This window comes from Dermacentor albipictus, chromosome 3 (genome assembly GCF_038994185.2).
Source record: "Dermacentor albipictus isolate Rhodes 1998 colony chromosome 3, USDA_Dalb.pri_finalv2, whole genome shotgun sequence".
Taxonomy (NCBI): domain Eukaryota; kingdom Metazoa; phylum Arthropoda; class Arachnida; order Ixodida; family Ixodidae; genus Dermacentor; species Dermacentor albipictus.
Window position 1 is genome coordinate 47,089,387 of NC_091823.1, and position 144,179 is coordinate 47,233,565.

General features: G+C 46.4%; 5 protein-coding genes and 1 long non-coding RNA gene across 11 annotated transcripts in view; 3 read left to right on the forward strand and 3 right to left on the reverse strand.

Moving 5' to 3' along the window:
• Positions 1–6,410: 6,410 nt before the first annotated feature.
• Positions 6,411–48,333, reverse strand: LOC139057368 (venom protease-like). 2 transcript variants are annotated; one of them, XM_070535412.1, is made up of 11 exons: positions 48,054–48,331; positions 46,039–46,250; positions 29,880–30,210; positions 20,752–20,955; positions 17,684–17,749; positions 16,330–16,599; positions 14,123–14,217; positions 10,748–10,854; positions 9,077–9,339; positions 8,074–8,246; positions 6,411–6,618 (listed from the first exon to the last, which is right to left on the reverse strand). In XM_070535412.1, exons 3-11 carry the CDS (start codon positions 29,965–29,967, stop codon positions 6,421–6,423), a joined length of 1,464 nt encoding a protein of 487 aa, XP_070391513.1. In that variant the 5' UTR covers positions 29,968–30,210; positions 46,039–46,250; positions 48,054–48,331; the 3' UTR covers positions 6,411–6,420. The 2 variants fall into 2 exon arrangements, with proteins under 2 accessions (XP_070391513.1, XP_070391514.1); XM_070535413.1 differs by lacking the exon at positions 16,330–16,599 and having other exon boundaries at positions 48,054–48,333.
• Positions 34,363–52,869, forward strand: LOC135898162 (ankyrin repeat domain-containing protein 65-like). Of its 2 annotated transcripts, none has more exons than XM_065426945.2 (6): positions 34,363–34,443; positions 34,911–35,213; positions 35,775–35,957; positions 38,008–38,211; positions 44,398–44,633; positions 48,347–52,869. In XM_065426945.2, the coding sequence occupies exons 2-6, from the start codon at positions 35,201–35,203 to the stop codon at positions 48,902–48,904; spliced, it is 1,194 nt and encodes a 397-aa protein (XP_065283017.1). In that variant the 5' UTR covers positions 34,363–34,443; positions 34,911–35,200; the 3' UTR covers positions 48,905–52,869. The 2 variants fall into 2 exon arrangements, with proteins under 2 accessions (XP_065283017.1, XP_065283018.1); XM_065426946.2 differs by having other exon boundaries at positions 34,364–34,443; positions 34,911–34,998.
• Positions 52,870–58,427: 5,558 nt separating this feature from the next.
• Positions 58,428–62,450, reverse strand: LOC135898159 (uncharacterized). Its single transcript, XM_065426939.2, has 3 exons — positions 62,434–62,450; positions 59,718–60,062; positions 58,428–59,122 (listed from the first exon to the last, which is right to left on the reverse strand). The coding sequence occupies exons 2-3, from the start codon at positions 59,966–59,968 to the stop codon at positions 58,480–58,482; spliced, it is 894 nt and encodes a 297-aa protein (XP_065283011.1). The 5' UTR covers positions 59,969–60,062; positions 62,434–62,450; the 3' UTR covers positions 58,428–58,479.
• On the forward strand, positions 60,955–103,520 carry LOC135898160 (uncharacterized). The gene is made up of 6 exons (XM_065426942.1): positions 60,955–61,110; positions 67,479–67,665; positions 80,124–80,278; positions 84,188–84,288; positions 90,376–90,635; positions 103,362–103,520. The coding sequence occupies exons 1-6, from the start codon at positions 61,105–61,107 to the stop codon at positions 103,478–103,480; spliced, it is 828 nt and encodes a 275-aa protein (XP_065283014.1). The 5' UTR covers positions 60,955–61,104; the 3' UTR covers positions 103,481–103,520.
• Positions 103,521–106,496: 2,976 nt separating this feature from the next.
• On the forward strand, positions 106,497–109,840 carry LOC135898080 (uncharacterized). 3 transcript variants are annotated; one of them, XR_011513038.1, is made up of 5 exons: positions 106,498–106,740; positions 106,800–107,415; positions 107,555–108,242; positions 108,298–108,469; positions 108,555–109,840. It is a non-coding gene; the product is annotated as an uncharacterized lncRNA (long non-coding RNA). The 3 variants fall into 3 exon arrangements; XR_011513039.1 differs by having other exon boundaries at positions 106,501–106,740; positions 107,555–108,124; positions 108,304–108,469; XR_011513037.1 differs by having other exon boundaries at positions 106,497–106,740; positions 107,555–108,469.
• Positions 109,841–122,952: 13,112 nt separating this feature from the next.
• The window catches only part of asrij (OCIA domain-containing protein asrij), a 30,220-nt gene continuing 8,993 nt past the window's right edge, over positions 122,953–144,179 (reverse strand). For both annotated transcript variants that reach the window (XM_065426937.1, XM_065426938.2), the window contains exons 3-8: positions 142,202–142,255; positions 138,576–138,623; positions 137,223–137,355; positions 136,506–136,648; positions 132,430–132,711; positions 122,953–123,106 (exon numbers count right to left, since the gene is read on the reverse strand). In XM_065426937.1, coding sequence (XP_065283009.1) covers positions 123,069–123,106; positions 132,430–132,711; positions 136,506–136,648; positions 137,223–137,355; positions 138,576–138,623; positions 142,202–142,255 — 698 coding nt within the window. In that variant the 3' untranslated portion in view covers positions 122,953–123,068. The remainder of the gene's footprint in view (positions 123,107–132,429; positions 132,712–136,505; positions 136,649–137,222; positions 137,356–138,575; positions 138,624–142,201; positions 142,256–144,179) is intronic.

Sequence of the window (144,179 nt, forward strand, 5' to 3'; positions counted from 1 at the left end):
ATTATCCGGAATGGGGTTACGCTAAACAAGATCCAAAAGGCAGGCAGCTATGGAGCCCCGTTTCTCCTCTGTCATGACGTCACGGTGTCACGTGGTATTGAAGGCGACACCGCCGCGCCTGAGGAGCTGGGTCGAGCTCTCGTAATATGCTTCGCATAAAAAATAATTCACCTCTATGATAGGGCAAATTTCGACGCTATTAATATTGAGCTAGCTAAGTTTTTCTTGATCTTGGCAGCTATGGGAGGATGCGCACGAGCTAGGACTCACCCTACACACGGACCCTAGCTGTCCGACCAGGGTGGGTAACAGCGTGTGCGCAGACACCTCCCCTGACCTGACCTTCTCAAAAAATATGACAGATCTGAATTGGAAAAACTCGGAGCTCAATTTCGGAAGTGATCATTTCATTCTGGCCTCGATCCTTAAAAAAGGGGTGAAGACGCGTCGTGTGCGTCGACCGAGGATCACCGAATGGGGATTATTTAGGGAGAAACGAGAGAAAGCTGCCATAGGGAAAATCACAAACATAGAGAAATGGACGGAGGTCATCGCGCGTCACGTTGAAGAGGCAACCAAGACGATTGAAGGGGACGATGCCCCGGAAACAATGGATAGCAAACTGCTTCACATGTGGGAGGCAAAACGCGGTATGGAGCGCAGACTAAAAAAGCAAAAATGGAACCGTAATCTTAGAAGGCGGATTGCTAGACATAACAAAGAAATTGAAAATTACGCGATTAAATTATGCGAACAGAATTGGTGCAGCAGATGCGACGAGATGGAGAGGGGCATGAGCCTTTCCAAAACGTGGGGTCTGCTGAGACACCTATTAGATCCGACCAATTCGAAAACCCTATCGGGAATTAGATTATCAAAAGCCAGGCTCGCGTATGAGGGTACAGACGCGGAATTTATGGACAAACTGATCACCATGTACATTGGCGATACGCTTAGCACCCCCCTCCCGGAATATGACGGAGCCCCCAATGAGGAGCTCGACGCACCCATCACGGAGGCGGAGGTCAGGGCAGTAATATTGGGACTAAAAACCAAATCAGCCCCGGGCCCTGACGGGATAACAAACAAAATTCTAAGAAATCTGGACGATGCCTCCATCAGCGCTCTGACGGAGTACATGCAAGAAATTTGGACTAAAGGCCACTTGCCACGCCAATGGAAGATGGCAAACGTGATCCTAATTCCAAAGCCGGGCAAACCCCCTAAACTAGAAAATCTAAGACCCATTTCCCTAACCTCATGCATGGGGAAATTGATGGAGCGCGTAGTCCAGACCAGACTGACGCACTTTATGGAGCAGAACGATCTGTGGCCGCACGAGATCATCGGCTTCCGACCGGGCTTGTGTACGCAGGACGTGATGCTCCGACTAAAACATGACATCATTGACTCACGTTCTAGAGACGCCAAGGTAATCCTCGGCCTGGACTTGACAAAGGCTTTTGATAATGTTAAACACGAAGCGATACTCCGCGGTCTCCAAGAAATCGGGGTAGGCGCGCGAACATTCGACTATGTAAAGGACTTTCTGTCAGACAGAACTGCCTGCATGAAGTTCCAAGATATTGAATCTCCAACACTGAAATTAGGAAGCAGGGGCACGCCGCAAGGCTCAGTTCTTTCCCCGTTCCTCTTCAATGTGGCGATGAGGGGCCTCCCCGAAGCTCTGAGAAACATACAGGGACTAAATTTCAGTATTTATGCGGATGACATCACCCTCTGGACCAATCAGGGCAGCGATGCTAGCATCGAGGAGCGCCTGCAGGCGGCGGCGGATACTGTCGTGCACTATGCTGCCGGTAGGGGTCTGTCGTGCTCACCGCAAAAATCGGAGTTATTCGTCTACAACCCAAAGTCGCTCCGGTGCAAGCGTAGCTGGGAATTTGACATTAAAATAGAGGGGAAACCAGTCCCAAAGGTTAACCAAATCAGAATCCTAGGACTTTTCATACAGGAAAACGGATATAATGATGGGACAATCAAAAATCTAGAGGGCTTTGCCACACAAGCACTTGGCATATTTAGAAGGGTCGCGCTGAAAGGACGAGGCCTGAAGGAAAGAAGCTTGCTTAAACTAACCCAAGCATACGTAATAAGCCGCGTGTGCTATGCCACGCCTTTCTTAAACATCAGGTCAGAGGAGAGGAGGAAACTCGACTCGCTCATTCGACGGTGCATAAAGAGGGCCTTAGGCTTACCAATTACCACCTCCACAGAAAAGCTCCTCTCTATGGGAGTGCACAATACCTGGGACGAAATAGCGGAGGCTGTCAGAATTTCGCAGCTTGAAAGATTAAGCCGAACGACCACGGGCAGAGCTATTCTCGATATGGTAGGCCTGCAAACAGACAGGGGACTACGAGGCAAGACAAACATCCCGCTGGACTGCCGAGAAAATATAATCATTCCTCCCCTCCCTCGTAACATGCATCCCATATTCCACACGGAGAGGAGGGAAAAAAGAGCAGAAGCACTAATCAAACGCTTTGATTCAATGAACAGCAAGTCAGTTGCGTACGTGGACGCGGCAAGTGGCAAGTCGGGTGCGGCGGTCGCCTCGGTGGTCGACGGCCGAGGTGCCCCCGTATCGGCCGCCACCATTAGAAGCCGCAACTCGGAAACGGCTGAAGAAGTTGCGATAGCGCTCGCTTGCGTGGGAACGGAAGGAAATTTCATAATTAGCGATAGCAAAACGGCCATCTGGAATTTTGGAAAGGGCAGGATTTCGCCCGAAGCGGCAAGGGTTCTGGCCAGTAGACGGCTGAACAGAAAAATTAGCCTAATTTGGACCCCTGCACACACGTCCGTTCCTGGCAACGAGGCGGCCCACGAGTTAGCCCGAGCTCTCTACTTCCGGGTGGCTGTGGAACCGCCCGACTGCCGGAACATGGACGAGCGTGTGCAAAATTATACGGAGATTGTCGAAAATTATCGGCTACGCAGGAGACTGGTGCCACCACCGGATAAAAGTCTAAACAATAGAGAGCCAGTCGCATGGCGGCGCCTGCAAGCTGGGAACTTCGTAAACCCGGTCTGGGCATACCATGTTATGCATGACAGAGAAACCGATAAGTGCAAACACTGTGGGGCGAGAGGGACCCTCGATCAGATAATCTGGGAATGCGCTAGCTCACCAGGGGCTAAAGCAAACATAAATTGTAGAGAGGCCTGGGAAGCCCTGCTGCGGAGCGAGGACCCTACTCCACAGCAACACGCCATCCGCCTGGCGGAAGAAGCCGCGAAGAGTCAAGACCTCTTTGCTTGCTTCTAATCGCGGAGGTTCCGGCCCCCGTCCCCAAGGCCTGTGTGCCGGGGACGGGGAGTAGGGGCCTCCTTATCCGGCGGTACAATAAAGTTGCTATCATCATCATCAAACGGGGCTCCAACTCGCGCCGTCGCTCGCGGCGTCGCGGCGGTATATAAGCAGCTGCGCTTGCCTCTGCTAGACACTCACGAGGTGAGATGCCTCCTGGAGACAGAGCTGCTCGTTGGAATGAGAAGCGAAGGTTGCGGCGTGCTACAGAGACTGATTTTCTAGGTGGCTTTGGCTCAACTCTTGCAAGATGGGCTGGGTGGGAATCGAACCAGGGTCTCCGGAGTGTGAGACGGAGACGCTACCACTGAGCCACGAGTACGATGCTTCAAAGCGGTACAAAAGCGCCTCTAGTGAATGCGGTGTTGCCTAAGAAACGAGCTGTTTCTAAGGCTCAGGCGTGCGTCGCTTGCTCAGGTGCACATTTTGGTGCCGCGCCGAACGCTGCGTTGCTCGACGCTCACCGCGTCCAGTGCGGGGCGCGTTGTCACTGCGCCGTAGCACATTGTCTTACACCCCTTGGCGGGTCGACGGGAACGCTGTCGCGTTCCACTCTTGAAGGCGAAGCAGAGTAACGCATGAGTAGTTTCTTCGTCTAGCCGAACCAAATATAGCCAAGCAACAGCAGTTCACCAGGCTAAACAGTGGTTCAACAACTAAAATAAAGGCTAGTATGCTTCGCATCCTGGGCTTAACCTTAGCTAAGCCACAGCCATTTTTTTTAACTGGTTTTAACACACGAGGTAATATGTTGAGAGAAGGACCTAGGTGGTCGCTTAAGCCCGCTAAGCGTGAAACATTGGTAACTACGTCAGGATGAGAGCATAAGATTAAGTATAGGAGATTAGCAGCGCTGTCTGAGATCCTATAGTTGGTTCCAATACTAATTGTGTTAGGGAAAACACAGAGCAGAGATCAAGAAAGTAGTTACTTCGTGAAGAAAATGGGTAACAGTGCGGAGCATATAGTCCAGCATATGTTGGGGAAGTTGAAATCCCCCAATAATATAATGGGGTTTGAAAGATGCCGCGAAGTAAGGGTGTTAAGCACATCGTGAAGCTCAGCAGTGAAAGTGAATGGGTAGAATGGAGCGCGGTAGCAAACAACGATCGTAATTTTACTGTAACCGATATCAACGCAAGTGCACACAACTTCCAGGTTACAGTGAATGTGGACTTGATGACATCACAGGGACTTTGAAATAGCGATTAGTACGCCTCCGCCTTTGCGAGCAGTGCGATCGCAACGGAAGATACGAAATCGAGACAAGTCAAAGATTTCACAATCTTGCATATGAGGTTGTAGCCACGTTTCCGTTAATGCAATAATACCAGCATGACAGCAATCGATGAGCGATTCATGTTCCTCGCGTTTGTGAAACACACTTCTAGCGTTATCAACAAACACGGAGGCTTGTGGTGTTTAAGATACGCCATTGCACCTCGCTCATTGCTATGTAGTAGGGTGATGACGCAGATCGTCAGGTATACGCTTGCGTGATCTGGAACACCACTTTTACATCGCTTAACGCTGTCACTTGTTGGATAATATATATAACATAGATTATCAATGAAAAGCTTGTTAAAACGTAGTCTAAATGAGAGGGAATTAGGCTGGTTTTTGCCAAATTGGAGAAGCTTTTTTCTAGCGAGCCTTGTCGCAGGCGAGAAGTCCTCAGATACTGAAATATTACTACCTTTAAGTTGGCTGCGCGACGAAAGTATGCTCTCCTTAATTGTAAAGTTTGATAGTTTCATTATAACCGGACGACACTTCGTATTTGAAAAAATCCCGATTCGATGCGCCCGTTCAACTCTTTGGTGGCAAGGCATTTCCCATCGCTGACGACAGGGCATCCATAGTTTGTTGTTCAGTTTGCAGCCATGACTCACGGGAATAGGGTATGCCGTAAAAAAAAAAAGTATTGCGCCTTGGTCCGTCTTCCATGCAAGTCGTCTGGCGCGAGACTATGTGCCCTGCTGCTTTTTCGACCGCTCAGCATTTTCTTGAATTATGGCGAAATCATTGCAAACAGTGTCTAATGCTTCAGATTTATTTTCAAATGATTCAAGACGGCGGAAAATATCGGCTAGTTTGCTTTCAATTGATTTTTGGCTGGTTTTCACATGCTTCATATCTGATTTCAACTCGGACGGACCTTTAGTAAACTCGACTGTCGTATTCTTTGTCTTTAAGCATTAATAAGATGGTACTCATCTGATCAGACTGAGATTCGGGAAGACTACTCGAGGCAGAGAAATATTGAGACGTCTTCTGCACCCTTGGAGGCCCCGGGCTTTCCTCGACGTCGCCGCATTGCAACAACAACAGCGCCACGTCGAGACAATCACACACAGTAGCATATAAGACAAGTGGGCATGGGAGCAGCAAAAGTGAGCGATTATCACTCCGTTTAGCATACAGGGTCAAATTGTTACGCACTTGTGGAGCAAGCAAAAGTTGCACATGAGGCATATAGCGCTACGAGTGCTGCTCGCATTCCCACTGAAGGAGTAGCTAATCAGCAAGCTGCTTTTGAAGGGGCTGTGAAAGGGTGGTAAATCAGGCGGTGCCGTCGTCCTAGAACCGATGGGGTGTCCGTCTAGCGGTAGATCCAGGAAGGACGGAAGTTAAGGAGACCACACGTGTGGGTGACGGGTTCTTTACGATCTTGGACAGCATCAACGCACGCGCCCACAGTAGGGCAGATGTGGATGAGCGCAGAAGAAGAAGGAAGGGCCAGCATCAGCAAAATCTGTGGAGTGAAGGAAAGTTGCGCATGAGGCATAGTGCAACGAGTGCTGCTCGCATGCCCATACATATACCGTATATTTCCAGCGTTGAACACGGACCACCTAGCTGTCTTTCAGGGTCGTATTGCTCTACAGGAAGGACGTAGTAGACACCATGTACGAGTCAAATACCCGCTGCAAAGTTCGCATGACTTAGGCCGCGAGAATTTGGGCGCGTTCGTGGCCAATGGTTAGAGCAGTAAGGTGAAGTGGTGTGAGACAGAGGGGAATTTAAAAAAAAAACGGAGACGGTACTTTTCTTATGTACAACTAGGGCGCCACAGTTTTATTAAATTAAATGTATATTTGTTTGTCCGGTATGACGTCTGCCATGACGTTGAGTATCCAGTCCACGTATTTTGAGACTCTCGTGTAGACGCCAGGGTAGGCGGCGGACCCGCAACCGACGCCGAACGAGACGATGCCGATAGTTTCGAAGAAATTGCGCCCGTCCCGGGTAGAGTTCACCACCAGCGGTCCACCCGAATCTTGCTGCAAAGAAAATATACAAAGACGTTCGCTGTAGGTCAGAAAGAAAATGAAAGCCACGTGTGTTCGGCGGCTTGTTCACGTGCGTCCGTCAAAAGTAATCGAATTTTTCCATAATCAAATCTCCGTTCGGTCCTCACAACGGTTATTTTACTTACTGCATCGCTTCCAACGCAGCTGCCTTGAGACAACAGTACACATATGTGAGGACAGTTTCATGTTTTGGACTGCAGATACATGTCAATGATGTCAGCAAAACACGTCATTATGCAGCTTGATTATCGCCGCCCACTTCGTTCTTGGAGCCCGAGAACATGTAATAATTGTAATCAATTAAGTTATATAGGTCTTTACGTGCAGAAAACACAATCTGGCTGTGCAAGACGCCGTAACTGGGGAGGTCGAGATTAGTAGCAATAGTGTATAGTTGCTGCGGCGTGACATGGCCGCCGACATTATTGCTTGCAAACGGTGGTGACGATTTTGTTCTGTGTTCTGGCACCGCGACAAATTGGTCAACAGTGCTGCCCACGAATAATCTGTTGTTGCATTGTTGCATCGTGGTACATCGGAGCGTGATAAGAAACGTGCGTTAGTGTATCACCGGCCAAATGTTTTATCCGTTCAGTGACTGTCACAATGTAAAAAAATGAATTAAATTCTAAGGTTTTTCGAGCCAAAACCTCGATACTATAATAAGGAACGTCGATTGGGGGACTCTGGATTAAATTTGACTACCTGGCGTTCTTTATCGTGCATCCAATGCACGAGTGTATTTGCATTTGGCCCCCATCGAATTGCGGCCGCCGCAGCCGCGATTCGATCGCGCACCCTCGGGCTTAGCAGCCGAACACCAAAGCCACCACGCCACCGCGGTGGGTATATCACATTGTGTCAAGAGAAGCACTGTGAGACATTTGTCACTTTTTTTTTTCCTCTCAGAGTTGGCCTGTGTTAAAATGACGCCAAGCCTACAGCGGGCTTTGCACGTACATTCGGGGACCTAACTTTATGGAAGGGTCAGAATTGTGCAATAAAAGCTAGAGAAATTGTGAAGCATCAACGTCACCACGATTCCGGCGCTATGCTTAAAGGTTAAAGTTCAGCCTTCTGTTTTCTAAATGGTCAATATATTGTAAAGAGTGGTTTATCTGCCAATAAATGAAACTTTGCTGGCAGAGTACGACTAAATTATAGAAAAAATAAATTTTCTAACGTCGAGTTAAGCGAATTTTTTTTCTTTGTCTCATTTCAAAGCCAACCTAAGGCTTCGTTGGCAGGCAGCGCTAAACAGACAAGAAGGCAAGGGAGAGACGACACGATTAGTTATAGCGCTCTGTCTTTTGATCCGTTTTGCGCTGTATATACGTACATCCGTGGATCTCGTATCGCCTAGACCAGTCGGAGTGTTTCAGAGTGGCGGGTTACGTTTGACAGGATACAGCATTAGCAGCGTACCTGGCAGGCGTCGACACCACCATCCGTGATGTTCCCGGCACATAGAAAGTCGTCGTTGACGCCGCGAGGAAACTTGGTCTCGTATGAGTCGAGCTTCATATAGGCGCGCTCACAAGACGGATTGTCGACGAGCGGTATCCTGGCCTCCTGGAGAATCGTCTGCAGTCTTCCTCCTGCGCACAGTTTTCGTAGCCGTCAGATGTGTAGGTGCCGCTGCTCTTGGTCGTTAAGAACAGGACTGCTCAAGAAAGCATGCTGGCGCACACTAAACTAGGACGATTTTCTATTCAGTAAATTTCTTGATTTCAGAAAGTGGCGTTCGCAGAGCCGCTGCGGTTGCGTAATATAACAGAATGAACAGCACCTGAGAAGTACGTAGAAGTGGCATTGGATATACATAGGCAGCTCTGTTTCGACTGGCGTCTCTGCAGAGAGTGTTCTCGCTAGTACAGCCGAAAATGATGTGTATATGCGCAAAAGAAACGATTGAACTGACAAGATGCTGCGTAGCGTAAAGGTTCACGTTGTTTGGGAGATTCCTTCATGATTGAGGAGGTAACTTGCCCGGCGTATATATCAACAGTATGTGTGACAAACCACACTACAACCCGTCAGTGATAGTGAATAAACAAGTATAGAAGTCATTTTTTTGTGTTCTCATTTCTTTGGTGTCATCGTCAAGGTTCGATTTCGAGTGAATTTTGTTTATACTATTAACACATCAGGCGCCACAAACCAAACATATCCCTCAGCAGTAAGTCGCGGTGTTGCTCATTGCCTGTATTTTCAATTCCTCAGGGAAGCGTCATTTGTCACGATGACCTTTTTTATAATTTCTATTAGAGTTTTTTATAATTAAGGCAACTTAGATTGAATGAAGGAAACACGACAAAACAAGAATAAAGAGAGGGCAGCAATAAAAAAGAAACATAATGGCAGACCAACTCGCCCAAACTGTCGCCCTCGAGTCCCCGGACACGCTGAGCGCAAAGTGCGTGCTCACCGAAATCGTCGTGTCCCCAGCCGAGCACGGTGGGGTCTTGCGAATCGGGCACGGAGCCCGGCTCGGGCAGGCAGGCGACCGGCTTCTTGATATGCTGCAGCGCCGATCGGTTGAGGAAGAGAAGCGCCACGTCGTTGTAGTGGAACCGGTCGTCGAAGTCCGGGTGCACGTGAACCGATTCCACTTGGCGCTCCACGAAGGGCTCGGTGCTGGCGTCCGATATGCTGACGCCTCCGATGCGGACAACGTATCGCGTGTCACGCCTGCGTTGAAAAGGACAAAAGTCACGATAATATGACAGTGCGTCGGCTACGGGCCAAGCAGAGAGAAAGAGAGGAAGCAAGGATACAAGGAGTCGTATACAACTGGACGAGCGTCCCGTTCGCTACCCTATACACTGGGGGCAAGGGAAAGTGGAGTGCACTTCACTGGTAGTTTAAAATGACACTCGGGACGTTTGCATGATCCAGAAAAAAAGAAAAGTAGCTCGAGTGAACTTGTCCGTCTTAAACTGGCTTATTAGGCTAGTGTACAAGCTACAGGTGGTGCTGAGCGCGCGTTATGTGGCCCTGAGTCATGTCACTATCAAGGAATACAGGCCTTTCACGGCGTCCAAAAAAGACACCTCCTTTTTCTTTCTGGACTTTGGCAGCACAATTGCCCACACTCCTAGGCTAATATGTATGCGTTTCAAGATAACTAATGTGCCAGAGATGTCGATGCGTGAGTGGAGGTCGCAGTCGAGAAAATAAATATTTAGACCTGAATTATTTGAACGTTCCCTGTTTTTACGAGTACTTATCGACAGAGAAGGACAGCCGTTCCTCGAGTAAGTTAATTGTCGAGCAGCCGATGAGTTGGACGCTTTACGCTGTAACCGGGCGTATGTATATTTTAATCCAAGAACGTGTTGCTCTTAATTGGCCACGGGCTCAGCCGGTCCTTTCAGAGAATATTCGCTGGCACACTTTAATTAGGTTCAAGTTGATCATAATGTTCGGCGCGGTGGTAGAGATGATAATGATCCGCCGTTCGTGCGTCGACATGCAGCCACTTCAATCACTACAATAGCTGGCATTACAGTCACTTGCACGATCCTCGATGATTCCTGGGGCTCAATAATCTCTCCCGTGTCCATAATTTCGTCGTCACGCGCTCTTAGTATCTACTGAAAGTCGCTCGATGGAGGGGTTCTTGACCAACAACTGTTTGTTCCAGTAATAGCTGAGAGGTGTAACTGAAAATTTCGGTACTCCAAGCAACTTGCGTCTGCTATTTCTGAAGAGAAAATGATAAATGAAATGCACTATGTAGATATTATACAGTTCTCTCAAGCTTACGGGTTACTAAGTTGCATATTGGAAGCGAAAAATAAAGAAAAATGTTTAACGCCAGATTATATATTCGGAAGCGACGCCTGAGCGTGGTGTGCGGGTGTTGACGTCACTCTGGACGCAATACAGTCATTGATTTTATTTTAGAATTTTTCTTACTAGAATCGCGTAATACCGAGTAAAATTTTTTCAAAACTATTTTCTTTGTTTCTTGCTACCTGGAATAAAGTGTGATCAGCCAACGTTCAAAGACTTCGTCAGCACCAACTCATTCGCCGCACATGTGCAAAGAGAGAGACAGCTTCAATGAGGACTGGTTGGACATGAGGGTACTTACAAGTCGCCATAGTAGCAGTGAGCAGCCGATAGGACCACGTATCCCAAAATTAAAGTTCCTCCGCACCAGAAGTTCAGCACCCTCACACTGTCCCGGAATACGGCCACCTGTGGAACAAGAAACCATAGATGTTCGGCACAGACGGGTCTTCTTTTGCAGTACGACGCTAGAATATTTTAACAGGTGCAGTAATGGATCAGTACAACGATCCGAAAATCTCACCGTAAGAGTGCACACTGCCCCGGTAAACTTATCTTGTGATCAGAAAGACAGGGCTACTCGTTCTCTTGCGCGCCCATGTACACTCTCCTCGCTTCTCAGTGCCAGCTACTGCTGCGTATTCTATATGTCTAGTTGGTAACATAAAGATGGAATATGGGCACAATTACTTATCCCATTCTTAAACTTACATAGCTACAGCAGGCACAATTCGTTCTGACCTAGTATGCTACTGAAGTTGCTGACCAGCATATGTCATAAAACATTTCCACTAGCATTTTGTATGGGTATCGCAACTGAAGTTATGCCTGCCGTCTTCAACTCCTGTTGCTGTCGTTAAGCGATCAACAGATGTCACGATGTTCGCGATGTTTTCGATTAGAGTCTCAGATTCAATAACACTTAGGTGCAAAACTTATCTATCCGCCTTAAGCAATTGGAAAAAGAAAGTTTTTGGTCATAGTCATACGTGCCTAAAGAAACGAATTTTTGTTGTCACTATGAAAACAAAGCTGTTGATGAATGGGGTGAATATTTCACGTGATGTAATGTTCCAGTTCAAAACTAATTACTTTATATGAATTTGTACTTAGAAACTGGAATTTCTCAATGCGACACTCAGGGGATCTGGGACACCTGTATACATTGTTTCTGCGGATATCTGACATGGCAAATACTACCGATTGGTATACCTCTGCTGATACTGCAACATGCTGTTCTATAGCTGGTCGTCGAGAAGGTAAAGCGCACGACACGCTGTATTGCCCGCAGCAGAGAGACCCTGCTTCTGGGAAAAAAAGTTTCCATCACTCTTGCACATGGAAAGCGTGAGAAATAAAGCAGACACAACAGACGCTGTGCTTTGTATCGAAAATACCAAGATATAAAACATTGTGCTACGCTTGTTACAGTGCAGAACCTGTAGTGATGACATGAAACATTTGCGGACCCAAAGTGGAATAACCTGGCACCATCATTTCTTTTTCTGGAAAACCGCATTACGGCACTACAGGCCCTGCTCAAGACAGACACGCCGAAGTGAAAGTTCTGCGTGTACAGAAACGGAGCCGTTCGGTCATTTGATGTTCGTGGAATCCTGCGCTGTCGAGAGCGCTGCACCCATGTCTGCATGCACAGCTCTTACGGGGAAAAAAAGAAACACACCTGCGAAACAGATATAACCACCGGCGTTTTACTTCTGGTGTTTTCATTATACCCAAGACAGTCACCGGACGTCTGCCGGCGTGACCTCGAAAGGAGAAGGCGACATCCCATGGCATAGGTGCTTGACGTATACGTGCGACTTGCAAGGCGGCCTCGCAAACCGCATCGCCACATAAACACAGAGCAGGAATAAGGATGTTTCTCGTAGAAATGGTGCTTTCTCTGCTGTTGTGGAGGTGGAGGGGAACCGGGTAAACGTAGCGAATAGGCTACTTAGCGGGGAGATCAGCGACGTAAGCATGCGGAGCTGGAAGCGAACAGTGCAGAGCAGCGCGTGGTATTAGGGCAGCCTGTAGACTTTCACCGCACTCTATGAAATGTTTGCATACTTTGGGACTTTTCTCCAAGCAATAATTTTCATCTACCTTGCGTGCTTTTTTCATTCTTTGAGGCTGCGCTGCGCGCCCAGTACTTGCACATCATGAATGACATGCGCGTTGTCAGCGTGACATAGCATTCTTGACAGGTAAGCAGCGAGTGCAGAGTTTTCAAGAAAGGAAACGCAAGCAATAAAAGTGAAGATTACTGTTACGGGACAAGATATGCCTAGAAGGGTGCAAACGTTTTTCACTCTTAAAGAAATTTCGGCCCTTTGGGCCGTATCTTGTCCCACAACAATAATCGTCATCAGTCTTGCCGGTATTTCCTTCCTTTAATGCTGTGAGCCCTACTTCGAAGTGACGAGTGGCATGCGCGTTATCAGCATGGCACAGCATTCTCGACAGGAAAGTAGCGAGCCCAGCGTTTTCAAGAAAGGAAACGCAAGCAAGACATATGACGAGTATTGCTGTGGGACAAACATACACCCCAAAAGGCGCAGCTGTTTTAAGAGTGTTGAGAGTGCAAGTGAAAGTAAACACCTACTGAAGTGAGGCCCCTAATCTTTTACATTGACGGCAAGCTTTACAGTGTCTGTAAAGGCACGCCCTTGAATAACGTCGAAACAAGTTTACTTATTTTGCTTGTTTGTTCGAATCCCATTTGTAAAGCACGTCATTGATTGATATACAAACAAACAAACACACTTGTTTCTCCTGTTTGTTCAGATACCGTGATCACCAGGAACGACTCTCTGTACACCCTAAAATGTGATTGCGTTTTGAAGTTGCTCTGTTACCTGAACCGGTGCAATGTAAGGGTTCCGTTCGCTCGGTTATATTGGTTTCATATCCTCCACCATCCATGGCCTGCCGACTTCGATGATAACAACGTGGGCGCGAGTCCCGTTCGGACCACTGATCAAGCGCGAGAAAGAATAGAATTGGAAAAGAATCGCTAATTGCATTATCCTAACCCTATCTTTATAACGATGCTTCCACCCGAACAGACGTCATTCCGTTGAACTGACGACTACATCAGTTACGGCACTGCGTGACAGCCTCCTAAGCAATCTCAGACACTTTTCCTCACTACTGCCGCCTTCATCGTATATGAAAAAGGCTTGCAGAGGTGCTTTGTAAGGAATGAATCGTAGTTTCGGTTTATGGGACTCTAAATCATATGTGATTGAATACTGAAATTATGTTTTTGTGAGCACGTTAAATGAAGCAACATTTAATAATCGTCCGCTTCGGCCTCCGCTGTTTATTTTTCAGCAATCCGTTGTTATTGCAATATCGACTATCGTAATATTCATACTTTACCTGTACTGATCCTGACACACGTTTTAGTTATCGGTCCAGATATAACGCAACACACGATGTAACGTGAGATTTACTGTAAACATATACCGCTATCATGACGGCATGGTAGTTTGCTTCGCCCCGTAAACGCGATGTGTTTTGAAATTATATATAGAGACAACAGATATAAATAAAATACATACAGTGCAGGATCATCTTTGCCGCTAGCAGATATCCTTTAATATAATATGGAGTGGCCCATTCCCAAAACTTGGAATGTGCTTTAGCTTCTGTTGCAGCAACTGCTTACCATAAAGGGATAGGAACCAAGCTCTGCGTCCTTCCCACCTTTCACGACTGGTCTGAAGTCGATGTGACCAGGTTTACTAGGAGTCTTGCCACAGTCTGAAAAAAGTAAAAGCAAAAACAGAGAATCCCGAGCAGACGATATATGTTCTGATGACAGTGTGCAGTTCCTCACTGCAGGGACTTGATTGCGTCAGGTTGCAAGCTCTTCCTCCTACGATATTTAGTTGAACGTATTATATCGAAGTTTACACTATAGGTTGCGATACCGTCAGCAAACTTGGTTCATGCAAGCGTCCCGCTGTTGACGCCGTATTTTGCGAATATATCAGTAGGCATTTTATACAACTGCGTTGAGATCATTAGTTGTCTCTCTTGCTTCGTTTAATTAGGCTTTTAGGCTTGTCTCTTCTTTCTCCCTGCTCCGTCTTTTCTTTCTTTTTTTTTTGAAGACAAAGTTCGGAAAGGTGTTTCCCCATGCACATTTCCTTGTCATGCATGCGCCGTGGCGGCTATAACCTATGTGCTCGCTTCAGCACAAGGTCGCGAGTTCGAAACCCGCAACCCATTTCAGTCTCATTTCATATGGTTTCCTCATGAAAGAGAATCTGAAGACTGAGATTACGGTGCGCTTTCAAATGCTCCACAGGACCACGATTATTTCGTAGCCTTCCACCATGCAGCGTCACTCAAAGCCGTTAGATGCAATCAGTAAATTTGTCCGTTATTAACCTTTCGCCGATGTAGTCACTATTCATTTAGTAAGAAGAGTTCTATTTTGCTGCGCTCTATTCAGCCTCTACCCAAAGCAATGGTTCGTGAGCTATTGCGTTCTATACAGCTAAGCATGAGGTCGCGGGCTCGATGCTGTTATGAACTTGTACCGCTGCACCACGATTACGGCTTTGTGGTCCCGTAGCGCTCGTCACCCGTTTCGTGACAGAGCGTTGGTAGCGATGACTCCGAGCCTGGCGTCGATGAGAATAACAAAAGGGACTTTATACATTATATACAGGTTATCGTACAGGACATGAACGGGTCGGCACTGGGGCCGAGTGCTCACAACAAACGCGACTGTTCTCGCACGACGACGTCCGGCGAAAACGCGTTACACATCTCACCCCAGTCGGGAGCGACACTCTCTCCCGGTGGGGTCGGCAGATCCTGTTTTCGAGCGGCGTGTCGCTGCTTTTATAATCCCCGAGGCCCATTGTCACTCAAACGGCCCAATACAAAGTCAGCACACGACGGTCGTCCGAGGGGTCCAACCAGCGACCGCGCTGGCCACCCGGTTCAAAGTTCGCGCGCGCGGTGACCTCCAGGCAAGGGAGGTGCGGCGCCGGGCCGTCTGGCACACGCGGACACGTCTAAACACGCTGCTCGCCGAGGCTTCTCCCGCACGACGGCGCAGCATCTTGTCTTGTGAAGGGAGAATTATGGCGCTCGCAGGATAGATTCCGCATCTTGCAGATTCGGAATCCGGGCTTGTGGTAATGGCACAACAATGCCCAGCTGTGACGACCACACTATAGGATGGTGACTTCATCAAAAAGCGATCGTGTACTAATACCTATAGGTGCACGCAAAGGACCCTAGGTGATCAAGGCCGCTATTTTGTAGCGATGCCTTATGCCTTATTCTGTGCTGTTCTTATCATCCACCACACACGGCCGCCTGATCCCGTTGATAATGTGGGCAGACCGTCGCTCTGACCACTGGCCAAGCGCGACAAGCCTGAAAAGGCATAGAATCGGAAAAGGCATCGCTACAAAATACCGGCCCAAGATTATTCCGAAGACCTGCATTATGGCATCCCTCGCAGTACTGATGTTGCTATGAGATGATGTTGTGGTTGTTCGAAAGGTGAATTGCAACTCATTATTAGACTATACATGGACAACCTCAGAAACGAGACCCTTGTTTCTGCGCTGGTCCCTTGCCCAATGCGCTATGGTCCACCTGTCATACGACACCAAATAGTCTGAATGTCTGCTTAAGTGTCGTTGTTTCATTTGCTTCCTTATTTATTTATTTATTATTTTTTGCCTATAACACTACGCAAGGGAGAATGAGGAGAACCAAGCAAGCAACTGCCTGATGAAAGGGCATCACGCCCACCCGTTCGAAGAGCGACGTTAATCCTTTTCCAGTCACTCAGGCATGCAGTGCTCTAGCGACCACGTCTCCCCGTCGTCCTTTTCCGAGACGTACATTTTCCGTTCTCGTACTTGAGTCCGGCGATCTTTAAGGCTCTGTCCAGAGGGGGTCGCGTGGGCGGAATGGGCGTGGGCGCAATGGGCGTGGCCATCACCATCCGGCTCGGCGGTTGGGCTCGTGGGCAGCAGGCGTACGCGACGCCCTCTTTCAGGTCGCACAGCGACGGGAACTTCTTCTGGCGAACCTGCTCCTGCAGTGGGCCGCAGCTGTCCAGGGGAACGCACACGCCCGGCTGACCGGACTCGGCCACCGTGCACGGAGTCCCTGCAGCGGCCAGTTTCGCCAAACTGTGACAAACGGGCAGCATGCACTGCGAATCATGCAAGAATCCGAGGTTGTCGACAAATATCTGCGAGAAGTCAGCTGCAGCTGTCTGGTTCACATTTCGCACTATCAGACAGAGTTCCTTCCGTTGTCGCGCAAGGTAGAATTTGCACGCGCAGGCACACTTCGTAGGGCTCGCGCATGCATGCACTCCCATGCTCGGGGAGATGACACTGCACGCACTGATTGATGTGTACGCATGAACCTGCCGTGTTATCGATTGCCTTTCTATCGGGTTAACAGTTCAAACGAGAAATTTTGAATCTTGAGATACGAAGTTTAACTTGACGAAAGTGTTCGAAAGGAACGTTTACCGCGTATTCAAAATGCACCGCAGTTAAGTTTAGCTAACCGTTTTTCCACTGCATACTGATGTATGAGTTTAATGTATTATCGGCAAGTAAAGGGCGCGTTAGTGTTACTTCTAGTCAGTTTAACGTGCTGAATCGTATAACCATCAGAAGTGAGAGCGCTACGTTTAGAGAGTGATTCTTAATAGAAGTTCTACGTTTAGAAGAAAGCACATACATATATTATTGCTATCGACGACAACGCGCATCGGCGAGGGACGAGCATACTATTAGCGATCGAAGGCGACCATACAATGTCAAAGTTCACTTACGAACAAAAAGCTTTGTGAATTCGACCTCGTTCTTATATATTTTATATGAATGTGGCTTAAATGAACGGGTAAATAATACGAGCGCACTTCCTTTGAAATGTAGTACGTGATATCTGTGAACAATAGAGGGTTCAACTGTGTTGTCTCTCAAAAGGGCATAAGCAAGCACTCTGCCGGTTAACTATAATCTGTAGAATTTTTTAGGAGACAAACATTGTATTGTTTCACTAGTAGTAATTTCATACCGTTAGGTTAAACGGGGGAGGGGGGGGGGGGCGGGGGTGAGCAACATTCGATTTCGGAAGCATTTACTGTTGCACCTTTCTTCAACGTCTTTTTTTGCGTGCTCATTCCATAATTTCACGAAACAAAGTTCTGTAAAATAAACAGTTGGCACGATACCTGCAGGCGGTTCTCCGACGACTGGTTGCGAACGGTCTGGAGTTGGCACCGGTGGCGGAGGAGTTGCTGCATGCAGTATATAAGTTGTACACTGGGGCAACAATACGTAGCTATTCAGAACGTTTCCTTTTCGGCAACCTTCAGCCACGGCATACCTCCAATAAAAGCGCAATTGAGGAAAATCGCGTCTGCCCATTATCGGTATACATGTCCCACGAACCACTTCGTATGCATTTGCGCTTACTCACATAACACCATCGCCATCCATTGGTGACGATGCTGCATGAGCGGCCATACAGCAGTTTCACAAATGCACTCCGCTGCCATCTACCCCACACAACATCAGGCAAGGCCCTTCCATATCACCTCGTCAAAGCAACGTGGGTTGTGGTTCAACCCTCAGTGTGCCTGCATGTCCGCGGCATACTAAGGAAATCATTAGTTTCCGTTATCGGACTGCAGCAACTTGCTCTGGCATACATCTGGTCAGAATACCAGACCTATGTTCATGTGTACACTGACGGATCCGCGTCACCAAAGCCATCGACAGCAGCTGTGGTGATACCCGCCCAGCAGACGACTCGAAGTTTTTTTTTAGGCCATAAGTCTATAGACCGCTGCAGAGCTTGTGGCGATTCGGGAAGCGATTCGCCACATCTGCGGGGAATGACCTGAAGAGTGCTGCATCTTCGCGGACTCGAAACCCGCGCTGAAAATTTTGGGATACTTCCTGCGCGACACCGCCTATCAGGCTCTGGCGCTGCAGATCACTGAGCTCCTTTCATGCGCCCAACAAAAAGACCACCGAATAGTACGTGTTCAAATGGACCCCGCGGGACACTGTCGGCTCAATGGTAATGAGGCGGCCGATGCTGAAGCAAGGCGCGCCCTCAGAAATAGCCCTCGAACTGTTGTGCCATTTCCTAGACCGGACATCACGTGCCTCCTGTCGGAGTTAATGAGTGCGACGAGAAGACACTGGGCCCAACCAGACCCTCGCAGCGTCCGCCTTAAAAGGCTGGATCTCGCTATGAATGTTTCTGTACCGCGTGGAATTCCACGCCCTCGTGCCTTAATGATACACAGACTACGTTTAAGCGTCGCTTTCACGCGCAGATACTTGCAGAAGATTGGACCGGCGGACTCCCCGGACTGTTCAGTGTGTGGCGTTGTTGAGACTACAGGTCATGTGCTCGTGGTGTGCCCTGCGTGTGCGCGCGAAAGACTGACACTGGCAGCTACTTAAGGCATTTAGACAACAGATCACTATCGGAGGACCTCCTACTAGGCGCACGGCCGGAGAGTTGGCAGACGATAGAGGCAATGCGTGCCTTTTCACGTTTCTTAGGCGACACGGGCCTGGACTCACGCTTGTGATGGTAGCACTTATGCGATGTGTTCTTTCATCGCGCTTCTCCCATCATCATCTCCCATTGTGACCACCTTTCTTATCTTCTTCCCCTTCTCTTGCGCAGAGTAGCAAGCCAGAAACTCCACTTTCCGGCCGACCTCTCTGCCTTTTCCAGTCACAACGGTATACTAATAAAAACAGCAGAGTGGCGGTTTTGTTTACAACGGCCGGTAGATGATAGGTACGTAAGCGGTAAATCTTCCTTGATTGTTCTACATAATATGTTCCAAAAATATGTAGAAAGCACTGTCACTACCTTATTCTGCAAGGACTATAGTATGTCTTTCCGTGGAGCATAATGCATATTTGCGGCAGTGTTCGCAGTTTCTAAATACAGGTAAAAAGGCTGTTTGCGAAACAGAAAATAAAAATTAAGTGTTTCCACTCTTTCGACCAAATACAGCGATATTTATATCCTAACTGGTGACAATGAACGCAAGAAGAACATAGCCGCGAGTAAGTTAATGAATTAATAAAAGGAAACATGCTAAAAGCAGTGCAATAATTACGGTCTCAAGAACTCTTGACGCTTGTTCTGTAGCAAAATCTGTGAAAATTGCAACTGAATAGCAGCACCATCTCTTGTTCAAAGCATGTTGGCCTAGAAAACTCATCCACGCATCGATGCAGCACTGCAGATCTCGGAAGTTATTTCGTGCGCTACAGCTCTCGATGAGTCGGAAGGCCGTACACTGCAGTGGAGGTTCCATGCTCTCTCATATCGCAACTTTCGCAGCGATGGAATGTGGGAATTAATCATAAGCATGTGTTCTTTCACCGAAAGTTTTAAAGATATGGCTAAGAAGGCGTTGCATTCGTGCACAAATGCAATGTGGTTATCTCTATTCTTAATATCGGTGGTTTACTAAGTACTATCAGGTGATTACATTCAAAATATGAAGCGCCATTTGGAGCTGTTTAGGTCATTCTCACACTTAATAAAGGTACGTTCTCTGTAAAAGCAACAATTTCGACGTTTTGGAATAGTATATAACTCTTTAGCTTGACCTATAGTACCGTCTTTAGTATCCTACAGCATCAAAGTTAGGTAACTTTTTCAATAATACTTACACGAAAAAAAGACAGCGTAAGAGACGTGATTGAAGTGCGAGGAAGAAGGGGCAGACTTTGCTGGTGCTTGCGCCTAGTAAGGCCTCCACGCTGCTTGAAGTCGTAGTAGCTTGCACCAACGAACCTCTACGCTTGACAACAACACTACGACGACAAGCCCACGCATCATTTCGCTCCATCATCTCTTTGTGTGTGCAGCAAAAAGGCCTGGCTGTATTGGCAACTGTGAGTGCACCATCGAGGGTATTTGCGTCGTTTCTCGGGTCAGTTGTGTCACGCTTGGAAGTATCGCAACGGCATAAGTATTTGCCGGCGTTGTCGGGATTGACTGAAAACGATTCTAATATGCATGTGTTTGGGTGTCCCCTATTGCTCGTGGGATTACACCAGAAGACACTCGTCGGCAATGGGTGGCCACCGTCAACGCATACTGCACTGGATATTTGCCTTAGAAAGAGAGCATCTGTAATTCCTTAAAACGCGTTCGACCTCTGTTCAGCGACAATGCTCTAGCGATGACGAAATAATAGTAACTGCATGGGCACCGGCTGGTGATCAGCATGTGCACGACGTTTCGGACACAAACCTGGTGCAGGGGCAGGCGTTGGAGGTGGGTCCTTGTTGGGGCAGCACACGACGGGTAGCAGGCCGCGCACGCCGCAGAACAAGGGGAACTTGAGTCTGCCCACATCCTTCAGCGACTGTAGGCACTCGTGCAAGGGCATGCATCGACCGTCCGTCGTCTCGTCGACCCGGACGAGGTGCCGCGCTCGACACGACTCCCTCCTCACTGCAGACGTTCACAACAGCCATGTAGCAGCGATTCAGTGTCTCTACGGGAATAACATGCCCTCAATCTACTTATTGAGTAAAATAAAAAAAGAGTGTGATTCCGTATTCATAAACGTGTCTCTATTCGAAATTGTTCAGACTGTTCGATCAACAACGCCGACTGCAGGACACTACCAGTCCTCGACTATAACGGTCACGCAGCGCTTTAATGACTCTGGTCGCAACTACTGCAAAGATGGAGATATAAACCCTTTTCTAAGCGTAAGGAAATAGGGGGAGAAATTGTCAGTCTAGTATATAGGTATGGTTCTACAGCACTGCTCTCAACTCCGTGCAGGTACTGCTGCGCAGACGATCACCTGAATAAGCCAGATATTGTAAGGAGAGCACCGATAATAAGAGCGTACTTGCGGTGCCCACATGATAAAATGGGCATCGACGTGGAAGTTAATAAACGAATGCGCTGAAATGTTAGAGTAGACGCTTGAGAAGCATCTCTCCAACTCTATGCTTTCGAGTAGAGTACGCCACCTAACATTCATTTGCACAGCTATTCTTCGGCTCCATCCCCACAGGGTCATTTTAGCAATAAAAATAAAGCTATAGAACATTTAATTTTAGCATGCCGCAGGATTTTATTAGAGAGGAAGTGCTTCCTGGAGCATACCCTTCGTCAGCAAGGACTGTGCTTTACGCATCCTGTTGTACTCTTCAATGGGGCGCCGGCACGTACTTTGCCGTAACTCTCGGCGACGTGAAGAGGGAGACGTTATTTGGGTTCGAGCCAGAGACCTTGAGTTCACGAGCCAGGAGACGTAACTTTTGCGTCACTACCGCTTTTCTTTTTCTTTTTCGCACATGGCATCTGTTGAAGTTGCCGCATAATGCGTGACTTCTATATAGTGGTTGTTCTGTGCCGTTAAATCTGAGTGATCTGCCATTACAACATTCTAAAGCTTTCTGGGCCATAAGCTATATAATATATATTGTAATCTATATGTAAGAAACAAGATTGATTGATTGATTGATTGATTGATTGATTGATTGATTGATTGATTGATTGATTGATTGATTGATTGATTGATTGATTGATTGATTGATTGATTGATTCTTCATTCGATTGTCATTGCTTCCTTTTTATGCACAATTATGCTTGCTTCTCTACCAGCCGCTGTAGCCCAGAGGCTGTGGTGTGGCGCTACTGAACTCTAGGTATGGTATGGTATGAAGAACTTTATTGAGGTCCTGAGGGATCAGTCTGGGACTGATGCGGGCCACTCCCACGTCGGTACAGAGAGGCCGAGCCCCTCTGCTATCACACGGGCCCTCTGGACAGCCCTGAGCTGGTCCGCCAGCACTTCACTGTGCAGCATTCGCTGCCACCACTGTTCACCTCGAGAACCATCACCGGCCAACGCCAAGCAGCACCACAGCATGTGTTGTAAATCGAGCAAACCCCCACACTTACTACAATAGACTGAAACCCCGCAGTCCGGATTAATTTTATTCATGATGACAGGGTTAGGGTACGTCCGTGTCTGCAGTAGCCTTAATGTAACCGCCTGCGGCCTATTTAATTTAGGATGTGGCAACGGGAATGCCCTGCGCCCTAAGTAATAGTGCTTGGTGATTTCGTTGTAGGTTAACAGTTGGTCCCTGTACTCAGGAGCGGGAGATCCAGCCCCTTCAGGGAGTACACGGCACACTAATCCTCGTGCCTCCCTGTGCGCCACCTCGTTGAGGTTACGCGGGGCTCCCTCCACTGTCCCCATGTGCGCCGGGAACCAAGTAACGGTATGCGAAGTGATATCCCTACCCTGCAGCAGTCTGTTAGCCGGTTCCGCAACAAGTCCTCTCGAGAAGGCTGTAATCGCAGATCGCGAGTCGCTAAACACCAAAACTCTTCTAGAATCAATTAGTGCTAGAGCAATAGCCACCTGTTCAGCAACCCCTGGATCTTTGGTATAAATGGAAGCAGCATTTCTAACGCTCCCTTTGCCATCTACTACCACCACCGAATAAGCATTTTTACCATTAATCCATGCGGCGTCAACAAACGCAGACTCCTCCTCCTGATCCTTTGCCTCTCGTAACAAAGCCCTAGCTCTCGCGACCCGCCTCCCTACATTGTGCACGGGGTGCACATTCCGCGGAAATGGACGAACCATGATATTTGCCCTAAGGTTCACGTTCAACTCGTGTAGGGGCACCCTATCGTGCGACACAGCCACCGATTCTTCAATTGACTCTAATATATACCTACCCGGCGGTGTACCTAGCAACCGCTCCCTCTGTGCGGAACGTTGAGCCTCAGCAATTTCATCTAAAGTATTATGCAAACCCAGTCGTAACAACATATCGTTTGACGTAGTCATAGGCAGACCAAGCGCAGCCTTGATGGCTTTTCTGATTAATGCATCCAATTTATTTTTCTCCCCCCTATTCCAATTTAGCATAGCTGCCACATACGAGAAATGACACATAATAAATGCGTGAACTAAGCGCATTGCACCTTCTTCTCCTAAACGCCTATGCCTATTAGAGATCCTTCTTATAAGTCTTATGGCCTCCTCCGTTTTCTTGGTAATACGCTGAATGGTTCTAATGTTCGATCCGTTCGCTTCAAGTACAAAACCCAGGACCCTGATTGCTTCAACTTTGGGTATCACCGACCCTTCCCTAGTATGAATTCTAATGCAAGGCTCAACGTCCGGTACCCAACCCCTCGGCCTACGACCTAGCTTCTTAGATTTGAAGATCAACAACTCCGACTTTTTAGAGGAGCACTTGAGCCCCATGAGACCCAGATACTCCTCCGTAAGCGTTACCACCTGCTGCAGCCTAGCCTCAAGCTCTCCATCACTACCACCGACACTCCATATAGTAATGTCATCCGCGTAGATAGAATAGCCAATATCCTGGACAGTGTCCAGTCTATTAGCCAACTTCGACATCGCCAGATTGAATAACATAGGCGAGAGTACGGATCCCTGCGGAGTACCACAGCAACCCAATTTAACGACTTCCGATTTTATCTCCCCAAACCTGAGACATGTCTTTCTATCCGTAAGGAAAGCCTTGACAAAATTGAAAAGCCGCTGCCCCAAATTCAAGTCCGATAGCACCCGTATAATGAAAGAATGTCGGATTTTATCGAAAGCTTTTTCCACATCAAGTCCAATTAGTGCCTTAGTATCCCTTGTTCGCCGGTCAAGGATCTGATGCTTAATCCTGATCATAGCATCCTGAGTCGAGAGGCCGGGCCGAAATCCTATCATCGAGTGCGGAAAGACCCCATTGCCCTCAACATAACGCGTTAGCCTATTTAAAATGGCATGCTCAGCGACTTTTCCCAAACACGACGTCAGGGAAATGGGTCTGAGATTTTCAAGCCCTATGGCCTTCCCCGGTTTGGGTATCAGAACAGTAGCTGCCAGTTTCCACTCTTCCGGGAAAGAGCCTTCCTTCCATAGGCAATTGATCTGCCGCGTAAGGAACTCAATTGACCCATCGTCTAAATTCCGCAGCATTTTATTCGTAATGCCATCCGGCCCTGATGCCGATCGACCATTAAGATTCTGCAGCGCCATCCTTATATCACTTTCAGTAAATTCCGCGTCCATAGCTGCATTTTCGTCTCCACTATATTCCAAAACCACATCAGGTGTATCGTGCCAGGTCTCCAACGGAAGGTATCTCTGAGCCAAATCCTTTAGCAACTCCTGCTCCGTGGAGTCCCGACACGCCTGATGGACCAGCTTACCTATCATAGTCCTCTGATTAGACTTAGTGTTTGTCTCATCTAGTAAATGTCTGAGCAAACTCCAGGCGCCTCCCCTCTTAATGCGACCATCAATAGAATTGCACACTTCATCCCATTGCTGCTTGCACAGTACCCGACAATGGTCTTCAATTTCCTGATTAACCACTGCTATACGCTTTCTAAGCCTTCTATTTAATCTCTGACCCTTCCATCGCGCTAACATCGACTGCTTTGCTTCCAACAAATGTGCCAGGCGACTATCCATGTGTTCCGTGTCAATATCGGTCTTAACCTCTTTAGTGGACGCCTCAACGTCACTTTTAAGCTGACTAGTCCACTGTTCCAAGGTCAACTCATTTCCCTCATCATCGATTCTCTGCTCTCTTCTTTTCCTAAATGCATCCCAGTCAACCATCCTGAATGTGCGCTCCTTTTTATTAGCCACTACCAAAGTAATCATAAGTATGTAATGATCGCTACCAAAATCTATATTAGAATTGGACCAGGACGAATCCACCACCCCCCGAACAAAAGTGAGATCAGGTGTCGAATCTCTACATGTCGACGTGCCACATCTGGTGGGATACGAGGGGTCTGTAATCAGAGTTAAATTCAAGTCTAGTGCCTGCTGCCATAGTCTCTCCCCCTAATAGTGCTATAAGCATACTTCCACACATGATATGGTGCATTGAAGTCCCCTCCAATAAGCAACGGTGCATCCTTAGCCAGATTGGTTGCCTTGGTCAAGAGAGATTTGAAACTCTGCTTCGTGTCCCGGGGCTACTGTACAGGTTTAGCAGGTAAACGCTCCTCTGACATGATCTTTGCCGACCTAAGATTACTTCCACCATAATATATTCAATCTTGCAATCTGCCATGTGAAGATCATGTCTAATATACGCCAACCTCCTATTAATGAGAGTAGCGAGTCCTCTGCCCTGTTCATTATCCTTAACTTCCGTTTTGAAATTCGTTAAGGTCACGTTAGACGTCAGTGTTTCCTGTAACATGATAACTTGAGGCTTGACACCATGCGTTCTAACAAACTGCTGCAGAGACGCCTTCTTATGATTGAACCCCCTACAATTCCACTGCCAAATACTAAATGAACTATTTAATAGAGCCATCTTGACCACGGAAATTTGGTGAACTAGTTTTGAGCTCAAGTCCACTCGGCGACTTACCCTGCTGGGCTAGCGGCCGAGTGCACTCCCGCTCCATAACAGGGACCACTGTCTCGTTTAGATATATTTCAATTTTGCCTAATCTCTGATCCGTGATATTTTCCTGTTCTTCTATCCGCTCCAGTCTACTAATGATCTGATTTACACTTTCTTGCAATGTCGCCATCATTGCTTTAAGCTCGGAACCGACTTTGCCCTGAATCCGTACGGTCGAGGATAAGGCCCTCTTTTTCGGAGCAGGCGTCTCTTCGTCCGCCATGTTCTGTTCCGCGACCTCCACAGACCTGGGTACCTCAACCGAGTCATCATGTTTCCTAGTCTGTCTTAAGCTATCGCTGTTACCGGAAGGTAAGCCGTTCCTAAGTTCAGCTATCTCTTTGATAAGCCCGTCAATGGCTGCTTTTAAACTACGATTCTCTCTCTCCAATTGCGCAATCCTATCCCTATCCTTATTACCATCCACATGCTCCTGGCGCTGCTCGCGCGCTCGGCCGGCGCTGATGCCACCCTTGACCTTGTCAGCCCAGGTGGTCTGGCTCCCAGCTGCGCCGCCGCCGCCACCAGCTGCAGGAAAGCGCACCCGCGCCTCCATAGAAACGGATCGGCTCCTGGTCGTACGAGTCCCAGAAGATGGCCGCTGCCTCGACCTGGAGCGGCTCCTAGAGCGCGAGCGTCCCTTAGAGCGTTGGCGGGCGCTCACCAGCTGCACCATCTCGGCTGCCTCCTGTTCCGCCGTTAGCTCCGCCCTGGCTCTCTCCTGTCGTCGAACACGCACGACGTAGGGAAGCTGGTATCGTTGTCTACATTGTTTATCCGCGGTCAGGTGTCGTCCGCCACAAAGCTTGCAACAAGGCACACAGTTGTGATCCTCTTCAGGGTTCCGAGTCCCGCATCCTCGGCATTCAAAACAATCGGGTGCTGGGCAGACATCCGCCCGATGTCCAAGCTTGCCACACACATAACATACATCCAACTGCTTTCGATACAGGAAGCACCGTACCAGAGTTGGCCCATATCTGACGAAATTTGGCACCTTTAACCCGTCGAAAACAATGATGACGGATCCTGTGTTTTTGATTCGTTTGACCGCCATAGCCAGCGGATTGCGATCGTTAACAATGTTCCGCTCAAGTGTCGCGGGGCCATCAATAATGTCTACATTGCGAATGACCCCCTTACACGTAGTGTGTGGGGCCGTCTCGTACGCACTGACTTCAAAATCTTTGTCTGCCACTCTGATTGACTTGAGTCTCACATATCGTTCAGCGTTGCTCCTTTCTGGCGTACTAGCCACCAAGATATTTTGCATAAAGTTCGGGCAAATAACATCTTCCCGAACCTGTTCAATACCGAGGCCTGCCGCCTCTACAATTGCCTTGCCCACCGCTGTAGAGCTAACTTTCTCCAAATTCAGTCCACCCCGTGGGCGAATGACTATTTTGATGTGTTCTTGTGGCATCGGTGGCATGCGCGACGCCTTCACAATGCGATTCTTGACTGCCGAGCCTCCGCGCCGTTCACCTGCGCCCCGTCGTTCAGGCATCTCACTTGGCGAACCGCCATCACCCAATCCATGCCTCGTCGTAGTTCTAGATTTTCGGTTGGACACTGTCCGCCATCCCAGGTCTTCAGTAAAGTCCTCCGCCGGGAGCATGTCCCCTTCAACGTGCATTGCTGCCATGCCACGCTAGGTCTACCAGACGCTAGCTCTCGGCCAGCGTGGCATGAGCACAAAAGTTCGAATGAAGTCCAAAAAAGGGGTGGCCCACCTCAAAATCAGGTATCCGCTGAATCTTCTCTTCTTCACGGATCCGATGATATCAAATTTACACCACTAGGTGACCAAAAAAGGCTCGGAAGCTTCGAAAAAGACGGACTCATAAACTGAACTCTAGGTGCACTGGTTAGATTCTGGACGCGGCAGCCGCATATTGACGGGGGCGAAATGTAAAAACACTCGTATACTAAGATTTAAGTACCTGTTGAAGAACAGCAGATGGTCATAATTATTTCATAGTCCCCAAATACGGCGCTCCTCATAATAAAATCGTGGTTTAGGCACACAAAATACCACAATTTAATTAATTCGCTTCGTTGTCTGTGTTTCTTTTCTCTGCTTTATCGGTTTGCTAGTTCGTGTTTCGGGAGCCCTTATCAAATCATTGAAGTGTGAAATCTCCGGCTGGTACCCGTCTAGTTTTCGTGCGCAATATTACGCTTACCAACACGCGCGAAAAAGAAAATGTGGGATAATGGCGTATAAAAGTTGCGGGCCCTGACTTGTGAACGTTATGTCGCCACAACGGGATCGAAACTTACGTCCCTCCCTTAACGTCTTGATCAAAGTTATCAGTACAAAATCAAACGGGACAATGAGAAGACACAGACACCACGTGTACCGTTTTATTTTGTACTCATAGTACAACAGTACTTATAGCAGTATTCTTTACTTCGCCGATAGTTGTAGGGAAGTATACATAGTACGTACATGGTCGGGATATTCGCTGGAACTTGTCACACAGCACATCCCTGTTTAAAATATAACAGCTGCATGTTCACCCGGTTAAAGAGCAGAAATGCGGTTAGCGAGATGAGGTGAAAAAGGAATTTACAATGCTTGCGGCCCTAGAGATGCCTTCGTGTTGCACCACTCTTTCTCTTTATTTTTTTTTATCAGCAATGAATGTAAGTTACACTAAAGAGGGATCATAAGTTCCCTTGTATAAGTAAACTAAACTTTTGCAATAGCACATTAACCATTCTTGCCATCAGGGGAATTTCAGTATACGCCGGGTAAGTCAGTAAAAACGAAAAATGAGAGGTGGCGAAGTCGTCCTGAACTTCACGCACCTGCAGATAGTCGTGACGTCATGGATTTTGACAGCGTCTACACTAGTTTATCCGTAAAGAATGAATACACTACGTACTAAATTTACTAAAGACAAAGACTACAAGACATAGCGTTACTGAGTACAGATGGTAAGATTAGGAAGAACTGCACAAGTACGCGCAGTTGAGCAGTTTTGAGCGCTCGGATATTTGAAATGAGTTTACTTATTAAATAGCCCTGTTCCAGATCGAAGTACGCGTGCTTGGAAAATATTATAGTTGATTTCAAAAATTTGATTCTAAATGATTCGAAAAAAAAGAATGCATTGCAGAAGTCGCTTTTTGTTCTCAATGAGACGGAGCTGCTAAACACGGTAGCTCTGAGCGTGTGGTTGTGTTTATCGGATGGCACTCGTTTATGTAGACGGCGACTTCATTATATTTGCGGAGCTTCCGTTGATGGCAACAATTCCTGCAGACCGATGTCAATAAGCCCATTAAATAATGATAACGACGGTGATACCACGTGCTTCGTATAATTTTCACCCTTTTAATCTCGTGTTCCTTCTTCGAGAGCTGTGTCCGTCAACCATGCGTCATGCCTTAACAAAGTCATCTAAGCCATAGGGGACGTTCCTTATGAAGGCGAACACCTATATGATATATGTAGCCGAAGAGCGAAGTGGGCTCGCGATCGGAATATCTTGCTTGTCCAAAAACCTAGTTCGTCGCGCACTTATTGTTTAACAGGTGATAATGCGAACAGTGAAGGTGGCGGATATCAGGGCGAAAGAAAAATAATGAACAGAAATACGGGCCAATATTAATTAACCTGTTTTCGTGCGCACGTACGTAAATATACAGCGGACAGCTCAGAGCCATTGGCGGCGTTAAATGAAGAAGCAGTGCCATGTTTGTTTCTTATACGACAAGCTTGAATGTGAATGCGAACGTAGAAAGATTCTATAGGATCCGGCAACGAGCAGTCCCGAGCGTTCCCAGAAACACTGGCGACCGTCGCCGTCCTAACGACGCCGCTTCCACAGAGGCCGCAGCGGGGACGTCATAGTCATCGAGCTGTTGCCGTCACACTGGACACGCGCGCGGATCGTGATAGTCGTGCAAATGTCGTCCTGGGGCACCCACCTCTCACCGCGGCGTCTGCAGTTGCTAGCCCGATCAAGACCATCGTGGCGGCCACGGCCACTGCTCTCGCTGGCGATGTCAACAGCATGATCACACCAGGACACTCGGAGATAGCGCGAACGCGCGCGCTCGCACGTACGGTTGGTCGACGTACGGTTGGCGCCGCGGGAGACCAAGCGAACCGCGCTGCTGCTGCTGCTGCTTGTCGCCGCAGCCGAGTGCGTCAAACCGGTCGCCCGGAGAGACACTCCCGGCGCTTTCAGCGGGAAACTTGCATCGGCGATGGGCAATCACCACCGGCGATAAACAGGCGACCGCGCACCCTTGCACGCTGATGAATCCCGGCGAAAAAGAAGGAGGGATTAATAGTAAACGGACCCGATCAAAAAGCGTGCAATATTCTCGCGTGGCACGGTGCCATGGAGCTTCACTTGTCTGCGTCATCCGTTGAGGGCTCTTGCGCAGGACCCCACTGACGCGTTTTCTGGTGAGACGTCGGACGATTCGCATGTGTACGTGGAAGCGGGAGCAATGATATATTATCCCGCAATAAGAGTCCGCGCCAAGTTTTCCTGTTCACTGCGCAGAGCAGATTCATAGTTGTGTGCACTTTTGTACGCGGACGTTTAGCTAGCCAAAAGCGCTGTAGAAAAAAGAAAACGTAACAATTATAGTATACGTGAATGCGGCATTCGTGCAGCCCATGTGTCCGACTCTTCCACTGTCTTCCGCATTGAACGTTGTTATGGCGTCGCTACCTGGTATACTGTTAGTGTAACCTGGGACTGTATTAGCTCCTAATTAGCACCTCAACACGGACCGATTCGCGCTTTGCTGATTGAGTGCTTTGGACATAAGGCGTGGTCTCAAAATCATACGATCTCAAAAATTCGTCGCTCGAGTACAAATGCCCGCGGGATTGGTAGGAGCCATAGGGCAGCAGAGATTGTGGTCGCGAGTTAATGATTAAGATAAAAATTATATTAAATAGGATACGCCTTCGTCTAACTGCGGCCGTTGCGCTGAGACCACGACGACGTTATTTCTGTCATTGCTATAAGCTCGATCATTTCTGTCGCCGTTCTTCCGGTTGCGAACGCGAGCTGCAACTTGCGAGACGAGGAACTGGCCATGAAATAAAATTATCGTTCTTTTGTTTCCCCGCTTTAGAGTGCCTTGCAAGTTGTACGGCAGAGAGAAGAATTGAGTGAATCTAGCTTTACGTTGAAGCATTGTTATTTCCGAAGAGGCTAATCCTTGTGTAATAATTCGTATAGCAGGCAAATGATAGAATGTGGACGCCAAACAAACTTCCGTGTGGCGCGATTCATCTATATATATACAAGTTGTGAATGGACGTAACGTGGTCGAACAAACGCACATTTGTCGTCAGCCTGACTATAGCATACTTTCTACACGAGTTTAAATATGCTGTGTATACGTTCGCGCCAACGGAAATAGAGCCAAGGACGGTTGCTGCTGTAGAAGGACACACAAGAGACTTGTAACATGCGCAAGTTACCGGTTAACTCTTTCTGTACCGCGCCCACTAAACACCGGTTTCGAGACTCTCCGTGCCGCTCATGGACACACTGCGCCATCGGACGTGAAGGAGAACTATTCTCTTGTTTCCTAAGCAGTTTGCTCATTTCCCCCAGACGGTGATTTCTGAACGCGCTCCGAAGTTTTCGCAATTGTCTAAGTAGAAAGCAAAAATGGCCGCACGCTGTTAATGGTTTGAAACGCAGCTTTCGCGGCCTTCCGCACCGCTCACTGACATTCTGCGCCATAGGACATGAAGGAGGATAACTATATTTTCGTTTTTTAGTCAGTTCGCTTTTTCCCCACGAGGCGTTAATATTTTTTAACGCAATCCGAAGTTTGGTGACCGTCAAAGCAGAAAGCAAAAATGGCCGCCTCCGGGAGCGGGGCGTGCGCTTCAGAAGATCGCAGATCTCGATTCCGCTGCGTCTGCGGCTGATTTTATTGATGGACCGGGCAGCAGCGAGTCTGAGGAGGCTACCTTTTCGTCGGTCTTTGAACATGAGAGCGACGACGACGCAAGCCAGCCCGGAACATCGACGGTCACAGCCCGTCACGCCAAACTAGTGCTTGCACTTAAATTTTTGTAGTGGAATAATAGTTCAACGAAAATTTGTGAATTTTTTTCAGAAATAGTGCCAATTAGACGGCAATACATTTTGTATATCTCATTATTTTTGTTACGTCTTTTTTTTCTTTTAGATACATCTTCATAGTAGATGGTCAATTTTATCCCACAGCCTTGATTTGGGCAGTTTATATCTTTTTTATAGCATACATCTCGTTGATAAAATTTGTATGCCTGAAAATCGCATTCATTCTATCTTTTGTTTATGTATTACATGAAGTAGTGAGTGCAGCAGTTCCTTAAAAAAACAAATCTGGCGTAAGCTACAAAAAACACCTATATTCCCCATGATAGGGAAATAATTAATCCGGCGCGGCGGCCACATTCCGTATGGAGACGTATGCAAAAGCGCTCTCGAACGGCGCATTGGTTCCGCGTAATAATGAAACCCCCAGGTGCTCAAAATGTATCCGGAGCCCCAAAATACTGCGTTCCTCATAATGAAATTATGGTTCTGGCGCTGTATAAACCACTGAAATATATTTTCGTTTTGTCATGAGTTTCACTCCGGCTGTCCGCAAGCGTGTTTCCTTTTCTTCTTCCACTTTGAACGGCTTCTCATTATACTACTTATAAAAGAAAACATCATTACACCCCCTCCCCCTCGACCCCTTGAAAATAAATGCCCTCCATTTAATCTGTAAGCTGTGCGCCCGATATATAGCTGTCAGCATGAATCATTTGTGCGTACTCTGCACAATACATAGAGATAAAGGAGGGCGAGCGCTAGGAAGCTGAGGTTCTTTATTATTGTTGAAAAAAAAAGCTTCATTTAATTACTTTTCTTTCTTTTTTCTTTCTTCTTTAGCAACTTTGACTCAGCTCAGAAATTCACAGAAAAAGAAAAGCACGGGAGCCGCTATAAGAGTGTCTGAGTTTGAGGCGTCTTGTTCAGAATTACCAAATCGCTCAGACATAGCAATAGTTGTCAGTTTTGTGCATATCCCGAAGAGGTCCGGTTAACACGTAATTTGCAGTCCCTTTGTTGCGCTCAAGACAGGACCTGGTAGGTCATCTAGCTCGTTCCGCCTTCGTGAAAGCAATACAGCCGATCACCTGAAGTGCAACCTCGAATCCTGATGCACTATAGTGCTGGAGTATAGCCATCCTTGCAACGCCCAAACGAGCATTTTCGCAGCAGAACGTCGCAAACTATTTTGTACAAACATTAAAACGCGACAAGACGAGAAACGTGCGTGTGGGCGGCCTATGTATGGCAGATTAAACATTACGTGAAACGGACAGCATAGGAAGCACAACAGAACCTCCATGGTTTTGCATGAGGAACTGAGGAAGTAATGGATGGATGCATGGGTGGAAAACATTATAGAGTCCATCGGAACGTGCACTAGCAGGTAGGGGGCCGCTCCCACGTCAAGACAGAAAGACCTAGCCTCTCCGCAACGTCGCAGGCCTGTTGGACTGCTCATAGTTGGGCTTAAAAATCGGGACTACGTAGGGCAGCCTCCCACTTGGACAAGGTAACGTCTTCGTCGTCCCGTAACGTGGGGCGCCGCCAGAGCATGTGAGGAAGTCATCAGATTGATAAATTGAGGATGAGGATGGTATCTACGGGCAGACCTAGCTTGGGAGAGGTATGTCGGCAATGGCTGCGCCCGTACGTGTCTCCTTTTAAAGTGCGAGCATAGGCATGCATGAGAATAAAGAGTTCATCGCAGCATACAGAGATGCAATTCTTCCTAAACGACATGTTTTTTGCCGCAATTGAACACTCACAACAGGAAGACACATAAAGACAACACGGACGGCCCGTGTTGTCTTTATGTATCTTCCTTTTGTGAGTGTTCAATTGCGGCAAAAAACATGTCGCTTAGGAAGCACCAACTAGGCCAACAAGCAGTTCTGTTGCAACAATTATTCCGCTCGACGATCGGTTCATCCCCTATCTCGTGAGACCACATCAACTGCATCAAACGGTTGGTGACGTTTACCATTACATGCTAAACGTCACAGCTCGTTGAATATATTAGTGCATTTAGCAAATTTTAGGAAGAGGCGAAACACCTATCTCCTGAAAATCCATTGTCTTTGCAATAAGATAAGCTGGTAAGACCGTCGAGGGTCTACCAGCTTGCAGTTGTCCACGAATTCTGGTCATGCCAACAAGTAATGTGTCATATAACCATGAGTGTGGCAGAGTTAACGAACACTTTAGTGAGAGCGAGAGTCCTACCGTGTGTCGCCACAAGATAGGACAATAGCACGTAACCAGCGAGAATGCATGTGGTGAGTGAAATAACGCGCAGTCAACAAGTTTTTGCTTACCGCGTGCTATATCGCTGACAGTGTGCGAATACGGTGTCCCTTGGTCACCGGCATAAGATGTGTGGGCTTCGCTGACTCAGTCGAGTTGGTGCCATCGAAGTTCACTGGGTGAGCTTCACTGTCTGTTTCACTACTTCATTCCACAATGAATTTAATTAGCGTGCTGCTGGAGCTGGTGCACAAATGAAATGCAAGTCCCACGTGAGCCATGTCCTATTGAATGGGTCGTCGTAATCGGTCATTCCTTGAGAAAAAAAAAAATCCCTTGGGAATGCGAATACTGGTGGACCTTTTGCGAAATAGTGCAGAGTTTCTGCGAAATAGTTCAGGCCTGGCGAGTGACAAATATCGTATCTGTGGCAGGAAATGTTCTCTATCCCCTCATACCAATAAACATGGAGCTTCGTTGAAGATGTTATATCTGCTGAGCGCAAATATCTGCTGAGCGCCGCAGCCTCAGTGATAGGACGCGCCTTGTCCGTTGACGGGGCCAGGCCAAGGGGAGCGTCTAAAGAATTACGGCTTGGCAACCATGTTCAGCGTGCCTCTCGCTCTCTTTTTTTCTTTCTCTCCAGCGCATGTGGCTTTTGTGTACTCTTGTCCTTTCGACCAGCTGGCTGGCACCGACCTGGCGGAAAGCTTCAATTCACTAAAACTAAAAATGTAAGTTTCCTGTGTCTCTTGCGAAACGAAAGACGAGGCGGAGTCTGGCTGGGCATTCCCGTGACCTTGACTGCGCTGATTTTGCGAGGGGCATGTTGCTGGCGGCTTAGTTTGTATCCGCGCCGGGCACGCGGACTGACAAAGGAGAGAACGATTCTTTGACTCCTTGCTAGCGCGATCGAAAGGAGAGGATTATCTTGCAATGAGTAAAGCTGGTAAGTACTGCTCGTGATTCTTGTAACCTGTGTGTTTATGGTCAGTGGCCCCGTTGACAGTTTTGTTTACAGAAAATGAGCGGTGTTTGGTTACGGATATACTTCGAAATCTTGATACGCGCGTGTGCGTTGTAGTAAATCTGCCCGTGTCGCATGTCTTTAACTTACCATTCAAAGCGATCCGTGGCTTGCTGTTTAGATTATGCAGCTTTTAATACCGTGATTTAATCCTAAGTGGTATCGGCAGCCTACGGGCGCGTTCGGCTTGAAAAAAATATTTACTTTGTAGCTTAAGCGCAGCAAACATCAGCTTTCAAGCACCTATACCGATATAATAACTAGTGAGCGCAGCACTTTCGTAACGTATGTGAAGCCAGATTGGGATAAAGAGCCATAGCATCATTAATAATTATAATTATAATATTTTTTTCAAACTGCTACCAGTTGCGAGTTTCACTTATACTATTATCGGGCGTGTTGATCAGAGCTCCAAACTACCGCAAACGAAATATTGTGAGGAAGTTGCCTGGTGTTCAGCCAAAATTTCACATCATTCCACAGAACCTAGATGGAAACGACACTGCCAGTTCCTGGCCGCCCTAAATGATGACAACACATCGTTGGCATGGACTTTGCTCTGTGGCTTTGAAGGACCTCCAGTCGATCCGGATGTAAGAATCATGACAGGAGGTGAAAGCAAGCCAGCAATATGCATTGCTGTTGAGAAGGATCTCATAGAAATGGGTAAGTGTGTAAAGGTCCCAGGAAGACTGTGTACAAGATTTGTACAATTTCTTTTCCGCATCTAATGGCATGTAACAATCCCTAAGTCTTTAGTAGCCTCATTCACAAAGCCTGTTTAAAAGATATCTGACCATGGTCCCGGAAAACCAGAAGCGTCGATGAAGGTTTTCATCATCCTAATCCCCTCCCTTGAAGTTGGTTCCTTCCTGTTTCTGCAACCTGAGTCCCATGCTCCTTTCACTTCTCGAAACAGTCCAAGAATCCTTCCTCAGGAAGTGCTGCTAGGGCAGCTGTTGTATTGCCCTTAGATGTCCTCTCGGGTTCAAAAGTCTGTTCCTTAGGTGCCTTTCCATTTTTGTGAACAGCTAAAAGTTGCACAGGCTTATGTCTGGAGACTAGGGAGCTTGACGAACCAATGGAATACTGTGCCATGCCAAGAAAGACAAAATAATTTGAGCTGCACGAACAGAGGCGCCATCCTGGTACATTTGCCAAGTCTTTGAATTTCTCCATCGAAAGCCTTGTAAAATTTTGGTGGAACCTGCTGCATACTCAAATCGTCTTTATAAAGGAATTCATAGCCAGCATCTTTATTGCTATCCCCAGCTGAGCAGCTTCTCGGACCGTATGCTGACTATATCTCTTTACTGGGGTTTGCACTTCATTAAGAATTGCATCGTTATGGCTTGTTGAAGGCTTGTCATGGCATGGCTCACTCTTTGGATGTTTGGCCTTCCTTGAAGCTGGTGTGCCCTATTTGAATCTTCTTCATGACCGTACTGTCTTTGCTGCTGAAAAACTGAGTAACTGAACGCCACAGTGGCACGTAGTGATGGCAAATTCACAACTCTGGCACCTTATACCTTGGTCAGAGGAGCAAATTTAGTGCCACTTTGAGCAATTTGCACTTCGCCTTGCCGAGTGTCACTTTGTTGGTGTGGTGCTAGACGGCGAAACGTGGTGTAATTCGGTATTGATGACAATGAGGATTTATGAAGCCATAGGGGTTGATACAATTCTCGGCATTTTGAGTTTTAGGAACGGTTACTACATTAGAATAAAAAAAAATGCTTATTTACAAGAACTTTCACAATCATTGTTAGAAATACAATAATCTATCTCACTAACACATTGATTTATTTTGAGTCAATACAAGCAAGGAATATATCCCAAATCCACATGGTCTTAATGGCAGTATACACCTAAAATTAATGTTTCAAGGTTGTTTTGGCTTCACTGATGTTGCAGAGATGTTCATAACATTTGAAACCACGAAAAAGTGGTCTTATATTTAGTGCTGACTCTGCTCCATGTATTAATTAATTTATTCTTGAAGCACTGCTTTTGAGGCTGCACACATCAGGGCAAGTGAAGTTAGTTTGTCAAACACACTCGCTGGCAAGTGCACTCCTCAGCAAGTGCCACTAAACCTTCCTGTGTGACAATATGCAAATGACGCCAATGACGAAGTGCACTCTAGCGAAGTGTCACTAAATTTGTCCACCTGACCGGGGCATCAAACGGCATTTTAGCTTGCTGATGTCACCTCTCAGAGTCATTTTAAACCAGACTTGACTGTGCTGCTGAGATGAATACAGTGCACTGAATCTATAGTTAGTACACCACATTTGAGGCTTCCATTTGAGTCACCCTTGCATTTATTATATGAATTTGCTGTTTCTCGATTTACTTCCATACGCATTAACTGTATTGTCTGTTGACAAATTAGCTAACAATATTGCATTGTTTATATTTTGTCAACTTTTCAATTAGTATTTATAAAGGAGTACAAGTAAATGGTGTCTTTCATACTTTAGATGTCTTCACTCTGCATATGTGTGTGTTTGCATATATGTGTCACAACTATGTGCATTGGCTTTGTTCCCTTGATAGTTTTATGTCACTCTTCATTTTGACGAAATTGTTAAATAAGTGCTATTTTTCGTACCGTCGGAATATCTATGTTGGTCTCTGCGCATGCACATGCCTTACTGTGCTATTCCATTTTTATTGTAAGCTCTCGTTCTGTTTCTGTCTAAATTTGTTCCAGCTCAACTTTTAATCATGAGAGGCTGCAGCGTGAACCAGTTTTCAGCTACTGGGTTGTCTCCTCTGCACATAGCAGTCATGCGCAACAATATTGCCTTAGTGCGCCTTCTGCTGAAGAATGGTGCCAGTGTTTCCTGTGTAGACAGCAATGGAAGGACGCCACTACACCATCTGGCTGTCTGCAACTACAGTGGCAGAAGTCTTGGTATGCATTTTCCTTATGCTGCAACATGTCCCTCTAAGTGCTCTGTACACAATTGTGCATGCCAAGATGGTGCATTAAAAGCAGAAGCACTGATGAAAGTAATTATATATTTAAAATGTGTAGCATAAATCTTGAAACACTTCTGATTGGACTTGCATTGCAAGATTTGAATAGTATGTGTAAATTTTTGTTATTAGGACAGATTGAAAGGTGGATGGAGATGCATATATCAAGGTTATACAGGGTACCTGTGCTGGCTCTCAGCATTCTCCCTTCTGTGTCATTTGTGACAAATGTTAATGGTTCTTTTTTTTTGTTCAGTTTCAGCATAAAGAACTACTTTGCAAGCATTTCATGATGTGGCCACTCCTATATCAAACATAAAATTTGGAAGGTTGTTTAAGTTTCGCCTTTAAGAGGAAGCTTTAGCACGGGTGCTCCCATCTAAATACATGTAAAATGAGAATTTGTTTCTCTTGGCAACCACTGCACCAAGTTTGATGAAGTTTGTTGTAATTAAAAAAAAGAACTTAAAATCTAGTGACTGTTCATTCTGAATTTTTGATTTAGGTCGTCAATTTTTTATTTAAAAAAATTGGCTATAATCTCAAGTTTTCAGGAAATGAAACCATCAAGTTTAGAACTCTAACTCAGCAATCAAAAATGATATCACAATTCTGTGAATTGCATCTAAGAGTACTTTTAAAGCATAAAGAATTAATATGTTACACATGAATCTGCAAAAAAATTAGTAATATGGAAATACAACTATTTAAGAACCCTTGTACACAATGTAGCAAATTCATCTAAAATGTAAGTTGACATATTGAATTTCTCTGTTTTGAATTATCTAATGGATGCCATTTATAGACTGCGATATCTGTTCTTGATGCAGAGCTATTAATTTCTGAACTTCGTGCTTCTATATCTTTTTCAAACTTCCAAATTTTTGAAAATTCTTTTAACAAAATACAGGCACTAAATCAAAATTCCGCTTTCAACAGTCACTAGAATTTAACTTTCTCTCTGAAATGCAACAAATTTCATTCAAACCGGTCCAGGGGTTATCTTAGAAAAGCATTTCTGCGTTTTACATGTACGGTAAACCTCGTTAATTCGAAGTCATCAGGACTACAAAAAAATGTTTGAATTAAGCGGGTTTTCGAGTTAACGGAACACAAAAAAATGCAACCCAGGCAAAAAATTTCGCTGCAGGAATGCGGTACATTTATTCGGCAATTATTGGATTCTTAAAGTAATCAGAGATGCTGGTTTGCCACGTCCTGTAGTTCGAGGCTCCAAGGGTCATGTTTTCTAGTTGGCCAACTACGTGCAACATTTGAAAATTTCCACCGTGGCACTCAACAAAAGTGCGAATAACGTTCAGTGATCTCATAACTTCCCCGAGAGCGGGTGCTCAGGAGGGCTTCTTAGCGTCGTCGTCGTAGCTGTCGTCACAGATGGTCGCATCAGTGGTAGCTTCACTCTCCAAGTCTGAGTAGCACGTTTGTTGATCATTTTCAAAGTTCAAATACTCGGCGAAGCCGACTGCACCAGATTCACTATCCTCTGTGCAGAGTGCATTGATGCCGTCACAATACTCGGCTCTTGAATAGTCAAATGCACATGAATAGTCAGCATCAGCATCGACGGTGCTTTCCTTCGAGAAGCCAGCATGTTCAACACACTGCATGATCAACCTGGGTTCCACTTGCTTCCATGCATACACAATAAGACATATGGCCCCGAGGAGGTCAATGGAGTACTCCTTGCGATTGTCATAGCAAAGGAGCTTGCGCTTGAGTAGGTGGTGGCAGTAAATCTTCCTCGTTTGGTGAAAGACGCCTTGGTCCAGTAGCTGCGAGATCGACGTGGTGTTCGGAGTAAGAAATACCATCCCGATAGCTTTCAGGTGTGGGATGTCGCCGTGCGCCGGGCAATTATCAACAATCAAAACTACCAGGGTGTCTACCAACTGGGAAAACCGGGAATCCTCAGGGAATTTGAATAGTCTGGAAATACTCAGGGAAAACTAGGGGAATTTGTGCTTTTATCGAGGAAAATGAGCTGTAACTTTATTGAAAGGGGACGAAAGTCGTGTTAATGCTGGCTCCAGTAACAGGGGACTTGCAGCCGGGCATTCTTAAAGCAGCGAGGCTTCCCACTCTTGACTTTATTGGCGCGTTCTTTCCTTAGTGCTGCGAACTTGTTCTTCACGGTTATCGTCGCTGTCTTCGCCGCCAGTCGTTCGTGCTTGACTGACAGGATCTTTATTTGACCCTCGAAGACCTCTAACCTGGCATGCAAACGATCGTGCAACGCACGCAAGCGGGGTCGTTAGCGAATCCAGTGCTCTTGCATAAGATGTTCCCAACAGAGCATGACACTTCATGCCCTTTTTGCAGACGGTCAAAAGGCACTCTAGCACACATCCCTGCAGAGTGCACTAAGCTCAAGAACCCCCCACCATCCCTACCCCCCACCCTCCCCAGCCCCAACCCCCCCGAGCGATGGGAGACCTTGTTGTCCAGCCCCGACCTACCGACCCAGCTCGCGCTGGCGGCTAGGGGCCAGGAACTGCTGGACACATATGGGACCTGAGAAGAAGGTTCCACCCCATCTAGTGCCAGCGCGCACCAACCGTCACTAAGGGCTCAGCACAAAAGTTGATTCTCTCTCTCTCTCTCTCCCACTCTTTCCAACTACGAGTAGCTACAGCTTGTATTTACCGCACATGTATGCGCCGAACAGAATGGTAATTCTTTCCTTGCCTTGCTTTCGACCTTTGACCACGGGGTCCTTCGCTGCAAACGTTTTTGTGGGCAGCATCTTGTAAAAAATGGGCTGCCTTGTCAAGGTTGTACATATCGTCTGCATCAAACTCGCTAAGCAACGGAGCCAACGTGTGTTTCTTCCAGTCAACGACACTCTTGTTTGCGCTGCTGCTCTCGCCACAGACGGCTACGAAGGTCAAATTATTGCGCACTTTAAAACGGCTGAACCATCCATTGCTACACTTGGAACTCTTCGTGCCCAAGTTGTAGAGCCAGGCCGGCCTTCTTCCACAGTATTGTTCCATTGACGGGAAGATGGGCTGCATTTGCTTTCTGCAGCCAGTTTAGTAAAGCTGATTCCACATCTTGGTACGTGGGAGCCCGTACTCGCGACCGCTGCGAAGAATATGTGTTGCTTTATGCCTCCAATACCTTAGGCTTGTTCTTCAATATTGCGGACAACGTCAAGAGGGGCACGCTGTGCCTTCCAGCCAACTCGGTCTTGGCACACGTGTTTTTACCCGCTTCTTGGATCTAGCAGAACTTTTGCTGCAGTGTTAAAGTCTTATACTTTGGCATCTTCGCTCATGGGCACTTCTGCACAGTTCAGAAAAAAAAAAAAAGAACGCCACGCTAGCTGCAACGCCCCTAACCACCGCACACACGGAAACAGCGCAGACCGGCGTTACGCGCACACACGTCGCTGCAGGCGCGGAGAGAAAATGGCCAAACGGCAGCCAGTGGCAGCGGCACGGAACAGACGCTGACGCTGTGACTGCGAGGAGCGTGCAGAGTTGGGGACAAGAGAACATGACAAAAACCCGTATGCCCGCTGCATTGCAGTGAAGCACGTCTTCTCCCCTGCAGGCTTATGTTTGGGCGGACCGTGGACTGATTTTTGTGCTAGCAGTACTACGGGTGGGGCACTTCATCTATAAATGATCGCAATTGCTATGTGGTGTTGCTTCACGGCTCCAAATGGCCATCATTTCACCGGGCTAGCGGTGAAATGGACATTGGGAATTGCCGCATAGCACCCCAAATCTTATCTGACGAATTATCCGAAATTTTGAATTAACCGAGTTCAAATTAATGAGGTTTTACTGTATTTGAATAGGCTGCGTCGGAGTTGGGCCCAAGCTAAAGCTTCCTCTTGAAGGGCCCCTCACCAGTTCTGTCCATTTTGAGCTGACAAGCGCAGAGCATACATTGCGTTATAACGATTGTGTCAACAAAGTATTACATTGCTATGCGCCGCGGAAAGATCTGAAATTTCAAACCGAACGCCGTTTTTTCTTCTCCTCGCGGCTGCCACGTTCCAAGCCGGAGGATGACATACTCGCGTTCCTGTGCCTACGTACTCAAGTCTGCAGTGTAACATCGCTTGGGGTGACATGTGACTTCGAGAATTATTCAAGACGCTATCTGTTATTTGTGTAACCTGTTGCTTGAATTGACGAATTGAAGTTTAGAGAAATAATGAAGCACACAAATGCAATGGCAGCATGTTTTTTGCTTTACTTTGCACTGAAGAAAGAGAGATGTACTTCTGCTTCGTCTACTTGTTCCCACGGTCGTGCGGTCACGAGTGCAGGTACCGAAACTATGCCATTTTCTACGGCCGTGTTCCAGCGCATGATTCGCTTGTTCTGCCTCAGTAGCACTTAATTATACCGCTAGTCATGTGTCTTTGTGCACGGCGTGAAAAATCATGCACTGTGCAAAACAATAACAGCTCGCATGCAACGCCGCCAGCGGCAGTGCGCATCGCCAAAAAAAAAAGCGAGAAGAAAAAGAAGTGAAGGCGGCGCCCGTGATGTGTGTGTCACGCGATCCTTGAAGTCCGGCATGGGAGAACGCAGGGAAAGAATTTCGCTTGTGAATGCTAGACTGGGTGAGTGGAGAGGGAGTCTCGCTATGCAGTGGAGCCCGCCTGCTGAAATCATGGGTTCGCAGCACTGAAACATTTCTATCTTGGCTATTATTAACCCGACTTGCAGAATGTTTGCGGCAGAATGCTCCCTAGAGGACACGTAACAACTTCCAGCATATAACCAAAATTTGCTATGGGGCCTGGTGAGGGGCCCTTTAGGAGTGGAATGTGATAGCATTCAAAGATCCCCGACTGCTTCTCACACTTTCCAGCAACTGCAGCTTATGTAACTGTAATATTTTCCTGGAAACGCTGGCAGTGAAAGCTATGCACGAAGGCGAGCTTTCTGGTTTTTTTTTTAATAGTCTTGCATTGAACTACTACGAAGACAGACCTCAAAACCGCAGCTGGAAAAGGGGTTTGTGTTTGAGTTTCTGTGTAGCAGAATTAGGTTTTATTGTATATTCAGCTTACAATCTGATGCTATCATGTCTGTGGGTTGTGTGTCAGTCTTACTTTATGAATTTTCCTACGCATTTTACTTTGAGAAATTCAAGTAGTTCAGTAAGGCCTACTATGCCCCACGTGGAGGGCCTATATGGTTCGGGATGATTTTCTCGGGCGCCAACACTGACGCTGGATATTCTGCAACACAGGACCCTTAACGCTATCACGTTATAAGTTTGCATGGTATCGCTTCAATATCTACGCTATCCAAAACTAGGTTTCTAATGTGGCCCAAAATTATGTTGCAGTAGGCCTTTAAGAATGTTACTTGAAAGGTATAGCATATACTCAACTAATCATGTATATTTGCTTAACCACAAATTAGCTGATAATATAGTGTGAAGGAAGAGCTATAGACAATGCTTAGTTATTAGAAAAGATTTAGCCACGAGTTGATTGGTGACAAATGGTTTAAAACAAATTATTTGTAGTGAAACAGTTGAAATGTGATGCCTGCAATATTGATTGTGTGGTAAAGAAGGCTTCAAATGTTTTTTGCAGTAAGGTAGGACCTTCAGTAGAACAGAAGTTGACAAAATTTAATATAAAAACCTCTGTTGTAAATATAGTTTGTTTCAAAGCCATATCATTCATATTCTGTGAAATCCACCATCCTGATTACCATGTGCTCCGATGTCATAAAGCCAATTTATACACCAGCAATAAACCCACCTTCTTTGGAGAGAGTGTCTGCAGAAAAAACGGCATATAGAACAGTCTCTAAAAATTTGAAGATACTGAACAGGCATGTAAACCTTAGTAAAAGGCATGCAGTCTGCTCGAGTTGACTTGAACTCCTAAGGGCCACAAGTATTGTTTGAACCAAGCATGTGCAAACATGCTGAGTTTGCAGCTTTCAACACCTTGTAAAAGCTACACTCAAGATGGCTGAGAGAGAGAGAGAGAGAGACACTAGTGATAAGTGAAAGGACATTAAAATGCAAAAAACATGGGTTTATGCTATCACTGTGCTCTGGGAGTGCATCAGAGAGACTGGTCAGTTTAAAGATAGCTTTCTTTATAAATTTCCAGAAATGGCAAGGCTTCTTGTACAGAAAGGCAGCAACAAGAAGTACAGGGATAGAAGTGGAGCAACACCCTTGGCACTGGCCTGCCAAAGCAACCGCACCTTGGCTCTGTTCCTATTGTCCCTTGGGGACAATGCCAGCGCTGCTGACAATGAGGGAAACACTCCACTACACCATGCATGTGCTAGACAGCCAAACGATGTTGAATTGGTGGATCGGTTGCTTGCAGCTGGAGCACCGGTGAGTGTTCTGTTTGCTGTCAATTGTTACAGTGTCCTGCTTATTTTGCTGTAAAGAGTTCTCCATGCGGTTTTGATATCCTCTTCGCATGTTCGCGTAACCAGTATTGCCAAATGCCTTTGGGATTGGCCCAGTGACCTGGCTGTGGGTATTAGCTTACTACAATTAAAGCCTGCAAACAGCGCATTGTCATTCTACGCGAAAACATGTTCTGCCGCCATCTTGTGATTTCAGTGACGATGAAATTGTCTCTGGCTGTCGCTAATGCCATGAGTGCAGTTTCAGTGTCATATCCGATTGTAATGTACCAGCAATGTTGGGGACAATTTCCCTGGAAAAAAGGCTGCGTTAGAATAGGGTAAATACTGCAATAAATAATGGTGGGCTGGCATCTGCACTTTCAAATCTGCCAAAATAGCAATTTGCTTTGTGTGACCCTGCAAGCACTAACATGTCCTTATACCTATGTTTTTCTTTTTTCTCTTGCTCTGCTTTCATTATTTCATGGCCACTGAGCTGCAATAGTAATCTAGAAAAAAAAAAGAGAAAATATAGAAATAACAGCTAAATTGCTGAATATAAAACTATTAAACTCCATGCACTTTCCTGTACATTTGCAATCCACCCCTACTACTGATACATCTGCATGCAACATACTTTGGGATATAAAAGGCCATTATTATTATATTGTTTGGTCTTCATATTGTTACGGGAAGGAAGAAGCGTTCGTCTATTTACAAGTGGCTTTTAATGGCTGAGCCAACAAGCGTAGAGCAGCGACACTGCTAAACACTTCTTCGTCGTCGCTAAGACCACCGTCAGCGTCGTCTTCTTTCCACATCACCGACTGTGACATTACCCCCGTCGGAAAAAGCACCTGATTGGTGCGGCTCATCGGTGTGAGAAAGCAGGACTGACGTCGCGGGAGTAAGGACATAGTCTCCTCTCCGTCAGGTACAGGTGGGCTGGCTAAAACAGGGATGAAGGTTGCTGCAAGAGATGGCAGGCGTATAAAATCCGCGGAACAAAGCTGAGCTGGAGCTTGAGCAGGAAGGTCAATGGGAACAGGTAGGGGTAGGTCAAGTTGTACAACACCGGCGGAACAGTCAATCAGAGCAGAATGGGCGGACAAAAAGTCGAGTCCGAGGATCCGACGGGGGTAATGTCACAGTCGGTGATGTGGAAAGAAGATGACGCTGACGGTGGTCTTAGCGACGGAATGACGGTTAGGAGCTCAGGCCCGTCGGGGTGCATGTTGCGACGATACAGGATGCCGAACAAATCTCTAAGCTTCTGTTTACACTGCTCCCAACTAGTAATCTCTTCTTCATGTGTTTCAAACCAGACCCGTGCTGTTTTCTTGAGGTAGAATATTACATTAGCCAGCATAAGCGTGTTATCCTACCTGTTGTGTGCGCTGACCCGTTCATAATTCTGTAACCAGTCATCAACGTCCACGTTGTCAATCCCGGAAAACATGCCAGTGTCGCGAGGCTGGGCCAGGATGACCGTCGGTGGTGACGACGGGGCCGCGGTTGAACTCTCTCCTTCGGATGACATGGCGGCGAGGTTACGTCCGCTGCGGAGCTCCGTCTTGCTCGAGTGAATACCCCGCACCTCCACCATTGATGTTACGGGAAGGAAGAAGCGTTCGTCTATTTACAAGTGGCTTTTAATGGCTGAGCCAACAAGCGTAGAGCAGCGATACTGCTAAACACTTCTTCGTCGTCGCTAAGACCACCGTCAGCGTCATCTTCTTTCCACATCACCGACTGTGACAATATATTATCAATATAACAAATCCCGCTTTTAATGGACAAAGCTACCGTGTAGACTCATGTAAAGGCCCCACTTTTCTTTACCAATTTTCATGAGGTGCGACTCGTACATGGAACCGAACTGTTTGGTCAAAATAGTGCCAGTGCAGCCTTGACTTGCGCACAACCCGGATCCCCGGATGTACCAAAGCATCAGAGGTCAATGCTTAGCTCTTGCCATCTAGCAGCAGCACGCAGAAGTACGCAGTGTGCGAAAATTCTTATGTGTGCACACTGCATCAAGGCATCAAATACGATTGCTTGTGCATTGTAAATCTTTTTCTCCAAATTTTAGGTTGCCAAGTTGGAAGTGCGGCCCTCACACGGCTCTGTATGATACAACAGATTATCGGTTACAACAAACAATGTTTTGGACAAGTTTTGTCTAGATAGTGTGAATACACCAAACTTTTGCTTGCGTGCAACTCTTTCCAGCCACTTGTGGAAATTGCAAAAGTGCACTTTTTCTTAAGGAATGAATCCAAATTACTTTCTTCCCTGGTTAACACGTGCATTTAATACATGAAGTACTTGATGACAATGTTTACATAAGAGACCATTGATACCACTGGTGTGCAGTTGCATTGTCATGCTGTATATCTAAAATTGAATTTTTTTTTTTAATATAAGACCACACAAGACCTAGGTTCCTTCAAACACTGTTATCGGTCACTACACATCCTCCACAGCATTCGCATCGCCGCCTTATCTATTAATAAGTTAATAAGCATTAGCTTATGTTTCAGAATTTAACAGCGCAAAACAGACAAGGAGGAAGGAAAAGGAGAACATGACATTGGCGCTGTCACAACTGAAGTTTATTTAGAGGAAAGTCACATTTATATACACAGGCTAACAGAGGCCAACATGTCAACAACTAAGCAACTGTGCGTGTGCATTAGGAGCCATCCTGGTGACTTGTCAAAACACACGTGGAAACATCAGTGCATCATTATGTGGATAAAACCACATATGTGTTCTTTTCCTTCATCCTTGTCTGTTTTGCGCTGTTAATTTCCGAAAAATGAATCGCCACCAACTCGCCCAAATTTCTCTTCTATTAGCTAATTAACCTTAAATATTAGTTTCTTGTGCACAACAGGATAAGAAAGGTTGGAAGGTTATCCATGCTCTAGTTAAAGTCAATAAAAGACAATGCCTTCCTGAGCTGGTTTGGGGTGAGAACGGGATACAGTCAGCAGGCATGGTACTCTATCCTATCAGATGTTCTCGTGAGGGAGTTAAGAGGAGCATCACGCTGCTTCAATATTTCGATGGCACTATCTTCGGGATTGGCCCACATTTTCAGACTGCACATACATATAAAAATTGTCCACATTTTTAGACTACTATCTCCAGAATTGGCCTATGGAAGAGGCTAGAAACAGGCATACCAATACAAAAAAGTGTAGGTCACTCACCAAGGAAGAGATTGTCTTCAAAATTATCGTAACTAGCACGAACAAATGTGTATCAACATACAGAGGATGCCGTTTGCGTAAAGCCCTTGGTATTCTTTTTTCTTGGTCACATTTAGTTGGCACAAGCAGTATGTAACTCCATAGTATTCTGCAATGTCAAATAAGGAACACCTTTTGCTTACCTGCCTGCATTTTGCTCATGTTGAGCTTTACCATGCTGCTCCAAAACATGTAGCTTCTGCTCCAAAATGTGCAATTCCTGCTCGAAACCTGCTCCATTGTGCCAAATTTGCTGCTCCCAAAGCTACTTCAAAGCACTCTTGGCACTTCCACCCCTGCATGAATGTTTGCTGCAAATGCATTGCATAGTGCAGTGAGCCCCCGCCATAGACAACGGCACAGCAGAAGCTGTGAAGTGGTGTTATCTTTGTTGCATGCACAGCATAACATGGTCTTTGGTCTTCTTTGTTCACAGGTGAATCGGAAAAATAACCATGGTATGACTGCACTGAGCTTTGCCTTGATGGCACATGCAAGTCCCTTATTGGTGCAAAGCCTCATGAGCAAAGGAGCAGACTGCAACCTCTTCATCGAGTGCTGGAGTCAGACAGTTCTTCACCGAGCCACGTGTATTGCCAGTAACTATAGAGACTTGGAGCCAGTCAAGACTTTCGTGCGCTACGGAGGCAATCCATTCAGTCAAGACGGGTTTGGCACGACAGTTATGCAGCATGCGCTGTGCTCAAACAGGCCACTAGCCTTGTGGATGATTCGTGCAAATCCATATATGGGCGCACCTCGCTGGGCTGCATGGCGGATGCTGAATGGTAAATCCGAACGTCCAGATCATATAGTAGCAAGTATCATGTCGGAGCTCTCCAGCATTCCAACGCTTCAGCAACTGTGCTCTCTGGCATTTCGGCGCAAGTATGCCTGCCATCTTGACTCTCCGATGTACACATCAATTCTGCCACCTCGGTTACTACAATGTCTTCTCTTGTCCGACTTGTGGCCGTCAGAGGTGGATAGGTGACTTTGGATGTCTGTAGGCAGAAAAGCAAGCCATTAGTCTTAATTTTTCTCTAAAATCCTATATTTATGGTAATTTAACATGACATTGCATGTAACCATGTACAGTCGCTGACGGATTTTTTGGACTAAAAAAATTTGGACTTGGTCAATACTTTGGACTTCATAAGTGCACCCTCAGGGTTCCCATAGAGCTAATGCATTTTCGCGACTGATTTTTCAGATGAATTTAGGCCCCAAAGTTTGATTTTCTGGACTAAATCGCTCATTCCGAGCCACGCTACCCAATTTTGGAGGCCGCCATGTTGGATTTTCTACTGGCTTGGCCAGGCTTGGCTTTCAGTAGCCCACTTTATAGCCTCCAATATTGGGAAGGGCGCGCCATCCTCTCGTCTTGGAGGCCATTCCCACTCTTTCTTAGCTGACAAATCACTCCAGGGCACGGTACATTTGCTGTTTTCCACTCTTCTTTTGGTCCGCGCTATTGTCATAATCATTTAATGTAGGACTTTTTTTTTTTCTTTAGTTTCGGTGGCACTTCGTGTGTCCACAGAGCAGCTGTGTCTTAAAGACATCGCATGTTTGTGCAGCTTCGCATTTGTGTAACAGGCGCCACCTCCTGTGCCTTCGCGAGAGTGAAGTGGTGTGAAGTAACGTGTCTCCTTTTTTTCTATCTCCATGGTGATTTCCGCCAATGGAGATCGCCAATGTATTGACGCTCTTGTCGATTGTATACAGACGAGGTCACTCTTGCGCAAATCCAAGAAACTTTGATCACCTCCAAGCGTAGTACAGGGCAGTGCGTTATCAGATATTTTTTAAGCCACTCTAAGCCTAATAAATTTTATTTTTGGGTGTGAACAAGTTTTTCGAACTGTTCGATTTTTTTTACTATATTTTGGTCGCCGCGAGGTGCGAAAGATCGGTTGGCGACTGCTGTAAAAGCCTCAATGTAGTATGAACCCAAGTAAAATAGAAGGGGTAATTTCGGGCTAAGGAAAGAAAACATTTTATCCACTTTTGTCTGCTTGTAATACACCTCATGAAAACATACTTTCAAATCATTCTTTATTGAAGCTGCACTGCATGCTCTGTCACCCTCATTTTCTCAAATGACATCTTGTTAGGGAGGTCCTCTCAGAGGTATTCATCTTCTGTATTGTCCAGTGTGTTGACAGTCCCTACTTATTAAAGGGCTGCAGTGACAGTGTCCGAGAAATAGCAGCCTCTATTTTGGCAATTCACTGTCTATTAGCACGGTGTTCCTGGAGAAACCTATACTTGATGATGATGATGATTAGTGGCAATTTTGTTCAAAATCGGGCATATGAAATGTACTTTTGCCTTGTTGACATAGGCTGGCAACTGACTTGCGACGGTCAGCCGACCATCATGGCTCATAATCGCGCACGCGAGAGAGAAAGGCGGGGCAGAAACACACAGTCTTCTTTCGCGGAAGGGGGGGGGGGGGGAGGAAAAGGGAGTTCTGCTCCGGCGCCTGCTGCTTAGGGCACAGCCGTCGTATCTTGAAATCGATCAGTAATATGGACAAAGTGCACCCACTGCCGGTAGCTTCGTATGCGCTATGCTTTCAATGTTTAGTTCGCATTGAAGTGAGAGGCAGCGCGAAGGACAGTTTGCTCGCTGCTACTACTGCGCTTACATTGCCTAATTTGATGTTGCAATCGATGCTTCGCCTTTTGGGTGAAACTGCGACTTTTATTGTTTGTTTTTTTACTTCAGACGTTCGTCACTGACTGCAATAAAGTTGGTATACATTGTGACGAAAGTTTCGAAAGTACAACATTTCGGATATTACGGACGTCTGAAAAACCAGATGTTTTTTGTCAGATTATCAGGGTCCGTTGTAATGAGAGTGGACTGTACTAGACCCTTGCACATTGTTGTTGCTAAAAAATCGGTTACGCATTAGATTTCTACTTTCCTTTGGAGTTTTAATGTCATTTCTACATCAGTTTTCTACTTTGGACAGACAGCAATCAGGCAAACACTGTTGAGTGAGTTTTGAAGTTTCTTTCTTCATCTGGTTTAATTTGACCTCCCGGATAATTTGATCAATTTCGTCAATCCCATAAGGGTCGAATTAATGAAGGTCAACTGTGTACATGTTGACAACAACTTCAGGAGTGACAGAGCTCCAAAAGCTCTGACTGCTCTTTCTCTTTTTACAAAAACAAACCGACATATTTAAGCAATTAGTTTGACAAGGAAATACACTTATCCACCACTCAGCACCTTAGAGTCAAGAGTCTCTACCAATCGCAAGTAGCTTGCAAGCATGCAGCTGTAACATGAACCATTGGCTAGGCTAGGTTGGTTAGATTAAGTATTGGTTGGAACAAACCAGTGAATGAGTTTTCTCTCTGCTACCCCTATTGGCCATCCCTGTTCAGTTATTCTTTCCTTTTACCACTCCTTACATCGCGGCTTTACTTTAAAGAAAACAAAGCAAGGAAAAAAAACAAGATACACGAATACAAGCAAGTAAAAGCATTTCCTTTCCATTTTTGGAATCGGCACCGAGTGTCAAGGTTGACTTATTTTACGGCTTTTCCCTTCCGTGTCTGGGGAAACGCGAAACCGTCGCACGTAGAAGCTGCGTCTGTTCCGAGCAACCAAAAACACTGTAAAACGCTGCCGGACTACTTGGCGTGGTAACAAGTGCAGCGGCACCATGCACCCATAGCTTTCCCTTCATAGCTAGAGAAAGTTGTCCGCAAGTATAGCCCGATTTCAGAAAATGGGTAACAGTGCCATGGTTATGCAAGGTCGGTACACCTTCGTGATTAGGCAGTGAGCAGGGAAATGGAATTATTTTTTTCCAGCAGCATACGCATGTCACACAAGCAAATAACATCTATATTACACTTTCATCAGAGCAGCACCTGATGACAGTAGTGATAGGTGCCTGCTGCTATGCACCACACTATAACACCATGGCTAGATGCCTTGGATAACCTAAAGAGTTGTGGCACCCTAAATAATAGAAAGAAATCATTTGTGCAAGATTTTGCAAAAGAAAGTTCATATATATGCAGGTCTTTACGGTAGAAATTTTTAGTTGACATTATATCATTTTACATTTACTTAAGTAAACCACTGCGAGACTGTCCTCATTGTCATTATATCATGTAAAGTAAATTTAGTGTGTAAAAAGAAAACTCATTCATGCAAATCATGGCTACCTGGTATTTGTATTGGTAATAAAATAATGTGTGTGTCATTTTTTTTTAGTCTTGTCACCCCCGTTATATACGTGACGCTAATTATAACAAACGCTGGTATTCGAATGAATGCTGTCCATTGTGTTCAAAGTATGTATGGTCTGAAAAATGCATACTCCGATATTAAAGGTTTGTAAAGACGAGGGCCCTCACATACACTGTACCCTATTGATTGACTGACTAGTATTCAAATGGGGGAGGGGGTAGTATGGACTGCCAATTTTTCTAAATAATCTGGAGCCCAAGAAAAAAAAATGTGGTTTACTAGGGAGTAATTACTTTCCTATTCACTTTTGTTTGCAAGTGCACACAAAAATTCATTGTCCACACCTACAATGGTTCAGCCTGCATTTTGGCCAGTGTCATTAAACTATGTTATAACAATTGAAGTTGGTCAAACAATTCTGCTTTAAGTTCCCATTGAAACCCACGCAGTTAGTTTCATTGTAATGAAACTAACTGCACCGGTCTAAAGTAAAATTATTTTGTGAAAGCATACAACGAATATATTTTTTTTTCGTTCATAAATTACCTTGCACTGGTTAGACCAAAATCTGATGGTGTAGTACATTGCTAGTTACTCGCCTGATGTGGCAGTTCAAAACTCAACATGCTGTTTGCCGAATGAATCACTCAGGTGCTCTGCTGTGTGGTTTATTGCGCCGCATTGCTTTTTCTCTTGTGATTGTACTGTGATATTGTACAATAAAGGATTTTTTTTATATTTGGCGGTCATTTTTAACAGATTTAGACTGTTCCATAACACTGATAATGACACCACGCTGCATGGAGAGGGCAAGTGGCACAATGCTTACGCAAACTTACACAACTCCCTGAGGGGTTTCTGCGTGAATTTGTTCATTTCGCCCAGTTCAGTGTGCGCGCGTGCTAATACTTATGTACTTGTCAGTTTACTCTAGCGAACATCATTTTGCCTAGAATAGAATCTGTATAGCCAATGTTCGTGCCGCCGGTAGTAGCGATAACGGTAATGTGCAGCGCCCCGCGGCGCCCATGCAGGTGGGCTCTTTATCGTACTTCAGGTTCTCCAAGAAGCCCGTCAAGCGTAATTAAGGCTTGGATGAATGTGGGCAGGAATGACTGGCGCTCATCTGACGCTTTTGTCTCTATGCTTTCGTTCTCGGAACGCTTCACGCCAGACAGCTACAGCGACGAGTTGCGCCTGCTCGCCGAGTTACGGGGATAACCGTGAAATAGCTGAGACTGCGGCCAGACGCGCGATTACTACCGTGTTCACGCACACACACACCCGGCAGGCAGCGCCCCGGCCAAACGATAGCCTTGCTATATTTATTTTTATTTTACCGATATCGGGGGCAATAAAGTAAGTTGAAGAAAAGGTTCAGCCAAAGCGTACACCGCGCTAAACCCTCACGCCGCGTACACATGTGCGCGAGCATTTGTTTACATACGCTGCACACAACTACAGAGGGGAAGCAAAAAACTGGTGGGAACGCGCGGCAGCTTAATAAAGTAGTAGTTTTGTTGAGCACACCACACTCTTAAAACAGTTGCACCCTTTGGGGTGAGTATTTGTCGCACAACGATAATCGTCATCTGTCTTGCCCCCATTTCCTTTCTTCTACGCTGCGAGCCCGGTTCTTCCAAGTCGCGAATGGCGTGCGCGTTAGCACGACAAAGCATTCTCGACGGGAAAGTAGCGAGCACAGCGTTTTCAAGAAAGGAAACGTAAGCAAGACAGATGACGATTATCGTTGTGAGGACCCCTACACTCTTAAAACGGTTGCTCCCTTTGGTGACAGAGTGGTGACGAGACAGATTGTCCACGCCAGCCAATACAGCGCGAAATGAAAACCCGTATAGATTTCGCATTAGGGAGTACCGTGATCGTCGGCGAATTTATTACTCCAGAAAGAAAAGGTACAACCCGTGCCGAAGCCGGGAGCGCGCGGTACAATGTCTCGCAGCATCTTCGTGGCGTTCAGCTACTGAGAAAGGACTGGGGAATGAGAGCCGAACCCGAAGGGTGGGGTGCATTTTAACACTGTGCCCCAAAGCGTTAGCTGCCACAAGGCGAGAATGGGTCAAACTGACACGCTCCCGATCGGGACGCAAGAAAGAAAGTAGTGGCCGAATGGAAGCTAGAGCGCACACAAGTGTTCTAGCTGTTGCTGTGTGGGACGCGACGTATGCGTGCCAGTCGTGTCAAAGAAATGTAATACAATCGAACGCCTTTATGATGAAGTGCTGGGGCTTCCGGAATCCTTCTCTATACAGGTCACTTCATTGTAAAGGACGCGCAGCGCACAGCTCACACAATAACAGGTACAGGGCTAATTCGTTGGTTATACAGGGCCCGTTCCATTAAGAGCTCAAGTGTAGTTGGCGTCGGCATGAGAGAAGCATGCATACGGCTTGAATATCGCGCTGTTGTGTGTGTGTTGCGCCAGGGGGATAGTTGCGCAGATGATGCACCACGTGTTCATTCCCATTGTAGCCATATACACACACAAGCGTACATATTATCGCTCATAACACTGCAGTCACTCTGCTAGTCTCTGTAGTCTTCTCACAAATACTTCGTCATTGCATGTATAACGAGAGAATCGCAACAGTTCGTACTCCGCTTCGGTAGCAGCGAAAGCCTTTTAGCTCAATCTGTAAATTTAAAGAGCACGAACGCGATGTTGAAGGTCATATTTGGCAAAAACGCACCTTTTGAGCGCCGAAAAAAATAAAACACGGCCGGTGATGACCCTCATTTGCAAGAAAAGTCGCATTCCATGAACGCCACCGCGTAGGTGTGACGATGTTGGGATACTTTCAGTGAGCCAAGTTGACGTCAAAAAAGGTTCATTGATGAGCGGCATATTCCCGTTGGCTCCTGGGGCACGCACCCAGCGGCCTCATGATACATCATCATCAGCCTGGTTATGCCCACTGCAGGGCAAAGGCCTCTCCCATACTTCACCAACTACCGCGGTCATGTACTAATTGTAGCCATGTGGTCCCTGCAAGCTTCTTAATCTCATCCGCCCACGTAACTTTCTGCCGCGCCCTGCTACGCTTCCCTTGCCTTGGAATCCAGTCCGTAACCCTTAATGACCATCGGTTATCTTCCCTCCTCATTACATGTCCGGCCCATGCCCATTTCTTTTTCTTGATTTCAACTAAGATGTCATTTACCCGCGTTTGTTGCCTCACCCAATCTGCTCTCTTATCCCTTAACGTTACACCCATCATTCTTCTTTCCATAGCTCGTTGCATCGTCCTCAATTTAAGTAGAACCCTTTTCGTAAGCCTCCAGGTTTCTGCCCAGTACGTGAGTATTGCTGATACATATCCAACGGTAAGAAAGGGGGTTGTTCGAGGGGCCAGATTTTTATTAATCATACATGAGAAGCCAACAAACAAGGACACGAAGGCAAACACAGGGGAAATTATTTGTACACACTTAATGAATCGAAGAAATGATAAATTAATGGCAGTGAAAGTGGAGGTGCCGCAGGTGCCTCCACTTGCCGCAGGTGGAGAACGATCCCACGTCTTCGCATTACGCGTGCGATGCTCTCACGCGTAATGCTTCAGACGCTCTTGTGAAGTTGCTTATTATGGCCATTTTTTTTCTAAATTACCAAGTATTCAAATATCTTTCTAAAGGTATACGGAGGCAAAAAGTTTCCATGCGCACGCACGTGAAAAGCATAGCGAATCGCGTTGACGGCGCAGAATTTTGTTGAAACTGATGAATTCGCTAAGCCACAAGGTCATTCGAAACCGAATGACAATTTATTACTGCTATTATTTGATATGAAAACATATACGGCGGCCAGAAAGGGAAATAAAGAGGGAGCAGACTGGCAATTACCTGCTGTGCAGGAAGGGGGGGGGGAAGAGAAGATAGGCAGAAAGGAAGAGGAAAGAAAGAACAGGGACAAATCCACAAAGACTAAAGTAAAGCAACGACAAGGCAAAGTTCAAAAAACAATTACGGGGTTTTACGTGCCAAAACCACTTTCTGATTATGAGGCACGCTGTAGTGGAGGAGGCCGGAAATTTTGACCACCTGGGGTTCTTTAACGTGCATGCACCTAAATCTAAGGCAAAGTTCAGGCAAAATAGTGATTACTCATTATTCCTATGGAGAAAGGAAAGAGACAGAAAAGATAGCCTTATGATAAACATGTAAAGGTAAAGCCCATGGCAAATAGCTTCAGCAGGGAGGAACTCGCTTCTGCGTAGCCCCGACAAGCAACTCCTGGCTGTCTGGCGTGCCTGCGACCTGCCGGTCCAGACCTAGGACTAGCCGGGTGCGCGACGAGTTCGCGTCCTCGCCGGACCTAGTTATTTAACTCACTCTCACCACGTGATAGGCTAGCGGGAATTTCTAGCCGCCAAGCGCTCGCGGTGCATAGGCAGGGTATAGTGTACAGGAACGAGTAGAGCGGATGGCGAGGGCCTATTGGTGACGAGGACTTCACTAAGGTCTACCACGACGCCATTATTTTCCGAGGATCTAGATCTACATCTATCACGAACCAAAGAATGCCTCAAAAGGTTCGGCAGCCATATAGGCCTATTTCCCCTCAAGACCCAACATGCATGTATGTCGGCCCCGGAGTAAGCAAGGAGCGGCGCCAGTGGCGGTTGTCTCGCTGAGGCTTTCTGCCTGACGTCATGTTCCCTCCCAGTCTTAGCATTCTTCGCAATGCGAGTAGCATTCTTAGGATGCTTAATGCACTTTCCGGGATGTTTGTTCCCTTAGAATATTCCCGCCCAGTTGAGTCGCTGGGTAGTCCATGGTCTAAAAGGTAGGACGTCGGGCTGCTGTGTTGGGGGAACCGTGTTCGAAGCCAACCGTTGATCAACTTGGGTCACTGATCAGTATGCGACACTGTATGCGCCGCTCCTCAATGAACCTCACTGGCGCCAATTTGAGTCGCTGTGTGGGTGCCGCTCTTCGATGAACCGAACGCCAACTTCACTGGGTATGTTTTAGGGAGAGTTGCGCCTAAGAAAGAACGAACACGGGAAAACATGAGGTAGCCGAAAAGAGCACGAACTGGGTTTATTTGTGTCAAATCTGCATATATAGGCAGAGTTCACACGTGACAAAAAAATAAAGGAAAGGGGGAATGAGGAGGTCGGCAAATCAAGCCTGCCTCATGTCAACGCAAGCTACACAGGAAATTGTGTTCAGCGTGATATAAGGCAACAGAAGTGTCACTTACGCATGCAATCATCACCCTTTTCGTTGGTCTGAAAAGCTGCTAAAAGCTCACGGGCTATTTTATTCTTGCTTCTGCCTAGAATCCTAATTTTGTTGAACAGTGGTGTACGTCCTTCACATGTAACCCAATGAGCGGGCAAGTCTGCTCGCTCTCTTTTCCTAATTGACAATGCATGCTCCCCTGCGCGTCCATTCACGCAGCGCCCTGTTTGGCCCACATATACTCGTCCACATTTTAGCGGCATTTGACATACCACGCCCGTGGCACATTTCACGAAAGTTTCGGCATGCTTTATTCCGCAACCACTTCGTTGGGCTCCTTCTCCGCTTATCCTCGGGCATAACCTCCAAATAAGCTCGCTGGGTTATGCTGAGCAGCACTCAGTGCTGCTGCCAAAATTCACTGGGCATATGTGCCACTGCGTATGTACTACACTGGGTATGTGTTGGCAGTACGGGGCGCCGCTGCATTGCTTCAATGTTGATCGCATCAACGTTGACATTCATCGTGAGATGGGTTCTGCCAGAAATCGTCTCGTTCCTCCCTGATCATTCATTAGTGTTGATTGAACCGCCATTGTGCAGCTCCCGTACACACTAGCGCCATATTTCTCCCCAGTAATATTTGTAGGTAGCTGTGTGGTCGCGGTTTAAATGCCCGACAGCGGTAGCTGCAATTCGATAAGTGCAAAATGAAAAAAAGAAAAAAGCACGCTCAGGCGCAGGGCAGAATTTGGGTGCAATGTACAGAATCCCAGGCAGTACAACTTATTCTGAGACCCCAGCGCGGCGTCTGTCGGAGCCTGTAAGAACGTTAAATAGCGCGAATTGGACACGGACTGAAAAGGCCCATATGAATACAAACGTACCTTTTTCGTCCGTGTCAAGTTCGCGCATTACCAACGCGCATAAACTGCCACTTTGGTAATAGCCTGTTCTGTCTTCGGGCGTTAAACCTGACAGTCTCTTTCTTTTTTTTCTGTGTATTTCGCACGTTACGCTCTGTAGATGCCATGTCATTGGTACAAAACGGACCCGAGTGCTGTGGACTCGACTAATTGATCAATCAGTGAACCAAATCAAACCTCCACTTTATATGAAATGGATAGGGCAGGAATGTCGCTACCTAGGCGACGGCATCGTGGCCGCGTGGACATTGTGCCTGCCGTACTTCCTGAACACCACTACGGACACGACGAGCATGACGGGTATGAATATGATGAAGGTGGACCACATGATGAACGAGAAGTAGTAGACGGCTGGATGGCAGTACCGAGGGTCGTCTGGCTTCCCAGAGGGCCACATGCCAGAGAAGACGAACACGGAGCCCGTGGTTGAGGCTCCCATGGCCACCACCACCAGCACCGATATCATGATTGGGCAGTAGCTGTTGCTGGCGTTCCAGTCAAGCGCGGCGCTGAGCAGCGGTATGAGCAGGTAGGCACAGCCGGCCACGGTCAGGCAGAGCGGTATCGCGTAGCTCAGCCGGCAGTTGGACAGGTTGAGCGCGCCCACCGTGATCATGGCGACTGGCACGCACAGAAACAGTAGGAAGAGCAGCGTGGCGATGGCCGACTGGAAGCAGAGAACGATGTACAGGTGCTGTCCGTCCAGCTGGCTCGACGACTCCTCGTACTTCTTCTCGATGCGGTCCATGATGCAGCACGACTGCGGCTCCGGCTGCTCCTCGGTCGGAGAGGCGGTCGCCCTTCGCAGAGGTGAAGTCCGAGGAGAAGGGCTCGCTCGGCTGCTCCTCGAAGACCTGCTGGTCAGAAGAGCAGCTTTCTTTGAACGCTGCGCGTCCTCGTAAAAACGCGCGACGCGACGAAAAGGCACGCACTCGCGTCATGTCCTGTGGTTCTATCGCGTGTCCTACGGGAATGCCACAAGGGACAGTTCCGGACATTCGGAAGCCGACTCTGAGCCGCCACGCCTGTTGTGGCAAGATGGTGTAGTGACATGCAAATCTTTAGTGGCACGATGAACAAATGTAGGCGAAGCGATAAGAAATGTGCGCAAGGCAGTGGCGAAAAAATTGGAAGGAGAGTTCGCCGTTGAGTCAGCCTCGGAGGCAGCGTGCAGTAGCCGTAGCACATGTAGTAAGTATACATACAAGCAGTGTAGGGGAAGCGCATAGAGCCGCTGAAGCAGCGCACGATAGAGAATACAAGCTAAAGAAGGCGATCATCGGGGAGAAGAGAGCCCGGGATTTGTGTAACCCAGCTGTATTTTATGTGTGAGTGCTTAAATTAAGTTCGCTCAAATCAAGTGATTTCCCCTCCCCCCCCCCCCTTCCCCTTTCTATTCTGTTCGTTCTTCTTGAGTCAAAGCGCCGATCGAGTAGGTGCCGTTTACTATACCTGCTGGTCGCTCGTGTCGGCGACTTGGCCGGGCTGTCGACGACTCTCGGGTACTGGTACACGATCACGGGGTCGTGGCTCGACGACTCGCTGCGAGCCGGCTTCGCAACCTGGTACACGAGCACGGGACCTGTGGTGGCGGCATGTTGGGGCTTGGCAGCGGCCTGCGCGGGTACAGGTCCCTTTTCTCGCTCCGCCGACGCCGATCGTGACTTGCGACGTGGCGAACACGGTCGCGGAATCCCCGGCATTGTTTCCCTTTCTCGCGGGCTGCTGCTGTGGCCTGTGCCGCAGCGGCCGCACCCGGCCCCGCTGCCTGCGTCATTGTCTTCTTCTCGTGCCGCACTTCGATAAAGGGCGAAAACATCGCTGGGTAAATTGCGCATCGGCTGTCGATATGCCCAAACTTCCTAGCTAATCTGTGAAGAAAAAAAAATAGCATACGTCGAAGTGCTTCACAAGTGCTCCACGACCACCAAATTGGCTATACGAACCATTGTGTCGCTTAATGTCAGAACAATCCTCACTGGATATATATATCCAGCGCTGGCGCCATTTGCGTGGCGTAGGTGAAAAAAAAAGAAGTCGTACAGAATATATCCACCACTGTGGGTATGTGCGACGGCCACTCAACAACAACAACAACAATATATATATATATATATATATATATATATATATATATATATATATATATATATATATATATATATATAGAGAGAGAGAGAGAGAGAGAGAGAGAGCGGGCAGCAGTTGCGCAACTTCTTCAATATATAACAGCATGCATCAGCATGAGTGGGGGCAAGCCTGATCTCATGGAAATCGAGTAAACGAGAGCAAAAGAAATAACTGGTCGCACAGAATGTGCGCAATTGTCTAAAAAAATGGATTCAGCCTGAAGCCTCCCGGATGGTGGTGTTCCCGGTGAACGGCGGCGCAGTTAGCGCTGCAATCAGTCGGGTATACTGCAGCTGTCGGCGTTTATTCCGTAAACGAGAGGAAGCGCACGACGGACCTTGAATTGGCTGCGTATGTATCGCGAATCACAGAAGCGAGCGTGAGGGGACGCGCTCCTGCGAAGTCCCGTCTTCGAGGACCAAATCCTGGCCGTCCAGCGTGATCGGGCCGGCAGGCTAGATCTGTCAGTCCCGTCGTGGGATTAGCCGGGTGCGCGTACTATCGCGTTTCGCTGGACCCAATAAAAGTTTATTCACTCACTCACTCAAGCCACGCGGTCGCAGATGGAGCAGCGCGGCGCCATTTGCGTGGTGTAGGTGTGAAGGAAGAGGAAGTCTTGCGGACGCCTCGCGTGACTGGTTGACCGCGTGGAGCCGTACCTTGCCTATGGTTCCCTCCGAAGGTGATACCCGCTTCTTGTTCGATCGCAATGAAGGTAAGACGCAATGACGTCTTTTTCGCCTCGCTCGCGTGTGCTGACTCGGACGGCACGTTACGGCCGTTCGAGGGTTTGTAGGGGCCACGTATCGCAGAGAACACTGTGCCCTGCTTCGCGATGTGCGCTGCTGGTACCGTCTTATCAGGCGGTCGGGCGACGGACGGTGAGAGAAACTTTTCAGTTTCGCGTCACGTAAGTTTCAGCGGAATCTGGCGTGCCCCGTGGTGACATGAACTCGCTGCAGACCGCGCCGTTTCCCTGGAAGACGTGAAAATAATATGGACGCGGAATGTGTTTTCTGCCCTTAAGAAAGTCATTACATCGCGTACCTGGTCGCTGGCTGCATGGCATCCTACGAAAGCTATCGATTGAAAATTAGCCCCAGCAGCCTAGAACTCACGTGGGTTCGCAGGTTTTTTTGGACCTTTTGTCGGTTTGTGACGTATGCACATGCCTGATAAAGTCCATGTCTGAGCTTGGTCAGCGTGCCATATATACAGGGTGTTCAAAGTTAGACTTTCCGGGGATTTTTTTAAATGGGAAGAGGAGTACACAGAAGCTATTTGTCTACCTAGGTTATGCATGATTGCCAGGCGGTCGCAAACTGTAAGGATAATTGTCGCCGTAAGACATTACGGCGACAATTATCCTTAATTAAATTCGATAATTAACTTTTTTTACTGCAGTTAGCATGTATGTTTATATTAATAAAGGGAAAATCAGACATCCACCCATTCGTAGCAAGTGCTACAAAGGAAACCCATACGGGTTCCTGCAAAGAAAAGCCTCGCAGTTGAAAAATTCGTCCTGGTTCGGGACTCGAAACCAGGACTACCGCCTTTCCGGGGCAGCCGCTCTACCATCTGAGCTAACCAGGCGGCTAGCAGATGGCAGGGCGAATACGAATTTGTCAACAACTCGAAGCAAAGGCAACAGTTTGACGTAATAGTTCTGCGGAAACCCGCAAGGTGGAGAGAAGTGATTAATAAAGGTAAACTCAGACATCCACCCATTCGTAGCAAATGCTGCAAAGGTGGATGTCTGCTTGCCCCTCTATTAATTACTTCTCTCTACGTTGCGGGTTTCCGCAGAACTGTAACGGCAAATATGTTTATATTGAAGCCTCAGAGGCGGGGCCATTTGGTGATAACTCCATTTTGTACAATTTTAGTAACGCACCTGTGTCCCGAGATATGCCCCTCTGAAATGTCAGCCCAAGCCGTCTAATTACGCATACGAAGCCCCTCCCTAGTCTGACGCAGCTGTTGTGCGTGGCACTCCGTCTGACAAGAGTGTGGGGTGATGGGCGACGGTGATTACCTTTCTTTGTCGGCCAGCGTTTCCGTCCTTGGCCAGCGAAACGGAGGAATGACTGTGCGGGTGACGCGAGACGAGCCCTGTTTCTTTGAGCAATTGCTAGAAGAGTGGGTGACAAGACGCCGTGCCGCTTACGACTTCTTCTTATGCACTCTGGTGCAGCGATACTGCTTCTCTTTCTTTTTTTTTGGCGATGGAAGCTTTGTTTGCGGAATGATCGAAATTAATGCCATCTCACAACATAAAGCGACAGCGTCAGCTGCCATACAGCACATTATTAACCACTAAAGCTTCTAGGGCGCCTTGCACATGCGTAAAGAGAACTTACGATCCTGCATTGTCAGCGCTTTGAAAACGCGTTTAATGACCCGTATTCTCTATGTCACCTTTTAAAAATTAGAACTCATCTACCAGTCGTTGTGACAGAGCATGAAATTGTGTCAACGTAGTCAAATTCATATTTGTTTAGTTACACACAGCTCCGATTCCGGCACTACTTCGGAAGAAGTGGGAATAAAAGAACAAAATAAAAGGACAGTGTAAATCCATGGCTTACATAAAAAACATGCAAACATTTTAGAAATTTGCTTCAAGTATACCATTGCTTACACAATATTAGTTTCGAGTGATATGAAATCTTACTCAACTTAGATTTATGAAATCGCTTCTTCCAACGGCCCAGCTCAGTAGAGGCAATCAGTGGCAAAGGCACATAATTGAAGCTCAGGGGTTCACACGATGCGCTTGCGAGGCGATGTCCGATCTGTTCGGCACTTTCGCAAAACCGCGAAGAATAAAAAAAAATCGTCAGGCATACACCAATGAAGTGCACTACTCGCGCCAGTTGACAGTCGTCCTATTTCACAGCAATTTTTCAGGCGTAGGCAATGCAGGGCCCTCAAATCACACACTTCGGCAGGTACACACATACAGCGCCCCTGGAACACCACTGGGAACTAATGTGCTGCCCGGCAGCTGTCACCGTTGTTTCATGCCTAGCGCTTGCATGACTTTGAGCCTGCGAAATGTAAAAAATAAAAATAAAACCAAAGCCAATATCCGAATCCTGCACTTGATTGCTTCGACAGTACGTGTACGAAGGCACCGCGCTTTGTCGCCAACTCTGCAAGTCATTGCTTCAGAAAAGACCTCTGCCAAGCCGCCACGCGAAGTCATCCTTCGGTTTCCTTGGCCACGAACGAAAACGGTGGCCAAGAACGAAAAGTAATCACCGCCGCCTGTCACCCCGCATTCTTGTCAGACGGAGCGTCACACGCAATAAATGCGCCACACTAGGGAAGGGCCTCATATAGCGGGCGCCGCCGTCTCGCATGCGTAGTTAGACGGCTTGGGCTGAAATTTCAGACATGCATATCTCGGGGACACAGGCGCGTTACTAAAGTTGTACAAAATGGAATGCTCACCAAATGGCACCGCCTCTGAGGCTTCAATATAAACATACATGCTAACTGCAGTAAAGAAAAAGCTAATTATCGATTTTAATGAAGTACTGACATTACGACGACAATTATCCTCACAGTTTGCGACCGCCTGGCCGCATAACCTAGGTGTAAAAATGTCATCTGTGTACTCCTCCTCGCATTTTTTTTAAACCCGGAAAGTCCAACTTTTATATATATATATATATATATATATATATATATATATATATATATATATATATATATATATATATATATATATATATATATATATATATATATATATATATATATATATATATATATAAAGAACTTGAGTGGTGCTACAAGGTAAACAGAGCAAGTGTTTAATTTCAAAAGTTTCTATCGGTCCACCGACCGAGACACAATATCCGACCCCACACAATATCCCTCATACTGTCCCTATTGTGGAGCAAAGCCCACAGTATATCATTGCACCTGGGAGTGCCCACACCCTCCGGGCTACTCCCCTATTCCTTCACCTTCCCCTTCCTCCTGGGAGACTGCGCTGACCAGCTCAAACCCTCAAGAGCAGCGACGGCTGATCCCGCGGGCACGCGGAGTGGCGCGAGCCAATGGGGCCCTGAACTAAGGGCTCCACCCTGCGAGGAAGACGCCCAAATTCATGATAAATAAATGTTTTCTCTCTCTCTCTCTCTCTCTTGAAATTAAACACTTGTTCTGTTTACCTTGTAGCACCACTCAAGTTTTTTACGTTTGAAAGTTTGAAAGGTAGCCTGAAGAATTACTCTTTGCCTGCTATATATATATATATATATATATATATATATATATATATATATATATATATAAATATATATATATAAATATATATTTATATATATATATATATATATAAATATATAATATATATATTGAAAGTTTGAAAGGTAGCCTGAAGAATTACTCTTTGCCTATATATTTATATATATATATATATATATATATATATATATATATATATATATATATATATATATATATATATATATATATATAAATATGGTATTCTGACGAAGGCTGGTCCACCAGCCGAAAACGTTAAGTAAAAGAAGTCTTCCAAAAAGTTCGTCGTCTCTTTCCTGCGTATATATATATATATATATATATATATATATATATATATATATATATATATATATATATATATATATATATATATATATATATATATATATATATATATACATATATATATATATATATATATATATATATATATATATATATATATATATATATATATATATATATATATATATATATATATATATATATATATATATATATGCCTCAAGTGTTCCTTGCACTTCAAGTATTGACCACTTCTTAACTGCTTGAACTGATTCATATCTGGTACGATTGTGCACGGCAAGATATCTGAAAGTCGGAAATTCTAGCAAAGCCAATTACTCTTAAAAGCTTTTTATGTATCTTGGATGCTGCTTTATTAGACCTGTTTCTCAAAATTGGTTGCGTGCCAAGTGTGTTCGAAAGAGAAAAGGCACTTAAAGATAGACGTTCAGGCTGCTCCAGTAAAAGACTTTATTCTTATCCTTGTTTGTGACAGTGACTATCACGGGAACTTCTAAGGTGTCTGCGTGTTTCCAAGCACAGTAACGGGAAGTAGGCGATATCGCTTGTGCACCAGAAATAAGGCCCGGAGTTAATGCTTAGAGTGTTCATTTGTGGCAAAATAAATCCCGCAATAAAAAAATATACAAGAAATCGCAATGTTTAACCTGTTTTGGTGCTCCCTGTATTCAAATATGCTAAATGGGCGAAAATATTGATGGAACTACATCTTCAGCACACATTTTGTGTCCGGAAGGGTTAATTTCGTGAATTTGCTGGCCGCAATTCTTATAGGCCGATCTCGCGGCCAGTGTACCACGCTTCAAATCAAACTTGCATACATTTATCCTGCATTCGTGAAGCGTCGCTGGTCATGTCCTACGATGGCTCGATAGCGGCGAAGCGGTGCTATTGAGACATCCTACTCGATGGATGGATGGATGCTGTGAGCGTCCCCCATGAGCCAGTGGGTCTCATCGCCAATCTCTTTTTCTAATTTTAACTAAATGTCGTACCTGTCGTTTTTTTTTATAATAAAAAAAACTCAGCATCACACTTTCGGAACCATTAATGGTAATTTTTTCAAGCCTTAGTTGTTTGTAATCTCCCTAATTGTCTGACGCAAAACCTCCGATCGTCTTTTACTAAGCTTTGTTGGGGAAATGTTTAATACCCCCCCCCCCCCCCTTATCGCTGAACCGAAGGGTTTCAAGAAGACCAGCGGAGCCCAAACCGACAACCGGGTAAATATCTTCACATTCTAATAAAACGTGTTCCATCGTTTTCCTAGCTCTACCGCAGCAAGCACATGCTTCTTGCTTAGTGTACCTCGCTTTATATACGCGTTCTTAGGCATTCTGATCTCGCTTCGAAAAGTAAAGAGCTTCCCTTTGAGATATCACAAATTGTTTCCTTATTTTGTTTTTACCGTTTAAGTAGTTACCCACGGCCGGTTTGTTTTCCATTGCCACCACCCAGAAGATTGTCTCAGCCTTTCTGACTTTGCGTTTAACACTCTTTGTTGTCATGTCGCACACGTACCGGTCGCATACTTGCTGGTAAGCTTTCTAGTTCTTTTCCTCCACTGTGAGTAATGTTTTTCCTATACGAATACATGAACACTCTCGCAACCCATTTACGTTCTTTCATATACCTCAGTCGTTCTTCGAAATCACTTTTGCTCTGATTTTCCTTCACTTAAAAACTTGTCCAGCCCATATTGTCCTGCATGGCTTGATTTTGTAGTCTCCTCGTGAGCAGCCCAATATGAGGCGTCCCAGTGACCTTCGGTTGCTATCGAGTCCCGATTGTACTTCCGACTTCAAACAAATGCATTTCCTAATGTAAGTCTTGGAACCGTTACATTTTTCCAGATAACTTGGTAGCCGCGACTCGCTCGAAGGCGCTCCCCGGCTATAGGCGAAAAGAAACTGTATGCATATAAAACGTCATGGCCTCTGAGATTGGGGCCCTCCTCCCCCTTCCTCCCCGACCCACAGTTCGAGCACGTTCGCGGTCACACGTGTGGTGTGCGAGAGTGGTGTGGACGAACGTGAAAAACTCGTAGACTTCTTTGGTGTGTGCTGTTATTTTTCTCCTTCTCCAAGCCTCCTTTGTATACGCGCCTCTCCACAGGAATTGAGAGAGCCTTCGCGTTTGTACTCAAAGCGAACGGACGTACGTGCCCTGTCGTTGTTGAATCCTCGAAAAGCTTGATGTTTCTATGCGACAAATCTGTCATCGATGTCTACCGGGCAGCTGCCACACGCCACGCGGGATTTAGGAAATAACCCCCACAAGAGTCTGTGTTTGTGTGCCCGAAGGCTGCCAAACTTCGATGGCTCGTTGCCGTGGGAAACGAAAGAGTTTTCATGTTCCCGCGGTTTTTCAAGGCGGTAGAACGCAAGCTGATGGTAGTCTGTACATTTTGCCGGCGGGTTCATCGACATGCAACGTGCGCGGCGGAGTCGCGTGGCAACTAATTCTCTTTTTCTTTTTTTAACGGCGCAGGCAGCCGTCTTCCCGAAACTGCTGCTCCTAATGTGTCTCAGAGCTGTAAAGAGCCAAAATGACCCCAATGCTGCGTTTAACTGCACCATAGGGGCATTGCCACCCACGAGCGCAACTCATTTCCAGGGTGATGGTGCAGCGGACGCAGGTGCGCTTGAGATCACTGGCACGGCAGCGCCCTACGACGGTAAGTGCTAAACGTTACCGCAGGGCTTGGCAGAAACTTGAGCGTTTTAGATTAGGGGACGCAAGCGGCTTGCGTACGCGAGAACTGGGGGCCATGGTACTGCTCACGCGCAGACGCTTACGTCTGTGTCTGCGCATGCGCAGTACCGTCGCCCCCAGTTTTTGCGTGCGCATGCCGCTCGCGTCCCCTAACCTAAAGCTCTCTTTTGACTGATGGCTGCAAAGAGCCATGGGGCGAGGACGGGGAGACAGGCGCGCTGCACCTGCGGCTTGGACTGACACAGACGCTATACTGCGTCTCGCATGCACTGAGCAAGCAACGTTGATAAAGTTATGCGCAAAGAGGGCAGTCATGCAATTCTCACACCGCCTCACTTCGCGTGTTTCTCGGTGCAGTTGTGCTGTTTTGCAGCGAAATGTGTTAATGCGACTAGAAGAGCTCAAAAGAACGTTATTCGCTGTAAAATAATTCACGCCCTCATCCAGTTTTCAAGGCGTACAGACCAATGCGTCGAACCGAATCCGAACCGATAGTTTTGGGAGTGGCCTGACCTGAACCGTACCTCAATCGAAAAAACAAAAATTATAATGCTTACCGGTTTGTCACGAATCGGTTCAAGGACATAATGCGACAAGGGGTGCTAATAGTTTGCACGACTCTTTGATTAGCTACTACTTGCTTGGACCTGTACGGGGTTTGAAGTATTAAATAAATAAATAAATAAATACCTAAGTCCGGGAACATTATGTTATGACTCGTGAGTTGCGTTATGTGCGAGAACGCGGACAGACAGTGGCTATGCGCTGATATAACTATGGCCACCTCGGCAGAGACACTCGCACTTCGCAATCGGCCATGCCGATTGTGTTCCGCGGCCGGGAAGCTGTTTCAGGGCCTCCGCGGAATCAGTATTTCTGCTGACACGCCCCTCCCAATTAGGCCGTTAATGTCATCTTGTTACTAAAACTAGGTAACCTAGATAAACCCGTCGAGCGGATAAGCCGATGTCCTCGAGGAGGGATATCAACGAGTTGAGCTGCATGCATGACTTATGATATCCGTAATACTGCGATCGTTAATAAATGCCGTCGCCTTCTCAGTGAGCGGTAACCGTGGCTTTAAACGGTACACGATATATGCTTTTGTTACGTGCCGTGGTTCAACGAGTGTTTGGACCCGCCTTGGTGGCGCAGTTGCTGTTGCGCTGCTAAACCCGAGGGCGCGGAATCGAATCCCGGCCGTGGCGGCCGCATTTCGATGAGGGCGAAATGTGAAAGCACCCGTGCATTGGGTACACGTTAGAGAACCCCAATGGGTCAAAATTAATCCGGGGTCCCCCACTACGGCGTGCCTCATAGTCATATTGTGGCTTTGGCACGTAAAAACCTAGAGTTTATTATTTCTTTTTGCACGTTGTTGCGGTAGGCCAGCGGGAGTGGTGACCGTCTAGCCTCTCCTGTCCCACTGCGACAAATCGCTTCGTGAGCCTAATAATGCGTCCCCCTCGGACAGACCTGCGGCGCCAGCAAGGTGAGACACGTTTGGCGGATCGAGTGTTGTTTGTTGGTTCACTGTCGCCGTCACAGACCAATGGGAGCAAGAAACTCCTGAAAAAAGGGTGTTCTACGGCGTTACCTCGCAGACTCCGGTAACCGCCACGGTCGTGTGACAGAGGCTCCAGCTAACTGCTGGGTCATCCCAGGAACCAAGACGCGCAAGCTTGAGTCAAATGTGACAATCGCCGTCGGCAAAGCGCCTCTCCTTTCTGTGTGTTTAGTGAACAAAAATGTGGGAGTGACTGTGAACCGTCGCCCTCAACGCGGCTCCTTCGGCGACTTTGGACGCGCGGATCGGACGAAGGTGGAGCAGCAGTTTTCCTTGGCCTAGGGATCTAGGGAGGACCGAGGGGGTTTAAGCGAACTTTTTCGGCTCCTCAGGATGCTTCAGTTCAGTCATGCTAGACTGATGAGACGTAACGTTCTCCGCTCCTCATGTAGATATTGTAAATAAACCCAGTACGCGCCTCGTTCTCGATATGAACACGTGCCTCCTTTCAACACCGTCCTTAGCGTGGATGAGTCGGACGATGGAATGGGCCAGCTACCCCTTTTGACATCCCCGACCCTAACTGTTGCTGCGTTCGGTGCTTAGCCAAGCAGAGCACAACGCTCTTCGAGTTGTACTAATTATGCGTGGGGCACAATGTATGTGCTTTTGACTTCTTTGTCCGCCCTTAACCAGAGTCTCTTGCTTAAACACGACAAACAGAGTGGTGACCCTGTACTATGCCGAGGCCACAACTCTTCCACAGGTACCCATTTCGTTTCTTTGTTGTCGGCGTGGGTGTAGAGACCTTATGGCGCACGTAGGAACAAATAGGAATTTGTAGCGAGCAGGCCTTAGCAGTATCGAAAATACTTTTACCTTAGATACTATCTTAGGATATTCTTTGGTTATTTTATATCTGCTTCATCGTACATTCATGAAGACGTTATCAGTATCTGTCTTTTCGATACATCATACGAAGTATCGTGTGCCTTATCACCCATTGCAAGATACAATTATAGCAAAATCCACGAATACGCGCAAAGTCACAAAGACAAGCAATCGACGACAGTTAGTTTATTCTAAGAGACGGCACTTCGATGCTAACTCATTTTCTTAAATAAACGAACGCGATTAAGAAAATTGGACGCAATGTGGCACCGCTGTTAACAAATAGTAAAATATTATATAGTATACACTCTTACTTGTAGTTAATAGGTGGGCTGTTGCAACTGCAAACTGGAAGTCAAGCCAGTTCTCATAACATGCCCTTTTGCTAGAAACTTCCTGCTTAGAACCATTTTCGAGCAATACATTCTGAACACGTGTGTGCGGTAAAATGCATTGCTTTTCCCGCTAACAGTTCTACATACATTTTGCACAATGCAGAAATTTATCATCTATAACAGCAGTACGCATCGCTTGACACTTTGAGCATATTGATTACCCTTTACGAGTGCTGACCATTCAGTGGTCCCCGCACATACGTTACTTAATAGAATAAGAAGCGGCAAAAGCGGGCGCTAAACAAGAGAGCGACGTTTTATTGTGCTTATTTTGATAGCCTCTGTCGCACATCTGCCTTCGCGCCGGTATTGTGCAAGTCAGGCGACCTAAAATCTATTTGCCAGATTATGCAGCTACGCGACATTTGGTCTGCAGTTGACCACTAAGAATGATTTGACTAACGTGAGTCTGAACAACATCGCTGCTATCACAATTAGCGAGCAGCGTGACAAAATGTGTAGAAGGGAACTCGGAGCCTACTTTCGCTCTACTTTGTCACTCCAGCCGTATCTTACTATTTCAAGCCCGAGTTCATTTATACGTTTCTCCTACTTCCTTTAAAGCTCGCGGCCTTCGACAGTGTAACTACCTCCTTATTTAGCTTTACATCGGCACTATGACACAGCAAAGCAGGCTGAATAGTTTCTTGGCTATTTCTGGACGCTACAGACAAATACCGATCCGCAAATTTTCTCCTCTGAGACTGCTTTCAGACAGTCGGATACCCTTATATGGTTTCCAACAGTAGGGCTCAGCGCTCTAAAGTACCATAACTTCTCTCTTCTCGATTTCATTATTGTGGTTCCATATTTACATACTTACACACACACACACACACTATATATATATATATGTGTGTGTGTGTGTGTGTGTGTGTGTGTGTGTGTGTGTGTGTGTGTGTGTGTGTGCCCCACAGCAAATGGGAGGATACTCACAAGTCGAACAATGCGGTCTTCTGCCTCAGGGCCGTCGCGCGTGTTTAGTTCCGCAACCACGAATCCGACCTTCACGTAAGTTTTCGGTTGGGCCCGCGGAGCGAAAGCTTCGTGCTGAAGATCGCTTGCGCAACCGTTCCCAGCAGCCCTGTGAGAACTTCACCAACTACATAGGAGACGTCGTCGACCTTTGCAGGCGCGTCAATGCATCAGTGACCGAATCCGATAAGATCCGTCATCTTTTTAGGGCATCGAAGACGACGCCTTTCGAATGCTACTGTGCTCATATGTATACACATATATATACGTATACCCTACCTCCCGGACCCTCTCCGCGTACTCCGGATAACCGCCCCGTCTGCTACGGCTGCGGTATCGCTGGACATGTTGCGAGCCACTGTCGCCGCCCTGTAGGGTATTTTCGTGACGTTTTGAATACACACCTCAACGACCAGAACGCCACCTATAGTAGTAGATATAGTAGTATTTTCTGCAAATTTTTCCTCTCACACCACTCGCCTTCAACAAGTTCTCAAGTGTTTCACCCCCGCAGGATTACAGCTAAACTCGAAAAAAAAATGTAATTTTGGCGCCCGTAAACTTATGATCTTAGGCCACGTAGTCTCGAAAGAAGGCATCTTACCCGATCCTGCAAAGCTTCGTGCGGTTGCCGACTACCCCAAGCCCCGCACTCTAAAGTAGCTCCTTAGCTTAATTGGCCTTTGCTCGTATTTCCGGCGTTTAATCCGCAATTTGGCCTCCATTAATCCCCCCTTGACGCAGCTTCTTGCCGGCAGCACTGACCTCTCGACTTGGAATCCCAAGCGTGATGAGTCATTTACAACGCTTTGCCGACTCCTCACATCCCCTCCAATACTGCGTCACTTTGATCCTACCGCACCTACTGAAGTCCACAAGGACGCTAGTGGTATCGGAATTGGTGCCGTACTCGCCCAATGCAAGCATGGCTTTGACGAGTATATTGTGGCATATGCCAGCCGTCCACTAACGAAGGCAGAATCAAATTACTCCGTAACGGAAAAGTAATGCTTGACCATTGTTTGGGCAATCGGTAAATTTCGTACTTATTACGGTCGTCAGTTTGACGTTGTCACCGACCACCAAGCTCTGTGTTGGTTATCGTTGTTGAAAGATCCCACTGGGCGCGCCTCGCTCGCTGGGCTTTACGTCTTCAAGGATATTGACACGTGTACTTGTCTTTATCGGGCGACAAGTTTTGTCGCCTAACAAATGTTATCGCACAGCGCGGGACGCGCCTGCATGTATCCGAAGTTTCTGGAAAGTTATCGATGCTTCTATCCGCTGTCTGTTGTCGCCGAACGTTGTGTTATCTGATTTCATCACTTGACACGAATGGTGTAGAACATTTTAGAAGGCATGCGGGTCCCAACGTTTAATCTGGAACATTCGATGATTGCTGTATAAAAGCCGACGCGCTTGACCCGCTGATCAGATTTTCGACGATCGCCGACTGTGTTCGCCGCTTTCGTTGTGCTATAAGTGTAGCCTGTTTTGTGGGCACAGGTTCGCCCAATAAAAGCTAGTTTTGTATTCCACCGTACTGCTTCTTTCTTCGCCGTCACTACCACGTGACAATATGATATTCGTGTCATTTATCGCCCTGGACGAAAACACTCTGACGCTGACGCCCTCTCCCGTTCGCCTTTGCCTTCTGAACCTGTCTGCTCAACAACTGCCACCTGCGATTCCTCATCTCTTACCATTACCGACGTGCCGGTGGAACAGTGCAAAGATACCTGAATTCTGTAACAGTGCAAAGATCGCTGCTTGACCATATATCTCGATCTTCGCCTGGATCGCCCTCGCGCATCCTTCGTCGTAAAGCTCCATACTTTGCCGTTTGCGAATGCTTTTTGTACTGTCGCCATTACTTTAACAACGGCCGCAAATGGCTTCTTGTTATTCGTCATCATCTGCACTCGGACATTTGCAGCGTTTTCCACGAAGACCCCCATGTGGCTATGCTGGCACATTCAAAACGAACTCCCGTCTTCGCCTGCAGTACTACTGGCACGGCATATATTGCTACGTTCGCCAGTATGTTCGGTCATGCCCTACGTGTCAGCGCCGCAGGAGACCTCATCACAGCACCGCCGGTCCTCTAGCCTCTACAGCCTTGCCCTGCGCGACCGTTCGACGGCGTTGGAGTCGATCTTTTCGGTCCCCTCCCGAAAACTCCTGAAGGCAACGAGTGGGTCATTGTCGCCGTTGATCACCTCACACGGTATGCTGAAACATCTTCGCGGCCAACCGCCACCGCGAAAGACGTTGCTTACTTTCTCCTTCATCACGTCATCAAGCTTGCGACATGGTCCACCACGTGAATTACTAAGCGACCGTGGCCACGTATTTCTCTCAAACGTCATCGAAGCACTTTTAAAGAGATTGTACATCGCGCCGCCTCAGCCTACCATCCTCAAAATAACGGCATGACGGAATTTTTCATTCGTACCCTTTCCGACATGCTATATATATTGCGCTTAATCAAAGTTCGACGTGGAGCAGCACACATCACTGATGACAGCCTCACAAAACACGCGTCTTAATTTGACTTCTACAGCGAAGCTGTATATGCGTCTACCGTCCAAGGAAATATTCGTGTCGTTGACGTAAGCAAAAAGCTCCCCATATGTGGGCCGATCTCGAAGGTGGTGCAATACCGGCCCGACCCGCGGAACGTACGCACATACAAAAGAAAAGGTAGATCATGTAACTGCAGATACATGTTCCATTTATAAGAACATGCCGACCGTCATTAGCCATGCTCAGCTATTCGGTAGAAACTTCCAGAAAATATGTTCGCAAACCGTGCTGGAGATGTCGGCGGTCGCACGCATTTGACAATAAACTCACCTGGCGCATTCTCTTGAGGGGGGATTTGGAAAAAAAAAACACGGTAAAATGTTGGCAACATTCGAAAAACGTTGACTCACAGTGTAGAAAATGTGCAAATGTGTCACGTAACTAATTGCTAAATGTTACGTTCACAGGCGCGTATACAGCGGCAAAGGGGCGTTAAACTTAGGTGAGGTCATGAAACGGCTTTTGCGAGCCATTTGTCATGAGCAAAAAGCCGATTGAGAAGTTTGCTTGCCTGCAGCAATGTTCGCGCTTCGAAGTGCACCGCACGAGTGAACAGGTTTTTCACCTTCAGAGCTCGTTTATGGTCGCTGCCTTCGGTCCCCTCTTCGCATTGTTCGAGAAGCCGGGGAAGGCCGGGCGGACGATCCTTCGATTATGGAATACGTGCTAGAGCTCTTGGACCGTTTGCACACTTCTCAAGAATTAGCAGGGCGGGAAATGCATAAGGCACAGAGCAATGCTAAGCATTACTATGACAGGACGGCACGAACGCGACGCTTTGAATTTGGGGAAAAGGTAATGATCCTGAAACCCTCATTGAAAAACAAACTACAGGTTCAATGGGAAGGACCGGTTGACGTAACTCAGAAATTACCTAAAAGAAACTATGTAATCATGGTACCGGGAAAACGAAGGACAACACCAAGTGTAGAACACCAATCTACTTAAACCCTACTGGCAGAGAGAGAGAGAGAGAGAGAGAGAGAGAAAACATTTATTCGGACCATCGAGGTGGTTGCTCTTGAGGTCGAGTGGGTGGTGTCCTCATTCCAGGACTCCACTGGCCATGGCTGCTCGACGTACTTGCTGGACGAGAGCTTCTTGTCCCGCCAGGGTATCGCCGGTCAGCTGTACCTCCCACCGCTCAAATGACGTGCTAGGAGTCTTTAAGTGTTGAGGTTTGCCCTCGCACCCCCACGAGATGTGAAAGAGTGTAGGGCGTGTGTCGCCGCACCAGGGGCAGATGCCGCGATATGTATGTGGGAACATTTTACTGTATCTGTGTAGGTTTGGAAATGTTATAAGTTGGAGAGCTACAGCATCTTCAGTGCTGAGCTTTTTGTGAGGCGGAGGATAAATCCTGCGGTTGAGTCGCTGGATGTCAAGTCGGTCGCAGTAATTGGATGGCAGGGGCATGAAGGTAAAGGGTGGGGATTGATGAGACGATTGGTCTTGCCCCGCTCGGTTGATTAGCGCTCGAGCTAGGGCGTTCGCCCTTTCGTTCCCCTCCAGACCTGCGTGACCCGGCGTCCACGTGATTTGGTGGTATTCTTGCAGCCTCGGGCCTAGAATCTGAGCCGCCAGCAGCGGTATTCGTCCGTTCGTAAAGTTACGGCAGGCCTGTTGCGAGTCGGTAACGACATGGACTTCCCTGCCTATCCTGTCGTCTTGTTTTATAACCAGCGCCGCGGCTATGGTCTCAGCCGCAGCTGGGGTCTCTGCCCTTACGGAGGCCGCGAGGGTCAATGAGTTGTCTCTCCCGTTCACGGCGGCTACCGCGAAGAGGCCCCCTACAGGGTACGCCGCCACGTCCACGTACGTTACGTACGGGTCACCCTTGAATTGTCGGCGCTGTCTCTCGACGCGAGCTTTGCGTCGTCCTTCATGGAGTTCATGACTCATGTGCTTCGGTATCGGGTTCGCCTTGATCTTGCCTCTGACCTCAGGCGGGAGTGATCGTTGCCCATCGAGGGCACGGAGCTCCGTTGCCGTTCCGGTCCGGTGGAGGATGGCTCTGCCCGCCGACGTGTTCCGTAGTCTGGCCTTTTGCGAAGCCATAATCGCGTCCGACAGCTCAGCGAAGGTGTTGTGGATCCCGAGGGCCGCTAACTTCTCGTTTGAGGTGGTGACAGGGAGACCCAGGGCCGTTTTGTACGCGCCTCTGATGATGGCATCGACTTGTTCTTGGTCGCGTTTGTTTAGCGAGTGATAGTGATACGGCATGCTATACGTTATTCTGCTGATCACCAGAGCCTGGACGAGGCGAAGCGTGTCCTCTTCTCGCATGCCCTTGCGGCTTCTTGTAACTCGTCTTATAATCCGCGAGATCTGGCAGAGGGAGGTCATTGTGAACATGACCCTTAACCAACCCGAATAGATGCCTGTCGACTTTCCGGAGTTAACATCGGTAACTGGGGCAAAAGACATTCACGAGACTATTGACAAGCTAGTGGAGTAGGCGGAGTTGAATCCCAATCAAAGGGCCGAAATTAGGGAGCTCGTGTTTGAATTTAACGACACATTTTCAGACACACCTGGCAGGACCACTGCGATCGTTCACGATATCGAGTTAGCCTCATTGGGCCCAGTTCGTTCTAAGGCTTATCGCGTTTCATCTCGTCAACGTCAAGTCATGGCCGCTGAAATAAACAAGATGTTAGTCCTAGGTGTAATCGAGCCAGGAGAGAGTGATTATACTTCGCCTCTTACTTTGGTTGAGGTCCCAGGAAAGGAGCCGCGACCGTGTATCGACTACCGCAGGCTCAACTTATTCACGAAGGACCAGACCTACCCATAACCGCATATCGAGGAAAGGCTTGAGAAAGTGAGCAGTGCTAGTTTCATTTCTACGCTCGATTTAGTCAGCGGGTACTGGCAGGTTCCGTTGACCGAGATGGCAAGCCGGCTTGCAACGTTTTATTTCCCCGATGGGAACCTTTCGACCGAAAATTTTGAGCTTTGAATTTAACAATGCTCCCAATTGTTTCTCTAGCCTTATGAACCAGGTGCTACGGGGAATTGGGGACATTGCACTTCTGCATCTCGATGACATAGCAATCTTTTCGTCATCATGGGCGGACCATATGCAACACCTGCGTACCGTGTTGTGTCGTCTGCGAGAGGCCAACTTAACTGTGAAGGCTCCCTAAAGCCAATTAGCGCGCTGAGATAGCTTATCTAGGTGACGTAATAGGGCAAGGCCATCGTCGGCCTTCCCAGGTTAAACTGACCACAGTAGACAACCTCCCGCCACCACGCGCGAACCGGGACATCAGATCACTCCTTGGCTTGGCAGGTTATTACCAAAGATATATCCTGCGTTATTGCGAGATTGGAAGTGCTTTAACAGATGCTCTCAGAAAAACATAACCGCAAACGGTAAAGTGGGATGACGCAAAAGAAAAGGCTTTTAGTGTGCTGAAGAAAGCACTAGCGAGCCAGCCAGTGTTGAACGCGCCCGACTACTCCAAGCCATTCATTCTTCAGTGTGATGCCAGCGACCGGGGTATAGGGGTGGTGCTTTGTCAAAAGAGAGATAATGAAAACGATCACCCTGTACTGTGCGCCAGTAGAAAGCTTTCAGTTCTGGAGGAAGCATACAGTGCATCAGAAAAGGAATGCGCCTGTGTAGTATGGGCAGTGCATGAAGCTAGCTTGCTATAACGCTGGTTCAAGGTTAACAATAGAGACTGAACACGGTCCCCTCACATGGCTGCAGTCCACGTCTACGAAAAACGGTCGTCTTTCGCGCTGCATGGTGCTTGGCTTTTTAACAGTACACATTCGATATTCCCTACAAGAAGGGTAAGTTTAACGGCAATGCCGACGGTCTGAGTCGTTGCCCCTAGAGTAACGAATGCCTCATGCTCACTCGGGTTTCCGTGGCATTTTTGCGTCTGTATTTCTTTTTCATACTTTTTTTTTTATTATCGCGAAGTTGTAGTCGATTGTTAGCCGATTTTGGTAACCACGTCTTAACGCTTTCAAGAAATGGCCGTTTTTAGTGTTCAGGGGGGGGAGGACGCGCGGAAGGAATGGGAAAGCAGTAGCGGGTTTTCTTTTTTTAAGAAGCCTGGTGTATCTTGGATGAGGGTGGCCTTGTGCTCGCTTCTTTGTGGTTGTAGGTCCGGCAATGTTCTGGAGTGATTGCTCGCTCAAACAGGAGGCGAAAAATTGCGAGACCTGTTTGCAAGTCCAGTTTCACTGGACCGAACCACGGAGAAAAGACACAAGAGTGCCACGAGGATTCCCAGGAATCTACCAGCTACGAACCAAGGGTTCGTCACTCCTGAGGGAAATTCTGCTACTGAAATGCCGATCCCTCGCCCAGTGGCTGCTGGCCCCTACGCGTCGGGATCTTCACACCCGCCGGAGATGGTGTTACGGTTGGCGTGTAGCATCCCGTGCAAAAAGGATGCTCGACCACCATGCCTCATCGAAACGAAGGGTGAATTCCCAATTAGTTGTGGTTGTCTCGAGGGGTTGCCGGTCTGGCTGGCACCCCGCAGCGCTTACAGTCCCCTTTGTGTGTGTGCAACTTTAGATGGAGCCTTTCCTCGAACTGTCAAGCTCTACAGGAGAACTTTCGCGAACCAACGTCGCCTAGAAGAAAGGATCAAGCCACGACGAGGACTTACAACGTCAGCTGGGACAATGGATCAGCCGCCTATCCACAACCAGACGCCCTTTCCGCAAACCAGCAACGCGCGAAACAGAAGTGATCAGCTGTCTACTATTCCCAGGACCGCGGTCTTGCGCCAGCAGAGGCACGCTCGTGAAGGCGTCTACTGGGACAATGGATCAGCCGCCTATTCACAACCAGACGCCCTTTCCGCGAACCAACACTCGCCAAAGAAAAGGGATCCGCTGCCTATCCCCGGTCAAGACTCCGTGGGTTGCCCCTGCGGAGGCAGGCTCGTGAAAGGTCGCCGGGTGAGTGGGTGCCGCTGCCAAGCACCGTGGGACTTAGTGCATATCACGGGACGTTGACGTGAGCAAGATCCCGCCTACAAATTTAGTGGGCCTATTTAAGGGGTCCTGCAATGTACTTTTGACTTCATTCTCTTCTTATTCTTTCACCAACCATTGAATAAACCGTGAAAGTTTCGCACTAAAAATCGTCTCGTTCTTGCCTGGTCGCCATGGTCTACCGGATGCCTGCAGCCCGCCGACAACGCCAGACTACCCAGTAGTAACATCGGTCGAGCTTCGATAAACAGGCGTTGCAACTCGGCAGCTCGGCAGCGGAGAGATATGCTACCCTGGAGAACGCAACAATACATGGACTGCATACATGGGCTGCATACGTTATGAAATCATGCATATTTTTTTCTTACGGCACCACGCAACGCCGACACAAGCGCCGCCGCGGTCACCGCACCTCCCATGTATCTGCCGCAACCGCTGCTGCAGCCGCGCCAGCACCTGCGACGTGCGTGACGTTTTAGCCACAAAAGCGCGGACCACGTGCACAGGCGCCATCGCCACACACTTTTCCCCTCCTCCACTACCCGCCTCCATTCCTGCCCACGCGCCGTGTCCCCGATGCGGACGTAAGCCACCCGGGGAACGCATGCGGGGGATGCACACGTGGGCTAGAGTAGACAGCTCCGCTGTAAAAAGATTTCAGTAGACATACTTTGATGGGAACGATATCTGCGGGCGGCAGATAAGAAATTTATTTACAACACCCGCATACTTGCAGCGGCCCCTATAGAGGAACTGCAATGAGGAATCAAATATGATATATCGGAGTACCTTAAGATACGAATGGCTAGTATGGTATCGCTTACAATTAGTTTGCTGGTATCTTGTATCTGTATCTCAAGTACTTACCTACATAATCTTGTATTTGTATCATGATACATTTGCAAAGTATCTTTGCCCAGTCCCGGTAGAGAGGTCAGTAAAATAGGACGTTGATGAAAATCGGAAAGGAGTAGAAAGGACGGCTCGAAATACGGAGCTCATCGCTTTGTTGTCCATGGTCGTGAGCCATTTTACGAGCGCCCTATATTCTTGCACGTCTCGTTCTCTCTATCCCTCTCCATTTTCTTTTCCTTTCAGTTACGCTTGTTGGTGGTAAGGGCGCCTACGGCAAGTTTTTCGAGGCGTACGTGGGAGTTTACTTGGATGGGCCCGTGTTCCTTCCTGGGACAACTATAACGGTAACTCCTCCCGCAAAGACAGCGAAGTGCACCAGCCAAGGCAAAGATACCGAAGTACGTATAGATCACGTATGTCGTCCCGCAGCCGCAATGGCGTCACGACAGAGTTTGACTGCGTACAATCAGGACGTGCGTGTATTACGCATGCGTGTGTGGTCGTGCGCTTACGTGCATATTTGTGTGTGATCAATGCACTATCACATAGAGGTAACATTCTGCGATGGGTTTAGTCTCGTACAACATTTCCCAGTATTACCTGCCCGATTCGTTCTCTATAAAGTCCAAGTGCGCGTTGTCGCCACTTATTGAGAAAGAAGTGTCGATTTTTTTGTGGCGCAACGGAGTCGCCATCTCTCACCGCTAGGATGCTATCGAACTAGTGGAAGAAAACAGTAAATGAGTGCATGACATTTGCAAAAGAGATAAGGACGTGCCAAGAAGATACCTCCCACCGTGGTACGAGAGGCGCGTTATTAGTGGCAACTTCGACAAGAAAGAAAGCGTAGTCCACACTTAACCAGATCCAGCAACACAGAAGCCAGAGAAATAAAAAAATTTGGCGCAGAAAATTTTACTGGAAGAAAGCAGAAAAAAAAATGTCTCCGATACTAACACGGCTGCGAGACAAGATGAAATCCCAATAAAGCTAATTTTGAACAGGTGCTTCCAAAGAGCAAGATACAGCTGACTAGACCCACAGAACAAGTTAGTAACACAAAAAAATCCCGTCTTAGTGGCAGGAAAACATGATGAACATTATATATAAAGGCAAAGGTGATGGATAAAGCAAGCTCGTACAGACCAGTTATAGTAACCGCGGTGACATAAAGACAAGCTTGACGTTTTTGAACAAGAAACGCATATTGTCGCTAGCGCGCAAGCACACGGGCAGAATAAAACAGACGCACTTGTTGCTCTTTGTCGTCGAGCCACTTCAATTCATGGCCGCAATCATTTGCGACCCCCTCTGCAACAACAAAATGGCCATTAGAATCGCGTGCGCTTACCATAAGCAGCAGTCTCACGGTAAGCAACTGTATGATGAGCCTGGGGCAGCTCTTTTGAATGGCAATGCAAACAATAAAATTACAGCTGTCTAAGTGGGCGGGAAGAAACGATGTTGTTGCAGGCCATTACCGCACTCTGAAGAAGTCCCTCAGCAAGGCGATGAAGATGGAGGTTGGCAAGGCGTGTTCGTGGTTGTTGATCTGCTATCTTGGCTGTGGCTGCTCTGTGTAGATATTTTACAAATATAATTTTGCCCACTCATCCCCGTCACATTTTTGGTTGAGACGGTATTACGGAATGGGTTGAGATCACACTTGCATGGTAATATATTTGTACTAACACAGTGCATAGGGATTTCAATAGCTCAGAACACACTTTTATGGGTGCCATTTCTGGATATTAAAGGAGACTACGACAATATAGACAGGTAATCGCTGTGCGATATCTTTAAGCACGAGGGAAGTGGCGTCACTTGGCTTCCTGGTATGGCTGCTCGGCGTGTCAGCCCCGCAACCCTCCCTCCCCACCCTCCCCCCATTTTCTCTTTCTCTTGCTACTCCCTCCTATTTCGTAACGCAGACTTAAATAAATCAAAATGAAAGCGTGCTCTTCTATTCTTTCTTGTCTGTAATCCGGCATTTATTTCTGTAGAAATAAAATACAAAATGGTGGTTGACATGTCACATTTTGTAAGCGTTCGGTATTTGTGCCGCTAGAACTCCAAACTCTGAGCCCACAGTTTGCAGCTAAAATATTATGCATTGAAATTGCTTAAAGTCATAAATGACCTCCACGGCACAAACGATGGCTATAGCAAAATATAATTACTATTTCTTATAACCGGCAACAGTTACTTAGCGGCGACCGCAGTACAGCCACCGCTGAGGGACTGTTTACCATTTTTCGCACGACCGCACATGTGTGGTGCGGCTTGCGGCGATGGGCGGCTCGAGCGTTGATTATTTCAGAAAATTAAGAACTGCCAAAAAAAGACGCAGTTTCGCCCGAAAGTCGAAGCATCGAATGCGATAGCAAAATAGCAGACAGCTATACGAAGTGAGGATATTAGTTTTATCGGCAGTGTGAGCTTGTAAACATTCACTTACTACATGAATTAACAAGCATGGTATCAGGCGCGCACAGGCAAACAAGAACACATCACGCTCGATGACCGCCGACACTCGCAGTGAAAACGCTGGCGTGAGGAAGTGCAGCACCAGCAGCAGCGAGCGAAGTGACCTTTGTGCTGCCTATCGCTTCAACGCAAACTGGGCCGCGAGAACACAGCGCAAACGAAGGAGTTGTTAGCCATTGCGCACCTAGACTCTGTCCCCATTGCCAAGCCACCCGCAATTACCACCGGAGTAGAACGCTCCCCTCCCTCCCCTACCCCCCGTGCGACGGAAGACGGCGTGATTCCTCCCCACTTTCCTCCTTGCGCCCGTGAGATCGAGCCATCGCCGTCGGCTGACCCTCGCACGCTTTCACTCGCACATACAGCATACGGCGCGCGGCGAGTGTTATCACCCTTGGACTTTATACGGAACAGCACGGCGACGGCGACGACCAAAATGCGCCTGCACGAAGTGTCCATATAATTGCTGTCGCATTAAAATATAATTAATTACAAGTAATTAATTACACACGATTCGCTACGCACACCTGAACGGCAAGCACGAAATCAGGAAAAGTAACTTGTGCGATAAAACAAAAAGGAGATACTACTTCAAGCCCGAACGGCTTCCTGAGGACAAACACAAACCGAGGCAAACTTTTTGCGGCAGGATGACGCACGTGTTTGATGCACCAAAATTCCGGAAACAACTCGAGTTTTAATGATATCCCACCTGTCAGAAGCGCTGTGATTCAAATCATATATGGAAGCATTAACTGGTAAGCACTCGAGATAAGCAAAAGACGTTTAGAATATTGGTGGAAAAAATGAAGAGAAAGTACTGATAGATCCGGAGTCGTTAGGCATAGGCAACCGTACGATATAGAGGATGTTTTAATTGAGAGAGGGAAGATCAAGCATATAGTCAAAATTCTATACTGCGCATGTATATGATACCTTGTAGCTCAAACAAGCTAGGCGACTATTTGTCGCCGCCCCATTTAGAAGGGGATGCCGATGAAAATATATAGCTTTAGATAACGGGACGCAAGCCGCATCCAAGCGTTAGAGGACGTAAACAGCCGGGCGTACAAATAAACCCAAAGCGAGCACAAAAGACCATGAAGGGAGCAAAGGAAGTTTGTGTTCCCCAACGCTTGGGTGTGGTTTGCGTTGATGGCACCATCTTTGGCGTCGCCGCAGACCGAATCAACAAACCTTGTCGTAAGTGATCTTTGTCATTGGCCACCTGATTTCGTTCTAGAGTAGGAATTAATAAAGCCACCATTTTTTTTTAGTGCCCGCCTATTGCTCTGCTCATAGAAGCACTCAGCGCTGAAGCTACAATGCTTCTATTGTATCTGTGGGCTTCTCCATCTTAAAACGATGCTTAAAGTCTCGGACATGACGTCCCACATAAGAACAATTTCCAAAACAGCAGCTCTTCTTAGTAATCGCGCGCTCGCGCTCACACACACACACACACACACACACACACACACACACACACACACACACACACACGCACGCACGCACGCGCGCGCGCGCGCGCGCACGCACACACACACACACACACACACACACACACACACACACACACGCACGCACGCACGCACGCACGCACGCACACACACACACACACACACACACACACACACACAGAGAGAGAGAGAGAGCAATCGTGCGGCAGAACTTGTTCGTGAAAGCAGATGCTATCATTTGCGATGTCGAACTTGCACTGTGTATAAGTACTGTGTATACAGCCTCTGGTGAATAAGCTTTAACTGTATTGAGAGAGACTTAGTACAGTCGTGCTTGTTCTACTTTTCTTCCCCTCTCAGTTCGTCTATATCGTTTCGGCAGCAGAGATGACAGAAATGAAATTCAAGTTTGCACCCCCTGCGGATCTTACAAAAGATGCAGACAAGAAAATCATCGCAAGGTAGGTGCGCACGTATCGGCCCTCGAAGGCGCGCGACCCTTTTGAGTACTGATTGTGCAGCACTCTAGAGCAAGGGGCAGCACGGCAATGATGTAGTCAACGCGGCTCCACTTAACAAACATTAACATTAACATTAACAAACATTAACAAACATTTCACCAAAGGGAATATAATGCTTTCGCATTCCCACACGTAAGGAGTCTTAAGTGTCAGTGCTGAATTTATTTATTTAATTCTCGCACACATCATGTGAAGGTTGCATACGTTCACCTCCCATCGGTGAGAAGTTACTTGTTCCTTACACTTTCAATCCCTTTTCTTATCATTAACTATTAGTCCCAGTTAATTTCCCGTGTGCTTTCAGTTTGTTTCATTGTTGGATTTATATAGTTGTTACTAACGAAAAATATATCTTTCTGAATCTTTTTGTCCATTACCGACCCCCGCCATTTTTTGTGTTTGTTGTCATAGTTAAGAGCTTGTATAACAGAACATCGTCAACAGTTGTTATTAGTCTTCGACGCTTTGTACAATGTAATTATTCGTAGCGGATTTCTTGTTTTTACACTGTGCAGAATTAAATATTGCCTGTGGCAGATAACGATTCTAACCCTTGAACTGGATTACTCGATGACGTCGACATTACTTGCGCGAAAAATCTGAGTGCATAATGTAATAATTAATGAAATTGTGCTAATTAAGTTCTTAGCTGATTATTTAGGGCACATATTACAAGCGACGAATTGTGACTGGGTGAGATCCTAAGGCGCATACATTTAGGACAGATTCTGAGGATGACACCAGTTGAGAGGTATTGATTTCCTAAATGTGCGATATTGACGTTCCAGTTATACTTTTGTGCTTCAACACCTAAAACAATGTATTGGTGAAGGAATAAATAGAACAACACTGCAGTGTTACCGCAAATTTGACTGCGCGCATCACGAAACAGGTGCCAATTTCAGAATTCGTTTCAAATGGATATGCCTTGCAAACTTACCGGCTTCGATTGGTTAATTGCAATGTGTCATCATCATCATCATCATCATCATCATCACAAGCCTGGTTAAGCCCACTGCAGGGCAAAGGCCTCTCCCATACGTCTCCAACTACCCCGGTCATGTACTAATTGTGGCCATGTTGTCCCTGCAAACTTCTTAATCTCATCCGCCCACCTAACTTTCTGCCGCCCTCTGCTACGCTTCCCTTCCCTTGGAATCCATTCCGTAACTCTTAATGACCATCGGTTATATTCCCTCCTCATTACGTGTCCTGCCCATGCCGATTTCTTTTTCTTGATTTCGACTAAGACATCATTAACTCGCGTTTGTTCCCTCACCCAATCAGCTCTTTTCTTATCCCTTAACGTTACACCTATCATTCTTCTTACCATAGCTCGTTGCGTCGTCCTCAATTTAAGTTGAAGCCCTTTCGTAAGCCTCCAGGTTTCTGCCCCCTACGTGAGTACTGGTAAGACACATCTATAAACTTTTCTCTTGAGGGATAATGGCAACCTGCTGTTCATGTTCTGAGAATGCCTGCCAAACGCGCCCCAGCCCATTCTAATTCTTCTGGTTATTTCAGTCTCATGATCCGAATCCGCAGTCACTACCTGTCCTAAGTAGATGTATTCCCTTACCACTTCCAGTGCCTCGCTACCTATCGTAAACTGCTGTTCTCTTCCGAGACTGTTAAACATTACTTTAGTTTTCTGCAAATTAATTTTTAGACCCACCCTTCGGCTTTGCCTCTCCAGGTCAGTGAGCATGCATTGCAGCTGGTCCCCTGAGTTACTAAGCAAGGCAATATCATCAGCGAATCGCAAGTTGCTAAGGTATTCTCCATTAACTCTTATCCCCAATTCTTCCCAATCCAGGTCTCTGAATACCTCCTGTAAACACGCTGTGAATAGCATAGCAGAGATCGTCTCTCCCTGCCTGACGCCTTTCTTTATTGGGATGTTGTTGCTTTCTTTATGGAGGACTACAGTGGCTGTGGAGCCGCTATAGATATCTTTCAGTATTTTTACATACGGCTCGTCTGCACCCTGATTCCGCAATGCCTCCATGACTGCTGAGGTTTCGACTGAATCAAACGCTTTCTCGTAATCAATGAAAGCTATATATAAAGGTTGGTTATATTCCGCACATTTTTCTATCACTTGATTGATAGTGTGAATATGGTCTATTGTTGAGTAGCCTTTACGGAATCCTGCCTGGTCCTTTGGTTGACGGAAGTCTAAGGTGTTCCTGATTCTATTTGCAATTACCTTAGTAAATACTTTGTAGGCAACGGACGGTAAGCTGATCGGTCTATAATTTTTCAAGTCTTTGGCGTTCCCTTTCTTATGAATTAGAATTATGTTAGCGTTTTTCCAACATTCCGGTACGCTCGAAGTCATGAGGCATTGCGTATACAGGGTGGCCAGTTTCTCTAGAACAATCTGCCCACCATCCTTCAACAAATCTGCTGTTACCTGATCCTCCCCAGAGAGACTATTCTCTATTCCATTATCGTCGTGGGGGCCACTGATACTGTATACATCTATGTAGAACTCCTCAGCCACTTGAACTATCTCATCCATATTAGTAATGATATTGCCGGCTTTGTCTCTTAACGCATACATATTATTCTTGCCAATTCCTAGTTTTTTCTTCACCGCTTTTAGGCTTCCTCCATTCCTGAGAGCATGTTCAATTCTATCCATATTATACTTCCTTATGTCTGCTGTCTTACGCTTGTTGATTAACTTCGAAAGTTCTGCCAGTTCTATTCTAGCTGTAGGGTTAGAGGCTTTCATACATTGGCGTTTCTTGATCAGATCTTTCGTCTCCTGCGATAGTTTACTGGTATGCTGTCTAACGGAGTTACCACCGACTTCTATTGCACACTCCTTAATTATGCCCACAAGATTGTCGTTCATTGCTTCAACACTAAGGTCCTCTTCCTGAGTTAAAGCCGAATATCTGTTCTGTAGCTTGATCTAGAATTCCTCTATTTTTCCTCTTACCGCTAACTCATTGATCGGCTTCTTATGTACCAGTTTCTTCCGTTCCCTCCTCAGGTCTAGGCTAATTCGAGTTCTTACCATCCTATGGGCACTACGGTGTACCTTGCTGAGCACGTCCACATCTTGTATGATGCCAGGGTTAGCGCAGAGTATGAGGTCTATTTCATTTCTAGTCTCACCGTTCGCGCTCCTCCACGTCCACTTTCGGCTATCCCGCTTGCGGAAGAAGGTATTCATTATCCGCATATTATTCTGTTCCGCAAACTCTACTAATAACTCTCCCCTGCTATTACTAGTGCCTATGCCATATTCCCCCACTGCCTTGTCTCCAGCCTGCTTCTTGCTTACCTTGGCATTGAAGTCGCCCATCATTATAGTGTATTTTGTTTTGACTTTACCCATCGCCGATTCCACGTCTTCATAGAAGCTTTCGACTTCCTGGTCATCATGACTGGATGTAGGGGCATAGACCTGTACAACCTTCATTTTGTACCTCTTATTAAGTTTCAGAACAAGACCTGCCACCCTCTCGTTAATGCTATGGAATTCCTGTATGTTACCAACTACTATATTCTTATTAATCAGGAATCCGACTCCTAGTTCTCGTCTCTCCGCTAAGCCCCGGTAGCACAGGACGTGCCCGCTTTTTAGCACTGTATTGGCGGCGAGGAGTTACGGAGTCGCCATCTATCGGAAGCGCCCGGCTGGCGTAGTATGAGGGATCACGTGGCGCGCTCCTCATAGGTTTTGCGGTGAGCGCTCACTGAAAACACCACGCACGAGCTCTCCCGGACATTTCTGTAAGTACTTTCGAAAGGAGAGAAGTTTGGTACTGTCTAAATAATAATCATGGGCAAACTGAAAGCACAGAATCGTTTACAGACGCCATGTCTTTACCGAATAAGTACAGTGAACGCCACTGCGCGCGGTCGCCGCGATGGAGTCTCCCGAACCGGCTTCTTGCGTGAAAGGTAGGTACACGCTGAGAGCAAACTATGTGAAATGTTCTTATAGTGTTTGTGTGACTGAATGGAGCGTAATAGAATGAAGCCTCAATGCAGCAATCGCACAGATTCGCAGCGACCGACTGCGCGTCTGCATGCTTGTCCGCGCACTGTTTCGCTTTCACCGCGTGCACGTTTTCGCACCGTGCCATGAGCTTTCGGCGGCAGAATATGAGCATTTGACAGTATACAAGCAACCATTGTTGCGTGGGCGCTATCAGAGTTATTCAAAAATTATTTCATTGTAGAGACTTCGACGGAGACTGTGATATGCCGTCGCGACGATTCAATCTTTTTTTTTCCTCTTCTAAACTCTTGGACGTTTCAATAATATTTCTCGAGTTGCGTCGCCCTGTATGTTTATCGGTGTTCGCACGTGCGATTTCCCACTGCTTCTTTTTTGTAATCTGTGCATTAATTCATAACACAAACATGACCATATGCCATTATTTTTTTAATGTGCTTCTTACCGCTCCCTTTCCACTCCAGTGAACTGGCCAGTATATATAGCATCGACAAGTTCATAGACCAAATCGTCATGACATTAGTCGGGCAGCGAACTCGGGCGAGCTTCTCAGTGCGCGTTTTCCGAACATCACAGACCCGGAGCCGTAGCAGAAATCTTCCTCGCTTTTGTGCTTGCTGCATACCCGAGTTGTAGCCGATGGCTGTTTGCCGGTTTTATGTTTCGCGAGCCAAGCTTCACGCAGCTTCTTGTCCTGCGGCTACGTGTGAATAAGTCTGACACCGGGCTCCGTTGGGTACGTCCGGCACTGCGGCGCCGAGCAGTAGCCTACCATGTTGCGCGCCTTGAAAGGTTACCTATTGTGGTGCTTTCAAGCGTTGTAAAGGAGACACTCGAAGCGGGAGAATCTCGCCACTAAATGAGGACCGCAGCGTACGAGGGAATTGAAACTCTCGTTTTCAGCTCGCTTCGGCGCTCCCGAAGCAGCCGACGCGGACGCTATGTCCACGTGATCCCTAATAGCACGTCACGCCGACGGTGGCGCCAGCTTTTCCAGTGGTGGAGCTCGAGGCCAATATGCTTCTTTTGGCCTCCTAACTTCACTGAGCCCTATTATATCCCATTTACTGCCCTCTAATTCCTCCAATGGCACTGCTAGACTCGCCTCACTAGATAACGTTCTAGCGTTAAACGTTGCCAGGTTCATGTTCCCAATGGCGGCCTGTCCGGAGCCAGGGATTCTTAGCACCCTCTGCTGCGTCGCAGGTCTGACCGCCGCCGTGGTCAGTTGCTTCACAGCTGTTGGAGACTGAGGCCCGGGGTTTGATTGTTGTGTTCATATAGGAGGTTGTGGCCAAGTACTGCACCAGGGTGGCCAATCCTGCTCTGGTGAGGGAGTGCGTTACCGGTTCTGGTCACCGGGATCAGGACACACTCCAGACCTGTTTATGCAATTTTATCAACACGCGGATTTTTTTTTAATCCGGTGGAAAATTGCGTGGCACCGGGATTCGAACCACGGACATATTGCAGGCGAGGCGGGTGTTCTACCTCTACGCCACCGCTGCATCCTGCAATGTGTGCGGGAACGTAATTAGTAAAAACTGAGTTGGCGAAAACTTGATTTGTAGATAACTCATCTTGATTTCTCGTGAAAGTAATGTCTGCCTATTGTAGTAATCCGGCACAACAGATTTTTAAAAATTATATATAGTGAAAAAAAGTCCTATGGATTACAACTAATAACTTGTGGGCGCAAGCTTACTGGAAAGAAAGTATTTGTGCACGCTTGTGCTACTAGTATCCAACGGGCTATATTTGTGTAGCGAGCCCAAGCGATGCGCTATGGCCGCTGGTCACAGAAACGTGTCATTCCGCTCTTTCGGCGGTGAACAGCGTGTGATCTGTGTCGCCCTTCTAGGTGATATTACGTCATACATTGCGGTGTAGACGTGTGATACCTGACGTTATTTCGCATTACAAGACGCGTGTGTATATATTTCTGTCACGTGTGATGCACTATTCCTTGGTCATGAATACGAGCAATGGAAGAAGTCTCTCCAGCATTCGTTAGCGTTGCCTACTATATGTGAACGGTTCTCTTTCAGAGGGATCGTGTGCCTGCAGGCCGCGGGCACCCCGCCGAAAAGTTCCTGTTCGGCGCCGATTATGTCTGCGGCGCTCACGATCAAAAAACAGGCTCCTAAATCCCCACCAGCTGCACCTGTTCCACCTCCTCCACCTCCTCCACCTGTTCCACCTGTTCCACCTGTTCCACCAAATGCACCTAAATCACCTAAATCACCTAAACCACCTGACGCGCCTCCATCTGCACCCCATGGTAGCAGCCCGAACTCGGCTTTCCGCTGTGAGTATAGCATGAGTGCGCTCGTCTATGTCACTCTAAAAAGAAAACTCCCTTTGCGGCCGTGCTGATAATTTTGCGAAAAAGTTTGAATTCTATCAGCTGTTAAGCGAATTTTTGCCTCTTCTCCCACTTTTCGGGTGCTAGCTGATAGCTGCTGCTGCCGTGCTGAGCATACAACTTGGGCCACTGGGCGGTATGTGCCCAAACAGACAAGTTGGGTCACTGGGCATGTGTGCATCTGGGCAAGCGGCTCTGGGTATGTGAACATTATTGGCCATTCCCCCAGGACGGTTCTGTGTCACTGGGTGGTATGTGCCCAAATGGACAACTTGGGTCACTAAGCATGTGTGCAACTGCGCAAGCGGCTCTGGATATGTGAACATTATTATTGGCCATTCCCCCAGGACGGCTCTGTGTCAATGGGTAGTATGTGCCCAAATAGACAACTTGGGTCACTAAGCATGTGTGCAACTGGGCATGCGGCTCTGGGTATGTGAACATTATTGGCCATTCTCCCAGTACGGTTCTGTGTCACTGGGTGGTACGTGCCCAAGTAGACAACTTGGGTCACTGGGCATGTGTGCAACTGGGCAAGCGGCTCTGGATATGTGAACATTATTGGCCATTCCCCCAGGACGGCTCTGTGTCAATGGGTGGTACGTGCCCAAATAGACAACTTGGGTCACTAAGCATGTGTGCAACTGGGCATGCGGCTCTGGGTATGTGAACATTATTGGCCATTCCCCCAGTACGGTTCTGTGTCACTGGGTGGTACGTGCCCAAGTAGACAACTTGGGTCACTGGGCATGTGTGCAACTGGGCAAGCGGCTCTGGATATGTGAACATTATTGGCCATTCCCCCAGGACGGCTCTGTGTCAATGGGTGGTACGTGCCCAAATAGACAACTTGGGTCACTAAGCATGTGTGCAACTGGGCATGCGGCTCTGGGTAGGTGAACATTATTGGCCATTCCCCCAGGACGGCTCTGTGTCAATGGGTGGTACGTGCCCAAATAGACAACTTGGGTCACTAAGCATGTATGCAACTGGGCATGCGGCTCTGGGTATGTGAACATTATTGGTCATTCCCCAAGGACGGCTCTGTGTCACTTGGCGCTTGTGCCCAAATGGACAACTTGTGTCATAGGCATGTGCACAGCCGGGGATGCGGCTCTGGGTATGAGAACATTACTGACCAATTCCTCAGGAAGGGTATGTGCCACTCGGTAAGTATCCGAATAGATGAGCAGAACAAGAGGCAAGAAGTGAAAGAAGTCGGCAACGAATTCAACCGAGTGTGGAGAAAGAAGTAAAGGGAACAAAGTAGGCCCCAAGCGTACATTGAGCCAGCGGCGTTGAGCTGTGGAGAAGACAAGAAAAGGTGAAAACATTTAAGTGAACATGAAAGTTTCGCTTATCATCGATTCGCATATATGCGTCGAATCCGCTTATTCTTAGCCAGGTTTCACAATAACTTTGCCTTTTCGGTATTTTTAGTCACTTCGTGCTGGACAATCAACGTTTCCGACCGCTTCGTCGGAGTCGGATCATCAAAGAACTAGACGCTGCCAAATCTCGACATTATCGGCTACCGCACACTGCACAGGCGATGAACTTTGCGTCTTTATTTTTTACTTTGACGCTGTTGTCACGACGTTGCCTTTTCAGGTGACGACCGCTGACTCGTCACGTAGGAAGTAACGTAAAGCTTGTAGTTCTTAAAGTGATAAGACTGGGAACAATATGAGCAAATAAAACGTAAAGATTACGAGCAAGTCTTCATATCACTTAATGACTTTTTTTTTTGCTATAGAATAGAGCATATTGGCCCGCGACCTGGGCTAAATTGTAAAAAAAAAATGCCACCAACGCTGCTTTTCGGGGATTAAAGGGCTTTCTCCTGCATTTTTTAAAAAGGCAAGGCTGTATAAAGAAATTAACGATTCTGAAGCACCAATAATTTCAGTCGGAGTGCAGTTCCGACACCTATTTCTTGAAGTTTTAAACATTCTACAACATGTTTATCGCACGTACCGTATCTCGTGCACAAATGCGTAGCATAATTCAGAAAGACTTTGATGAACTCGCTGGATTAACACAAAGAACCGCTCATTGCACCCCTCCATGATAGTGTATATGCGAAGCCCAATGTGCGGCTTCTGAAATAAACACCGATAAACTCAAACCAAACGCGTGCGTAACCTCATTAAGAAACACAAAGACGTGACCAATAATTGAGAAAGAGTTTAATAAATCGTTGGAATTAACCCAAGCGATAAACACCTGGGTCGCATATTTCAGCTTCGCTGGTTTACCATCTATACGGGGTGCACGGGCGGTAATTTCGCTACACATATCGCCCATTTCCTGGTCTTTCCTGTCACCAAAATGGAATCACGGTTGTCGTTGGAGTTATGCCAGGGCTGCGGTATAAGTTTTATGCCTCTTGTAAATCACACTAATAACGCTCCGTTCCACTTGCATAACCTATCGAAAAAGATGCATTTAGCCCACCTAATTAGACATTGTCTACACGTTGCCCATACCGTGCCCTTAATTTCCCGCAAATATGAACGCTGTACCATGTTTATAGTTTGCGAAAGTCACTGGAGAAATAAACTAAGAGCTTCGTATCACATACGGAAATAGGGAAAGCGAGGGTTCAGCAATGACTTGCCACGCTTTCATTTGAAGCAGGGAATTCAACGTTTCGCAGCGAACTTGAAGTTCGCGTCTAGTAAAGTTGTTTTAGGAGTCTGGGAACATGTTGTATAAAGGTAGTATGACACCCTGGAACGCTTGAATAAGTAATTTTCTACAAAGGTTGTAATGGACCTACACCGATTAAACATTTATCACTCGTCACACAGAACATGCTTTCTACTTCAACGAACTATATACACCGTGCTACGCATATGGTTTACGAGGAAAGCGGGAAAAGCGACCAAAAAATTACCGCCCATACACCCAGTACAAATGGTAAACCAGCGAAGCTGAAATATGCGGCCGCGGTGTTGTATCGCTAGGTTAATTCTGACGGTTTATTAAACTTTTTCCCAATTATTGGTCACTTCTTTGTGTTTCTTAAGGAGATTACGCACACGTTTGGTTTGGGTTCATCACATTGCCTGTTTAAAATGCCGCACATTAGGCTTCGCAGAATCACCATCATTGAAGGGTGCAATGCGCGGTTCATTGTGCTAATCCAGCGGATTCATCAAATTCTTCCTTAATTATGTTACTCATTTGTGTCCGTAATGCGTGAATCATAGTGTCTATGATTCGGTTATGCACTGTAGTTACCAAGTGACACACCGCGGCTGCACATTTCATTTAATTAAAGACGGTAACACATTTATTTTTTACCTATTGCGAAGTCGGGGAGAGGCTGCTGCCCGCGCGCTGCTGCGAGAGAGAAACGACGTCACTATCGGCGTAGCCAATGGCGCGCCGCACCTTCCGCCAGAGGGATTCTGTGGTCGGACCGCGAGTGTTTCGCTTAGGCATATCCAGCTTTGCTGTAAATGTATTTAATTATGTCATCATGATATTGTATTCACCCCGTCCCCTACCGTGTCCTTTCCCTGCAATAATACATAGATAAATGCTTGTTTTAAATGCGCAAGCATTTATATGCGTACCCAACGAGATCTTTGTCCGTCCGTGACGTAAGACGAATGCAGTGGCTCATACACCCCTAAGCAATGGCTCATGCACCCGCAGGAGGGTTTCTGTGGTTTTACAACGAGCGTTTCGCATAGGCATACACAGCTTCGCTGTAATAACTTGTATAACCCATAACAACTGGGAGAGAGTGAGTAACTAGTAATCATTTTCAAAGCACATAAGTAACTTGCACAATTCTAACTTTCGGTATGCATCACCCAAAAAAGGGCCTCCATTTTTCTCAAAGTATTAAATATCCGCTTGTTATTTCTCCTGCCAGCGAACATGCACTAGCCTAACTCTTATGTCGAAACAACCTGAAAATGAAATGGACAAACAACGTCAGAACACATGCCGATAGCAAGAATTCAGGTACCCCAATAATGTTGCTTACGAATGCTAGTGCTGTAATGGTATTACAATGTTTCTGCACATTAGACCAGGTCCTTTTTACCAACGCATCTAGGATAACTCTTGATTACAGAATGAAATTCGACAGTCAGAACTGTAATATGCGGGGTTCTTTTTTTTTTTTGATGGTGCAAAGAGACAGACTGCAACCCTATGTGAACACTATCTGGACAGAGATTCAATTGTTCTGGTATCTGATAATTCAACGATTTCATGCCTTAAAGCATGCAATCTTTGGGCGCGGCTGATTAGAACACTTTATCCGGACTCCAGCACTCGCCCTGAGGTTAAATATAACAATCTGTATTTGTGTTTTCAAATATAATTAGGTGGTCATAATGAACTGGGCGTGATGCGAGAAGCGCAAGTTGAACTGTGATAAGACGGGAACTGCCCGTATGGGCCATGCCGCGCGTCAGCCGCTACAGCGCGTCGACGCACGGAAGACACTCGTCGTTGCGCAAGCAGGAGATACGTAATAAAGAAAAGCTTTACTTACGTTGGCAACGCATTCAGGGGCCGAATCTTCTAACGGTTCGGAATACGAACCGTTCGCTTAGCCGCTTACGTCACTAAATGTGCCACTCCCAAGCCGGTGGTGGAAGAAGGGGAGGACGCGACCAATAGATGAGAGGGTGCCACGTCTGAAGCGTACGTCATTGTATGACGAGCTAATCGAGGAAATGCAGAATGTTTCTGCTTGCTAAATAAACACAAAATATAAATTAAATATTACATGGCAAGTTCTAAAGTATAAACGTGTGGTGCCGGGCGTTTACGCAGGGCCGAAGTGATTTGTTAATGTCATTCTTTTTCATTCTCAACGGACCGGTGGTATCGCAAGCGTAAACGAGTTGGCAGAGCGCAGCGCTATGTCGTCTGCTACCAGGAGCTTGCACGATGCATGCAACAGGAACGCACTCCCATCACTTCTTGAGTAGCGAGCTCAACAAACCGTGAACTGGTTCTATAGGGCCACCTTTAATTACCAGCCGACTATATCAATCTTCCTTCTTTTTTCTCCCTTCGTCGTCGGCTCGGGCGTGACTCGCTCGCCGCGCTGCCGCTATCTCTGCGATCTGCCCCACGGCGCGTCGCGTGATAGAAGCAATGGAACTTGAAATCGAACCTTACGATGCACGGGCCCTGCATTGCCTGCGCGAAGTCAAATCGAAGAGCGTGGTGCTGACGGTGCGCGCTGTGCCGTGAAATTGAGGAACAAGGTGCGGCACTCCCGAACTAGAAAAAAAAAATGGCAGCCAAATAAGAGATCTCCACAATATCTTCCCGTCCTGACTGTATAGTTTTACCAGTCTAACGAAGGAAGCGCTGGACCAGCCTAGGTTGAACCCTTATGATTGCGGAACGGTGATCTGCGAGCTATTCACGCTGGCGATAGCACTGGGAATTCGATCTCACCGTGCAAATATCTCCTTGGCGTTGACTTTGAAGCGGAGGTCACGGGGAAGCTGACCCAGCCCTTCTACCGGCCAACACAGTAATTGCGAGAGCAACTTCGTGGACAGTGTCGGCAGCAGAGATCTAGGCCATTCCGATGAATGCTTCGCTTCCGACCGACCTCTGGGAGCTGCAGGCCGGTGGCGATGAACCGCAGCGTGCTATTCCTTCCTCTGCGTGGAATGACCACTGGTACGCTTGCACCCGAGTCTCCTCCAATGGATAGCGTAGCCTGCAAGAGGTCTACTTAGAAAGCCGGCAGGGGCAGTGCAAATAATTATCCGTCATTTCTTTGAACACGTATCGCACTTCCAGCCGTGGTAGACACCTAAAGAGCAAGGGCAAGCAGGCGGCAAAGTCGTGTAATAGCCTCCAAAGCACGCACGCACGCGCGCGTGACGCCCGCGTATCTCTGGGGTCGCGCGACCAGGGTCGCGAGCCAACAGCCAAGCCACAGAAACAGAACCCAAAGCGAACTACCCCTTCGCCGGGGTAGCGCCTCCCCATGTCCCCTCGGTAAAAACAACTATGCTCGTTGATTCCAGTGACTATACATTGTATACTTTTGGTAGTTTCGGTGCACTTATAACGGTCTTAAGCACGGCTTTATCTAATCAGCTATGGGATAATTTCATTTCATTTAATTTTATTACCTTAGAGGCCCCAATAAATGGGGTGTTACATAAGGGGTGGCAAGAATAAAAATACATAGTCACAATAACAGGAAGTTTTTTTTACATTTTCGACGAACTTCGATGGGCACATAATGACAGCAACGTCGTTAGGAAGGCCGTTCCACTCTGCAGCTGTGCGAGGAAAGAAAGAATTTGAAAACGTGAAAGTGCGTGAGCGTGCACGGGCAACCTGTAGCTGATGGCTGATGCGGTGAGATATGCGTGTTAAGGGGAAGGATATAAGGTGCAATGCTCATAGGGCTATGAAATAATTTGTGAAATAAAGCTAGGCTGGCAATGCGACGACGGAGCGATAAGGGGGATAATGCGGATGCAGTTTTTAAGGAGGAAACGCTGATATCAAAGGAGTATGACGAATCGATGAATCGAGCGGCGCGATTTTGTACAGATTCAAGATCACTAATTAGGTATGCTTGATGAGGATTCCAAATAGGCGATGCAAATTCTAGTTTTGACCTGACAAATGATTTGTATACGCTAATAATTTTACATGTTAAGGAGCATCATGTAGATGGCGTTTTAAAAATTCTAACGTCCTGTTCGCGGATGATGTACGGTTAGTAACATGAGCATTCCAGGAAAGATCGCTCGATAGTGTTGCTCCTAAATACTTGTACGAATGAACAAGTTGTACCGGAACTTCAGAGATTACGTAAGGAAATACGAGAGAATTACGACGACGGTGAATGGACAAATATTTACACTTACGTGGGTTAAGTTTCATTAACCACTCGTTGCACCAGTCCTGGACAGCATTAAGATCACATTGAAGTGAAGATTGGTCAGCGGTGGAAATAATAGCATGATATATCACATAATCGTCCGCGAATGTACGTATGCTAGATGTTACGTGTAACGGTAAATCATTTATGTATATTAGGGAAAGTACCGGGCGTGCACGGATTCATGCGGGACGCCTAACGTTACAGAGACTGAATTAGAATTCCTGTTATTTATGGTGACGAATTGTAAACGATTAGTCAAGAATTCTTCAATCCACTTCAGTATATTAGGGTGAACATTTAAGCGGGAAAGCTTTATCAGAAGGCGCTTACGGGGTACTTCGTCAAAGGCTTTAGCGAAATCTAAAAACATTACATCAGACTGAAGATATTACAATCAAGGTTGGAGTGCAGGTCGTGTAAGAATGCGGCAAGCTGAGTCTCGCAGGAGTAACCGCGGCGAAACCCGTGCTGAGCAGGATTGAAAAAAGTTATTCGAGTCTAGAAATGCCATGATGTGTGTATAGATGACGTGTTCCATAATTTTGCAGGGAATACTAGTTAGAGAAATGGAACGGTAATTTAGAGGTGAGTTCTTGTTACCCGATTTGTAGACTGGAACGACTTTCCCTTGTTTCCAATCTTTGGGCAGTTGGCCTGTGAGGGGTGACTGAGTGAATAACAAGCACAACAGAGATGAACATGTATCTTTGGTGTTCTGCAGTATCTTGGTGTTGATGTGGTCAATGCCAGCAGAGGATGAACGCTTTAAGTTTTCTATTGGGGACAAAATCTCCTCTGAAGAAAATACAAGTGCAGGCATTGTCTCCTGAATAATTGCGGGGTATGGAAAAACAGCCGTATCGGTTTCATTAATAAACGCGGACGAAAAGGCTGCGTTAAAAATGTTGGCTTATTCGGATTCGCAGATAGTTTCACCTGATGCACCAGTTAGGGAAACTGTGTGTGTATTCTGGGGATTTATAACTTGCCTGAACCTACGGGTGTTAGTTGACAACATTTTAGGCAGGCAATGACGAAGAAAATGTCATAAATTTATTTTATGTTTTAAATCATTTCGTAACAAAGTCTCAATTCATTGTAAACACCAGTAAAAGCGCGTCTTCTAACCCTTGGTGGAACACGAAGCGCTCACGTGCTCACATGATAAGAAAAGCGGCGTTGCAAAAAACTACTTCATGACCAGTGTCCTAGCAATTGGACATACTATACGTTCGTGGCAGCAACTTTTAAAAGAATAGTTGCAAATGTGAAATACAGCATCCTTTGTAAGTATTTCGACTTTCTTTCAAAAGCCATAACAGAAAAGCACTCTGTAGATTTCTGAGAAGCAAAAAAAAAGAAAGAAAGCATTCCGGCACAAATAAACGTCGACTGTGTGGTTCCAATACCCTGCGAATTGGCCGAATTACTGGAAGATATTGCTAAAGGTCTAGAAACTCGCTTTAAGTTTATTTTGCCTTATAACGCTACGCCGCCTACTCATGGTTAAGACATTGAAGAAGGTACAGTTTCGGAGCTGGCAAATGTAGTAAGCCAACTGCTCAATTCAGCGCCACTTCCCGATGACATTACAACGCCAATAATAATAATTTTTTTTAACATATCGCCTCACGCATTGCTCACTATGGCAAACCATTATATCAAAAATTCATGGGTTCCTTCAAAATAGAGTCTTGCAGAAGCAATCCCATTATTTAAAAAAAAACAAGGTGTTGGTCAGTCAATTGGCTGATATCAGATCAATTTGCTGATAGAGAACATGAATTGGAACCCATGCCAAATTACCTTCAGAAGCAGGTGCTCCAATTCAACTAGCTCGATATCAGAAAAAAAGAATATGATGCCTTAGTCACTTTGGATATCACTGAAGTGTATGAAAATGTAGCACATGTAAGCCTAATAAACGCGCTTCGAAATGTAGGTCTGCCAGACTGTTCTGTTGCGTGGGTTCATGAATGGTTAAACAGCAGAGAATTTTACTGCTTTTATCGCGGATTGTCTTCATTTACGTATAAACAGTCAATGAGTCTACCCCAAGGTTCAGCCCTATCGTCATTGCTGTTTAATGTTTTACTAGCTATACTATTCCTTCAATTGCAATATGATGTTCATGCGTACGTGTATATACGCCGATGACATCATTTTTTGCGGCACCAGTAGATATACATACATTGTACCAAACGCTACTATCCTATATGAGTAACATTGATTTGAGTCTTGATGGCATTAATCTTTCTGGTAAGGGGCCCCTCACCAGGCCCCATAGCAAATTTTGTTTATGCGCTAGAAGTTGTTACGCGTCCTCTAAGGAGCGTTCTGCCGCAAAAGATTTTCAAATCGGCATAGTAATAGTCGACATATAAATATTTCAATGCCGCGAACCCGTGATTTCAGGAGGCAAGCTCCACTGGCAAGCGAGACACTCTTTACACTTGCCCCGTCTAGTCTCCACAAGCGAAATCCCTTCCCTGCGTTCCTCCCATACGGACCTCGAGGATCGGGTGACGCATACGTCACGGGCCCCGCCTTCATTTTTTTTTTTCTCTCCTCGCCTTTTTTGCGCGGCGCACTTCCCCTGACGGCGACGCGCGCGAGCGGTCTCATTTCGCGCAGCGCACGATTTTGCACGCTGTGCACGAGGATACCTGACTAGCTGTATAAGTCAGTGCTACACGAATATAGAGCCAGACACAAGCGGATAACAGAGCATGATCCCGCACTGAAACACGGTAGAAAATGACATAGTTTCGGTGTCTGCGAGCGCGACTGCACAACGAGGGAACAAGCAGACGAAACGGAAGTACATCTCTCTTGCTGCGATGCGAAATAAAAAAAAAAGCATGCATACATTCGGTTTGTGTGTATTATTATTTTTCTAAGCTCTAATTCGTCTATCCAAGCAACATAATAAACAAATAACAGATGCTGCCTCGAATAATTCTCGAAGTCACGTGTCACCACGAGCGACGTCACAGTGCAAACACATGTAAGCACGTATACGTCATCCTCCGGCTTCGAGCGCGGCGGCAGCGAGGAGAAGGGAAAACTGGGTTTGGTTTGAAATTTCAAACCTTTCCGCGGCGCGTAGCGATGTAATACTTTGCAGACACGATCACTGTCGCGCAATGTATGCTCTGTGCTTGCCAGCTCAATATAGCCAGACCTGGTGAGGGGCCCTTTAACATCAGAAAAAGCGCAATCCTGGCTTTCCCTAAAAACGTTCCTATCCAAATTTCGATTCTTGATCGACAAGAGAGTATCCCGTAGGTGAATTCATAAACATATTTGGATGTCATTTGCTCCGAAAAGCTTAATTGGCGTCCGCATATAGAGCACATTACCTCAAAGAGAGCACGCGTAGTAGAAAAGCGGAACAGCAGTGAATCAAGATTGCGCCGGCATGCGCACATTATGATCTGTTGCATGTATGTTCACCCGATAATAGAGTTCGGCAACGTGTTGTTTTCTTTCGGACCTGCATACAAAATTCGCTTTCTGGCTGTATTAGAACGAGAGGCAATAAGTATATGTCTTGAACTTCCTAAATTTGTCCCGAATGATGTCTTGTATTGGAAGCATGCCTGCCTTCTCTTCTCACGTGATTTGCTATCCTAACAGCACGAACTTTTCTAAACATACATGCATCACCACAGACTAGATCACAATATGTTTCATTAATGAAACGGCCTCATTTTTCAACCATCAATGGTATCGCTCACGTCGCCCTCAACTTGTTTTCGTACAAAACTGTTGGACACACTAAATCTTCACCTATGCGAGGTGGTCTTACTAAACTCCTCTGTTCCAGTCACTAAAATTGAATTTGTATATATATATTTTTCCAAAGAATGCTAAACATTTGCCCTATCAGTATCTGAATGGTATATTGGAAGTCCACCTTATGCACCTAGATACAAAGACCGTGGTAGCGACTGGCGCTTCAGTCTGTGAAGAGAAGGCAGGTGTGGGTATTGTATCACCATATCTAAGTTGGTCTTTTTCCATTCGGCTACCTGACTTCACGCCTATCTTTTAGGCGGAATTAATTGCAATTGTCTTAGCTTTATGCAAATTACCATCATATCTCTCGTCAGCCGTAATCTTAACTAATCGTCTCTCTCTCTGTTTTTGACTAACGACTTCCAACTTGTCCAATTCATTAGAAGCAGCGTATTCTCTCGTCACAAGACGCTTACGTCTAATTCGTTTAGTGTGGGTGCCAGACCACAAAGGCCTAGTCTTAAACGCATATGCAGATGCATTCGCAGTATCATTTTACGATGGTTTTGTAATTCCCATTTTACTAACGTCAGTTTTCATCACTGCAGCGCGATTCGGAAAATGTGCTACTGCAAATAACGTCGCCAAATCATCGTCGTCAACATCTGATTTCCCGCATCTCAATTTTCCTTGAAGCAACAAATGGCTCTCCACTAGAAAAAATTGAAGTAACGATTACGAGACTACGGTGCCGAGTCTCCCCACTGAACTTTTTCCGCCACAGGTCTGGTCTGGCTGTATAACATCTGTGTGCTTTATGCAATGAGAGTGAAGCTCGGGAACACTTCTTTTTGACATGTCGCCGGTTGATTATTCATAGAAAATATTTCTTTAAGAACCCTACTAAAACCTTGGCTTAAATTTGACTTTTCCGGTAATTCTTTCCTTTGGGGCCACCCTACTGGGTTACAGCCACAGGAACGTTTGTGGAACCCTCTACAACTTTCTGCGCGATACAAAAAGAATTGCGTGCTAAAATTGTTCTCGGATCCGCGGAAGTAGCGAAGAACTAAGACCTCGAGGAGCACAATGCACGAGACTGACGTAGTGGCCGCGTCGCGGTAAAAGCTTGTCCTCCCTGCGTGGAGGGAGCCTAACCGACTCTGCAGGCATTTTCACTAAAGTTGTTCTCTCTCTCTCTAAAATTGTTCTTTTTACTTCCTTTGCTCACATAATTTTTACTGTAATATGTAAATATTTGTGCATCCGTATCTGCAAGACTGGACATTTTAGTTAACATTTACAAGATACTTATTTCATTTCACCTTATTTTCCTCGAGAAAAGAAAAAGAAGTTCGGTAGATACACTTAAAACTGTTTGCGTGTGAGAATGCGAAAGCACTCTACGTTCTAAGTGCGCCTCGGTAAGGCCAAATCAAAGCAAGCTCCAAGTGTCTCAACGCGCTCGCTTGCCCGCGAGGAGTTCATTACTTGAAGGACCCTTCAGCGGCATTGAATTGGACATTAATGCTTTGGCATTCACAACTCATAAGTGCTTAGTGTGTCCTCAGAATTGTTTTTTTCGTTTAGGATTGATTGGGTTTTAACATTCCTGAGCAACGCTGGGACTTGCAGAGATGCCGTCGGTGGGGGGATATGGCTTTAGAACGATTGAAAGTTGGGCAAGTTGGTGGGGATTCGTGGTATCGCAAAGACATGCAGGTGCGCGAATGCGTTCAACGAAAAGTGTGTTGTTATTTTCCTTCTGCTCTTGCCCGTGCTTGCACGCCTGCCCTTCTGTACCATGCGGTGGCTTTTCTTTAGTTCTTTAACGTGCGCCTAAATTTTGAGAATCGAGTTAGTGTTCTTGCAGTCCGCTCCCATCAGAATGCGGCCGTGGATAGGACCCGCGATCTTGTGCTGCTAGCGATTGCATTGAAACAGTAAATAAATGCGTACAAAAGGAATGTGGCAATGTCTTTGACTCTCTTCACGCTTAATCCCGCTTTGTGGTTTGTATCTTTTTGCAGGGAAGGCGACCAACACTGTTCCCACGGCATTCATGGTCCCAGCCCTCGTGACCTTGCTCATCATCATCGCTCTCAAGCAATTTCCAGTGTTCCCTTATGCTTTCATCACCATGTATTGAAAAAAAGATACATCTCAGTTAAAGTGTGCTGTTCCCCAAATTCGTGGTCTCTTGAGTGGTGGGTAGGGTTGGTGAATTGCTCAATCTTGGAGCACGACCGTAGGATAAAAAAAAAAGTCGCTGGATAAAAAAAGAAAGAATGCGCGGACTGCCGCTTGCATAGAAAACGGTGCGATCTGCAGTGGCGTCACCAGTCGGGTACTGTTGTCTGGGGTTGGCATAGAAAATGCGGGAGGAACGCGCTTGGAACGTCGTCGTCTCTGGAAGCCGATGCGTCCCATGGACAGGTAGCGTCGTTTGGCCCAGCCAAGCGGCCGACAATGCAACTACAGCTGTAACGTGATGGCCTCCGAGATCCACGGCGGTGCGCGCGTTGGGTAAATCTCGGAGGCCATGGTAACGTTCGCTCCTTGGAGCCTGCGTGACGCGGAAGGCCGCACCTGTTTTTAATGGGATAGCTAAAGGCCCCGTGTTGCAGAAAATCCGGCATCGGCGTCCCGCGCCAAGCATCAGTCGTCGCTTCGGCGAAAAGAATACCAAACTACGCATACTCAACCACGCAGGCACTTCACATGGCGCTACAAAGTTACTGAACTAATTGAATTTCTCGAAAAATACGTAGAAAAATTGTAAAGTATGACTTGAACACAACCTACAGACGTGATAGCGTCGGATTGTAATTTGAATATACGAGAAAACAATTCTGTTACGCGGAAACTCAAACACAAACCCCTTTTAATGAAATAGCGTTTTCTAGCTGTCGTTGAGGTCTGTCTTAGTAGGAGCGGCGCGGTCTCCTTGTTCCTGCACATCAAAAATAGAACCAGAATCTCCCGTTCGTGCATATATAGCGCTCGCCGCCAGCGTTTCCCGGTAAACATTACGGTTACATAAGCTGTAGTTGCCGGGAAGCGTGAGAAGCACTCGAGGATCCTTTTAATATGCTATCGCGTTCCACTATTAAAAGCGAGCGAGAGAGAGAGAATCAACTTTTATTGAGCCCTTAGTAAAGGTTGGTGCGCGCTGGCACCAGACGGGGTGGAGCCTTCTTCTCAGGTCCCATATGCGTCCAGCAGTTCCTGGCCCCTAGCCGCCAGCGCGAGCTGGGTCGGTAGGTAGCGAAGCTTAAAGGGACACTAAAGGCTGACGCTAAGTCGACGTTGACTGTTTAAATACCATTCCAGAAACCTCGCAATGCCAAGAAAAGACTTAGTTTGGGAGAAAATTGCATCGGAAGGCTCCGAATACCTTTATCGCGATTCAAACCTCCCGCCACCCGACCGGGGAAGTGGTGACGTTGCATACGCCGTCACCACCCTTTGCTGCCGTCGGTGGGTAAAACGGCGCCCGACAGGCGGCAGTATCGAACCAACACAGAGTGGTGGATTCGCCGCTGCAGCTGCTTTTTGGTCAAGTGGCGTAGACCGTTCGGGCATCCCGCGACATCACATGGAAGTTGAATTATTTGCTGCTCGCAGTTGTGTGCGAGTTTCGCGAGGCAGCAAAACCATCGCAGCACTACCTGATAACTAAACCACTGAAACGCGAAAGCGTGGGTTGCGCGGAGTCGAGCGAAAACGAAACTTTTCGACTGCCAACGTTGTTGTCAAGGGTGACTTCAATTAGTTCTTTCTAAAAAAGAAATAGAACTCGACAAGTAACATTTTATTTCGTCTTATAATACAATACAGGTATGTTTTTTGCAACGGATGGTTGACTACTAGTCACAGAATTTAACTGAGGAGTGCTTTCGTCATCGGGGAAGTACTTGAATGTCCCGGAGGAGTCTGTAATCTTGCATGTCCTGCATTTACCTCAATTTCTCGATTATTAAGGCCCTGTTCACAATAATATTGATGCCTTAGTGATACTCGAGCAGTAATCTATCACTTCAGCTTGAGTTTAATATTTACCTTTAGTGTCCCTTCGAGTACCATTCCAGGAACCTCGAAACGCTTGTTTCGTGCCAAGAAAACACCTAGTTTGGAGAAAATTGCATCTGGAGAGTCCGAATACCTTCTTACAGCGAAGTTGCATACCTCTACCGTCCAAGGAAATTTTCGTGTCGTGGTAAGAAAAAAACTCCCGATACGTGGGTCAGTCCCGGAGATAGTGCAATGCCGGGCCGACCCGCGGTGGAGGTGAAGCAGGCGCTAAGCCCTCCCGATACGTGGGCCGATCCAGAAGATACTGCAATGCCGGGTCGACCCGCGGACGGTCACGAACGGTCATAACGGTCGCAGTGATTTTTTACGTAAAAAGACGTAAGAACAATTGGCGTCACCCTTGTGTAGAACGCGGGAACGGCGGCCTGCGGGGCGCTCACGGGCCAGCCAGCGACGTCTAACAATAATTGCTGGGCTCAAAAGTGCCAAGCAGCTACCGACACGTTGGGTCCAGCAGCAGCTTATACGTTTGACGTCGCTGGCTGCCTCCGCAGCGCCGCGAAGGCTGCCGTTCCCGCGCTCTACACAAGGGTGACGCCGGCTGTTACATTTATGTACACGAGCATTTCCTTACTACACCAAAATGTGGCAGCCGCCACCGCCGGGAACCGAACCGGCGACCTTGGGTTGGGCAGCGGAATGCCGCAGCTGCGGCGGGGAGCGACGAGGATGTACTACATACGTAGATTGAGGATAAGTGGCTAGCTAAACACAGCGAGCTTATCGCCCCGCAGAGCACGCTCTGAAAACAGGCGCAGAGAGAGAGACGTTATGAAACAGCCGTTACGTCGGCGCTAAATGTTTCTCGCAACGTAGTATCGTAGTATAGTCATCGTCGTCGAGACACTGGCCCTTGCCTCGACGGTTGGCCCCATACGCGCGAGCATTGCAGCGAACAGCACTTGGTCTTCATATTTTTTAACCGTTAACTGTGATTTAGGGCTCCACTATCATGTCTACGAAGTCGGTGTTACGATATAAGCGCGCGCGATATGAAATCGAAATATCTGCTACGCGAGGTCACATCAAATGAACGGCGAACCATCGTCGCTAGCAATCCGTAACGAGACGGTGAGAATAAAAAATGAAATCGATAATGAAACTCGAAAGGGGTTCCAACACATCGTGTAGTATACGCGCCCATGGATTGCAAGTCGTGCAGTTCTTGACAGCGCGTTCGGAGCAGCGGTTGCGTCCGCGCGCTCTAATGCGGCTGCGGGCGGTATACCGTAATGCCGTAATCCTCAGTGCGGCACGCAGCCGCAGTTGAAGTGGACGCTACTGGAACATTCCGAAACCGGCGGATTATGGAAGGCCATATTATGGCAACGATTATTTTCCTTCTGTTTCCACTTTTTTTTTCTTTCTTGCAGACGAGCGGTTGCACCGAGTTCTTGATCTCGGCGATAACGGCTGTTGCGGTCCAGTGTCGACGAGCGATAATGAACGGCGCACGAAGGAAAGACGCCTCGGCACAGCAGCGCATGCGCCAACAGTTGAGAGTCGCGCTTAAATTTCGGCCGCCGAGACCCGCCCTTCATTTTGCGTTTCACGCTGCAGCCGCCTGTCAGCTGAACCTCTGCATCGTACCGTATATGCTCTAGCAGCGATTGTCGACCACATCACCGACCCCGAAACAGCCATGGGTTCCGGCGCTGGCTTCTGCTGTATGGCGCGCTTCGAAGCTCTAGGTCGCGGATGCACCAAATATGGCCTAAACTTCTGCAATTGCGGTTACGGGACTCACTTTTGCTCCGGAATTCTCGCACGGTCCATTGGAACTCCCGGAATACGTATGCGACGTGCGGCGGCCATTGCATCCTTTCTCACGTACGAGCTGTCACGCCTGACGCCAACGACGCCGTTGCTGCCGACAAGTCTGAAGTCTCGTGCTGTCGCGGCCTTTTCTTTTGTGCCCGTGTTCCTACGAACGAACTCACCCTGCAACTGTCGTCAGCACGTGGTTCCACTACCTTGTGAGCTGTGTGTGTGAGTGTGTGTTTTTCTGGAACCGAAAGTCCTACGCCACCGTGTTGTATTCGTGGTTGCATTATTTACGTGCAAATACGCCAGATTTCAAAACACCCGTGCTTGCTATGACTTGTCTTTTTTATCTTCCCAACCGTAGGTGCAGATCGTGTAACCAAGTGACCGCGGCACTGACCTGAGGGACAACGCAGCAACCGTCGCCGCAGCGTCGCTTCGGCATCTAATCGCTGAGGTGGGAGTGTTTAGCTTGCGAGGGTGGCGCGGCCATTACCTTCCTCATCAAAACTGATTGACAACATTGGCAAATTATGTGCGGTTAACTGTAATACTTCATAGGCACGAGCTTCCTTGTACGGCCGCAGCCGCATCGGGTCGTCGCCGTAACGGAAGCGGAGAGGACGGGGCGGGGCGATTCTAGCTTCAGGCTTAGCTAACACTAGACAGGTAGCCGACACTGCGCAGGCCACAGCTGGCAGGAGTCCTCTCTCGTTTGCGACACGGCCATCGGCACGTTCCGAGCGCTATCACTTCCCGGCCACAATTTCGCGTCCACGCGCGCGAAAGGGCGCGAAATGTGGAATCGCGGAAGTCGGTGGCATCCGGAATTAGTGTCAGGCTAACCAGTGGCGTATTACTTCCAGTTCGTCTATAGTATACGCTGAAGCAAGGACGTTGCCTTCAGTCCGCAGCGCGGCGCGCTGCGGCCAAAGTACGTGGCCACTTTTTTTTCTTTTCCATTCCTTCTGCCACGCTGTTTTTGTCGCTCGACACGAGGACCGTGTTTGACGAGTTCATCTCCCACGGCTCGTGCGATGACGCTTGTAATGGTGAGTACCTACTTTCTGGTTATATTCCTAACTTGAAAAGCTGCTATTTTTTAAGTTTCAGGTACACACCCTAGGCCTCCGCTTCCAGCGCACTCCAGCAACGTCCCTGCGTCCAGCAGTGTTCCGGACGGTTGACGTTCAGTGCCTGTCGTCCCACACAGCTACTGGTGTCCTGGCCAACGAAGCAACCTGCACGACCCGCCGTGCGGTACGTCGACGTCGCGTAGGTAAATCAGAATTCTCCGGGCCCGTGCTGCGACGGTGTGCTGACGGCTCATTAACACGTTTTTTTTTTGTTTTTCGCCGTTTCAGTCTGCAACCCTTGTCTTGACATCCGCCGCCCCTGAAGATTTGTTCCGCCTGTGTAGTAGGACATGACATCCAGTGCTCAGAGTAGTGCGGCAAGCCTTGCTCCACGAGTCAGTTCGTTACATTTCTACGCTCGCTGACGTTGAGCTGCAGGAAAAGTCCCTCTCTGGCTTCTCCGTGCTGCTTCGATCACAGTGCACGACTACGGAGTCGTGACACGAACACCGATCACGACATCCCTGTGAGTTCTTTCCGCCCGGTAGCTGTATCATGGCCGTTCGATAAAGGCTCGTATTGAAGGTCCCGGACTGTGAGGAACGTACTAAAACAATCCCAGGTAACATCCTTGCTCATCTGTGGTACACTGCTTAGTCAATCTGGAGGTTGGTGCAGGTTAATTCACATTCTGTGCTATCGTAATGGTACGCTGATGCTGGTTCGCATTGTGTGTGTGTGTGCGTGTGTGCGTGTGTGCGTGTGTGCGTGTGTGCGTGTGTGCGTGCGTGCGTGCGTGCGTGCGTGTGTGTGTGTGTGTGTTTTACGCGCGTGCGGCTTTGATCCCTTCATATGATTGTTGGCGTATATTTAGCTGGGTGCGTACTCACAACTTCCATGGAGTTCTTGGTGACTGGCCTCGTCTCGGTTGAATTCTTCAAAACGCTCGTTCATGGTTCCGCAGTGATGGACGCCAATCTTTTCCAAAATCCTTCCAACTTTGGCTGTTGGCGTTCCCCTTAATTGAAGGGCGTCCAGTGGTGTATTTGTCTGTGGCCCTTGCCTCGTCAACTTTTCTAATCCAAGTGGTCCCTGTTGGTATACTTACTTTGTCCATATCTTCCTTGTTTATCAAGTTATTCATCATGGCTGATGCGAAGCGTCAGCGTACCGTTACACAAAGCAATTTGTGGCAAATAATGGTAATAAAACATTTCCGTTCACTTGTGAGCATCATACTTATCCTTCGAAATATAGTGCTGGCATTACACCCAGCTCATTTTTAAAAACCTGTCTACAGTCATCATTCATGTTAGCGGTAAAGATGCGTACCACTACAGGTAAGGAAAGCAGATCCTCAACCTCCCTTCAGCAAGATTGGACATTGATCGGACGCCACCGCCGCACGTGCCTGCGATGTTATGTCTTGATCACTGTTTCATCACCGTTACTTTTGTGCTTCACTGTTCACTGCCCTATGTAAATTTACCTGCTTGCATCCACTTGTACTTTTCTATAACGTGCACTTGCTGTACAATGTTCACTGGAGATTAATAAAATGACGAAGGTGTTCATTTTCTTTAGTAATATTTCCCCTGTGTGGAGAACATTGTACAGTTGCGAACATTTTTACTTTTTTGTAGTGATCCTGTACTTGAACGCTGGTACTGGCTCCGTCTTCGATGACCGATTTGGCAGTGCCTTTTGTCTCAAATCGCAGTTTCGTTGTTACCAGTGTATTTGTGAAGGCGCTAGGAATCGCCCGATACCCAACTTTCGACGTAAGGCAAGTATTTCACCGTTTTCTGGAACTTGTTCGCCGGCGTCGGTGCGGTGGTGAGCTAAGCCTAGGCTTGCTCCGCGGCCACCGGGATTGGGCCCGACCCCGGCGTGGAACGATGCGACATGGCGTCCGAAATGGAGACAGCCACGTCTCCGAAGACATCGAGCCCTGGCCCCGGCCAGATGTGCGTCGAGGTGCAAGGGGAATAGATTTCTCATGAGGTGTTCCACACTGGGATCGGTTGGTGGCAAGTGGGCCAGCGCATAACAGCCCCGGCGAGCGGGGACTCCGCCAATCGCCAGTCGAGGCCTAAACCAAGAGAACACTTCAACAGAAAAATGATCGCATCGATAAGGGCAGCGAGAATGCCAGACGTGCTGCCGAGAGAGGACATCAAAGTGATTGTGAGGCCGCGGGGAGGCCTAAACATCGCAAGAACGCAGACTGGGATCGTTGCCTCGGCCATCATGGCGGCGGCGAAGGTTTCGAGAGAAAACGGTGCGGCGGATACCTTCTGCCCCATCCTACACCAGAATACTATGGTGGTGAGTACCCCCGATAAGGGGCGTGCTTTGTCCTATGCCAAGATTCAAGCCATCCGCGTCGGGGACAAGATACACGAGGTACGTGCGTACCAAAACCACACCATGCTAAGGTCAAGGGGATCATTCGAGGCATTCCCATCGAAGATACTCCGGCGGAGATTGACCGGAATGTTAACTCAAGAAATCCATTAGCAAGAGGGGCGCAAGGAATTGGCCATACGACTACCGTAATTGTAGTTTTTGAAGGCCGAAAGGCTCCAAATTATGTATGTTATGGCCCTGTGTTAACGAGGTGCAGTCTGTACCGCAAGCACTTCGATGTCTGCAAACAGTGCGGCAAATTAGGCCATAGGAGAGACGTTTGTCCTAACCCCAATATGAAAGTGAGCGTCTGCGGGGTCAATAACCCTGTCGATGGCCATGAGTGTAACCCTAAATGCAAGCTCTGTGGGGGACAACACCCGACGGCTGATGGAGAATGCAAGAACAAATACAAAACTCCCTACGTAGTAACGAAAAGGCAGTGGGAGCACAAGATGGCGGAACAGCGCATACAGCAACAACTAGCAGCCGAAGAGCACCGTTGCTGACGTCAGCAGGAGCGAGCGGCACAGCTGGTCGCCATGAATCTCTCGCGCGGGAACAACAGCGAAAGTCGAAACAGAAGTACAGTGGCCTAGAAGTAACAGAATCATGAGCCTCAGCCGCCGATCCCAATCCAATGAAAAAGTCTACTGGGCAGACGCAGTAAAGTCGGGGGTAGCCAAGAGAGCAGCAGCGACAGCAGCAGCAGTCACCGCCATTGCAAAATGGCGGAGGGAAATGTAAAGACGAAAGTGAGGTGATGAAGGCGCTTAGAGAAGCAAACGAGGCGTTGCGGAAGAACACTGAACTAGAGGCGACACTCAATAAGATAAGTAAATGGCAGAGATCAAGGGAATGATGGCGGTTCAGCTACAGCAGCAGCAAGCACAGCAGTTATCGTCTCCACCACAGCACATGGCAATGACCGAGGATGAACCAGAAGTAGTGGTGAACCCGAGGACAGAGAACGCGGCCGCGGCGGGTCCGGCACCCAAGAGAAGGGCAATTGGAGATCTTAAAGAGCGTAGACTCGGTGATAGGGTCGACAATCTTGAAGATAGGCTCAACCGCTTTCAAGAGTATATTCGCACGACGTTCACGAAGACGATCACCTACCGTTTCATACCAATTGAACAGACGTGCCAGAAATTGGCTACGGCAGTACAGAATTTGGCGACGCAAATGGCTAACTTTCAGCAAGCATGTATAGGACATCAACCACCACAACCACAACAGCAGTGAAAGGCCTCATGGTCTGGCATTGCAATTGCAACGGCTCTACAGGGAAAAAGGCGGCACCACTTCAACACTTAGAACAAGTATCAAGAAAGCCAGATATAATGTTGCACGAGACCCTCATTGAGGAGGTCAAGCTCTCAGGTTACCGGTCCCACGCCAGCCCGCCAAGCCTCCGGGTGGCGGCCGGCAGTAACGGCAGGGGAGTTTCACCTTGATGAGTAAAGGCAGCACGTACGTCGAGCACGAGTTAAGCAAAAGCACAATCGAGCACACCATGGTAGAGGTGGTTACCGGGAAGAAGCAGAAGAAAAGCACTTTTCTGATAAACGTGTACATGTAATAGTCCGTCACATGGAAATCAAATTCAAAGCACTGTTACACAAAGCGTGCAACGTCGCGGGGCCTAGCAGCAGGCTGGTAATCTGCAGGGACTTTAACGTGCCGAATCAAGCCCGGGGTTATCCCATAACATTGGCAAAGGGCAGGGACTAATGTAAAATGCTACCGACTTGAGACCAAATCTATTCACCGACTCAGCATACCGTACAAGAATCGGCAACTCAATCACCCGAGACACAACGCCCGATCTCACTTTTGTCATGGGGTAACGGCGGCCGTAAGGCGGACTTGGAATGGCGAAACATGGGGCACTAGTTGGGCAGCGACCATTACATTGTGGAGGTCGCTGTCTAGCTCGGTGGCAACATCGAAGTCGGCAGAAGCTTTCGGAAACATAGACTTACGGATTGGGACGCGTTTCGAGGGTTGTTACCCGAGGAGCAGACCGGAATAAGACATTGAGGAGTGGTCGACCGAGATTGTAAACAAGGTAGAAAAGGCCACCAAGGAAGACGAGATGCACGAGCGTGCCCACAGTCGTCCTGCCAAGGTGGATGACTCAGCGGACAAACAAAGCTACGCAAGAAGGTCGCTGAACTCAATTAACCAGGAGATCTAGTCCCACAGCAGAGTGCTATGCACTCAGCAATGGAATGAGGTTTGTAACGCAGCGGATGGCCAGATGAACTGCGGCAAGACGTGGAGTATGCTGAGACATCTTTTGGAGACGACAAAATCTCGCCAGCACCACAACCTGGCCAAGATCGTCCACAGAGCGCTGACCGAGCACGGGGAAGACGAAGTGAAGAAACGCCTCGACAAGTACCTGCCACAGAAACGCACCCGGACTACCTAGGCGAATCAAACGAGTGGCTAGATCGAGACATTGAAGTATGGGAAGTAAGGGTTGCCCTGCACGATCTCAATAGCAAGTCCGCCGCTGATCTCAACCGTGTTACGAAGAGAGCGCTGAAAAATCTTAACGAAGCGGCCATCGAGAACCTCACGGCATACTTCAACAATTGCTGGCGAGCCGGGTCACCACCCCGGCAGTGGAAAGCAGCCAAGACCATCTTGATTCCCAAGCCGGGCAAGCCCCCTAACATTGAGAACATCCGGCCGATCTCGCTTACGTCCTGTGTGGGCAAAGCGTTGGAGCATGTACTCAAGAACAGATGGCAGAGGTACTTGGAAGATTCGGGGCTTTACCCAAACACCGTCATCGGGTTCCGAAACAAGCTCGAAACTCAGGATACCATGATACAACTGAAGAATGAAATCCTCGATGACACTACCAACACGAAAGACAAGCGAGCCATCTCGAGTTTGGACCTGCAGAGCGCTTTTGATAAAGTGAGACACTCTGCGATCCTGGCCCAGGTTTCACGGCTAAACATTCGCAAGAGAACATATGCGTACATCAAGCATTTTTTGACGGAGCAGACCACCGAGATCATCACCGGTGACCTGCGGCTTCAGAAAAAGCTCGGCAATGTCAGGACCCCCCAGAGCTCGCTCATATCGCCATTACTTTTCAACCTTGTAATGATAGGGGTAGCTGAGTGGCTCTAGCGAGTCGCGGGGGTTCCAACACACCATCTATGCCGACGACATAACGCTCTGGGTCCCAGGAGGAAGCGACGGACACATCGAGAGTACGTTGCAAGAGGCGGTTGACGCTATCGAGGAGCAGCTGAACGGGTCTGGGCTTGTCTGCTCCCCAAGAAAGTGAGCTGTTGGTGATTCCTCCGAAAGGAGCAGCTAGGAAGACAAAAGGCAACGAACCTGCGAGAGAGCAAGAGACAACAAAGATCAAGACGAACGGTGGTCACACGATCCCGGATGTAGAGAAGATCCGAGTGCTGGGGATGCTGATTGAACGCAAACGAGTGAACGGCGAGACGGTCAATCGTCTCGCGGCCAAAGTCACCACGGCTTTCACCTCATCAAGAGGGTGTCACACAGAACAGCAGGCATGAAGGAAGAAAGCCTCACCCGGCTGGTGGAATCGTTCGCTATAAGCCACATTGCATACGTTGCTGCTTTCCACAACTGGAGACAGTGTGAGCGAAATAACATCAATGCGCTCATACGCAAAGCGTACAAGGCTGCACTCGATCTTCTCGACTGCACAAGCACCGACAAGTTCCTTTCCCTGGGAGTGCATAACACCCTGGAAAAAAATCGCCGAGGCGCAGAGGACCGCCCAGCTTGTGCGGCTATCGGAAACAAGAACGGGCAGACAAGTGCTGCGTGACCTAGGCCTGGGGCCAAGGGAAAGGGGACTAGAAAATACAGAAGTGCCTGTACCAGACGCAATTAGTAGACAGTTACGGCTATGTCCGGTGCCAAGAAACATGAACCCTGAGTTCCACCAAGAGCGGCGGGCGGCGAGGGCCAAGGCGCTCATCGATCTCCATACCAAAGACAGGGGTGCCGTGTTTGTGGACGCGGCAGGGTATCCAGATGACAGAAAGGCATTCGCCGCAGCAGTCGTCGGGACATCGACCGGTGCACCCGCCGTGGTTGCTCAGTGGCTATGGTGTTGGGCTGCTGAGCACGAGGTCGCGGGATCGAATCCCGGCCACGGCGGCCGCATTTCGATGGGGGCGAAATGCGAAAACACCCGTGTACTTAGATTTAGGTGCACGTTAAAGAACCCCAGGTGGTCAAAATTTCCGGAGTCCTCCACTACGGCGTGCCTCATAATCAGAAAGTGGTTTTGGCACGTAAAACCCCAAATATTATTATTATTCGACCGGTGCAACGAGAACTGCGGCGAGTGTGCGGACTCGAGGGGCGCGTCGAGCCGAGGAGGTGGCCATTGCCCTGGCCATCGTCGACCCCGAGTGCACGACTGTGCTCTGTGAGTCTAGGACGGCAGGGAGAAATTGCACCAGATAAAGGGTGTGTGGTGAAGCCGCGCGTGTGTTGCGTGCGGTTGATCTTGCGAGTGAAAATCAGTGTGTCCTGATTAAGTGGTTTTCGGCGCACATGGGCAGTGATGTGTCGTATCGCGACAACGCAAACCACAACGAGATGGCGAACGCGGCGGCGCGAGGACTAACCAACCGTGCCGCTGCTACTGAGGCCGACCCGTCGTGGTCGTGGAAAGCAAGGACAGAATGACCTACAACTAAATTGTGAAGTGGCACAGACTATAGAAGGACTATGCCGCCACCTCATCCGGGCTTGGTCCGTAAGGAAGCGCTGTTATATCGACAACTTCAGACGGGGTCGTTGTTCACCCCGGTGCTGATGAGGTGCGTGTGTCCGAACGTTTATGTGAGTGACCTGTGTTGTGTGTGCCCAAAGTAAAGAGCCACTGCAGCTCACATCCTTTGGGTCTGTGCCCAGAATCCGAACGAAGCTGCAACGATGACAACGATCCCGCCGCAGCTCGAGGCCGCAACGAGGTGCTACGATCAAGAGGTCCAAGCCCAGGCCGTCCAGCAGATCTCGGCGGCCCTCGAAAGGCAGCGACCGAGCGAAACCGGAGGGAGGCTGCCTCCCCAAAAGAGGGGCAGGCGCGGTCGACCAAAGGGAGTAGTGCGGCCACGGCCGGAGTAGAGGCGCCACACGCCGGGAAGACGTCCTGGCCGTGTCACGTCATGGCGCTTCCCTTACAGGGGAAGGCTAGTCCTTCAGCAGGCGTTCAGAATAAAGTTGCTTCGCTCGCTCGCACTTTCTTGTAGTGCATATCCTTGTCAACTCGGCGTTCACTGGAGTTATATGCGAACTGACATAAAATTTTGGATATAGTTCCAGAGTCGATAATGCAGCTTCTGAAATGTCTTACATTTGAAATGCCTCCAAGGATTTTCAGCTTACTTGCAGCATGCTGATTGTCTTCGATGCTGTTGTGCGGGACAGTATCCGATAATCACCCACGGTCCTGGTCAGGGAGGGTTAGGCCTGGCGCCAGTATCATGGTACAAAGATATGGAATGCCTTACCAATAGAAGTGAAGAGTGCCAGTAACTTTTTATTTTCCATAAAAAGATTATATCTCTCAAAAATTAAGAATGTTGCTTTGTCTTTGTGGTGATATTTTTTCTGTAATACTATTCTATTGTTGCACTGATGTATGTTTTCTTTTTCCCTCTTGTTTCTCATCCTGTACAATTATGTATAATCAATATACATTTGTTCATCACTGTCCTGATCGCCGCAACACAAACGCATGTATACCACATGGGCCCACACTAACCTTGGCTATGGGCCCAACAGTTGTTTGCTTATGTTGATGTACAAATTCATGATGAATAAATAATGTCTAATGTCTAATATGCTGCTAATGGCTAGAAATTTTTTTAATAATAATATTCTTCGAGTCTTTATTTGGCTTTTTTTCATTGTCACCTGTTATTTTGCATCGATTCATGGGGATGGATGTTTAAAACATACTTTGAACCCATACGGAAGCTACAAAAAACAGTTGTGGCCGCTAATGTTGCTATATAGAGTGAGCCGAAAGAAAGGTTTCAACATTGTGGAAGTAAACAGGGAAGTGAGAAGGTATGGTGGCTTCAAATGAGATGGAATCCACTTCAATCACAGGCTTGGACAAGAAGTGGGCTGGCAACATGCTGGTCGCACCTTTGCTTTTCTTGGCGGGCCTGCAGGCATTCAAGAGGCCAGGGTAGGTAGTAATGAAGAAGGGCCCCTAAAGTAACCTCAGACTAGCATCACCGTCAATAACAGAAAAAGAAGGAAAAAGAAAAAAATTAGAGCTCACCATGCGATAGGCTACATAAACATGCAAGGCAGAAGAAAGGAAAAGTGGTTAGAGATTCAGAAGCAGTTAAATAGAGAACAAATAGGTGTGTATGTGGTTACAGAAATCCACTTTAGAGACTTGGAAGTGCCACCAGTGATTATGCTTTGGAAAGGTGCAACAGAATTAAATTGGAAAGAAGGGAAGGGGAGTTGGAATGCTCATCCATCAGGGAGCCAAATGGAAAAGAGTAAATTCAAAATGTCAAGAGTATCTTTGGTTATCATACACATTGAGTGGAAAGAATACCTGGCTGGGCACAACATATTTGTGGACCAGAAATAATTGCATGGAGAAAAATCAAGTGTTAGTAGATAAAAGGTGAAAGTGAACGTTGGTTATCAGAAATATGTGAGAAAAAGAAGGCCAAACCTAGAATGTTTTGGAACCACATAAACTTATTAGGCAGGAAGTCTGGAACAATGCAACGTATCCTAGACAAAGATGGAAACGAACTGGAAGGGGACACTGCATTAAATTGCATCTGAAAAATAACAGCGGAATCTTTCCAAGGCAATGACGAGGTTATATTTCAGGAAAAAAAGAGAACCAGATCGAAAAGGAGCTGGTACTGACAAATTTCAATTAGAAGAAAGCCGAAGAGAAAATTCCAAAGCACACAGCCACATGGCTACACGAGGTTCTCATTAGGCTGATTAATGAACTAAGAAAAAGTAAGGAAGCTCTGCTGAAAGCAGTAGAAAAAAACTTTGATAGATTAATAACAGACAGTTGGCGACAAAGTAGAATGAATGTAATTTATAATGGTAAAGGGTAAAAAGACAGGATTCATTCATATAGACCATTGACCATTACATAGGTAAAATACAGTTTAGCAATACAGGCGATTAAATTAAAGCTGCAAGCATGGGCAGAGAATAAGAGCATATTAGGAGAACTTCAGAATGACTTCAGAATTGGTAGGCATCTGGCTGATAACTTATTTGTCCTTACTCAGTGTATTGAAATATCCAGAATAGAAAGGAGACCGTTATTTGTATGTGGCTTGTTTAGACATTATAGGAGCATATAACAATGTAGACCGCGACATTCTGTGGGATATTCTGGAAGGGGAAGGCTTGGGAGACGATCGTATACAGCTTGTTAGAGAGATTTACCTAGAAAATACTGCTTGCATTTAGTGGGAAGGGATGGGGATCGAGGAGAAAGTTGATATCAACATAGGACTGAGACAGGGGTGCCCTTTATCCCCACTGCTGTTTATGATGTACATGGTAAGGATGGAAAGGGCATTAGAGGGAACTAAAATTGAGTTTGATCTCATACAAACAGGTGGGCACAGTAGTAGAGCAGCAGCATCCATGTTTGCTTTATGCGGACGACATTGTGTTGCTAGCCAACAAGCAAACTGATATGCAACATCTGGCTAATATCTGTAGACAAGAAGGCGAGAATTTAGGTCTGAAATTTAGTGTTAAAAAATCAGGTGTTATAGTATTGGATGAAAACAGTGAACAGACAGTGTCAATACAAGGCCAGGAAATACCTCGAGTAAAAGAAAACAAATACCTTGGTATATGGATAAACGTAGGCAATAGAGATATGGAAACACAGGAAAAAGCAATAATAGCAGAGGAAGAGAAATGTGGCCATAGTGAAAGACAAAGCACTATGGGGATACCATAGGTATGATGTGCTCCATGGTATGTGGAAAGGTGTAATGGTTCCAGGAATTACATTTGTAAATGCAGTTATTTGCTTGAAGTCAGGGCTTGATGCAACCAAAGGTCACTGGGACACCTTGCACTTGGCGCTCATGGGAAGACTATAAATGAAGCTGTGCAGGGTGATATGGTCTGGACAAGTTTTGAAGTAAGGGAAGCTCAGAGTAAAATTGATTTTGAAAAACGACCGAAGAATAGTAAAGAAAAAAAAATAGGTTGCGAGAGTGTTCAGATATATGTAAAGAAAAAACATTGACGACTCACAGTGGAGAAAAGGAACTAGGAAGCTTACCAGCAAATGCGACCAGTATAGTAAGCAATATGGCAACAAAGAATATCCAATGCAAAGAGAGGCCGAGACAATCTCTTAGGTGGCAGCAATGGAAAAGAAACCTGCTATGAGTAACTCCCTTTGAGGAAAAAACAAAATCAGGAATGAAACAATTTATGATAACTCAAAAGGAAGCCCTTTTTGAAGCGAGATCAGGATGCCTTACAACGCATACTTATAAAGCAAGGTACACCAAGGAAGAAGGATGTGCTTGCTGCGGTAAAGCTAGAGAAACGATAAAACATGTTTTATTAGAATGTGAAGATATCTACCCAGCTGTCGGTTTAGGCTCCGCTGGCCTCCTTGAAGCCCTGGGATAGCAGGAAGGAAAGTAAACATTTCCGCAATAGAAATTAGTAAGGGTTGATCGCAAGTTTGGTGGCAGACAAATAGGGAGACCACGAACAATGCAGGCATACAAAAACAAAGTTCCCAATAGTGGTTCAGAAAGTTTGATGCTGGGAATGTTTTGTGTATGTGTGTTGTCTTTTTTTCTTTAGCGATAGGTAGGACATTGCGCAAAATAATAACAAGAGCTTGGTGGCGCAACCCACTGCCCTGTTTCAAAGAGGGCAATCATAGCATCCATCCACCTAGAGTTACTGTAACTCTAGTGCTAACTATGCCTTTACACCATCCCTCTGTGCAGAATAGCCAACTGGACACTTCATCTGGTTAACCTCTCTGCCTTTCACCTCTAGTTTTCCTTCCTTTCTTGTGCTAACACACTCGAGGAGAGGAAGAGAGAAAAGCACTAGCAAAGGCCTGTTGTGGAAAGGGCAACGAGTGGAGGCAGAGAGCAAAGCTGCGTGTTGCGTGCGTTGAGGGCGAGCTGGTTGGCTGCCATGGGAACAGAGCAAAAAACATTGGCAAGTGCCACAGTCGGTTCTCCTGTACTCCATGCTTTAGATAGTTGGCGTTCTATCGCGCCAAGAATTGGGGGGGGTTCCTGAATATCAGTGGCTGGTCCTTTAATGGAAATAAAGTTGGGTGAAGGTTCGCCCTTTTGTACCAAAGCAATGGATAGAGCTACACCTCGTACGCACAAAAGCGAATTAACTTGTACTGTGGCGGACATGTATGAATGTCATTCCATTTTTCTTTCTAATCTGTTAGTTGTAATCAAGAATATGCGAGACACTTGTTGGCAGGCAATGTGCAAGGTGGCAAATATGAGTGTAAAATACGCTCAAACAGCTCAAATCTTGGCACGCTCCGTGCAGTAAGTTGCAATGGTAATTATGGGGGAATAATTTATCTAGCATGCAGACAAAGCTTTTCGTGGCTGGAAGGCACGGAATATTTGTTTAAAGAGCTTTTAAAAGAAACTTCATGCATGCACTGTGGACAATTATGTTGTTTTCTGCAACATCATTGTAGACACAATTGGACAAGTTGTGCTAGAAAATGTATGAATGCATTTTGGCCGCTGCGACCGGATGATTAAGGATTGTCACCAAGTGAACTATTGTGCCCTGCAGGTATGCTTTTGACTGTTAACAGAGGGTCAATTATAGCTAACTATCATTAGCAGCAGCTGTACTGTCCGATTCCCATGATGCGAATGCATACATTTCTACGTGCACACATATTTTATGCATAGCGCATTTTACAAAAACCTTATGCACAGACAAAACTGCATGGCTCCTCTTGGAGCCAGCCAGTCATGGCCCATTTGGAGAAGCCTTTGCTGTTGCTGATGCACAACTGACAGTCTGCATGGCACTGCGCAAAAGGCTTTTCTGGTTTCAGTATGGTTTGTGAAATTGGTCCGCTACACCCCATCATACTGGAGCAGGACAACATAGGGGAAATGCGAAGGTTGTGGGTTTGGCTCCCACCTGCAGCAAGTTGTTTTTTCATCCACTTTCATTTCCATTAAGTTAGCGTTTCTTAATTTTCATTTATTAAGCACAAGTAATTTCCCCTATGTTGTCCTTAGTGTCAGTGTTTGTTGGCTTCTTATGATACGACTAATAAAAATTGGGCCCCTCGGTTTACCCCCCTTCTTTCTCATTCATTACATAATGAGGGTCTCGAATCCGGCAACATTGATGCGTTCAGGTAGCATATGTGGGTTTATTGACCAGTTGCCTTCACCCGAAAAGATCACGTTCTCATGATGCCTGCGGCAACAAAGACGTTCCACGTCCGCCACCAAGGTCTGTGAGTGGTGGCGCTGGCTAACACTCCCAGGGTTCTACTAGGACACATAAATACCCAAGAAAGTGGATGGGAAAACCGCGCCACCGTAGCTCAATTGGTAGAGCATCGCACGCAAAATGCAAAGGTTGTGGGTTCGGTTCCCACCTGCGGCAAGTTGTTTTTTCATCCACTTTCATTTCCACTAAGTTATCGTTTCTTAATTTTCATTTATTAAGCACAAGTAATTTCCCCTATGTTGTCCTTGGTGTCAGTGTTTGTTGGCTTCTTATGACATGCAAGACTTGGTAGCAGCCAGGGCCCTGTTACTGCTGCCCAGCTGCAGCTGTCTCGTGTGCTGCGTTGTGCCAACGTATCACCACCTCCTTTGTTAGTACTCCGTCTGAGGAGCTCGAGTATAAGGCTAAACTTTGTTATTGCGTTCCGTTCTTCGCTCATCGGGCGAAACTGCTAGTTTTATTGTGGCAGCAGTTATATGGACACTCCAGGTGAATTTTCACTATTGGCATTGCCGTGAGCTTGCGGTTGACGTCCAATTGCATACGATCGCGCACCGTATGCAGTGGGTGTGAGGGAAAGCGTGCGAAGGCGAGCCAAGAAGGAACGTGGCTTGATGTGCGCCATCTGCCCACGAGCCCAATGTTGAAGGTCATGTGGACAAGTGAGCACAAGTGGAGTTCAACATGCAGTAACGTGATGAAATGTGTGTTACAAGTGGGGTGGTGCAGGTGAGCATGAGTCTCCTTCCCCAGCGGTGGCTGCGTGTGGATGAGCGCATACGTGGCCCACACGCCTATCTTGGAAGTAATCTGCAGCGGGTACAAAGACTGATCGCTTCATGTTCGCTGTCTTCCTTCGTGCCCAGAAGGCTGTACAATCTCAAGTTTCCTAGAGGTATTGAAGGGAGAGACAGCACAAAGTGTTTGCTCCTCTCTGTTTTCATTCTTCATCATGCCAGCATGAGACAGCGATCGTTAGCAGCCCTAACGTTTATATTTAAGCGAGCCATAAAACAGGATGGGTAACAGGTTGCAACAGGTTGCAACAGTAGCAGCCCTTACCACCTCCTCCAAAGCATGATCGTTGCTGCGGCATATCAAATGATATTTCATCAAATGCAAGCATAATTCACAATTAGGTTGTTGTAGGCCATCCAGTCGACAAGGCTGGCTGACAAAAAAGTTAAAACAGTGGTGCACGTTGTTATATAAAGCATTTTTAATGGACATTGCAGGTCGCATCCAAGACATTGTTTCCTAGCCGCATTTTCTGCCGCAGCGTCACACTACGAATGCCATATGAAGAAATGGTGTGCTACACCTGCAGTCAGGCACATACCAAGCATGCACGCATAGAATGAACCCAACACGAAGTCAGTGCACATGCTCGACCTGGTTTTTAAAACGAAACAAGTGATTGAATCACCAAAGTATATTCCAACTTTATTTTATGGCATTTGCTTGCGCCTTCATTGACCTCGCCTGGCAAAGACATATGTGTGACACCTGCATAAACATCATGAGTGCAAAAGAAAAGTCTATTTTTGCAGTACCGTTTTGATTAATTTATGTGGCACTGTTTTGCATCACAATCGCAGGGATGTGAGCTGTCATGAAAAGAAAGAAAGAAGCAAGAAAAAAAAAATCTCATGCTCCTGCCGTGTACCTTCGTAAAAGCTACCGAAGGTAATGAGCAGGTGTCATCTATGGTTACCCAATAAGAACACATAGAAGGCACACATTGAGAACATTCCATATTTACTTATATTCGTGCTAAACCATGCTGTCTGCTGGGAGACTATATGTATTCTTCCTTTCACCATGAAGACAAGTGTTTTCTAGGAGGTAGTAAAGTCCCTATTCTTCCCAAGCGTCTCCATACTTGTTCTTCTTGCCTGTCAAGGAAGAAAAAAGGAAAATAAAAGGCTGCTGGAGATGATAAAAGCTAGAGCGGCAACAAAAGGTGGCATTATCTCTGAAAACTCGTGGTACATTTCAAGGGCAGAAGCATCAGAAGCATGTTCTATGGTCAAGTGCAACAGTTAGAATCTGCTATGCTGTGCAATTAAAAATCGTGGGGTTTTAGGTCCTAAAGCAGCATATGGGCGATAAGAAATGGTGTAGTTTGATGGTTCTGGATCGATTAAGACTAGGTACCTAGGGTCCTTAACGACCACTTAAATCTAAATGCAAAAGTGTTTCGGCATACCACTTTCACTGGAATGTGGGAAACCCACGAGTATCACCACAACCTCACGCTTAGCAGTAGAATATTATAGCTGCTGCTGTCCAACGCTACTTGGTCAAGGGTAATTTTATTGTATGCTGCAGTCACAAAAGGTCAGATTAGGCTTGTGCAAATATTCCAATGAAATATTACATATACTATTCAGTATTCATTTCGGTTACAGTTTCAGCATTTGGAATGGACAAAGTGTAAAAAAAGAAAAAAGAAAACATCTGCCTCCATTCCGCTCTGTGAAAGTGGATGCACAGCAAAGCTGTTGCCGACGTTAGATGACGTTACACAAACACCACCACAAGCAATGTACGTCATGCACGCACGTGTGCTGCAGTGCAGCATACATCCTCATTCTTCTAGGCCCTCTGCCAAGCGCAAGTACATTATTGAAAAAAATTAATGCTTAATAGTAAATTCTGTCAGAAAGTGTGTATTGTACGACTTATACGCAGCTGCAGACAAGATAGCTTCGGATTGTTATTCGAGTGTACAAGAAAACATAAATCTGTTAAGCAGAAACTGAATGAGAAAGCCCTTTTCCAGCTGCCATTCGAGGTCTGTTTGAGTGGCTGCTAGGTGGCAATACCGTTAGCACAGCATAAATCCCCATTCTTATAGGCCCTGCGCTTAGGGCAAGTGCATTAGTGAACTAACTGAGCTTAAGAAATTAAAATGCATCACAAAATTTGTAAAGTATGACTTACACACAACCTGCAGTTATGATAGCATTGGACTTTAATTCAAATATACGAGAAAACATAATTCTGTTGCACAGAGACTCAAACACAATGTCTTCCAGCTGCCATTTGTTTTTGCGTGAGCAAGCCATAAAAAATCCTGACCAACTACAGGCAAACAGTTTCGCTGTAATACCCATGCTGATCCGATGCACGTGTTTGGATCTATGAGAAGTGAAGCTTAATAGGAATCTTTAGCTTGGGCCCAACTCCGACGCGGCCTATTCAAATACATGTAAAACACAGAAACGCTTTTCTGAGATAACTCCTGGCCAGATTTTAATGAAATTTGTTCCATTTCAAAGGTAAAGTTAAATTCTAGTGACTGTAGGTCGTAGATTTTCGATTTAGGGCCTGAACTTTCAAAAATTCTAAAGTTGGGAAAAAATAGAAGCATGACGTTTACAAATGAACAGCTCTGCATCAAGAACAGATATCGCGGTTCTGTAAACAGCATCTATTAGATCATTCAAAGCGGACAAATTCCGTATGTCAATTTATGTCTTTTGTGAATTTGTTGCATTGTGTACAAGGGCTCTGTAAAGACTGTATTTCAATATTGCAAAATTTCTTTAGATTCATGTGTAACATGTCAATTTCGTCTGCTTTAGATGCACTATTAGATTGAATTCACATAATTTTGATAATGTTTTTCATTTCCGAGTTACAGAGTTGTAAAACTTGATAGTTTCGTTTTCTAAAAATTTGCGATTTTAGTCAATTTTTAACAAAACATTGACGACCTAAATCGAAAATTAGAAACAAACAGTCACTAGATTTTAAGTTTTTCTTTTCAATGCAACAAACGTCGTTAAGTTTGGTGCATTGGTTGACGAGAAAAATGAATTCTCCTTTTACATGTGTTTAGATAGGAGCACCCGAGCAAAAGCTTCCTCTTAAGTGGTTAATTAAATGCTTCACAGATAATGGCAATGCATACAATTTGGTGATGGTAGGTGCGTGCACAGAAAATATGACACTTATCAAGCAACGTTTAGGGATTCTATACATATTGTGTCACAGTGGGAAATAGTCATTCTGGAGGAGAGGATTAGTCAAAAACAGGCACACCTCCAGTGGCACACACTGAATGGCTAAATCATGAAAGAATTCATGAAGTCATGAAATATAATCAACCATTCTATTAACAGATCATTGTGCTTTAGTGATATTTGTTAGCAGATGTTATATATTAATGTTTTATGCAGGAATCGTACATAGTGGGGCATGCCCATTCTGGAAGACTTGTGAAGAACCCAATGGCACATAATGAGTGGCTAAATCAAAGGAAAGGTTAAATATAATTCACCATTCCATTAACACATCAGTGTGCTTGTGCAGGTTTGTACATGAGCAGGTTTTATGAGGGAAGTTATTTTTTTGCTATGCAGAACAAAGCTGGACAGATGTGGTCAGCATACAAAGAGAGAGAGACAGAAGAAAGAGGAAAGGCAGGGAGATTAACCGGACGGGAACATCCAGTTTGCTACACTACGCTGGGGAGAGACAGGACGGGAGGTAAAGTGATAGCAAAGTAGAGACAAAGAAAGAAATGAGCACAGACATACAATCACAGTCGGTCATTGTCACTGCGTACCATCACCGCACAGCACAGTAGCACTTGAAGCACTATAAACATCTGTTCAGGCTACAGCTGCTTGTTCAAGTCTGTTGCCCTTAAAAGCTGCAACAGTGCCCTCGTCGCATTCCACTGTGATGGCTTTTGATGTCGGCATTCCAAAATACGTTCCTCTGTTAGAGGTCTTTGGTCAAAGTGCGCTATCGCGATTGCGAGCGATCGTCTCTGTAAATTGTTGCGAGGACAGTCACAAAGAAGGTATTGAAGAGTCTCCTCGCTACCACAGTCATCACACGACGCGTCGTCGGCCCATCCGATTCGGAATAAAAAACTTAGTGAAAGTCACCCCTAGCCATATTTGACAAAGCAGGGTAGCTTCGCAACAGCAGAGTCTAGCTGGAATGCAAACGCATAGAGAGGAGTCTAGGTTATGCAGCCGGTTGTTCTGTAAGCTTCCTGCATTCCACAAGGAGAATGTGATATCACGGTTGAGCATCCACAGCATCTGTCCCTGATAACAGTATCGGCTCCTCTTCGTCACCTTGAAGAGCCGACCAAGCAGCGTTATCGGTGGTTTGTTCCCTATGATGCCGCAGTGACTTGGAAGCCACTGAAATGTCACATGGTGTCCTCAGTCAAGCTATGGATTAGCCCGCTGATTTCGAATACCAGTTGTTTGTGTGATCCACGCTGCAGGGCTGATAGCAAAGACTGCAGTGCTGCCTTCGAGTCACTGAATATTGAACATCTTCGAGGTTGTTGGCTGGCAAGATGGAAGTGCAGCGCGAAGAGCTGCAAGTTCCGAAGCCGTCAGTGTCGTTAGGTGATGCATCTTGAAACTGATGGTGGTGGCTTTCGCTGGGAAAACCATGGCTCCAGAGGAACACTGGAGAGTTGCCGATACATCAGTATAAATATGTACGTGGTCGGTGTACCTCTCGTGCAAAAGGAGCAGAGTTAGTTGTTTAAAAGCAGGTGATGACAGCTCAGATTTTTTCCTAATTCCTGGTGCACTGCAGGTCGAGCCAAACACCATGGAGGAATCGATGGCTTAGTTGTGGGGGTGAAGCCTGATGGAAGGCGGAATCCGAAATCGCAGTACAAAATGATGCCTACAGCCTTTCTGAGGGTAGTGCTGCCAGATGATGGGAACGGGCACAGGCAAAGTGCCTAATGTGCACTCTCAACACTTTCACTGCTATGTGTGTTTGGATGGGTTGGTCCTGGGTGATTGCAATAGTCGCCACTGTCAATGTGCATTTTGGCAAACCAAGACAAAGTCAGCATACAAGGTTTATAAGCAACTTAATGGATACCTTCATATAACGTTTGTATATATGCCAGGTGTTATTTTTAAGTCTAAAATCCAAAATTGCCTGTGGTACATAGCACATTCCTAACCCTTGATCTAAATTATTTGATGAAGTGGCCATTACTACTTCTATGCGAAATCAAAATGCCTAATTGAATCATTGACATAATTACCCTAACTTGTTATTTAATTATTTTACAGCACATATGTAAATCTACGAATTATAGTCGGTGGATTCGCAAGGTGTATCCACTTGGAATGTATTCTCTGGACTGCATCAGTTTCCAAATGCTAATTTTCAAAGTATCTGACGAAATGCATTGGTGTTCCAGTTACTTTGGTGCTTCAATGCATAAAACAGCATTTTCTTGAAAGAAGTAACTGGAAAATAAAGGAAAATCTCATGGAAAATTGGCGTGGAAAAAGTAAAGAAACTAGGAGGTAGCATTACGTAATGCAGCCAGCCTTCATAAGCCTGCTCTCTATGAAGCCAGCCCCTCTGCCTTTTACCTGTCGAAAAATTGGCCCAACTTGCAACCCTGCTCGGTGGAGTCGACCCGTTGTATTTGGTTTCCGGTAGGCTTTAAATGATGTGCACTTGTGCAGGTTCTTGCCAACCACTCTGCGCGTATTTTCTCTCGATATACTTGTGCAATTTCGGTTGTTTATTGCAACGCGCACAATTATTGTCTTCGTTGCAATATGCGAATGTAGCAGCTGCACAGTGGGGTCACACCTGTTGTCTTTTCAGAAGAGTGGGCACCGAGAGCACTGGTAGAAGACATTAAACCTTAATCTGACATGATCACATGTTGGGACAACCATGTTATAAGCAAATGGTAATTTCTAGCTGCCAAGCGTGGACAGTATGGGGAGAGAGCTTAGCAAAGGCTGATTGTGACGAGGGCGTCACTAAAAGCTACCACGAATCAAACAATTGCCATGAAAGGTCCATAAACCTTGGAGGGCCTATTTCCCAAGAGCCAACGCACAAATAGGACCCCAAATGAAGTGTGGGGCAGCGTTAGAGGAGCTGCCTGATGTCATGCTCCGTCCTAGTCTTTTTCCCTTTTCTACGTTTACAGTCGCCAATCGCTTTAATGGATGGATATTATGAACATCCTCTTTGAAATAGAATGGTGGCAGATGCCACCAGCTTGTTACTTTTACCATTCTGCAACTATTATTCGCCTTTGAAGGGACAATAAAGACAAATAAGTCAAGCAAAAGTGATAGATTATTGCTCGAGAATCTCTAAGGTGTCAATATTATCGCAAACAGAGCCTTAATAGTCGAGAAATTGAGGTAAATGCAGGACAAGATTAGAGACTTCCCCGCGACATTCAAGCACTTGCCCGATGACAAAAGCACTGGTCAGTTAAATTCTGTCACTAGTACTCAACTACGTGTTGCAAAAAACATCCTCATATTGTATTATAATATGAAATAAAGTGCTACTTTTCCAGTTCCAGTTCATGTTTAGAAAAAAGAACTCACTGAAATTACTATTGACAATGGCGTGGGCCGTTTAAAGGTTTCATTTTCATTTGACTCTGCGCCGCCCACGCTTTCACATTTCAGTACTTTCCTGATTGCGTAGTGCTGCGCTGGTTTTGCTGGCTCGTGAAATTCGCATAAACTGCAAGTAGAAGAGAATTCAACTTCCATGTGATGTCACAGGATACTCGAACGGTCTACACCACTTGACCAAAAAGCAGCTGCAGCAGTGAATACGCCGCTCTGTCTTGGCTTGGTGCCACTGTCTGTCGGGCGCCGTTTTACTCACTGACAGCAGAAAAGGGGGGTGATGGCGTATGCAACGTCACCACTACCCTGGTTAAGTGGCGGGAGATTTAAATTTCGAAAAAGGTATTATAACACTTCAGATACAATTTTCTTGCAAACTAAGTCTTTTCTCGGCACAAAACAAGCGTTGTGAGGTTTCTGGAAAGGTATTTAAACAGTCCGCGTCAACTTAGTATTTGCCTTTAGTGTCCCTTCAAGGCCCACAACTAGTGTAAACAAATAATTGAACCAGACAGAAATATACACAAACCACATTACAAAGAAGTTGAAGGGGAAACGGAAATGACTTCGTTATATCCATTAATTCATTATAATGAAAACTGTCATTTACTGCAGTATATGCCCCATGGCATGCACAACTGCAGACAAGCAAAGAAAACTACGGCACCACGGCCCGCCCAAGCACTACACTGCCATGTATGCGATGAAAATTGAAAACAACAGCAAAAGAATATACAGTGTGTGCAACATGCGACTTTTTAGCACCTGATGCGACAGCAGTTACGACAGCGTGCTTATGTTCGAACAGACAGGTTTACAATAGCGTTTGTAGCCAAACGTAAGCAGATTACGTACATAAAGAAATAGTAATCACTGCACATGCCCCGAATGTTTTTGGGCTTCTGTGGTTTTTGTGCACTATGATAAAGTACATTATTTGACGAGTTTAATGTTCATAATGTTTATGCAAGTTAACAAATGGTGCTGTCCAATATGGCAGCCCCCGTAGCTCCCGCCTCAGTGTGAATTCTCGTCGTGGTGGCGCTCTTGCTCTTATTGATCGCCAGTAACTATTGAAATGAGCTTTCACTTCCTCTAAAATCACCCAAAGGGTTAGTTATGAGCTCATAGCACATCCTTTTTCTGAGATCATTCGGCGATTCCGGTGTCCATATGCCTAAACAAGCGAAACTTTTTGATCCGCCATTTTCTCATGGCCCCACGGTTCTGCTATGTGAACCTGCCAGCTTGGCTTGGCTGGGTCGTAGCCGGCTCATAGCTGGCATGCTGTGTCAGCACAGTGCAGTGCACTACAGCAAGAGAGAGAGAGAGGCACTGGTTTTTAGCACACCACGTACAAGTATCATCATCGATATGAGGCGTGGCGCGGCTAGGCGTGGCCTCTGAGATTGCAATCTCGGAGGGTGCACCTTGCTTCGTCAGCTAGGTGCTGCAGCGAGAGGGAGGGAGATGCAATAACATATGAAAGAAGCGCTACTCGCGCACGGCCACCATGTGCGTGACGGTGAGAGAGTATAGTTGTTGCTTGACGGCGTATTTCACGTGCAAATTTCGAACTGCCACGCAGAACAAGTGCAGCCCATCATTACGCAACAGTCACTATTTTTGGTTTCAGAGACAGATTTGGCTCGTTATACTGACTGGCAGAACAATTTTATTTTATTAAACCTAGGTTTAAAATACATGGTTGTCTATGGGCATCTCAAGGAGATTTGCGTTTACGTCGTGTTCCGGCTTAGCGTAACACTAGGGCAAGGAACCCACCAAGCCCATCGATTGTTATGCGTGGTTTTAGAAAATGAAGGAAAAGGGTTTATCGGTTTAGTTACACAGCTCCAGTATGGACGCCTACTCCGTGCAGGATCAAGTTAAACGTCCGAGTTCACATCAGGACCCTGTCTCCTCTGCTCGAAAAGTCTCCACATTTAATACCGTTGTCTTCCCTAAGCGAGTTGACTAGGGAATCTGAAGACTGTCCAGCAGCAAATCACACTCCTCGACTCTGCAGCGATACCACACCCATGCTCGCAACAACTCGCAGTAACTCCGACTCCGAAGAGACTGGTTTGGAATGTGTGGTAAGAAAGCAACTTGCAACTCCCAGATTATCGAAGTTGTTCCCCTCCTTTTTATCCTTTGCTCAGGCTGCCAGGTGCTGGTGGGGTGATGGCCTTTTGTGGGACCCGTCAAGAGTCAGTATCCATGCTGCGTTGACCTCTGGATAGGCACTGATGAATTGGTGGTGGTTTGGCTCGTGGCAAACGTCCAATTAACGCCTTTGTGGTACTGAGACGTAACAGTCGTTATATTCATTATTTCGTTATATGCCATTGCGTTATAACGAGGTTCACGTGTACTGCCCTGAAATCTATTCTTGAATGCCCACATAACCCTGCCACCTTCTCTACTGGACCAATGTATAACGGTGACTGAAATTCTGGATGCCGTATGTGCCTATGTTGAATTTTCAGATGTGATCCATGCACTCGATGTCAGGAAAATCGGCTGTCTGTACTCTCGTTTTCGTTGGAGTGGCTTCTTCGCTTTCAGAGAGTCGTATGGCCAATGCAAATAGCTTGTCAGCGTAACTACGGATGTCAACATCCAGCAAAACAGAGCTGATGAGGCCTCTACAGCCAAAGATGTGTAGCCAAGATGGAAAATCACTACTGACCTGCGTGGTGGCGGGCAGCAAACCATCACAAGAAGTTTGTCGCTTACTGAGGGGCTCATCAGTAATAGGGCCCGAGATCGTGCACATTGGCTAGACTGATGGTTTTAGAAGCAGTGATTGGGCCTGCGGGCAACCAGCTGACAGCTATAGCAAGTGTGCCTGTTCATCTTCGCTTGAACAGAGTAAGTCCAAGCTTACATGTTGGTGGAAAGCACTGAGCTGAATTTGTGCAACACAACCTAAACTGCTAGCATCACGTTCATGTCGCATGCAACTATGGGTGTGCGAATAGTTTTTGTCTGAATTCAACACACATCAGATAGTGCGAGAAGTGAATTGGAAACAGAACATTTTTCGAATACCTAGTTTACAAACAATGTGCAGCCTTCTCACCATTAATAATGAAAAATTTTCATATCTTAGTACCTCAACATTAAGCCCCCTGTTTATTGAATGCTCCCTGCACTTTACGCTGTTAATAAATTTGAGCTCGCTTTATTGGGTAGCCTCTTGGTTAGCTCAGTTGGTACAGCGAGTGACCTGGAAAGCTCATGGCACCAGGCTTTATCCTGGAATAAAGGTCAGTTTTTCTTCCACTGCAAGGCTTTCTTTTTGAGGAACCTGGGTCGCGATAATGTAAAACTATTCCACTTGGTTTTTATTCCCCTTTTACAAGACTTTCTCCAGCTTGCAGATATGAGCTACAACTAAGTTCCTTAAATTGGTCAATTGTTGTTGAACAAAGGATGTCTCCGAAGCTAACATTTCAACAAGAGGCCTTGTTTTCATCAGTGCCTTGATGAAGACAAGTCCCTGTGTTGAAATGTTGACTCTGGAGGCATTCTTGCTCAATCACTTCGAAATTCCATCTTCCTGTGAACCTCCATCTTGTTTTAATTTTCTTGGATGTCACTTTAGTTAGATAAGCCTCGCAATAACAGTTGTGTGGGCATATGAAGGCTGCGATGCAGCACTGCTAGTAAGAGTGGCTCAGTGGCAACTAAAGATCTACTTTTGCTCCATCGCTGTATACTTGCAGCAGAGGCACCACACGCATCAAGCTTATTTACATAAAGTGGCTTTTGGCTAGGCTCATGCAACACAGGCATTATGAGGCAAATCGCACCTGTGCTGCCACCCAATGGTGCTGACCCGGTGCTGGGGATTCTGGAAGGATAGCCCCTATGTGGCCTTTCTTCAAACGTTTGTGAAGGAGGCTGCACAGATGGCTGCGAAGGAGCAGCTGGGGGTGGCTGTGACAAGGCAAGTGGCGGTAGCTGCGATGATGGTGGTGGCGCTGACAGGCGCCTCTCGTACTCCTCGCGGTTTTGTCGACGCAGCTCTTCGTACGACGCCGTTGAGTACTTAGCTGGCGGGAGGTTCTCTGGCATCTCGCCGACATGTGGGTCTGATGGAGGAGCAAAAAGAAAAGACACAGGGCCTCTTTAACCTGACAGCCATAACAAAAAATTATGAAATGTCACTGCAGCTGAAGCTCAGTGTCCCCATAAAGATCAGTAAATGTTACCCTGCTTAACTGCTCCAATGGCTGTTCTGGCTTGTTGCTATGGCTTGCTGTGATGTTTACTTTGTTGCTATGTTAATCTTACGTATAGTTTAACCCTTTAACTGCTGATGATGAGCCAACTCGCCATGACAAAGCTTGCATAACCTTGTAATTTTGACCGATAAATAAATACTAATACACAACTTGCTCAGCAAATTACTTCAACAAGAGCAATAAAAGCGGAACAGGTATTGCTGGTACCATACTTTAAGCAAAGAAAACAGAAACTGCATGTTAAAAAAAAAAAAGATCTGCACTGTTCATTGATCTTCTTCAAAATTTATTATGGCAGTTAAGGGGTTCAAGCCAGATTAAAAAAATATGTTGTGGGGTCTTACGTGCCAAAACAATGATGTGATCATAAGGCATGCTGTAGTGGGGGACCTCAGAATAATTTTGACCAGCTGGGGTTCTTTAAAATGCACCTAAATCTAAGTACACAAGCATTTCTTGCGTTTTGTTTCCACTAAATGCGGCCACCATGGCCTAGATTGAACCCTCAACATTGAGCTCAGCAGCACAGTGCTATAGCTACTGGGCTACCGCCAATGGTGTAAAGCCAGGTGGGGAAACAAGTTTTAATAACAGCAGCATGAACATACTGCTCATTAATTTTCTTTTTTTTTTTTTGCCATGAGGCACTGAACAACTCTGCACATGTGATAAGGCTAGTGTTCGCTTCTAAATTATTGCAATATGAACATTTACGTTTACATTACTTAATTTTGGGTCCCACTACCTTGGAGTCACTTGCTGGTGCCTCTTTGGGATAATTTTTGCTATGACAATGCTGCTTGGAACCAGGGTGCCAAACCAAAAAAAAAAAAATAATAATGGTTCGGTTTGGGTTTAGCACACACTGATTTAGTTACGGTTTTGTTTCAGTTCAGAACCCTTAACCGGTGTGGCACAGTAAAGTTTATCTTGCCCTTTGGCGACATGCTGCACAATGCTATGAACTTTTTGGCTAGCACATGTGAAAGAGTTGACAGGATGCGCAAGAAATGAGCTCTCTGAAAGATGGGAGACAGAAATCAATGTTTTTACAAACAATATCAAAGATGTTTAATATTGTACAGCTACAACAGCCATACACTCGAGAACGGCCATTTTGGGCAGTGTTGTTGTCAGAGTGCGGCACGCGGTATGGAACCTTGATGGATCCATCCCTGCATTCCTCCTTTCCCTCATTTCCTTTTATTTTCATCCATACTGAAAGTGGGCAAAGCAATAGAAATTTGGTGAGGTGTTTGAGTAGCAAGATTTTAGAGTCAAATCAAGTATACGAGTGTAGTGCAAGGACTTAATTTGGTTTATGTGAACATGGAGTTTGTGAGAACTTTTGAGGTTTTTTGAATTTTGTGTCAAAAAGAATTAAAAAAATAAGCAGAAGGTGAGCCAGGGACAGCTTGTGTGCTTGGCGGCATCAAGGAATTTCGGCCAGAGAAAAAGTAACAAGAAGAGGCGGGTGCCGAACGAGCAGGCAAGGCGGGCTCGTGATTTGGAAGACACAGAACCAGTGCGCTGCTCTGGGAGCTATCCACAAAACAAACATCGGTTATATGTTAGAACTTGTCTCTCATAAAATAATAAATTGCAGTTGGAATTAAGCAAGGTGTAAAGTGGCTATTGTGTGACGACTGACTACTACTCAACACTTTTAGCAGGAATATTAGCTGCTCGTAACAGACATGTTCAATTCAGATAAGCATCTGACTGTGCAGTGAGAGATGGCTCGCCACCTAAAAGGCAGCACACATCTGTGCATCTTCCTTTTTTGTGTTATGTTATGAAGAAGAAAATGCTAAGCCATCTCAAACGCATGCATTTTGTGATCGTCAGCGGTTGCTTTAATGCATCATCAGCGAAAGTGGGATAGGCGGGTGCCGTCGGCAACAGGTGACTGAGGCAGGTGGCACGGCACGTTGCACTGCTAATGTAGTCATCCTTAAAACTAGCTGTCGGCTGGCAGTACAGTTAGTGAAAGACTGTGGTTGGTTTTGTCCTTGTAGGAAGTCTGAAGGATGGCAGCAGGCCATGCAGCGCCACTTGTTTTATAAACCAATTTGCGGGTTACAAATACACAGATAAATAGAGATAACTTTCAATATTAGGAAATCATCACTTTCATGACTTTATGGATATAGCAAGTGAAATGAGCTGTGGCCTGTACATTTATTTATTTATAGATGGACATGGTTTTAAGGGGCTTAATGCCACGTTTCGCTGGTGAGTGTCACCCCCATCATTTTTGCCTGAATTTCAGTGCCAATTTAAAGATATAATTCCTTATGTAATTAATAAAATGATGCTTGTTATTATCATTGTGAGTTACAATCGTGCCAGTAATCTCAAGGCACATTACTAACAGTTGATAGTGCCCTTAAAGGGGACCACGCACACAAAGACATGACATTTCTGGAGCCAAGATATTTTTCAGTTTGGGATTGAAATTCTGGGCTCATATTCATAAAACGTCGCTACCATAAGAGTGTTTCCTCATTTGCTGGCATTGTAGTATCTATCACTCATGACTGTAATTGGTGTGATAGTGTTATTCACAGCATAAATGGCCAATTGATGATGCCAATGATGTAAAAAAATTGCTGAGCATATGGACCTCATTTTTTGGCCTGTCTGTACCAGGTATGAAAAATACGCAGCCTCCAGAGAGCTTCCGTTTTTAAATGTACAGGTATCTGCCAGAATCGTTTTTGCCTCCTGCTTCACTTCTCTAGCAATTTTGCAGTGTTCAAGAACTCTGGTCTTAACCCTTTCAGTGTCGGGTTATTTTGGAAGTGAAGCAGCGCTGAAGTCGGGCATTTTTAAATGTTATAAAATTAATATAATTTTTTATTATGCAGAAGAGAAAAAAAAATGACACGGATAATGGCAAATTCATTCTTGGTGTGGTCATTGCACTCCCATCTGACAAAAGGAATAAAATGCGCTGCAGACTCAAAAACACCATTGTTCTCAGTACTTTTTCACAGTGACAGCATCAGCATTCAATGCAGTCAAAGTTGGCTCTTCTTCAGACGACCAGCTGTCCTCTTCCCAGTTCGAGCCTGGCACGTATTCCAAGTTGGAAGAGCTGCCACTCCATGCAATAATTCAAGGTCCCATGCGAGCAGCCATCTCAAAGCAATCATGCAGCTGCTCTCAAGGAAGGAGTGCTCTCATTTATATTAGAACTCGACTTTGCAAAGCAAAGAGAGTGATAGATGAAAAAGATACGACAGAAGGCAGAGCCATCCTGGAGAAAGCACACTGATGAAAAATCGTCTGTAAACATACAACAGATAGCAGAAATGCACCAGAGTGGTGGCCTTGCGTTACGGTGCAAATATTAGAATGAAGCCAGAACTGCGATCTGATAATGAAGCAAGCCATAGTGCGACATTATCAATTTATTTTGACCACCCGGGGTTTTTTAACATGCACCTAAATATAAGTTTACATAAGCATGTTTGCATTTAGCCCTTATTGAAGTGCAGCTGCCACAACCGGGATCAAACCTGTTACCTTGAGTTCAGCAGCATGACTCCATTGCCAGTCGGTTATCACAGCGGGTGACACCACTGTGTGCATGGCACAGTACTCTTAACAGTGCTCAAAGCTGGACGCATACTCACTGTCCATGGATGGCCTCTGGTTGTCATCAAAACCTTGAGGTGCATTGTAACTACGCAGGTCCAATCTCTTTGAGCTAAGGTCTGCTGAATATTTGTCTTGAGCAGCACGTGCAGCATTGTCTCCAGCCTGGTATCCCAAGACTCTGTGAAAACAGCAAAGTAAGAAAGTCACTTAGAAGCTTTAGATCTTTAAACATAGCAAAACAAACACTAATAAAGAACAAATAAATGGCTGAAGCCAGTATGGGCATGTGATGAGTGAAATGCCTGCTGCAAAAGCCATCTTAGATGTGGCAGCAGTGACTTATGGGGTGATGTGAGTTCAAAAAGCAAAAATTATTTTTTATTTCGACTACAATATTGCAGTGCAACATTCTACATTCATATGCAACAAATGAAACTGTTTCACCAGCCAAAAAGAGTGCGAAAAATAATTCTCATCCAGGCACGGTAGCTTGAAAAAACATAGGCAAATTTATGTGTTTATGAGGTAGTTTTGGGAACCCGTTATTAAAAATTGCATGTGTCTTTCACTACTCCTTTTGTTTGAAAGCGTAGAGAAGGGCCTTTTTTTTGTAGCCTGCACAGTTATCATTCTTTCACTTTAACAGTGAACAGTGAAAAAATGCTGTAATAACTGAAAGCTAGAACAGTCAAGGGACTTGACAAATTCATATTTGTTAACATTTCTAAGAGTATACTGTAATGGCAACTTACACATCAGGCGAAGTGATGCCACGCTTTCGTCTCAGGGCTTCCCCAATGGTGCTGTTTGGAAGCTTCATGAGCTTTTCCTCACATTGGCGGCGGTAAGAGACCTTGCCAACCAGCCATCCTACAAATGCAGCTCCTGAAAGAATAAGAGAAGCAACACACAGATAAGAAACATCTACCTATTTGCAAAAACACTTCTTCACAGTCGACTGAAGTAACAGCAGATTGCCAAGTCCTGAGATCAACAAGGCACATGTCTTCACTTGATGATAGGTTTGTGTCTACAACGAATTAAAATCATGGCTTTGCAGTTAGTTGGCTATTTCACAGAAGAACCTTGTTATCCATAAATAAAACTAGCAGGAGAACCGTAGGAAATGGTAAGCAGCACTTCCACTGCTAGTAGTTCCATTGCTCAAAGCCAGATGGCCTTGGGCCATCCAACTGCAGGCTTACAACAACATAGGTGCCTCACTAATGCCAAGGCCCAGAAGTACACAGTGGCCATTAAACAAGTTCTCACACATCAACTAGTTACATTCTTCAATGAAACTGTGTCTACATTCTTTGCTGAAGCCCACACAGTTGCTCCTGCAACATGGGTGTGACTAATTCACTCAAATGTTACTGAGCCAATTGCTAAACACCCACACCATGCATGACACCTTTTTGGTGTCTTCTCCTGCTGGTAGGCAAACTGAATAGTACATTGTGCCATGCAGAAGACAAAGGGACGTGATTGTTCATGGCACGACCTCTGATATCACGCACATTTTCCACATCTCAGAGGCCAAGTCACATGACCACTCGTCGTTGTCTGCCAATTTGAGAGCACAACGAAGTGCCTGCCCCATGTTATACCACAGTCACCGGCTGGCTTTCGATGAAAACATAAAGCAAAGGCAAATTGGTTCCTTTGTGAAAGAAGTCTAACTGACAGCTGTCAATCTGGAGACCTTTCTGCAGATGACCCCCATTTGCTGTGTGCCATTTTCGGTCACACCCACAATAAAATTTTGGCCAGCAGACATGGTAGTTAAAAAAAGGAGTCATGTTTTCCTGGCGCTTCCAGATGAAGTATGAAAACACCATAATTTCATAGCATGCTCCAATCGTTATGACTTGTCAAATTTGAACTCCAGTTGGCAGCACCACAGCAACCTTGCATTAGCACTCTTAGAACAACGAGTCTTACATGACCAAGTGCTTCCAATCTGTCCTCCCCCACATACACTGTTTCTCAAGGCTTTATTTGTGCTGATGCTTTTCGTTCTTGTGCTCATGCTGGTGCCATTAGTGAGGTTCCCTTGTGTCTATTTTTGCTAAGCAATATAGATATCTAGACATCATTCATACCAATCATCTTTAAGTAGGGGCCATACACGGGATGCGGTGTGAGGTAACCTGCAACAAGGAGAGCAATAGTACGTAAGGAAAACAGAAAACAAAAGGGCAGTTAATTTTGGACCCTGAAAAGGGCCTTTAACCAGAGTCAGTGACAAGTCGAAAACGTAGGAGGGGCTCCTTCCTAAAAGTGCGCTACACCTGCTTTCTGTCCCTCTGCAATCACATAATATAGCTTTCTTACAGATTGCACAGGCAGAGGTAACCTAGCGGTTTATCAACTTCAGGGATAACGAACATGCTGCAGTAATGCACCTTGCACATAAGCAGCCAAGATTGGTAGGTGTGGAGGCTGAGAAGACAGCAGACTGCATAAATGCATGCAGAGTATTACTAGGGATTCATAGGGGAGGGCTTAGTGTGCCCTAACCTCACAAATGACCTCTCTGCTGTCTTGCATGAACAGCAAGGTGCTCCCAGCATCCAACAAAGTGCCGTCAGGAAGGCCAAGTTAATCTTTTTTTTTGAACAAGAAGCACGTTTTCTTTGAATCTCAGTACCAACCACACTACACTCCTCCCGCCATTTATGAGGTGGTTTATGCCACCACACCACAGCAGAGCTATAGCAATGATTGAAATGGGGACACAGATTGAAAGTAGGTAAGACAAGGCGATGTGCAGTTGCACGTGACGAGTCTTTCCTTTGAGAGGTTTTTCTTGCTACATTCTTGACCTGCCACTGACTTTCCCAAATGTGGAAGAAGTAATTTTTCGACACACCAAGACCAACAAAAATAGTCACAATTCTGTTTACTTTGCCTGTTGCAGCCAAAAATGGATCAAACATCAAGGTTAGGCTTGTCTCACAAATGAATATTCCTCCATTCATCAAAATAAAGAAAGCAGTTATTGTACAATTTAGTTCAATGTAATGAATATTCTGCATTGTATTTAGTTTACTCCAGTTCGTTTTATTTTGCGAGATAACTGTGACTGCTTCGATGTAAAGTAAAGCTCAAACTATGTGTAGCTTCTCTCACTATCTTACATGCGTGTTTAAACACAAATAATAGTCAATGCATCATGATGCTTGTATCTGCATAACCTTATTACCTTATACATATAACCGTATACGTATAACCTCATTACGCATAACCTTATATACATCTGTACTGTAGCTATCCTTGTATAATATGCAAGCAATATCACATGAATGCTGCTATGCAGCAAGCATGTGCAAGAAACTCCTGTTGAACCATGCAGTCAAAGAGGTTGACACCCTCTTCAGTCCCTGTACCTTGTAGACACAGCCTCTTCTGACTTGATCGAGTGCCAAAAAAATTTGAGTTGTTCAGAATGAAAAGTAGTCATCAATGTTTAATATGTTAACCAATAAAAGCAGAATATCACTTATTATGAACAGACTTACACTTGTTGCTCTCACCAAGCTGACTGTAAAGACTTTCACTTACTTGTGGTTTCTTGAGCCTAGTTGGTAGTCAAGCTTTCTTAATTTAAGAAATTATAATCTCATTTTATATTCTCACATTCCCAAGTTTTTTTGCCAGGTCTGATATCCAGGTTACCTAAACTGGAGTATTCATTTTAAACAATAACCTTCATTTGAAACCAGGACAGCAACAAGAAAACTGATAATTAATACTAAATAATGTTTGGCATAAAAGTAAAATGGTACCCAACAATGAAAACTAGTTTTTAAGTTTGTGCTTCACATTATTAGAGAATTCAACCTCCTTGAGTGAAGATGCAATTTGCAAACGCATTTATCACTAATGAGCAAGATTTTAACCTCTATCTTAGAATGAAAATATTCCATTTGTTTTGGGCGGTGCTTAGTTAGGCTTGTTTCAGGAGGGCTACCTGGCTTCTTTGCCTCAATCTATCTGTTCACACTGGTACTAGCTCCGACATTATTTTAAAGAATGTATTGAAAAAGTAAAAAGAATCGGGATATCAGGTATAAATACAGCAAGCCTATAAACTTATTCTGTTTAATCCGATTCCAACATGGTGATTTATGTAATTATGCAGCGTGCACTGCAGACAACAAAACGGTCCCTGCAGGATTAGTGTACATGAATGCACACAGAACAAAACAAGCCACTGCAACAGGATATGCACCGAGTCAAAGGCATTGTCACTGAGTATGCAGCAGAAAGGGCTTGGTAACTCCAAGAAACTGCTCCAAAATTGTGGAAATTCCCCATGGTAATTGAGAAATTTCGTGACAAGGGACAATTGTGACAACAATCGAGGCACATTGGTTGCACCGACTGTGTGTTCCAATGGCAAACAGAGAGCACCTGTCGAGCCAAAACTATTCTGCAGAAAAGACGAGAACTTCAAAATAATAGGCAACTCTTCATTAGGCTTACACATGGTCTTTCTCATCTCTTTGTTCTGGAAGAGAAGCATGTGTTTGAATTATAGATATAGAGAAATTGCTTTAAAATGGAACTGTCTGCGTGTCAAGCTGGACACATGCTCAAAATCTGCCACAGGAAATGGATAAATAAATAAATAAATAAATAAATAAATAAATAAATAAATAAATAAATAAATAAATAAATAAATAAATGAAGCTCCACCCGAGAGTACCCAAACAAATGCGTGCAATACAGAAGGATAAGTTAGTGCTAACAGCAAAGTGCGATGAAGTATAGTGAATAAATGTTTCCACAGTGGGTCATCAGTGTTTTCACATTCTGCAAAGGAGTTGTAACGCAGCACATAAGTCAGTAGATGGCCATAGACTTGAATCACAAAAGGCTAATTCCCTGTCAAGATTAAAAAAAAAAAAAGGAGAGAAGTGTGGGTTGAATATGAGAGATTACAGCAAAACCACATGCCTTAGCTCTCATTCCTAAAGCTGAATGACTGAAAACAGCAGTTATGAGCCTCCAGCTCTTCGATACATGCAGAGATTCCCACAGGAGTGTGTGAAAAACTGTAGAGCTTTCAGTTAACTATACTGCCACTTGGAAAAACTCCTGAGAACTCCTGGACTAAGAGAGAGATTTATTTACGGAAAGGCAGAGAAAAACTCCTGGACAAAGCTAGAAACTTCTCTATACTAGTGAAAAAACATGCAGCTTGCATGCAGTAGCAAATGCGTGTGGCGATGAATTTTTTTTTGGTGCTTGTGGATTTGCTTCACAAACCAGCAAATATGGCAGACTGAATGCACACCAAGGCAACCACTGGTGGAACAAAAGTAAGGCCACACTACAGTGCATGGGCATGAATTTTGCAGGTGCTTTCCTTTGAGCAACTCAAGCGTGGTGCACAAGATGAGCCTGACGAAAAACTGTCAACATTTGCTGTCACCCAATAAAGGTCTTATCTGTTTACATGTGCAATGTGCTCTTGGCATAGTGGTTAGAACGCAGGGCTTGAAATTGCAATGTCGTTGGTTCAATTCCAGGTATACATACTTGAACATACTTTTCTTAGGAGAGCTTGTGTCATGCCCGAACCAAACCATGAACAATGAAGAAAATAAAAGAACACAAGCGGCCTGTTCCTCAATTCACAACTACTGTTTGCAGTAAATTTACCAGTATTTCATGTGTTCTGACCAATCTAAATAAAATAGGGCTATATCAGCCTCCTTACCAACTTTGGTGGCATACTGGACTCCAAAAGCAGCAGCCAGTCCTAGTGGCAAGGCTGCAAGATGAAACACGTGGGAAGTAAGCCAACACACACATGCCTGCAGATGTGAATACACACACACACGAAACTGCATACAAGAGACACTGACACAAGCCTAGGCTTTTTCCCCTTAAGCTCAACATGTTGATAGGAACATATACAGGTGATGTCCCATAGTCAAGAGGTTGTTACAGTTGACAAGCCAAAACAACATGACGAACATGTACCTTGTAAGCAAAAGCAACAGTCTACTTGTCCTACCAAGGGTTGCAAAATAAAGCTAGTTAAGGAGCTTATCACTTCGGGGCCCCCTACTGTAGTATATAATTATTATTCATGTTCTGAAATGTAATCACTGTAATAAAGAAACTTTAGGTGAATTATTGAAATACTAAGAGAAAGTAAAATTATATTTAAAAAGAAAGCAGCAGCTGGTACCCTCATCTTCCTAGGAACAGCCAATGCACGAAACAGATTTTAGCTGAAGTTTTTTAGATATTTTGTTTACTTCTTTAGCAGTAAAGTGGACTGTGAGATGTACTGTCGAATGCAAAATTGTGGAAATCATGGGAGTGATGGCTAAGTGCACTTTTGTACTCTCTAACAATGACGTTTGAATTTGAAACATATGTACTGTGCACACATGTCATTTTTACCTGCCAGTGCGCTTGTTTGCACAGTTTAATAGGCACATGTGTACAAATGATGGTTCATCACATACAAGTATGGTATTTCGATGATAAGGCAGTAACTTGTGATGCTAATTCCTAATATCAAGTGTCCATAAGCATGCTCTGAAGATAGAAAAGGCCGATGAGGCAGAAGAATGACAATGTAATGTCAACAGTAATGTGCTTAGCATTGAAACAATATAGCAACACAAAGTACTCCCATTGTTGAAATGCCTTATGCATAAGGTGTGTATTGCAACGAGACTTTTCTCTCGGACTTCCCTATAAACACGCTATGCCATCTAGTAGTGCCGCCACAAAGCCTGCACGTGGTCTTTCAAATGCATGACGCACTGGTACATGTTCTGAGAAATGCATCATGCAGCCACCAGGCCACCTCTCTCTTGCACTTTTCTTTAGACATGCCGCACCATCTAGCGGTGCTACTGAGAAGTCCACGCATGGCGTCTGAGACGAGATACATTGCACGCCGGTGCGTGCAAACAATGAGAATTGTTCCCTCCCTGGCCGCACATTCAGTGGCACATGCAAGAGGTTCTTGAAGTGCGGCACAGCCTGCTAAAGCGCGAGGCTGCTGTCCTTGGGAAACCCGTGTGAGGTGGGTTCGATTCTGCCCAGCACAGGAGAAATTTAAAATGTTTTCTAATGGTACATTAGGCTGGCTGACATCGCCATCACAAAATAAATTACTCTAATTGCAGCCAGGCTCCTCTTCCCCACTGCACTGCTGCTACCGCATGCTGATATCCACTGCACACGCTGCACTCTCTATTGGCGCCGCTGTAAAGTCGGCACTCAGTGCAGGTTAGATTCCGACGAGCACAGGAGAAATTAAAAGGATCCTTTTCTGTTATTACAGAGCAGCACATTCCCAGTGGCAATTGGCTAGTTACCAAAGCTGGCATCAAACACATTCGTTGAAGAGCAGCACACACAGTGACCCAAGTTGGTATCATACAGCTTCGCTGAAGAGCAGCAGACTTGGTGTAAGCATAAAAGAGATTCAAAGAAAAGCAGTAGATACCCAGTTCCCCATCCCCAGTCACCCATGTTGGCGTCAGAGAGGTTCGTTGAAGAGTGGAACATGGGTGCACAGTGCCACATTCCTAGTGGCTCAAGTTGGTTTGACAGTTGGTTCCAAACTGTTCCCCCAGCGCAGCAGCCCCATGCACTAGCTATTCGAGCGTGGACTACCAGCAACCCAGGTTGGTGGGAAAACGGTCAGATAAATAGATAGATAGACAGCC

Excerpts from the sequence above, each read along its gene's own strand:
- LOC135898160 (XM_065426942.1), top strand. Across the intron at positions 80,279-84,187 it reads GCCAAGGCAAAGATACCGAA|TTCGTCTATATCGTTTCGGC; the intron begins GTACGTATAGAT and ends TTCCCCTCTCAG. Across the intron at positions 84,289-90,375 it reads GACAAGAAAATCATCGCAAG|AGGGATCGTGTGCCTGCAGG; the intron begins GTAGGTGCGCAC and ends GTTCTCTTTCAG.
- LOC135898162 (XM_065426945.2), top strand. Across the intron at positions 35,958-38,007 it reads GAAGGATCTCATAGAAATGG|CTCAACTTTTAATCATGAGA; the intron begins GTAAGTGTGTAA and ends AATTTGTTCCAG. Across the intron at positions 44,634-48,346 it reads TGCTTGCAGCTGGAGCACCG|GTGAATCGGAAAAATAACCA; the intron begins GTGAGTGTTCTG and ends CTTTGTTCACAG.
- LOC139057368 (XM_070535412.1), bottom strand. The coding sequence starts at position 29,967 with ATGCTGTTGACATCGCCAGCGAGAGCAGTGGCCGTGGCCGCCACGATG. Across the intron at positions 20,956-29,879 it reads TGCAGACGCCGCGGTGAGAG|TGAGGAGGGAGTCGTGTCGA; the intron begins GTGGGTGCCCCA and ends GAACGTCTGCAG. Across the intron at positions 8,247-9,076 it reads CTGGGGACACGACGATTTCG|GAGGAAGACTGCAGACGATT; the intron begins GTGAGCACGCAC and ends AACTGTGCGCAG.
- LOC135898159 (XM_065426939.2), bottom strand. The coding sequence starts at position 59,968 with ATGCCGGGGATTCCGCGACCGTGTTCGCCACGTCGCAAGTCACGATCG. Across the intron at positions 59,123-59,717 it reads CCGACACGAGCGACCAGCAG|CAGGTCTTCGAGGAGCAGCC; the intron begins GTATAGTAAACG and ends TCTTCTGACCAG.